Genomic DNA, 144,179 nt, shown 5'->3' with positions numbered 1-144,179 from the left:
ATGGACCTTACACAGTCATGACTTTGGCACGAGCTTCAGACTCATCCTGAACGTGGGCTTTGGGAGTGAGCCAATTGCCCGGTAAACTTTGCCTCCTTTTCCTTCTTTCACTGCATTGCAGTGGAGGGGCTCTCGAGAGGAAGGAGACTCAAGTTGAGATAAAAGCAATTGGAAGACTTACCATTATCCTGCTCTAATTTTGTCATGAAGCTTCCACTTTCTGATTGTTACAGGTTCTGCTTTCCTCTGTGCTACAGTCTAAGCTCCATGAGAGTCATGTCTCCCGGGCCCATTAAAGCACATGCTCAATAAATGTGTTGAATGAATTAATTAATGAGTGACATCCTAATGTAGTCATTTTAAACCCTGGCTACAATTCCACAACACCATAGGCTTAAAAAAACAAATCTAGCCCAGCCAGTATGGCTCAGTGGTTGAGCACCAACCTATGAACCAGGAGGTCATGGTTTGAATCCCAGTCAGGGCACATGCCCAGGTTGTTGCCTCAATCCCCAGTGTAGGATGTGCAGGAGATAGCCGATCAATGACTCTCTCTTATTGATGTTTCTCTCTCTCTCTTGGGTCCCCTTCCTTTACTCTCTGACATCAATTAAAATATATATTTTAAAAATCGAAGTTTTTAGATTCTCCATCCTGAAAATTCTGATGCAAATGGTCTAGCCCAGAAAGGGCAGGTCTTAAAATCGACCCTATCTCTGGAAGGACCCACAAGAAATGAGTGACATTGGTTGCTTCTGAGAGAATTGAGTGCTTGGAGGCCACAGAGGGAGATTTTAACCGGAATACCCCTTTGCATTTTTATTACCTACTCAGAAAGGAAAATAAAATTTAAATTAAAGATGAAAAACTGCCTATATGGTTCTGATGTGCAGCTGGGGTTGGAAACTGATTGAAGACAAACTGTCATTTTTAAAAAGGAGCTGGGACAGGGCTGCACTGTTGACACGTGGGCTGCCGGTGCTACTTGAGTAATGAGTGGGCTGTTCTGAGAGCAGACCAGTAGGAGGATTTACTCCCCCAGATGTATCAGGCCCTGAAATCAACTCGGGACAGTGCTGCCTGTCAGACCAGGTGCTCAGGGGCTTTGCAGGCCTGAGCAAAAGAGTAAAATGTGTTTGAGTAAAATAGAAGTTTCCTGTGCCCTGAGATAGCCACTCATTCAACAAGAAGCCAAAATGTCCACCCTTATTTGATAATCGAAGGCATACCCCCAAAATCAGATACATTTTCTTTTCTGGCTTCAGAATGGCAAAGCTTAAGAGAATAATGTCGAGCATTGGGGAGGGCATCAGGAAACAGGGGGTCTTAGGCACTGTCTGTAGGGAACACAGGGCTACACTCTCCTAGGGAGCAATTCTGCAATTCAGACCCAAATCCTTAAAGGCATTCCATGCTACCTTTGGACTCAGCATAATTCTGAATTTATCCTATGGAAGTATTTAACCAAGTGAGCAAGTTTATATACATAAAGATGTTTATCATAATACTCTCCAGGTCCCTCCATGCTATCTCAAGCGTAAGAGATCCTTCCTTTTTACAACTGCATAGTATTCCATTCTTACTTGTTATACATTTCTAATATTATCTCCATCAACTTCTGGTGAAAGAGTAGGGAATAATAATAGATATTGAAGATAAGGCAGTACTGGTAAACAAGACAGACATATTCTGGGCCTAAGACCTTAATCAAATATGTATTGTACATATACTCTCCCATTCTGTAGATTGCCTTTTCTTAATGGTGTGTCTTGAAGAGTTAAATATTTTACTGTTGATGAAGTCAAGTGCATCATTTTTTTCTTTTATAGTTCTGTTTTTGTGTTATATAAGAAATGTTCTATAAGAAATCTTTGTCTGTCAAAAGATTGCAGATTTTCTCCAAGGTTTTCTTTTAGGAGCTTTACAGCTACTGGAGAGTATTATGCTAAACCAAATTGATAGGGGGGACTCACAATCTAATAGAGCACCTGAGTTAATCTAAAAGATAATCGTATTAGTTTGAAATTCTGAAATACATATACATGTGGGAACAGAGGGTTAAGTTTTTTTCTTTTCAAAGTGTCGTTTCTCAGGCCAGTGCACCTGCGTACTCCCTTTGATCCTAAACAACATGACGAAGGAGGTGATTCAACTGCGGACAATGTATACTGTGCCCAACACACAGCAGAACTGTTAAGCAAGACCAGGCCGACCCCACCAGGACCCAAGGCGTCATCTCATTGCCTGACAACCAAGAACAATGGTTGCACCTGCTGACGTCCAGGACTGCATGCAATTGCATTCTGTTCCCAACCTTACCCCAGCCCATTTTCCCTATATAATCCTGTCCCCTGCACCTTATGGGCAAAACAAGTTTTGGATGCTTGTAAGCTCCCTGTCTCCTTGGTTGGCTGGCCTTCGCAATAAATGACTTACATGATTCAAAAAAAAAAGATGTTTATCATAGTATTTATTATAGTGATTGCATTCGTTAAAAACTATGAATAACAAAAAACGTCCACCAATATAAGATTATTTAAATTATGGCACCTATGCACAAAGAAATGCTTTGCTGACATCAAAAATGTGAAAAGAACATCATGATATAATATTAGACCGGGGTCCTCAAACTTTTTAAACAGGGGGCCAGTTCACTGTCCCTCAGACCGTTGGAGGGCCGGACTATAGTTTAAAAAAAAACTATGAACAAATTCCTATGCACACTGCACATATCTTATTTTGAAGTAAAAAACCAAAACGGGAATAAATACAATATTTATATTTGCATGTGGCCCGCGGGCTGTAGTTTGAGGACCCCTGTATTAGACACTCATATTCACAAATACAAGACAGGTTACAAACTAGGGCCAGAGTATGGTGCCACTTTTATGCAATAAATATATGTATATATGCTTGAAGGGAAAAGGATATAAAACTAAGACATAAGCTAGAATAGTAAAAATAACTTAATGGGGTATAATCATTTAAGATGGACTTCTATATGCATTTTAATTTTTGCTTATGTTTTAATAATGGCCATGCAATGAATGTTAATTTTCAAGTAACCACTGACATTTTAAAACAGCCGTGGGCAAACTACGGCCCGCGGGCCAGATCCGACCCGTTTGAAATGAATAAAACTATTGAAAAAAAAGACTGTACCCTTTTATGTAATAATGTTTACTTTGAATTTATATTAGTTCACACAAACACTCCATCCATGCTTTTGTTCTGGCCCTCCGTTCCAGTTTAAGAACCCATTGTGGCCCTCGAGTCAAAAAGTTTGCCCACCCCTGTTTTAAAACATAAAACCTGGACTCCTTTTCCTCATAACAGGTACAAGGGTTTTGGTTGCAAGCAACAGAATCCCTACTAACAGATACTCAACAACTAGGATATTTACTGCTCTACTTGGTCAGTCTGGCGGTGGGTGTTCCAAGGGTTAGTTCATGGGTAAGGGCTCTGGGTCGGATTCCTAAGGGCATCCGTCCTCATGGTCACCAGATGGCGGCCACTGCACCACGCACCACACCTGTAACTAACCATGTCCTAAGCAGGCCAGAAGGGGCTTCTCCTTAACCTTCTGTTTAAACCAGAGGAAGGGCGTTTCCAGAAACCCTCTAACACAGTGGTTCTCAACCTTCTGGCCCTTTAAATACAGTTCCTCATGTTGTGACCCAACCATAAAATTATTTTCGTGGCTACTTCATAACTGTAATGTTGCTACTGTTATGAATCATAATGTGAATATCTGATATGCAGGATGGTCTTAGGCGACCCCTGTGAAAGGGTCATTCGACCGCCAAAGGGGTCGTGACCCACAGGTTGAGAACCGCTGCTCTAACAGGTTTGTCCTCAGCTCCTCTTGACCAGTTTTGAGTTATGTGCCCATTCTCCAGCTACTCCAGAGGCTTCCACCTTTGCAGTTCAGGTAACTTCTGTCAGGCAGGAAGAATAGGAATGTGGTTAGGGCGCCTCAGTGTTGTCACTGATGACTAGGGTAACCCTACAAATTGTCATCTAAAAGGGGACAACTTTGAGAATGAAAGGAGGGCACTCAATAATCACCCTGAGGCAACAGGTATAAACCAGGACCATCCCAGATACCCCAGGACCCATGGTCTCCTAATTATAACCAGAAGCAGATCATTTCATCATCTGGAGCCCCGTTGAATCCTTTATAGGATATGACTAATAGTATCAGCATCTTAGGGTGTGGTGAGGATAAATAAATATAATCTGTAAAGCTCTTACACAGTACAGAGCAATTAATTTCTCCCCCGCCCTAATACTAGCATATTAGACTGAAGTAATTACAAAGGCTCATTTCCTCCCGTGTCCTCATTTTCTGGTCTGTATGGATATAAACAACCCTGAGGTAATTGCATTCAAACTTTTATAAGGTGCATAGTAAATTCATTGCTTTCTTGTGCTGTGGGCAGACCAAGGAGGTATTGCACAGACAGTTTTCTTATTAATTTAATTTTTATTTTCTGAATAACTTACCCAGGTTAGCCCTCAATGATAGTTTTAGAGGTTCTATTTTTTATGCCTTTGGAACAGTTGTTGTATAGGACTTCAAAACTTTGAAATTTTAAGCTATGGATCAAAGTCATTGGCAGAACCGCACATCAGCTCAAGTAGTATTCCCAAATCCATGTGATTACCCAGAAATGGGCAGATTGCGAAGTAGATTGACATATGTCACTTCTACCTTCCTCCATGCAAGTCTAGATTCAAATCTCAGTCTTACCTAGAGAGCTGTGTGACTTTAGATAAGCCATTAAACCTCTTTGATCCTCAGATTCTTAAACTGAGAAATAGGAATCACAATAGTGTTCATCTCACAGGATTATAATGAAGGTCAAATGAGATATGCATTTGTTCCCTCCTAAGATGGGTCCCAGGATAACAAATGTGTATCCAAATGCTTGAAGAATAATGTGAGACTTAAGTCTCTTGAAAGAGGAGGCAAGGAGAACAACGTTATAGCAGGCAACGCAGCCACTCTTCCTAAACCCTTTCAGAGTATTGCCTACCCCAAAGTCCCACCCATTTTGGTACTTCTTCCCGTTGCCCTCCCCCATACTGCCTGCCTGAACCCCCTTTCCACTTCCTGTATCTCCTCTTTCTTCTGTGCATAACGGAGACCTTTCTTTTGCTTATTCCTTGATCTTGTTCCCACAAAAAGATCTCAGGAGCTGAAGAGCACAAAAAAAGAATCCTCCTTAGGGCCCTGGCCGGGCTTCTCAGTTGGTTAGAGTTCTGGGTTTGATCTCCTATTAGGGCACATACAAGCAGCAACCAATGAATGCATAAATAATGGAGCAACACATGGGTGTTAATCTCTCCCCTTCCTCTCTCCCTAAAATCAATAAACCACAATTTAAAGAAAGAATCCTCCTTAGAAAGTGGGAAGACCAGAAATGCTACGGATATCCCCCTTACACACATTTTGTTGTTGCCCTTGGCGTTGTTCCTGATGTGTTCCGGCACAAGGCCATTGCCAGGAAATGCGAGTTCCCTTTTCTTTTTCCTTCCCGATTCTCATTCGCTCCCTGTCTCTCCTTCCGCTGTTCCCTGATGAGGCCCCGTGCCCTCAATTTTCCTCTCTGTCATCCCACCAGGCCTGTCCATCCTGATGGGGTCCCAGGGTCCAAAGTTCTCTTTCCAGGTGCCTTCGGGCCTTTATTTCCCATTACGTGTCAGGAGAAAGGAAAAAGGCTGATGAGATGTGAGTGTGAAGCTAATGCCTGACTGTGGACCCAGGAAAGAAACTGAGCTGGGGAATCAAAAATCCAGTTAACGCTGGTCAAACAACAAAATCAACTCTTGCTGTTTTCAGCAAGGAAACTTACTTAAAGGCATGAGCAGGCACAGAGAGCTCTGAAGCTAAGCCAGGGTCAGGGTGGTGGGAGCTGCCTCAGTGAAAGCCCGTGACCCTGGCCACCCTGGCGGGACACGCCCCGCTCGGGACTAGACCCCAGAAGGGCCCGTGGGACTAGACCCCAGACGTGCCTCTCCGCAGGCACGTCTGCCGCCCCGGCACCAGGCCTCCTCCTCAGAGCGCTCACGTCTGACCCAGGCCTTGTGTGCATCTACCTGGCGGGACCTAATCACCTGTGTGCAGTGAGCTGCAAAGGATTGTGGGAATGTGACATATTTTGGAACGGGCAGGGCTCATAATGTGAAATATTACCAAGGGGTAGATGAGAGGTTCAGAGATTGGAGAACCATAGAGACAAATGCCCATAAGAGTCTCTCTCCCCTGACATTCATCAGTCATGCCATCATCCGATAGATCTCTGAACTTTCCTGTCCCCGTGTGTAAAATGATCAAAACCTGGTGAGGGCAGAGATCACGGGATGAAGAATCCATTAACGCGCCCCCCCCCCCCCCATCAGGTTCTAACCATTAAAATGCAGTCCAAAGAGTGGGACAGGGATGCAGTGCCTGCTTAAGAAATGACAGCTGAGCAGTGATCAATAGCCACCAGGGCAAAGCTCTCCCAGGTGACTTCTAGGGTGGAGAACGTGGTGGGGTGCACACCTCGGAGCCCGCACACTCGTGTCCTGTATACCCGGTACGCCAGGTCGCAGGGCTGGGCACCCTCAGGACGCACCAGTCTCCGGTGGAACAGCCAGGCAGTGACTGGCCTTATTTAGGCAGGAATCAGGAAATTCGAACTCCCCCGTTCCTGGGCACCAGGTTTGAACAGCAGGTCATATGCCTCCAGGAATCCTTCAGCTGTCCACTGTGCCTGCTCAGCCACAGCGACACAGACAACAGAGCTAGAGGTCGTGCAGGTACAGAAACATGCCTTCCTGTGCTTGGCGCGGGCTGAGTGGTGAAGGAAACACAAGGTTTGAACCAGAGCCAGAAGCTACCAGAGGCTACTCTGTGTACAATTATTGCAGTCATCAAATGCATAAAATTGTACCTAGTGTATTCTGTTCTCATTAATGCCTCTTCAAAACTACGTACTCTCCATCCAGGAATAAGTCATAATGCAATGCATGCAGTTATGAAGGCACCTTACACTTTCCTTTTATTGATGGGAATTGAACAAAATGGAGCCTGTGAAATTGTCTGTGTGTGTAGGATCCAAATCTATAGCAGTACTTCTAGGAGTGAGTGTGTTTTTGTGTGAAGTCTCGTGTTCATGGACTTCCAAGTATCAGATTGCCCCTTAGCACATCTGACACAACCAGCTCTGATCACATCTAAAGGCTCCAAATGAAGTAGCCTCAAGAAGCAAGTGTATTTTGAAGGCATTGGGTGCAAGCTATCCTAGGACGCCAGCCATTACCAGCACAGGGGTCCCCTTTATGCCAGAGGCTAGACAACTCAACTTAATAAAATATAGTTTGATGAATCCAATTCCTCAAGTTGAAATGAAGCAGTGATATGAGTGACCACTAGTTCAAGTTGGGGAAGTGGGGCACTGGTAGAGTTCTTGCCTTCAAGGACTTGGGGTCAAAAATCCTTTGGAAACAAATGCAAATCACTGTCATTATTGTTCATTTGTTGAGCAGCAAGATGGTCAGTGATGAAATCTAAGGGGAACAGCTCTGAAGAAAGCCCTCTCTTCCCTCCAGGTTCAACCCCTATCATCTTGCATTCATCCTACCCGTGACTCATTACAGCCCGACTGTAAAGTAAGTTAATTATAGTCTCACAGGGACTGATTTGGGCATGGAAAAGAAGGCCAGGATTAAAACAGGCCAGGGCGCGCGCTTTCTCTCTCTCTCTCTCTCTCTGAAATTTTATATTTGTGTGTATATAATGCTAGTACTTATAGAACAACAATTAAATCATGCTTTCAATCCAATCACTATGGTAACAACAATGCATTTCTGATGGATGGCAGATGCTTTTTCAGGAAACAGGCTCAAGAATTCCAGAGATATTAAATGACCTCTTGAATGACAGAGGAAACCTGGTGTCAGTAAGATGAGAGCTGCCTCCCGCTTCCCCATCCTCTGCCTCTCTCAGTCTGGCCTGGTACCCAGGTCCTGCCCGCTGGCTGCTGCCCTACAATGGTGCCATCATATGTGTAGTGTACCTGGTGGACCCTTTCAAGCTTCTAATGATAGTGTTTCCCATCTTCCCTCTCTCTCTCTCTCAAAATATAATACTAATAGACACCTATAATTGCTCTCTAAATGATGAATTTCACAAGAAACTAAATAAAGGTAACTTTTAAAAAATATATTTTATTAATTTTTTTACAGAGAGGAAGGGAGAAGGCTAGAGAGTTAGAAACATCAATGAAAGAAACATTGATTCAGCTGCCTCCTGCACACTCCCTACTGGGGATGTACCTGCAACCAAGGTACATGCCCTTGGCTGGAATCGAACCTGGGACCCTTTAGTCTGCAGGCTGACGCTCTATCCACTGAGCCAAACCGGTTAGGGCTAAAGGTAACTTTTGTAGCTTACTGTTTGTAGCTTACTGGATTGTCAGTTTAAAAAATAATACCCAGTAACATTGAAGGTACAGAGGGCTGCTGATAGTTTCATAATTACTGCAATCTGTCTGCCCTCTGGAGAGCAATCCACTGCACTTTTTAAAAGAAGCTTTAACTTGTACATACCCGCTAAGTTAGCAGTCCATAAATTTAGCCAAAGGAAATCATTAAGAATATGACAACTATCTGGATTCTTGAATGTTTACTTCAGTGTTATTTGAATAGAAGAAATTTATTGGGAGAGAAAAAAAACACACCTTTATATTCAACCACAGACAATTGAATGAACTTCGAAAGGCTGAGTGTGGACTAGTTTGAGAGGGAGAGAATCCTGGGGGCCACAGTCTTGAGGGGGGTCACATCTTCATGGGCTTTATTTCCAATAACCTTACAAGATTTTCACAGTGAAAATCACGAACTTTCTCCTCCCCCTTGTGGCTCTAGCAGGGGGAGGAGAAAAATAGCCATTTGGAAATATGCCAGCGCATTCTGCATGCAAAGGCCTACCCAGAAAGGGAAGAGACTACCAGACCTTACTCCACCTGAGGGAGGGCCATTTGTGAGACTCCAGGCCCCTGTAGCTTCCTGTTTCACTCAAGGTGGGGGGATGGAGAGAATTAAGAAACACTTGTGAAGGTCACAGTCCAGGGACATGGGCACACTAAATAACTGAGATTTAATAAGATTATAGGGTACTTCCACGCCTCACCACATCTTACTGCCACTCAACAGGACTCCAGTATAATAACAGTGGAGAGCAGCTCCAAGAGTGGCCAGGTGCTGACTCTATTTAAGGAGGAGTCCTTGCAGAAACCTAAAGACAAATACAGGGACACTACAAGAGCTTGAAGGTTCTGGCACCTACAGCCACAGCAAATATTACACACAGGCGAGTTCCTAGACAGATTCATATAGAACCTCCCCGTAAAGGCCTACTTACTTCAGCTCCTATTAGTCCATACACCATGTCCAGCTTTCAACAAGAGAATTATAAGGCATGCCAAAAGCCAAGAAAACATAGTCTGAAGAGACAAAGTAAGCATCAGAACCCGACTCAGATACATTACAGATGTTGGCATTATCAGACCAGCAATTTTCAGTAACTATGATTAATATGGTGAAGGCTCCAATGGACAAGTAGACCACGTACAAAACCAGGGGGGCAATGTAAGCAGAGAGATGGAAATCCCAAGAAAGAATGCAATGCCGGGCAGTGAGGGCCTCAGTGGGGCTCAGTAAGCGGACCCTAGTGTTGGTGGTGGAGTGGGCTGGTGCTGGGCAGGGCAGTGAGGACAAGCAGAGGCCAATAAGGCACAGGGAGCACCACCTGGGGGCGGGGGTGGAAGAAAGGGGATGGGAGATTGAAGTTGAACTAACAAAGGAAAGTGAGTTTCTGAGCCAAATAACTTAAGGGAATTACCCAGGTCCTCACTGGGTAGACAAAGGGTCCTGCTCAGATCAGAATAAAGCATCTGCAGCTCAGTGCCCTCTGGCTACCATGCTGCCTCCGGCTTGGGAAGAGGTTCTGGGAGTCAGCCACAGGAGAGCAGTTGGGATTCCATGAGGTTGTCAGAGAACAAAACACTCTGCTTTCTCAGCAGGAGGGCCTCAACGCCCACAGCCTCCCAGGGGGCAGAACTCAAGCACACCACATGGGCACGCTGTATGCGCAGACACGGGCCTGGGTGATTGGTAGTTTCCTGGGAGGTTCATGCTTTTTGACTGAGTTGGTTGGCTGAAAAAAACAAAACAAACAAACAGAAAAAAGCCCAAATCTTCCTTTGCAGCGCTCAGATATGGCAGGACCAGAATGAGCGTGTTTTCTGTATTTTTCCTCTTTAGCCAATAGGGGCCGGCTTTCAGTGGGGTTTCTGAGCCATTATTTAAATTTGAATTTGAGACTTTCATGTAGATGTGCAGAAAATGACACTTTTTTTTTTTAAAGGAAACTCAAGCCCACAGAGCAGTCTTTTGTTTTAAGGCTGGTTCTGGAACATCACCAACAAGCCCAGGTGTGCCAACCCCAGGCTGCCTCTGAGTAGAGTTTCAATTCTCAAGCATGTGGTTTTGTTTGTGGCATCTCTTAAAATGTTGAATAATTAACAAGACTCTGGCTTTGGGAAACCTAAACGTGTTGACTACGGAGCATTGTTAGGAAAGGATGCCGGTGCACCGAAACAGGCACCGGCTGGGTTTTCCCATACAGTCCTCGCTCATCTGCCAGGCAGAAGAACACAGTTAAGAATTACACCACGTCAGGCATTTACTGAGCACCGACTCTAAGCCAACCACGCGAGACACATCATTGCTAATCCTTACGTGACAGGATGTTAAAAGGAGACTCGTTTGACCCGGTTTTCACAAAGGTAGCAGCACGTCGGTCATGAGGAGAGGGAATGAGCGAGACCTCACCACACGCAGGATTTGCAGTGAAACAGAGACACGCCCGTTCTGTCTACCGACTCCCTTACCTGGTTTGAAATGATGAAAGATGGGGGGAAGACTGGTGAAGAGAGTGGCGGTGGCACCTGCTAGCCTCAAGCCTCAAGGGACTCTCAGGCCTTAGGTCTCAGGCACCTCCAGACCCCAGAGCACAAACTAACCTGCCACGTGATAACTGTCCTCTTCTCCTACGCAGGCCCCACCTGCCCTCCCGTATCCTGGCGGCCGATCAGAAAGGAGGAGCCGCTTGGGAGCAGGAGACAGGGAACGTGAGGCGGCAGAGAGACAGCCTCTCCTTGCCCGCGGTTCCCGGAAGCAGGCCTGAGCTCGCGAGGGAAGCTAAGAGGTTGGGATTGCTAAAAAGGACTGGATTTTTGTAATTGCTGAATTGAGGCTGTATGTGTAGTCTTTACACCATCAATTGTCTATGTGTGAGCAGAGTACATACGGGCCTGCAGGACTTGGCACTCACAGGCGTGGGGAGACCGTCCCCTCCCCCTCCCATGCCCCAGTAAGAGTAACAACTAAAGCATGTTTTGAGCACAGTGCATCATCATGCTTGTTTAGCACACCAGTTACAGCAACAGCACCACCAACTGTGTGGGATTATGTCCCCCATTTTATAGATGGGAAAATGAAGGCCAGAGAGGTTAAATACTAGAGCAGGGACTCAGTTTTTGATTTCCCTGTCCTTCAACCTGCATTATGCTACACTACTTTTGGTTATTATGTCAAAGGGGGAGGGGAGTTATGATTTTTTTAAAGCCAGGGGTATTTTGTTTGTTTCATTCTCGTCTGCATGAAACCACATAGGAACGCGGTGTTCCTTCTGCATCCACAGCCTCCCGGGCACACACAGAGCACTGGGGCTCTCTCCATCTCGGGGGTCTGTTCATCCACATCGAAACCTGAATTAATAAGTCAGAGAATTGAAGAGCCCAGGTTTTTTTTTTAACACACTGCAATTATTTATTATACCATTAAAACTGATAGATTCTGTCTGAAAAATATAATTTAAGACCAGCTACAAAATCAAAGCGTATAATTGCAATCTTCATCACTCAGAACAAAACAGTATCCAGCATATAGAAAAATTTACCCATTCAAAACAAAAAAGACAATCCACAATAAATTGAACAGAAATTGGGAGAAAAAGAGCCGAGTTTTTGCTTTATAACATCAGTCACGGAGTTTTCTTTCTCTGTCTACAAATAACAAGGGACCAAGTCCATTTTCCATCCCATTTGATTTGCACACAACTTGAGGTAAGAGACTTCTCAGCAACCTTCCCCTTACAGAACCTCAATGTGTGCCTGCGATCTCTCTCACGCAGCTCCCCACTGATGTCACCCCTGGGTGGTGGATGGATAACAGGGATGAGGAGGGGCTCAGCCACGCTAACGATAATACCTATATAAGGTGGGGGAGGGGGGGCGGGGGGCTCTAATTTTTTCCTCCTGTGAGTCTTTCTTCACTGCTCGGTCAGAACACTTCACTTCTGACACTTTTGGTCACGAAATGTGTAGGCGATTACCACCCCCCCCCAACCCCCACCCCAAGCAGTTCTCCATGACACCAGCTGTCCTAGGATTTAACTCAGTTCAAACACTACGTATGGCAGATCCCACAGGGTAAGGGCTCCGTCCCACAAGGCTGCCCCCCCTTCAGATGCCAAAGAGTACAAGTAGTGGGCCCGAAGGGTACCCCCAGCTTCTGTCAGACTTGGCCACAAGCCTCAAATTCCCACAACGCCCTCCAGGATTGATGAATTTGCTACAGTGGCTCAGGGAACTCAGGGAAACATTAACATTTACCAGTTTATAAAGAATATGATAAAGGATAGAGAGGACCACCAGATGAAGAGATATAATAGGGGGAGGCCCGGGGGGGTCCCAGGTGCAGGAGGTCTGTCCCTGTGGAGTTGAGTGTGTCACCCGCCTGGTACATGGATGTGTTCGCCAACCTGGGCGCTCCCTGAACCCCATACTTCTGGAATTGTATGGAGGCTTCATCACAGAGGCATGATCAATCAGTAGCTTCATTTCCTGCCCTCCTCCCTCCTCAAGAGAAGGCGGGGAGGTGGGGGTGCGGGGAGGGGGGCTGAAAATTCCAAGCCTCTGATCATGATTCAGTCTTTCCAGTGACCAGTCCTCAACCAGGAGCCCAGCCAGAGTCACATTCGGACAAAAGACACTCCCACCACCCAGGAATTCCAAGGGTTGCAGGAGCTCCACGCCAGGAACCGTGGGCAGAGACCAACAGATTTTCTCTGATCTCGTGCTACCCTTCCTGCACGCTCACTTGTGCCAGGGGCTCTACACCCACGGTGAGCTGGAATCCTAGGGAAGCAGGATTGTTCCCATTTCACAGAGAACAAGAAGCAAAGAGGCGGTGACTTGCCAAGGCAAGGGATCCACCCTCATCCTGTCCACCTGATCGTACTGCCTCCCGTGAGTCCTGGCATTCAAGTCTCAGGCCTGCTGGCCCAGGTGCCAGTGTGTGACCAAAGCACACCCATCACCCATGTGCCCAGCCTGGAGCACAGCTCCGCCCCGCCCCCTTTCAGGACCTGTAAACTGGGTCAGCCTCTCTCCTCCCCTCCACACTCCCAATCAAAGTTGTTCATGCACTAGAAATAAATGCAAAGTGAGCTAAAATTAGTTTAGCTTCATTCTCCAAAGGCCATCTTTCCCTCTCCTTGCAGGGAATGGATTTACATAACTTTATTCTGAGCGGAGATAATCACTCAGCCTTTGAAAACAACAACGGCGGCCTCTTTAAATATGGATGTTCTGCCCTCCGGGTCACCTCCACAAACTGTCAGCAGCTCTGCTCTGGGCTCTTTGTTCTCATGTCCCAAATGGGGAGGCAGGCAAAACAGGAAACAGGAGGGAGCTGGGAGCTTAGCAGCACAGGAAAGCAATGGAGTCTTCTTCCACAGCCGCACCTTCCTAGTCTACTTGGCACCCATTAGAGCAGCGGTTCTCAACCTGTGGGTCGTGACCCCTTAGGCGGTCGAACAACCCTTTCACAGGGTCGCCAAAGACCATCCTGCATCTCAGATATTTACATGACGATCCATAACAGTAGCAACATCACAGTTATGAAGTAGCCACGAAAATAATTTTATGGTTGGGGGTCACCACATGAGGAACTGTATGTAAAGGGCCAGAAGGTTGAGAACCACTGCCTTAGACCAACTGAAATGAAAGGGGGCCCCAAATTATCTTCTAAAGAGATAAACCTGTGTAGGCAGGATTACGCAACATCAGACACGCTGGGTCCACGGCCAGATGGGTCGGTCTCTTTGCCCCTTTCTAACGGTGACCTTTCCCCTGTGGAAACGGAGACACTACTACAGAGCCTGGTGCAGTGGTCTCAGAGGTTACGGAGCTCTGGGTTTTGCTGTGTGCGTTTTGCAGAGGAGATTGTGAGTTCGGGGACTGGTTGAGAAAACAGAGGGTGGTTCCACGGACTGGCTCTCTCATCTTGAATTATAACCTGTTGTGGCGGCCGGCATGGCCACGGCATACTCAGCCCCAGGGCGCCTTATGTGCCAGCTCAGTCTGGTTCAGTGACCCTGGAGGGGGCGGTGAAGGACTGAGAAAAGACAGACAAGAGAATGAGCTGGGTCTCAGTGGGACGCTGCTCCTGGATGGAGAGACAGCGCCCGTGCCCACAAGCCGTGTCTTTATTTTATAGCAGGTGCCACGAGGGAACGTAAGGGCGTGATCAGATGTTTACAACATTCTCGTGGGTTTCAATCCTCCTCAACTACATGCACCTGAACCACATCTCTCAGGCACATGGGGCCACGTGTTCGGACCACAGGTTCAAGCTCACAGCTACAGCTGTTGGCTATAATTGTGCTGGGAGGGCTCTGCCCTCCAAGCTGGGACTTGCAGGTGGCCATGAGAGGACTGTGCCCTTTCCTCAGTGTAAGGCTCGGACCTGTCCAAACACTGTAACCGCGCCCCACAACCTATGGGCTTGTTGGTTGGTTGATGTTCTCAGGATGTTCCACATTCTCTGTTGCAGCTTAAACCTCATGGTGACTGAACTGGTTTTCTGTGTGAGCCAGATGCCAAGACTGGGTGTATGGGTTACGCAGTGGTTCTCAACTTTCTGGCCCTTTAAGTACAGTTCCTCATGTTGTGACCCCCAACCATAAAATTATTTTCGTTGCTACTTCATAACTGTAATGTTGCTACTGTTATGAATCGTCATGTAAATATCTGATATGCAGGAGGGTCTTAGGCGACCCCTGTGAAAGGGTCGTTCGACCGCCAAAGGGGTCGCGACCCACAGGTTGAGAACCGCTGGGTTATGGGGTTTCATTCCTAGATATGTACGTCCCCTTGCAGGAGTTGAATGTTCCCAGGTGAAGCTCCAGAAGGGCAGTGGGTGCTCTGGGTGACTCTCTGGGGACCCCCTTTTCTCGAGGAGCATACTCAGTCCTCAGGCTCAGCCCCTGTGCCTCCCATCCTTACTGGCTATGGATGGTTTTTCTAGAAGTGTCTACCTGACCCATGGTGGGCTAATAAAATACCTTCCCTGGAATTTGGAATTTTCAAGACAGGGGCAGAGAATGGGGTTCCTGTACATGTAGCCCCAACACTGAAGGCCAGCGACCTGCTGCAGAGTCCTTTCCATTGCCTGACACACACTGCTTCCATTCCTTAAGTATTTGATGAAATTTATCAGTGACACCATCTGGCCTTGTGTGAACATATTTTTAGATTATGGATTTAATTTCTTTAATAGATATGGCATATCTAGTCCAAAGAAGTTGTCTAGTTGCTGAGTTATTAGCATAAAGTTCTTTATAATATTGCCTTATCCTAATGTCTTATCCCCTCATTTTATTCGAAATATTAGCCATATTGTTTCCTCTGTCTTTTTATTTTTGGCTTTGTTAACTTTCCTGTTTGTTTTCTATAGTTGTTAACTATTTCATTGATTCCTGATCTTTTGTTATTTTTCTTCCTTATACATTGGGCTTATTTGCTTTTCCTCTGCTAACTTTTAAAGATGGAGATTGGACAATTCGTTTTAAAGCCTTTGATTTTTATTGAGATATAATTATGATCTAGCATTGTGTGAGTTTAAGGTGTACAACATGTCCATTGCTATATAATTACCACTTAACATTAGCTAACACATCTACTACATTACAAAATTCTTTTTTTGGTGAGAAGATTTGGTTTCTTAGCAACCTTGAAGTTTATAGAACAGGATATTGACCGTCCTCGCTATGCTGTGGGTAAGATCTCCAGGACTTATCTACCAGCTGCAAATCTGTCCTCTCCCCAACCCCCACCATAATATAACTGGATTTCTCTCCTTTTCTGTTAGTTTTGATCAGTGTTTGCTTCAAGAATTTTGAACCTTTGTAATTAGGCACATGCTCGTTTAGGATTGTCATGTCTTAATGAATGGATACTTTTATTATTTAGACGTGTCTATTTTTATCTCTAGCAATACTCTTTATCTTGCCATCAACTTCGATATGACTACAACACACCAGATCTCTTGTGCTTAAATTTTTCATGGCGTAAGCTTTTTCTATCCTTTTGCTTTAAATCTGTGCCTTTGTATTTAAAATGCATCTTTTACAGAGAGCATCTAGTTGGATCTTGCTTTTTCATCCAGCTGGACAATCCCTGCCTTTTCATTGAAGTGCACAGTCCATTTTTATTTAATGTGATTACTTATATGGCTGACATTTTGCTATTTGTTTTCTATGTCACATGTGTCTTTCATTCCTCTGTTGAGACTCCCCTAAGCTAAGGGCACATCACCTTGTCAGAGCGGGATTGACACCATCAGAAGGCTCAGTTCTTGGGAGAAGTGCCCTCTTCCCACTCAGTGTTACTCCGGGGTGGCAGCCCTCCCTATTGTCCACCTAAAAGCCTTGCACGTTTCTCCAAGCCCCTCCTCTTTGGAGGACTGTGAACCTCACTTTATTCCCCTCTAGGCCTATGGGAACCCCAAAAGCTCTCCTCAGACTCTTAGGCTCAGCTTTTGTTTTTGGAATCAAGAGTCTGGGTAGTAAAGGGCTCCATTTTCCGACCTCACTCTCCCCTGGCTTTGTCGGTTCTCTTTGGCTCAGTGGGGTCCTGACGCCTTAAATAGGCCTTCTTTATACTTTGTCTAGGTCTTCTCGTGGTCCTCAGGGGGAAGGTCCCACACAACCTTGGCAATAATTGCTGAAAGAAAACTCATTTTCATTATTATTTAAAGAAAAACCGATTCAGGGATGCCGTGGTCTCATCTGGAAATCTGCCCTGTGTTAACTGCTATACCACGTGGGAAAGTCAGTCCCCTGCCCCGAGACCTGGGTTCCACCACTGGCCAAACACTCAAAAATATCTCCTCCTTCATGTGTTTTGGGGACCTTACAGGGTTAACCCTGAAAAGGGTTTTCCTTTTTTCTGTTGTCAGATTTTTTTTTCCCTTCAATTTTATGGCATGAACCTGAGCCACCAGTCGTTATATAATTAAGTTTCCAAGGCAGTTACTGATTTTTATTACCAGGAAGGGTCATTTCATTTGGTTTAATCATAGTGTTATCAACAGCAAAACATAATTTTGTTCTGGGCCCATCTCTCTCTACAAATACAATTTTTATTTATTTTAGTTAGTCAAGGTTTATTGCCTAATCAGTGTGTTATATTTATGTTGTTGCTTTCTTGAGGTTGGAAGGAGTGACATGATTTATTTATTTACTTTTAGAGTTTGGTTACACTGGAAATATACAAGGGACTCTTAGTTTCAATCATCTGAATCAAGCTTTTTATCACTATATTATGGATTGCAATTTTGATTTTTTAACTTAAAAAAGAATGTAATATAAGAAAGCAGCCAAAGCAAATAGAACCCAGAAGGAAGGGAGGGAGGAGAGAAGTTGGCTTGGAGGATGGAGAATGAGGTTTAAAGAGACTTTGAGGAACAGTGTTTGTTATGGGAAGGGCAACGGGCTAGGGGTTAGGAGACTTAGGGAATCAGGGCGTCTCCTAACAAGCTGTGACGATTTGGGGAGGTCCCGGGAGCTCAGGGAGGTGACACTGGAAGGGAGGACATTTCTGAGCAAAGTCCATGTCCAAAGAGGCGGAGGGTCTCTTTCCGAGCTAAGTGAGGGGACTTCCAACGAGTAGACATCCCAAGCCTTCTTTGCACCTACTCTCAGATCAACCTACCAGTAACTTCCTGTCTCTGGCCTTCAGTTTTATATTTGTGAAATGAGGAAATTAAAACCCAATTTCTTTAAGGCCCCTTGTAAGGGCTAAAATCTCAAGATGTTTGAAGGGATTTTTAAGGTATACAGTTTTAGGAGCTCTGGGAACCCTTTGGAACTGATGTAAAATTTCACGTTTGTGTACAAATGTGCATTTTGGGGGGTGAAAGTTTTCTTAAAGCTGTTATTTGAGTCTAGGATGTTCCATTAGTGCAAAAGATTAAGAAAAAGTGAATAATTATTTAGTCATAATTCCTAGCAATAATCTAACAACATCTTAGTGATTATCTTTTGTGTGTTCATATGAGCACATACATCTGAGAAATGTTTAGTAAATCACCAACAAAATCTATCTTGTTTCTCCCGGGATGGGCTTCACTGGAGCAAGTGTCAGAAATTCTGGGTTTGAGCCCTCCCTCTGGTACCTGGCAGTGAATCTGACCCCCGTCTCCTCAACCAAGAAATCCAAGAAACAGCTTGAACAGAACACACCCAACTTTCTTCTCAGGACCGTTCCCTCCGCTGATGAACATCACACACGGCCTGGTGTCAGGGACATGGGCTACAGCTGTGAAGGACGAACAGCGGCTCCCTCCAACGGGCAGGCCAGCTGGGGAGCTGTGCATTCGGTTTCTCTGGGGTAAATGTGCCACTAGAGGGGTTGAGCAGTGGGAGATATGTACTGGGATGCACCTCAGATGGGAACCTGAACAAATGGCTTGATTTCCCCTCCTTTTCTTTCTTTCTTTTTAAAAAAATATTTTTATTGATTTCAGAGAGGAAGGGAGAAGAGAAACACCAATGATGAGAGAGAATCATGGGTGGGCTGCCTCCTGCACACCCCCGCTGGGATCGAGCCCCCACCATGGGCATGTGCGCTGAGCGGAATCCACCCTCGCCTCCGGGTTCATAGGTCGACGCTCAACCCCTGAGCCCCCGTGGGCGGGCTCCTTTGCTTCTTTGTGTATGAAACTGAACCCAGGGGGTAAGAAGTACCCAGACAAGCCACGCGCACACGGTGCTTCCCGAGTGCAGAGGGGGCAGAGGCGGGCACGGGGGGTTTCCCTAAAGGGGAGCGTGTGCATTTTGCAAACCGACCTCTGGCTTTGGGGACGTCTGGCACGGGCTTCCCGAGGCCGCCGGGCACTGGGGAGGGTGGGGAGCACCTGCTCACGCCAGGTGCCGGGCTGAGCACGGGAAACGTGCCCTCCTTTCAAAAGCACAGAGAAATAATGGAAATAAAAAAGTAAAAGTGTGCGGCCGCATACTAAGGTAAGACGGGGCCGTCTCTATGGACCAGAAACAGGGGCGCACCTCAGCAGGAGCCCTACACCCGCAGCAGTGCGAGCCTGGGCCTGGGGGAATGGGGGGAAGGGCACTAATCTCAGAGATGAAGGAACGAATAAAATCCGTGGGTTTTTAGTAAGAACCGCGATTATGAAGCCAAAACAGGCAGCGATTTGTTCTTTTAACAAGTGCAGCCTCTGGAGGCTGCTGAAGAGTTAGCGGTGACCCGCGTGGCTCCATATGAAGGGATAAAGAGGTAGAAAATAAAAGGATAAGAAACAGACGGGAGCGAGCAGCACCCCGTGCGTCTAACGGGAATGGAAAAGGACAAATTCCCCGCTGGAGAGGGATGTGGGAAGATTCCTCACCGCAGACATTTTCAGAACGGAAGGAAGACTTGAGCTCTCAAAATGGAGGGGGGTAGGGGGGGTGAATTGACCAACTGGAATAGAAAACACACACAAAATCCCAAAGAAAACCAAACCAAACCTGGGCGCAGTGAAGCAGTGCCTCAGAATAAGCAAATAAAGAGACAATCTCACAGCCACCAGAGGAGAGGCGGATCACGCCAGCGCCTCAGGGGCCACAGGAGATGACAGGGGACCAGGGCGGCCAGCCTCAGCGAGCTGAGGACACGCACCTTCGCACCTGACAGCTGGTAGCTAGCCGCGTGCGGGCGGGGCGGAGGGGCCAGCCTTTTTAACAAGCCTGCCAGGTGATTGATGCCCTGAAGTTTGAGAACCAGGTAAATGGCTCCCTGCTAACCCCTTTCTTCCTGCAAAAGCTTGGGATTTGACTTGCCTAATTTGGGCCATTTTTACCAATACCTGGAGTGGCTTTTAGGGACACTATCTTCATATGCTTTTATTGATTTTTGCTGAAAGAGGGAAGTAAAGGGAGGGAGGGAGGGAGAGAGAGATATCATTGTGATAACCCAACACTGACCAGCTGCCTCCTGCACACCCCCCACCCGGGAATGAGCCCACAAGCCAGTCATGTGCCTAATTAGGAATAGAACCCGAAAAGCTTTGGTGCCCAGGATGCCCAACCTGAGCCAGCGGGCCAGGGCACAAGGACAGTATCTTAACCTGGAAGAATAAAGTGACAGTGGGGTTGAGTTGTAACTCATAGGGCAGGTGGAGGGGAGCAGGAGGGGCTGAGCTGAGCCGTGGTATTTGGGGAGCAGGTGGCTTTCCCGCAGCCACCACGTTCCCCGGGTGCTGCCTGTTGGGAGGGCCTCCGGGTGGAGGGGCCCCGTCTGCGTGTGACTGTCTGCATGTTCAGGCATTTCTTGGCTCCAAGACAGAGCTTGGAGTGGAGTTTGCAATCAACTGACAATCAGGGAAGGACCAACACCCGCCCGCCTCTCAGCCTCTCCCGTGACCTCTCAGAGAGGAACTTGACTCCCTGCTGGCTGGAGTGTTTACTGCCTGACTTTTCTAGGTCTGAGTCCCGTTTCTTAACTGAAGGACTTTTGTCATTTTTAAAGCATTTTCCCCTTCGTCTAAAGAGAAAGAAAAAGTGAGTTTCTATCAGGCACCAGAGGAGAAGCGGTGGGAAGCTTTGCTGTTCAGTCCTAGCAGAGACCAGACTCCGGCCGTCACGGTCCCAGAGCCAGAATAGGAGGAGTGGGGGGAGGTGGTCGGGTGCCTGCAGCATCACTGTCCACCCTTATGCGCCGGGGGCAAGTTCCTCAGCCAGGGGCTTGGCCCCTCGGGTGCAGGAAATTGGAAGAACACATGAGTGACAGTCGGTAGGTGGGACCTGCTTTATTACGAACAAAGCAGCCAACAGCTGGCCCGTCAGTGGCACCTTATATACCTGCTCAAACAAGCGGCCTCGTGCCAATTAGTGATGCCTGTGCTGTGTTAACCTAAGCAGGTTACATAAGGGTGCGCTTGCGCAGTACGCAGAGTGCGACTGCTGTGTGCGTGCCTGCACACGTGGGGAGGGTGAATGGGCCTTTAGCTTCCCGTGTACTCTGTTCGGGGCCCCACAATACGTCTCAGCCTCAGTCCCAGGCTAGATTAGCTTTTCATCTCTGGGTCTCCAGCCCCCAGCACAGAGGTGATGGAGGTGGTCAGGAAATGCTTTTCAATAAATGGATGGATAGATGGGTGGATGGATGGATGGATGATGAATTTCTTCAGTTTCTAGTTGCATTGGTTTCTGTGTTTCCTGGCACCTCAGGCGAATAGGTCAATTCCTTGATATGCTATTGCAGGTCTTTGGACATTCCCTGCAGTGTGCAGAGCGCCCATCCTCACTGTTTTTGATCACGCACCCCTCCCCAGGCCTCCACTTTGAATGAAGAGTCTTAGGGACATTTAAGGCCATGCGTTCAGGAAGTAGCTGAATTGAGAGCCAAATCCATCTCTTAGGATTCTCTCCTCCGTTAAGCAGATAATAGAGCATATTATGTCTTCAGTTCAAAAGGTGGGAAATGCTACTTAACTGCGGACATAACATTAAATCACAATTTCAACTCAGAGAAGGTACGGGGGAGGACAATATAGTCTGTGTTTTGAGAAAGTCCCGATAAGAACTACGGTTGATTATGACTGAGAAGGGGAGGGTAGTGAATCAGATACTTCTTTCCACTTGCAGGACTACCCCTGGGTAATCTCAAGGTCATCAGGGTAAACTTGGAACACCTTTCTAATTTCCCTTACAGTCTGCGCCAGCCCTCGGAGGGGAGGCCAGGTGGAAGCAGAGCCCAGGCCGCCCCACACGTTTGTCTCTGTGTCCAACTCAAGCGGCCGGTGCCTGAATCCTCCAGAGAGACCTGCGTTGCCAACGTCCCTGCAGGGCTCGGGGACAAAGCGGCTCCCTGCCAGGGCGTTGAGCCGGAGAGGGGCATTGTCTGCTGTCAGCTGGGCCACAGCCCAGCTCTGGCACAGAGGCGCTCGCAGCCATTGTAGGAGGAATTGCAGCCCTGGGAGATGGCAGTGGTTCCAGCTGAAAACACAGGCTTTGTGAAAAATCAATTCGCTGAAAGCTAATTTACTGAAAGCCAACTCACCAAATGACCAAGGCGCTGAATTATTGAAGAGTTTTTAGGACGTTTTAGTTTCACCCTTACCCTGTCCCTGCCCCTGCTTCTATGTGAGCGACGCTGATGTTGGGGGAGGGGGCGAGAGAATGTTCTTAAACATGGGTAACCACAGTCTACTCTTTTGTGGACTTCTGTCCTGCCTCTGCTCCCAAATCTGGCCCGTCCCTGCCTCTTGCTCCACCTTCCCTCTACCATTTAAACTCAAATGGGTGTGTTTTTCCTTAAAAGTCATTTCAGATCCCCTGTAATTTTGGAGACATGCAGGCCACAGAAAACCTAATAGGTTAGGGTCCCCCCACACCCCTTTGTAAAAACTTTGGCTTCAGTCCTCCTGTGGAGAGACGGCTGCTGTAGCTCCAAGCATCACATCTACATCCCAGAAAGGAACCAAAGGGTAAGATCAAAGGCAGAAAGCTGGGCCACTCCTTGTGTCAGGGACCCCAGAGCATTTGAAAAGCCCCAGCCAGCAGACTTCTTCATACCTGTGACTGGCCAACACTTGTCGCACAGCCACACCCATCCCACCTATGCCCACATGTCCGTCCGTTCCCGCCCTTGAAGCTGGAGGTGAAACGATGGTGGGTGAACTGCCCTAGGCCTGGCTTAAGGTTTTATGTAAAAGCTTCTAGGGCTGTGTGAGGGAATAAGAGTTTTTAGGTGGGTGTGATCTTATCCAGTGGTTCTCAACCTGTGGGTCGCGACCCCTTTGGCGGTCTAATGACCCTTTCACAGGGGTCGCCTAAGACCATCCTGCATATCAGATATTTACATTATGATTCATAACAGTAGCAACATTACAGTTATGAAGTAGCAACGAAAATAATTTTATGGTTGGGGGTCATAACATGAGGAACTGTATTTAAAGGGCCAGAAGGTTGAGAACCACTGTAAGAGACCGAATTGGGCCAAGAGTCCCAATTTGGGGGTTATTACGATGACTGCAATCCCATTTCTACCCATCAGTCATGAGGATCTGAGGAAACTCAGTAGGCAAGGATGAATAAATAAGGCAGGATGACAAGCTCATATTGATTCTAGAGTCAGATAAAATATCTGGATCACAGAAGCACCAAGTGCACTGGGACCTGGCAGAGGAAAGGGAGCCCCCTCCTGGTGGGGAGGACCAACACGAGGAGAGCCTGGTAAACTTCAAATGCTTATTTTTAAATGGCCACCAGTGCATCGTAAACTGACACCAGTGCAAATTTACTTCTACTCAGTGGCCACCCGCTGGTGCCCCTGCATGTGGGGCCCTAACCGATAAGACTCCAGCTGTGCTCCCTGAACCCCACAGGAAGAAGAGGGCTGCCTGCCTATTTCCTAGGAGCCCCAAGTGAGCGCTTAGAGCCATAAGTGGTCCTGGAGAAGGAGCTCCGGAAGCCATAAAAATGATTCACTGCTCTCTGAATTTTGTTGTTTTATTAAAAACCAGTCAGCTTACAGTTAGCAAGCACTTTCATTAAATCATCATAAGCATCACAAAGACTGGTACAGACAGAACATTGGATAATTCTTTAGAGAGAAAATAGTCTCTCGCCGGCATACTATAATGTAATAGCTATAGTGTTGGGAATAAAGAGAAAAGATAGTTTTGAAACCAAACAGAACTTCCCTGTAATTAACTCTGGCACCTAATTATTTAATCTGTAACTGGGAACAGTCATGCCCGCGTATCGCAAGCGTTACTATTATTCCCCAACATCTGGTTCTCCTCTACTTCTGAGTACATGGGGGAGGGTATGGCAGTTTCCTGCTCTCTGGAAGTTGGGTGTGTCCACAGGACTCGTGTTGACCGAGGAAATGTGGGTGGAAGTGTCTTATGTTAATTCCAAGTGGCAGCATTCCACCGTCACTGCTGGAGACTCATTGCTCTATTTTTTCTGGCCCAGCAGTTGTGGAACTGGTGTTGATTTGAAGGGTTCATATGATCAGAGCGGCCTCCCCATTTTTCTGCCCCCCTATTCTTTGTGGGGGCTTCCATCGTCAAGGTTGCCTCATGATTCAAGATAACTGGTGGAGCCCCAGCCATCACATCCACGCCCCAGGTGGTATGAAAAACGAAGAGTCCGTCAGTTGAGTGAACCCTCCTGTGAGCCCTATCACTGAGCTCTGCTCACATAGCCTTGGCTGCCCCCAATCTCAGGAGATGAAGGTCGTTGTCTCTGAGCTCAGCACATTGCTGCCCCAGTAGAGCTGGCCCTCTGTGACCGAGAAAGAAGGTGAACAGGGAAATCTGGTATGCAGCCAGCAGGTTCTGGGTTGACCCTTCTACCCTGCCTCTTCTTCACAAAATTCATTTCCAAATCTAAGTTCTGTGTCCGACCTAGAAAGAGCCCAGTTAAGCCAGCCGTGTGCCTCAGTGGTTGAACATCTGTCTGTGAACCAGGAGGCTGCGGTTTGATTCCTGGTCAGGGCACATGCCCGGGTTGTGAGCTCGATTCCCAGTGTGGGGCGTGCAGGAGGCAGTCAATCAATGATTCTCTCTCATCACTGATGTTACTATCTCTCTCTCTCCGTCTCCCTTATTCTCTGAAATCAATAAAAATACTTTTTTAAAAAAAAGAGTTCAGTTAACTGTCTGCACTCCAGGGGTGGTTTCTGCATTGGGGTGGGGAGATTCTCATCACAAGAAGTGGCAAAATGAGAAAAAAAATGTCAAGAAGATCTGGGGTAGCACAAATGAGAGATTTCTGTTACATTATCTTAACATCAAACGTGATGATTCAAGTAAACCGAGACTTAAACAGACATCGCAGTGTTGTATAAACCACATTTGAAATATTCCAGGGGTTTGGCTGAACCCCTAAGGCACGGGTGAGCCTCCAAAACTTATTAAGGAATTTTCTGAGGGGAGGCAGCCCCACCCACCTTAAGTCAGTCATTAGCCTCTCGGAAAGGAGAGGGCAGGGGCAGGAGAGATGGCTCTGGACTTGGAGCTTAGATCTGTTACAAATGGGCTGGCAGGTTTGGGAAATACTGGAGCTGTGTCCTGTCTGCAAAATGAGACATTAGTGAGAAAATATGGGTATTACTGTGTTATCTACAGCAGCATTCAGCAAACAGCAGTTGTTTGTTCCTTAAATAGTAAGTAATCATTAATTTGGATGCTAGTCGATGTAAGACAGTAAACGAGGTACTTTATGAATGTTCCTCTACCTCTATTCGCAGTAAAGACCACAACCCACCACCACACATGCCCGCACACAGACACTCCTATAGGATGACTATTATCTTCATTTTATTTATCAGAAAGACATGGTTCAGAGTGGTTGAGTAACTTGGTCAAGGTCACACAGCTAGTGTCTCTGCCCAAGTTTCACTGCCATTACATCAGTTTTTCCACAGTACAGTGATTCAGAGAAAATTAGAGTGTTCTCTTCTCAAATCGCCCTTTACAAGTCATGGAGAGCAGAGACAATCAAGTGTTCCCTCTTGGTTTGGAAGGAACTACTTACTGCTGTGCTAAAGGAAAGCTGGATTTCAGTCTGACTTGGAAACTCCCTAGGCAGAGAGGTGGGAAGTAATGGCAGCGGCTTTTCCTCACCATCTCTGCATGTGCCTCATCCATCCACTGTGCTGGAGAGATTTTCATGAGTCAAGGAGGGATAGAATCCCTCTTTTTGTTTCCTGAGGCAACTGTCACCTAAGAGGCTGAACAATTAATAGAAACATCTTGTTTCAGAGAGAAAAGTGTCTGTGGGGCCTCCTTCTTTCATTCGCGGTAATCAATAGAAACATCTTGTTTCAGAGAGAAAAGTGTCTGTGGGGCCTCCTTCTTTCATTCGCGGTAATCATCCCCTCAACCTCCAAAGCTCCACTGAAATGACTTCCAAATTGGGCTGAATTGCGAGACCTGGGTGAGAATTCTCAGTGTGGTAGACAGAATAATGCCTCATCGCCCCACCTCCCCCAAAAATCCATGTCTTAATTTCTAGAATCTCTGAGTATGTTACTTTACAAAGCAAAGAGTCTTTGAGGATATGATTATGGACCTTGACATGGGGAGATTTTCCTAGGTGATCTGGGTGAATCCAATATAATCACCTGGGTCCTCAAAAGCAAGAACTTTTCTGACTATAATCAGAGAGAGAATTGACTGCAGAAGAAAAGCACAGAGAGATGTAACATGGTTGGCTTTGAAGATGGAGGACGGGGCCACAAGCCAAGGAATGCCGGCAGCCTCTGGGAGCTGGAAAAGGACAGGAAACAGATTCTCCCCAGGAGGGAAGACAGTGATTATATTGAGATGTTCTTTCTGCTCCCACTGTTTTGTCCTGGTTCGATCCTTCAGTCTGTAATTACATTTGTGTGATTATTTGATTAATGTCTTCTCTCTGTCAAACTCCATGCCCCATTAGAGCAGAGATTTACTTTATCTGATTGTGTACTTTTGTGTTCCCCGTGCTGAACCCCACACCTGGGATGAGGATGGCGTGCAATAACTATCTGCTGAATAAATAAACACCAACTGGCCCTGGCTGTGAAGTCAACCCTGTATTTGCCATTTATGTGTCTTTTAAGAGAAAGAGCAAGAAAGGCACCAAATGTTTCAACTACTGGAGACACAGAATTGGATGTCCCATCGTGTGGGTTGTTTGGTGGTGGTGTTGTTGCTGGAATTAATTTTGCTTTGCTTAGTTTGAGGGAAAGAATTCAAATGTAAAACACATAAACAAAACCACTAGGAAACAGATTTAAGCTGTAAAAAAAAACATTAACTTGCCAAATGAATAAATTTAAATTAATCTTATTTAAGAACACAAATAGGGACTATAACAACTCCTTGGGAAATTAGTTTTTAAATATGTTTATTTTAAAACTGCAGTATCTTCAGGGCCAGGGCTGCAAAATTAGGCCTAGAACATGATTGTATTTTTTTTCATTACTGTATTATTTTACACGCAGCACAGGTAATAACCTATGTATAGAACACAAGACATAGCTGATTCCAAAATTATCCTTGCTTACCGCTTCTTCTCACATATTTATGACGCCATCTGATCTGAAAGTGCTTCAGACACCTGTGCGCAAGGCTTTTCTGCATTTGGACATTAAAGCAAAGTTGACGAGCTCTATTTAACTTGAAAGAATTGTCCATTTTTGCTTGTTTTTACTGTGGATGTGAACAAGGTGCATTGCTTTATCTGGAGTTGACTTGTCATTTCACAGTCCAGAATCTAGCGGAAAGTATGGTACCTTACTTCCAAATCCATCCTAAAATAGTAGCGTTCTTTTCCTTTTCAACAACACAGGTGTACACTGTGCTTTTCTTTTCCACTTAACAAATATCTGTTAAATTCCTACGGTGTGCAGAATTCTATGATAGTCATTGGGGCAGAGTGGCAAGGAATTGAAATTTCTGTCCTCACGTAGCCACCATTCTAGTAAATCACAAATACTGGAATCCTGTTTGTACAGGTCACATTCTATATATTTTTTATAAACTGAAACCTGTATAATTTTATTAATCAATGTAACCCCAATAAATTCAATAATAAAATAAAATGTTCTAATTGTGCTTTTTCTTAAACCTCATGCATGAAACATGTGCCCTACCTGGTGCTCTTCTTGGACACCCCATAATTCGGAGATAAAACGATATTTTGAGAAACTACTAGAATGCAAGATTCAAGGCAATCTTTGTCTTATCTCTGTTACATCCCCACTGCCCAGCACATAGGAGACACCCAGTAAATATTTTTAAATGAACATATTTATTAAACTTTTTACATTAAAAATAGTACATTTCTATTTTAAAAGTTTTAGGAGAAACAACAGGAAGGAAAAAAAGATACAGCTACTTAAAAATAATCACTATTAACATTTCGGCATATTCCTCCAGACATTTTATTTATGCATGTATATACAGTGGGGCCTTGACTTACGAGTTTAATTCGTTCTGAGACCGAGCTCGTTAAGAAGCTCATTAAGGAGCTCGTTAACTCAAATTACTCTATCAACTCAATTCAAAAAATTGTCCGAGAGATAGCTGGTATCTCAAAAAACTTGTTAGTCGGGACACTCGTAAGTCAAGGCCCCACTGTATTTTCTTTTTACATCATGCTACACATACAGTTTCCTAACCCATCTTTTTAAATTTACAATGTACTCAGTGTATATATTACAGGCCCTCTAGTGTTTTTGACCACCTCATTATTGGAGACGTTACTCCACACCTTCTGCAATTAATCCCACTAGGAAACGTGGCCAATGTCTTCAGTGCTCTGTTTTCCAGGACTTTGGGAAAACAGGACATCATGGTTACCAGGGCGTGAGTATCCAGGGTCAGAATTCAGTGAATAACACTAAGTTTAAAATCACACTTCTCTGATGAACCAAGAACATTCTGGAATGACTTTCCATGTGGAAGTTAACATCCTTTATTTTAGAACAGTTAACTATGTGGCAGGCTTGCTAAAGAGATCAATAGCCATGTACTTCCGGGATCAAGAGGGGGATCCCAATCAAGCCTCCTCAATACCACCAAATAGCCCCCCTGATAGAAAGAAGAAGTGGTGCCATATTTACTTGTGTCTGAGGCTAAACACCCCAATTCCTTTGTTCCCTTATTCTGAGAACACCGGCCCCTCACTTTCACTCCCTCCTTCAGATGGGGCAGCAGATCCAGACCGGGTTACTTTGAAGAGCCAAGGCTCACTTTCAAGAAAAACCGGCCCCACCTGACCAGTGACAGGCTGTTGTTTCTGAGACTGCTTTTGGAATTCATCTCTGCCTGGGAGTCTGACAGACCCTACCACAGATGGTGGTAAGACTAAGTGTTGAATGGCGCCAACGGTGGTCATTCGGATCATGATCTATGGGTCGTGTCTGGTGGGCTATGTACCTGGCTGAAGAGAATTCTCATGATGCTTGGGGCTCTGCCCCTGCCTCTACACACATACTCAAAATTATTTTTCATACACAAAATTCCCACTTGGAAATTGCCATAGAACATAAATCCAAATGGATTTTTCTGGAACTCACTACCACCGCCAATCACAAGCTTTGCAAGTGTTGACTTTAATGGAAAACCAGCCTCATCTCACCTCTAGACGGGAATTTCAACCATGAAATATTTTAGGTGATTTGTATGATTTTTTCTCCAAGCTAGTTTTGCAGCCTGAATAAGTAAATGTGTTTTGTAAACTGTAAGGATTAAACAAGCTTAAGATATATGGGACAGGTTGAATACCTCGTAGTAGCTAAAATGTGTTCAGTTTATTTCCCATAAAATTTTTATTTGAAAGAAAGTACTTCCAATAAAATCTCAGACAGAGAATTAAACTTTTCAGAATAAAACCAGTTACATAAAGAAAACATTCACCTAAATCAGTTTGAGGTCACCGTTGATTATTTCATGCTTCCCATGGCTGAAAACATGACTTAAAGCTTATGTGTGAAAGGTGGTGGCAGGGGTCAGGGTGAGGAGGGACTGCTCCTTTCCCGTCTCCTCCAAGAAGAGCTGATCTGACCCTAACCAGTTTGGCTCAGTGGATAGAGTGCCGGCCTGTGGACTGAAAGGTCCCAGGTTCGATTCCAGTCAAGGGCATGTACCTTGGTTGTGGGCACATCCCCAGTAGGAGGTATGCAGGAGGCAGCTGATCAATATGTCTCTCTCATCTATGTTTCTAGCTCTCTATCCCTCTCCCTTCCTCTCTGTAAAAAATCAATAAAATATATATATTTTTAAAAAGAGCTGCTCTGTCCCTAGACATAGTGACTGGTTCTGAGGCCCCTTGGGTTCATCCCATTAGCACCCAGCACAGTGCCTGCACAGAGCACCCTTTCTTCTGTATTTACAGGTGAGGAAGAGGAGAGGATTCGTAGAAAGGGAGGGCCCGGGTCCTCCATGATCCTCTAGGAGCCCACAACAATCTTTCGGCTGATGGCACCTGGCAAGGTGTAGATGAAGAGGACCAGGAAGATGATGAGGATGATCAGAATGAAAGCGATGATGATGTACTTCTTGTAATTCTTCCAGATGAGGTGGTACAGGCACTTGAAGGGGCTCACAAACCAGGAGAAGGAGGTGTCTGGGCGGCTGAGAGAGAAGCGAGAGAAAATTAGGGAAGGGGGCCATGCTGTCCTCACGTAGGACTCTCTAGACCTCGGGGAGAATTTCAGACTCCACTTCTCCACAAGGAGAAGCCTGACAACAGGAGAAGAAGACTGTGTTGCCTTAAAGCAGAAGCAATCTAGCATTTGGGGTAGTAATGATTCCTCATCATTTATAGTTTGGCCTAGAGGAGGGCAGGAGTCTAGTTAGAACCCAGACAGAGGTCTGAGTGCCCTCCATCTGACCAACCCTGACCAGCTCAAGCCCCACCTCTTCCATGAAGCCCACCTTGATCACCCCAGCCCATAATGACCCCCCTCATTTCTAATTCCTATCTTACCTATCACTTCTCACTAGACTCAGCCCCCTTTGAACTTAGCATATTTGTCTTCTATGCTCTGATAACTATTTTACAAGTCTGGGTGTTCTCCCTACACAGATTGAAGGCTCCTAGAAGCCGGAGATTATGTCTTATATTTCTTCAGTGTTCTTCATAGTAGGTACACACTGTAGGAACTCAATAAATAATTTTGAATTAATCTATAAATAAGTTTCTAACACTATGATATATAAAAGGTAGGTTCAGAGAAGGGACCACTTATCTTGAGACACTTGCAGCCTGGGGAGGGATAGCACAAACACAATTTGAAAGAGTATTTTGTATACATATTTCATATCTGTATATATTTACTTTTTAATTGATATATAACCATGGATTACATTGAATAGAGTAACTCTTCTAGTAATTCTACTTCTGGGAATTTACTTTAAAGTGATCCTATCTAATAATAGACAAACATGGTAATTGACCATACCTTCGCTACGCCTCCCATTGGCTAATCAGCACGGTATGCAAATTAACCGCCAACAAAGATGGCGGCTAATTTGCATACTGCAGGCAGGGCGGGACAGCGTGAGTGCGAGCTGCCATCCAGGCCCCCGTGTGCAACCCTAGAAGCCGCCTGCCTGCCACCCATGATCGGATCTGATCCCAGGCCACAGGCGGGCCCCAGAAGCCCCAGATGTCGCCTGCCTGCTGCCCATGATGGATCCGATCCCGGGTCGCAGGCCGGCCCCAGAAGCCACCTGATATGGCAGTAACTCTATCAGTAAGCACTCTGAAAGTCAGTGGCATAAATGCACCAATTAAAAGACAGATTATGAGGGTGAACCAAAAACAAAACCCACTTTAAATATAAAGGCACATATAAGTAAATGAATTAAGCTGCAGCCTGTTTTTCTCAGTGGATAGAGCATTAGCCCATGGACTGAAGGGTCCCAGGTTCAATTCCAGTCAAGGGCATGTACCTCAGTTGCTGGCTTGATCCCCAGTCCCTATCAGAGCATGTGCAGGAGGCAACCAATCAATGTGTCTCTCCCTTTCCCTTCACTCTCTCTAAAATTCAATGGAAAAATATCCTTGGGTGAAGATTAACAAAAACAAAGTAAATGGATTAAGTAACATTGAAGAGATTACAAGAAAAATATATTCCAAATTTTGTTAGTTGTATAATGGTTATTTTTAAATTATTAACACCTAAGAAACTGGGTGAAGGGTACATATAATATGCTGTAGTATTTTGTAGTTTTTTTTACATGTATGAGATTATTTCAAATTAAAATATTAAAAAATTAAAAATTAATAAAATATTCATTGAAATGTATCTGCATTACATGAAAAATCTCCTAATTGCTTCTAGCATAATTGATTAAATTGTGCTAAAATTTACAAGGGTTCAATTAAAAAATATCTTAATTCTAAATGATATAATAGAAAATATATAATAGTGCAGTTATAAGCACTTATCTGAAAATAAAAATTTTAAAAAGTGAATTTAAAGAAGGGATTAGCCAAAGAAAATATATGCACAATCCATGGACACAGACAACAGTATGGTGATGGCCAGAGAGAAGTGGGGGGCAAGAGCTGGGTAGAGGGGGCAAAAGGGGCGAAATAGAGACATCCTATATAATAATAATAAAAGGCTAATATGCAAATTGACTGACCGGTTGCTATGATGTGCACTGGCCACCAGGGGGCAGACACTCAATGCAGGAGCTGCCCCCTTGGTGGTCAGTGCACTTCCATATGGGGAGTGCCACTCAGCGAGAAGCTGGCTCATGGCTGGCCAGCGCAGAGGTGGTGGCAGGAGCCTCTCCCACCTCCGTGGCAGCACTAAGAATGTCCAACTAACGGTTTAGACCCGATCGCTTGGGGGCCTAAGCCTTTAGCCAGACATCCCCCGAGGGCTCCCTGGCTGCCAGAAGGATGTCTGACTGCAAGCTTAGGCCTGATCCCCCGGGGAGTGGCCCTAAGTCGACAGGTGGACATCCCCCAAGGGGTCCTGGACTACAAATGGGCACAGGCCAGGCTGAGGGACACCCCCCCACCAGTGCACAAATTTTTGTGCACCGGGCCTCTAGTAATTCATAAAGGGGAAACATTTTCATATTATAATAATGAAAAAAGGTAGATATAAATGAAATATTCAATTATGGGGTGGTAACCAATTCAATTATGGCCATTAAGGAATATTCCATAAACATTAAAAATGCTAATTATGACAACTGTGGAAACAAAGCAGAACTTTTCAGCAAAGCGTGCATGAAACATTAAGACAATTTTGTATGCATGATCAGAGAACGAGTAGAAAAAAATTCATGTGACAATCACATAAAAAAAGAGTAAAGAATATTATGAAATTCTCCTAGAAAAGCTTTTGTGGTAGTATTACAGAAACAAGCCTTCTCCGTTTGCCTCTGTATTGACGTTAGAATATTTTTCAATAGAAACGAAAAGCTATGTGGATTGGAGGCACCTACTGGCTGCCTCCTGGCTTCTCAGTTCGCCCAGAGGGTCCTCTAGAAATGGCCCGCCCTCTGTGACGGGGACTGCAAAGGGCGCTCCCATTTCGGATGCTCCCGCCCACGGCCCCACTCACTTGGGCTTGGCCAGGGGCTCTGGCTCCTTCCGCGCTTTCCCGACAGGGTTTTTCTCAGCCTCCTCCGCAGTAACCAGGTGGAACTCGGCCTCCACCTTCCCCTGCACAAAGACAAAACTCGGTTTCTAGTCACAAAGACCTGCTGGGGCACCCCCAGCCTTCCAGAAAAGTGTTACTATGTGGGAGGTTGCCAGGAAGCATTTTGACTATCCTGCTGCTTTATTTTGAGAAATACTGTTACTTTTTTGGTCCTGGGAGAAGCCATTTTTATGATGGACAATAAAAGCCCTGAAATGATGTTACTGTTGAGTTTTGTGAAAAGAGTCCCACATGTACCAGTACACAGACACACTTATACTGTCACATGTGCTATTTAATTTGTAATCATTTAATTTCTGAAGAAATATTAATTATAGAAACTTATAATAATTAGAAGGGGGGTTGCTTACTTAAGTGCCGGAACCTTTTGAAATCTGCTGCTGTCTTTCTTCTCTGTCAATGGTTCTCAAGAGGAAATAGGTGGGTGTGTGTCCGTATCTGCTGAGTGGCTTTCCCATCATCCTTCACTGTTATTACTGTCCCTACCAATTGTTTCATAATTATCCTTTTATTCTACCACTTGTGATGTAAGTCTCGGATTATCAAAGAACGAGACAGGACCTCTGCAAAAGATAATAGTCTTTCTTTCTTGTTTATTCATTTACTTACGACTGGTAGAAAGACGGCCTGGTGCAGCCACTGTGGAAAACAGTGTGGAGTGTCCTCAAAAAATTAAAAATGGAACTGCCGTTTGACCCAGTGACCCCATCTCTGGGGATATATTCTAAGAATCTCGAAACACCAATCAGAAAGAATATATGCACCCCTCTGTTCATAGCAGCAATATCTACAATAGCTAAGATCTGGAAACAGCCCCAGTGTCCATCAGCTGCGGTACATTTACACGGTGGAATACTAAGCAGCTGTAAAAAAAAGAAGGATCTCTTACCCTTGGAGACAGCATGGAGGGACCTGGAGAGTATTATTCTAAGCAAAATAAGCCCGTCAGAGAAAGACAGTATCACATGATCTCTCTTGTATGTGGAATGTAATGAACAAAACAAACTGATGAACAAAATAGGTCCAGAAACATGGAAGCATAGAACAGACTGCAGAATCTCAGAGGGAAGGCAGGGGAGGGTGGGAAGAGATTAACCAAACTAAAAATTTATATGAACATATGCATAGCCCATGGACACAGACAACAGTGCGGCGAAGGGCTGGGGGTGGGACGGGAGCGGGGTTTAGGGGAAAATATCTGTAATACTCTCAACAACAACAAATTATAGTTGTTACCTGTGACACTATTTCATGGGAACACAAAATGTAATGAGAAGCATATCCTGCCCACACAGAAAACACCCACAGATGTTCTAAGGACCCATACTCCCCCAGGAAAATAAAAATGTAAAGAAAAGCGAGGCGGAGATTATAAAGTGAATTCTTCCCCAGGCAGAGCCACGAGCTAGCATCATGCAACTTGGTGCCACACAGGCAGCAGGGCAAGGTGCTTCCTGACCTGTTCTGGTCAATGCCGCTCCTCATCCCCTCTCTCCACACAGAGCATTCAGTCATCAGCACTCAACCAAGCAGCACGTGAAGGTCTTAAGCTAACCACAGCCCCCAAGTGTAATTTTCAATCAGAGCTGGGGGGAGGGGAGGACCTTTTGAGAGACTATTAACTTAATGACACCTCTGGCTGGAGGGAAAGGTCCTGAAAAGACTAGCTTGGTCGTTTCTGCACATGTTATTTATGGCTCCCAGCTTCACCAGGCCTGAGAGTGATGCCGGGGAGGCTGAGAAGAGCTGTGTTCAGGTCAGACGTACCTTCTTCAGCAATGGTGCTTGCTCATTCACACACAGCCCTCGCGGGCATGAGGGGAGGCATTGTCGCACCGTCATGGTGGGGACACAGGCTGGCAAAATCCTTCAGGAAGAGGATTACACACACACATACATAGATACATACCTGCACAGGTATATGCACACATATGTATGTGTGAGTGTGTGTGCATTATCTTCGATTGTCATACTCTAGACCAGTGGTCGGCAAACTGCGGCTCGCAAGCCACATGCGGCTCTTTGGCTCCTTGAGTGTGGCTCTTCCACAAAATACCACGTGCAGGCGTGCATGTACAGTGCGACTGAAACTTCCTGGCCCATGTACAGAAGTCGGTATTTTGTGGAAGAGCCAAAGAGCCACACGTGGCTCGCGAGCCGCAGTTTGCCGACCACTGCTCTAGACCTAGGATTCCCACTTCTGGATAGCTAAATTAAGGCAATAAATAAAAACTTAGCAAAAGCTATCTGCACAAGCACAGTCGTTATTCTTCTGGATGTTCGAACTGTCCTGTTTGTCACCAGATGTCCCAGACACGTCCTGTGTTTTATCTGCCCTAGATCTGGAGTCAGCCATTTCTCCAAAGATGCCTGGTTTCTTTCGGTACAAAGTGGCATTCAGAAACCGGGATCCAGGCGCTGGGTATTTTCACCTTCTCATCATGCTTTGTTCTGCCCTGCATGACCCCTCCACTCCCTCAGAGAGAATTGGGTCCCTCCCTCCTCTCTCTTCCTTTGGTGCGATGAACACTTGGAATATTTAGTGCACGACTGCACTGCTGCTATCTCTGTTCCTCTCTCTGGACTCTGCGCTGGTTGAGGGCAGAGGCCAGGCTAACTTCGTTTCTGAATTCATCCATTCATCAATCAATTCATTGATCGAGGACCTATTATGTGCTGAGCTGTGAAGCCAGAACTGAGTCCGGGTGGCCATGTAGCAAACCCTCAATAAGTACTTAGGAGGATGGAGAAGAATGAGCCTCATTCCCTTCATCCAATTCCACCAATCAGGGGGGTTACACTGAGCACGGAGGGAAGAGGAAAACTCCCAGAAAACACAAGAAAACCGGGCAGCTGACACTCACACAGTCAGGCTCAAAGGGCATCCTTGCCTCATATCCACTGGGCCCCTAGAGCAGAGGAAGGGGGAGGGAGAGGAGAAGGGGGAGAAGGAAGGGGTGGGGGAGGGGGGAAGAGAAGGGGGAGGGGAGGAGGAAATAGCTCTCTATCCAGACCTGCTACCAGAAGGGTCCTGATCTGACCTGGACGTGCTTCTGGCACTGGGCACAGGAGCAGAGGGGAGAACATGCCCCCCGCCAAGAGGAGGGCAGCAGCAGAGAAAAGAGGCCACGGATGCAGCCCAGACCCCTTCTCCACTTCACCAAGACGAAGCCTCCCTCCTCCCTGGCGGAGGCTGTAGGAAAGGGCGAAGAAACTTTCTTCCCAGTATCTGTGAAAGGTCTGAATGCCTATGCCTGAGCCACACAGGAGCACCAAGGGGCAGTGCAGGGACGGGGTCAATGGCCATCGCTGCGGCCACTCTCTCGAGGACGTTTCCAAAGGATGGATCACTTTTTAAACGGAGACTTGTGTTTGAGGGCGAGAGGATGAGGTATTTATGTAAAATTACATCACTCAGGACTTGATGCACAATTTCAAGAAATGTTGGGGTGGCGGGGAGAACTAACGCCAGGGGCATAAGTTCAAGCCAAAAGGACAGAAAACCAGCCTGACAGAGATAGCTATTAAATCAGAATGCCGGAATATGGAGGGCTAATGCATTTACAAAGTGTTCAAAATTCTTGCTTCTCAGCAGAACCTTTGCCCTGCAGGGCTCTGTCACCCACTGGGAGGCACGTCACTTGAAGTTTGCCAAATTGCTCATTTAAAAGGCTTAATGCTCCCTGCCTCCCCTGCCCCAGCCCTTCTCCTGCAGTTGTCACTTACTGTGAGTTCTTTGCTTTTAGCAAAAGGCCACCAGCCCCGGACGCGCTTTTGCTGGAATATGGAGATCTTGCTCTCCTCACTCGCGTTTTCAAACTTGCTAAGATCACAGGCTTTGGCAGACTTGGCTGCCCGGGGGAAACTGTTGAGGTTCATTTCCAGGGAGCCTGTGAGAGATGCCAAAGCTGTTATGGAAGGGCTTTTAAAATCAGTCACCACTCTTGTTCACCCATTCATTCACCCATTCATTCATCCATTCATTCATCCATCATGCCTCCATCTACCCAGTCATTCATTCATCATCCATCACCCATCATCCACCGACCCATCCATCCATCCCTCACTAGTCATTCAATCAGCACCATATTGGATCACTAGCAGGTATTGGGGATACAAATGTGGCCACGACATATTTGGTGCCCTGACAGCATTAATAATGTGGTAGCAGGTAGGAGACAAGGGCAGAGCTACCATATGAAACTTTCAGGTCTCAGTTTCAGGTGTCACTGCTGCTGGGCATCTCTGCTCCCTGACGGTAGTCTGAAGCAGGTGCCTGTCTCTGAGCCTTCCCCTGCCTTGGCATAGATCAGCCTGTGAGAACCCCCTTCTCCCACCACACCTCCCTCTTTGAGTCCACTAAACCCCTCCAGGTCAGGGACTAAGTCTTCCTGTCTTTGTAGTTACTCTCCAAGACCTTAGTGGACTCTCAACAAGATATTTTCAATGAATGAATATAAGGCAGACTAAGATCATGTGCACTAGAGCCACGACAGCACTTTATATCTCTCTAATAACCTTTCCCTAGTATAAAACTAATATTTGTTAATTGTGAATATTTAGAATATGTACATAAGCAAAACAAAAAAACAAAAAAAGAAAAAATTTCCATCATTCTCTATGGATTAGTCCTTATCCTTTTGTCATCTTTCTCCTTGACTATTTCTATCACTTTTTCATACACATATAAACATGTTTTATATACACATATATTTTACAGAAAGGGGACTTTTCCTACATTCTTTTTTCACTCAATGTATCCTGCACATCTATTCAACTTATTAAATATTTTGCTATGTTTAATGGCTGCAGGGTTATCACTTATTGAGTGCTTACTATGTATGAGGCACTATGCTTAGTTTTTAAACTATAGTAACACATATACAGCTCCCAACACCCTCTGAGATACGCAATATTACTACCCCGTTTTTACAACTGAGCCAAACTGAGACACAGCGTGAACCACAAATTAGCTCAAAATTTAACCGCTCCTTCATGGTAGAGCAAAGATCAACTGAAATCTGTTTGAATATGTATCTTCTACCATATGGAAGCTCCATAACTTATTCAGACAATCCCCTATGAAGGGCTATTTGGAGTGCTTCCAGTTTTTTACTATCATAAGTAGCACTGAAATTATTACCCTTGCAGTGAAATCAGAGCAAGCTCCCCCAAGCCCGGGACACAACCCTTAACATGCACACGAGCTGATGAAGCCACTGGCTCACCCAGAAAGTCATCCGAGGACAGCCTTTCAAAATCCCAGACCTGGAGCACCAGCACAGCTGGCGTCTTACACTCCATCTTCTCCAAGGAAAAGATGTTCTCCCTCTTGGTGATGACCATTTGCTTCTCAGCTGGGAGATACTGAAACGGAAACAGGAAGCGCCAGTTGAAGTTCCCCTCGCCAGTCAGGGAGTTGTAATGCACGTCTGTCTCCTGCTTGTCGTCTTCCAAACCCTTTATCCACCTGAATAAAGGCAGAACAAGAATTAAACACACATTCTTCAGGCACCAGTACAATTGAGAGTGACTTCACTAGTTTCAATGTGGTCAGAGATCACAGTTTTAAGATTATGATATCATTAGATTTAGATGGAAGTTTCATTGATTCTAAAAGAGGTTAAAGGGCCGGAAACAGAGACAGACCCTCATTCTAAGCCATGTTGGGGAAGCATTCAGTTGTTCATGGGCAGACCGGAAGTCCCATGCAATGAAGAAGGAAAATGCAGGAGATGTGAAAGTAGAACCAGTTTCCTTTTATCCTGGGAGCCCTCTTTGTCAGGGGTGCCTCCTCTGCACCTGGTGTTACAACAAGATTGCCTACTACATCAAGGCCTCTAAACCTGGCCTAATTTAGACCTGTGATTGCAGGGCTGTAACTGGCCGCCTTCTCTCTGGTTGTGGGTCTCAAAAACCCAGCAGGCCTGCATCAGTGTGGCCTGGAGGGTACCAGGGCTGCCTGCACCCATCTGGGCTCCAGTCCTGGCTCTAGCACTTACTAACTGTACAGCTGTAGACAAGTTATCTAACCTCTCTGTGCCTCGGTTTGCATCTGGAAAATGGAAGCAGTGACAGCACCTAGTTCATAGGGTTGTTCTGAGAATTATCCTATAATAGAGGCCCAGTGCACAAAATTCATGCACCGGTAGGGTCCCTAGTGGCTGCCGGCCACCGGCCGGGGCCTTCCTTCATTCTGCGCCGCCCTCTGGTGGTCAGTGCACATCATAGTGAGTGATCGAACTCCCAGTCAAACTCCTGAGGGGACACTCTGCATATTAGGCTTTTATATATATAGATAGTAAAGCCTAATATGCTAAGTGTCCAACCGTTCGACCAGTCACTATGACGTGCACTGACCACCAAGGGGCAGGCACTCAAACTGGTAGGTTAGCTTGCTGCTGGGGTCCAGGTGATCGGGACTGGGCGAGACAGGCCGGACACGCCCTGGAGGCCTCCATGGTTCCTCCCCTGGCCCCAGTCAAGCACCGGTGGAGTCCCTCAGCTTGGCCTGAACCCTCTCACAATCTGGGACCCCTTGGGGGATGTCGGAGAGCTGGTTTCAGCCAGATCCCCGCAGGCCAAGGGACCCCACGGGTGCACGAATCCGTGCACAAGGCCTGTAGTATGAGATAATATGGTAAGTGCTTTTGTACCCCATATTATCTATACAGAAAAACCTCAAAATAACGGACTGATTCAGGTGAGGGGTTGTCTGTTAAAGCTGAAGGTCCGTTATATTAATAAAATGGGTTTTTCGAATGTATATGTTAAAAAAATCGACAAATTGTTTACCTGTTTTCACTTATATAGACATGTTTGTGTAATTAAAATTAAGTCTATATGAATTAAAGTTTAATCTCACAGAAAAGTTCTCTATATATATTACTGTAATTTTAAATTTATACTGAATAGGTCTAGTCCTATATAATAAAAGCCTAATAGCATTCACCAGTCACAGTAAGTAAACAAAGGCACACGGCTGGGGTATGGGGTTGGGGGGTTGGGGTAGAAGGGACAAGATTTAAGGACATAGTAGAAATGGGGGCATCAATGAGACAGAAGGCTTCCTGGTTGGGGAAGACAAAGAGATACCCAGATGAGGCTGAGATGAGTTTTTTTTCAGGGGGATACATGTTTATGTCACTTTTGCTTTTGATTCTTTACTCCCTTATCTCTCTCCCTGGTTAGAGTCTAAAAGGAAGCCTACAAAGGCACTTGTGTCATAGCCCAAGTGTAAGAGAGGCATAAAATCCTCACTCCCTGAGTCCTAGGTTGGTATCTTTTTTATCAGTAGAACTAGCAAACAGGAAGTTTTAAGTTTTACCATTTGTATGTCTTACAATCTTATCACTTACTCTTCCATCAATAGTATCACATCTCTCTATTTCCTTCAGATATAAATGTATTTTAAATGTTAACCCTTTTTGGTCCAACGTGGAGGCTGACTCAACAGACCAGGTGCTAGGAGCAGGTCCAAAGTCGAGCTGAGGTCTAGTGAGACAGATAACTTCAACATTCAAGCCCGTCAATTAATTTGGACCAGACTGTTTGAATTCCAAAAATAAAATTGGACCACAAAGGGTTAATAGAAAAGCCTATATATACAATATTTAACTTAAAGAGATGCTTATATAAGATTTCCTCACCAAAATATTTTCATGAGATACTAATTCTTAGCAAAGTGACCAAATAAGACAAATACTTGACAAAGCAAGTGCCCTTATCTAACAAGGTGAGTAAGATGAACGCCTTTTGTGGGTGTGGGTGGATTAACTTCCTTGAGGCATAGATTTGCTTAGGGGAAGAATAAGAAGGACGGAGTTTGTTAATGACCTTACCCTTTAACATAAATATCACTTGATTTTTGTCCTGTGAAGATATTCTCATCCTCTAAAATGACATCTTCAGTGTTCCAGATGGTTACTCTCAATTCATATCTGGAATAAGGGAAGGCAGCATTAGGTTGAAAACTATGAAAATTAGTGGGTGTCTATGGGATTCTGTTACTGCTTTGAGTCTGTAAGTTTCCTCAACTTTATCAAGTTTAAAAATATCAACATTAAGGTCTTGGCTCTATCAAAACCAAGCGTCCCAGCTGGAATCACCAAGGACATGAATTTCTCTGAGAAGATCCTCCTTCCATTAACCAACAATTTTCAGAATGTTGAAGCTCAGTGATAGCCCCTACCATAGAACAGGGACCACCACTCCAATCTCTACACCCCCCTGCTGTTATTGGCCAGGTAGAAAGTGAAATATAATTATCAGGTGCCAACTGATCAATGTAACACATGAGACACCAGCTCAAATGTCATGATTATTCAGTCTATTACAATGGTCTCTCCCCGAAGGTGGGGCTGCAGTTGACTTACCCTTTGGGTTTCCTTGGTGAAATGTCAACAGGAGGTCCAGGCTGAGGCATATCTTTGGGAAACATGTCCACCCACATCTGCAGGCGGCCCTTATTAAGAAAAGACCTCCTTTAGCTTTGGGGGCGGGGGTACCACATGAGCAACTGATCATTCACAGTTTTAATAGATCTCTTTACAAGAAGTGGATATTAAATACAGCTTAGTCACTGTATACATGTTTAGAATATTTGTTGACAAAGATAGAACTGACATTATTAAAAAATATTTTTTTATTAATTTCAGAGAGGAAGGGAGAGAGAGAGAAAGATAGAAACATCAATGATAAGAAAGAATCATTGATTGGCTGCCTCCTGCACACTCCCCATTGGGGATCGAGCCTACAACCCAGGCCCGTGCCTTGACTGGGCATTGAATCCTGATCTTCTAGTTCATCGGTCAATGCTCAAACACTGAGCACCAGTTGGGCTCATATAACAGTGACCTCTTCCACTCTCAAAATGGCCACAGTTTGGATAAACAACTCTATGATCATCTCAATTATGTGAGATCATTTATGTAAGGGACCTAGTACATAGAAGGCTCTTAATAACATTTATCTTCTCTTCCCTTCTAAGCCCTAACCTGGATTTCTAGTTATTTTTTTCCCATCCAGTTTCTTCTTACTAGTTCTTCAAGGTAAGCCACCATCTATTGCTTCTCTGGGAAAACTAGTGGGCTGTGCGCCTACTGATAGAACTTTCGGCAAGAGGCCTGAACATATCCAATGGGTTTTGAAGTTTCTCAAATGTCAGAATTCTTCCAAAAGAGTTTGGCAGCTCATTCATAAAAAGGAAAAAGCACCGAGTCCAACACTGACTCCAGGGCAGAGTTTCTCGACCTTGACATTACCGACATTTTGGGCTGAATGACTGGTTCTTTGTTGTGAGAAGTTGTCCTGTGCAGTGTAGGATGTTTCATAGGATCCTGTCCTCTGCCCCCTAGATGTCAGTAGCATCTCCACTCCCTTGAGGGAACCAAAAATATTTCCAGACATTGCTAAATGTCCTAGGGCAGGGCAGTGTGTGTGTCACAATGGTCCCTCTTTGAGCACCATTTTTCTAGGACACACAAGATTAACTTTTAGGGGAAAGTCACATTCCTTGGGGATGAACACTTGTATCAGGGCCAGATCTGTCTTGGCCACTACCTGCTCCATCCCTGGCTTATCCTTGTGGTACAGCGGACGGGTTTCTATGTGCTCAGGAACCAGCCTGCACCCAACCTCTGGGATATCATTCCAAGAGTGTAAAACTTTGAGGGCCAAGTGCTCGTAAGACTCCACCGTCTCATCTGTGTGGAAGAAAGAAAAACAAAGGGATTTGTCAGCTGTGTGTTCCTATATGGGGACAGTGATGGGCTGTCAGATGCATTTTAAACACACTTAAAGTTTTTTTTTAAAAAAAATATATTGAGACACAAGAAAAGCCAGCAAAAGAGAAAAAGAACAAAGAGAGAATGGAAAGAGGTGGGGGTAGTGAGGTAGGAAGGGGAAGGATATTGGAAGTTTAGAGAATGAGACATGAGATGGTTTGGTAAGAAGACCCAGAGAACAGTCAGGGGTCTTGGAATATAGGTCTCCTTGAATCACATTTCTGCAGAGTCTATAAATCACTAGCTGGGCTTCAAGGTTCTGGAGAGGATATGTTTCTTGGAGATACAAAGCTGTTTGCTAACACCACAGTGTGAGAGGGCCTGGGGCTCAGCGTGACCCAAATAAGGTGGGGAAATGGACACAATCTATGTTCATGGATGTTCTCTGTGTTTTCTCGTTATTGCTTGGGATTTCCCTCCTACCATCTCCAGCTGGAGAAAAGGTTCTTTGATCTATCATTTACCAAAGAAGGTAACTCATGATAACAACTACTGGCAGAAACATTATTTGCAAACATTATATGGCAACAACTGTTGAAAGGATCAAAACTTCTTGACAAAGACTGGAATGGCTACAGTTGACATAGGAAATTGAGCTTTTTTTTTTTTTTTTTTTCCCATAAAAGGGGGGGGGCACAAAATAAATCTCCCAATAGTAGTAATTATAATTAGTAAAAGTTGATAGGGACAAACAAGCAATCAATGGACTAAATCTTTGTCATGAAGTTTAATCCATCAAGAACTGATCTTGAACATAATTTTAGATTTTTGGAGGGCAAAAAATTGTTTAATCATGAAATACAGGATACTGACCAAGAAACTAAATAAAGCACAATGTGAAAGAGAATATTCGTCAACATAAATTAATCAATATGTCATAAACACACTATCTAAATGTTAATTAATTCTGCATTTAAGAACCTTCAAGAAGTTTCCGGGGTCAAAACAACATGGTAAAAAGAAATCTTGACATCAGTTTGTGGGATCAACACAGCAGTGTCAAAACCTCCTGTGGCATGTCCTTAATTGGGTTCTTGGCATTAGCAGACACACCAAACAGACAAGGGTGACAGTACAAGAATTGTTCTGTATCGTTAAAGTAAAGGTGACTTTTCTTCTCATCCTAAGTTTATGAAAACCTCCCTGGGACCTTCCTGGTAGGTGCCATGATATTCCTATGGAAAATCTCCCTTTTAGTATTGAAATCAGAGAGTTGTTGGCATAACATTTACGGGGGTAATTTTGATTGTGTCCAAGGATTTACTGTATATAACATTCTTTTTAAGGTCACTGTCTACCTTCTGCCACATCAATTCTACTTATGTGATCTCTAGAAACATCAGAAATGGCAAAAGTAGGTATGAGGAAGTGCATGGTAGCATTGTCACTGCAGAAAGTGGACACAATGTAAATAAACGGCAAAACCATAACAATGAATATTATCAGTGATCATTTCAGAGTGCAAGGGAGAATTGTCATGGTCTATTTGAAACAGAAAAGACAGGATACAAAACTACATGACATTTATAATTCTATAAAAATGTGATATATAGCACGCACACACACATGCACACGAACTGTAAGGAAATAGACCAGCAGGCAACGTGCTTATCTCTGATGTGGGGATTATAAGTGATCTGCATTATCCTCTTTACTTTTCCACATTTTCTCCCACGAGCCTGCATCACTTTTACAATAGATGACCACTGTCCCCGGCCACCACCATCACCAGATGCAGGCTTTTCAAAAACAGCAAAGTCAAGGGCTGCACTGGGGGAAGTTACCAGAGTCCTCTTCAGTGAAGACTGTTTTTCCAGAAAAGACCTGGCTTCCGATCTGTATTTTCCCGGGATGGAAGTAGGGCCCATCCAGCTTGTTGTCCTTGCAGAGCTTGGCGAGGATTTCCGTGGGCTTGGACGTGTCTCTCCAGGCGTTGTAGCCTTCTCTGCAAAGTGGAGGAGGACAGAGAGGGGAGGCCCAGCTTCCCCCGGAAGGACACACCTGATGTCCCTATTTAAAGGGCCCCCTAAGATCCGTGTGGTTTCCTTCAGATTCGACTTGCCATTCTATACACTTGGGCTAGCGGTTTTTGTTATGTTTTCTCTCTTTTCTGGTCCAAACCTCTGAATATGATGCTTGTATGAAAAGCAGGACTGCTGAATAGCTTGACATAAAAATATTTTGTAAGTTGTTTATTATTTTTAAAGAAATGTACCTTAAAAAATTTGAAGCGAGATTCACATAACATAAAATTAACCATTATAAGGTTGACCAAATTCAGTGGCATTTAGAACATTCACCATGTTGTGCAACCACTATCTCTATCCGGTTCCAAAAAATTTCCATCACCCCAAAAGAACCCTGTGCCCATTAAGCAGTTCCTCCTCGTTCCTCCCTGCTCCCGCCTTTGGCAATCACCAACCTGCTGTCTCCACGGATTTCTTGGCAGGCTGTTTTTGTTCTGCTTCTAACAGAATAGCCATTTGGCTGCTATTTATTCTTAGAGAAAGGCCTAGCTCATTCTTTCAGTTTCTCTGCTTCTTTCCTCCCCTCTGCTCCTCCCTCCCCCAAATCATACTGTGGACTCATGACATAGACAGAAAGTCTATGCGTGCTGTTTCTCTAATCAGTGATTTTCCTGGTGCTGAGTTCCTAAATCTGTCCAACTCTTTCATCCCTTAAAAAGAGCTGTTTGTTTAAAAGTTATTAACTGGCAATGAACTGCTCTCTAAGGGCCATGACTAAGATGAGCTTGGATTTCTCTGCACACTGGGACCCAGGATTCATCAGAACTTAACTTGTCTAAGCATTTAAATCAATCGAAACATGGCTACAAAGCTGTTGTCCTACATGGTGCCAGAGATATGAGGGCCCTGGAGTGGCCATCCAAACCAAGGCCAGAGCCACACACAGGCCTCCCCAGACACAGGTGCTCCTGTCTTATTCTAAAACCTTTTCAGTGAACAAAGGCTATAAGCTCGCTGACTAGACTATTTTGCTCGTAGGTAGTTCCTCTGTCTGGAAATTCTTCTGAAGGAAGGATGCACCACGCTGGCCAGTGGCTTCCTGCCCCGACTTTGGAGTAAGAACAGCTAATCATGTTCTGAATGGTACCCTCTCCTGTACTTGAGGGTGATGAGAATACCTCGGAGGCTTATACAGTCACTGGGGTGCCAACACGCAACTGGCTCCCTGGGCTCAGAGCAGAGGAGGCCAGCCGTAGACACGTGCCCAAAATCATGCCATGAAGGGAACAAGCACACAGACTCTGTTCATGTGCATCTAAATGGGGACAGCCCTCCTACAGAGCCATTTGGACGTCTGTACTAATTTCAATAAAATAATTGATATCTACAGATGAATACTGAGCGAATTGTCAGAGGGGTGTGCAATGGCTTTTGTATGCTTACAGCAGCAATATTTCTAATGGAATAAAGAAGAAAAATGTAAACGTCCTAAAGTTCACAAAGGCAAACTGGTCATATCATGTTATAATAAATTCATATGATGGAACACCACAGAGTTAGTAAAATAATTATGTTGAAGGATGTTAAATGATATTATAGAATGCTTATAAGGCTTAGTGAGACAAGTGATTTACAAAACTGTACAGAGAGTATAAATCTAACTTTGGGGGGAAATAGCATAGAAAAAAACACTAAAAGGAAATACATAAAATTTCTTTACGTAAGTTATCTCTGGATGGAATAATTTGAGCATTATTTTGTACTTTCTGTATTTCCTAAATTTCTACAATGAACATATTATTTTATATTCACAAAAACATTTGTAAAAGTATACCATAAAAATCTAATGAACGTCTTTCTTCCTAGCTGAAATTTGTAATTGTAAGATTCTAATTTTTTTCTTTAAGATATCAGCTACATTTTTTTTTTTTTAAATGAAGCTGGTAATCTATACTTTCAAATTAAGCAGAATTCAAAATCTTTGTAAAGAGTGAGAGCTGGGCCCACACTTGCTCCATTTTTAAGTTGGGGATAACGACTCACTGGGTTTTGAGAGAATTGACTGAAATACTCTATGGAAAGTGCTTGGTATGCCATAGGTGTTAGTTATAATTAACTGGGGTGTTGGCATTTGTGTTATAATAATCAGTCTTCTGGCATCACTCCCCTTCATGGAACTCTGCCCACCAGGCCCAGCGGATTGACTGAACACATGCAATTCAGCTCCTGGCTCTTGAAGGACCTTCCCTGGGCCCTACATCAGTGCTGCCTCCCCACCCAACCCCCTTCCAGGGCAGCGAGCATTTTCCTCAATCCCATCCTGCTGACGGGAGCCCATCTGAGACGCTGAAGCTGAGCCTTGGCTGGCCTTCCCGGAGCAGGCGCTCTGAGCCCACAGCCTCGGGACCTCGGGAGGCCAGCAGTGTCTCTGCAGGGAAAGCACTTACATCTCGTACTGGCTCTGCAGGCCGCAGATGGCTCGGTGTTTGCTGTAAAAGCGGTTCTCCAGGTCAATCCTGGTCTCGCCAATGAGGTCATCTGTCCCGATCATGTCATGGTCGTAGATCAGGACGGAGAGCAGGGACTCCTTTGGGAACGTGGCCTGGATCTCAAATGACCTGTGGTCCAAGCAGAGGCTTTGGGAGTCAACATTTGGCGACAGGGGACATTTCCCAGCTTCGCATTTAGCGAGCCTGCAGTCCGCATGAACGCACTAAACACCCAGAGATATTTATGTGGTTTAATTTTTCACTAAGACACAACAATTTCCAATTCTGTCGTCACTTTTCAGTAGCCATTAATCTCCTCATTCATGGGCCATCCGTTTCCGTCTTTAACTAGGGGGACGGCTAGATGGAGAGGGAAATCCTTGGGTTTGGTCTCAAACTGATTTCCAGCCTTGGTTTTGAATCAGTACCTTCCTGACTGTAAAACATGGGAAAGTTTCTTCATCTTGCTTAGGCTCCTTATGTGTAAATGGAGATAAACATCTTCTTTATAAGACAGCGAGGTGGTTAAATGCTGTTTTTACAAAGCGCACATTTTACTTCTAGGCATTGAACTGGCGCCCAATAGACTGCCATTCCCGTTCCCGCCCACTTTTGCTTCATCGGGGAGTACAGCTGAGCTTATTTGAAATGAGAGCCCTATACAAGATGGACAAACCCTAAGGCAGTGGTTCTCTACCTTGGCTGCACATTAGAATCACCTGGGAATCTTTTTAAAATCCCGATTTCTGGGCCTCATCCTCCGGAAATTCTGTTTCTTTGTTACTAATGTTGTGGCCCCACCCCATAACAAAGAAACAGAATTTCTGGAGGATGAGGCCCAGAAATCGGGATTTTAAAAAGATTCCCAGGTGATTCTAATGTGCAGCCAAGGTAGAGAACCACTGAACTAAAGACTAGGATGGCAGGGCTGGAATGCGGTCTCTATATATAGAGTCTGAGCCCTGAGAACAGAGACCCGCCGTCCTCATCTCCGCGCTGTTGCAGCCTGCATGCCCCTGCAGGAGTAGGCAGCAGTGTTTCCCTGGGCTGCCAGGGACCTCAGGGGTCACCATATCCAATCCCTTCACTTTATAGATGAGGACGTTACAATCCAGAGAACACGAGTGACTTGGCCAGGGGCATAAGTCAGGCCCAACTCACAGAAGTGCCAGTTTTCTGACTCCTCGTTCTGGCTCTTTCCTGGATGCCACGTCAGTGCAAGGTGTTAGAGTCCATCCTGCTGTTGGGCTTCCTGGGACAATGCATTATCCATGCGACTGAGCATTAGAGAAGCTAAGAATTAAACCCTGCATTTTAGGGAAATGTCTTCCTGAAAGCCAAATCAAGACACACCAATGTTTCTCTACTGTTCTCGGGGCAAGTGGGGTGGCCTGGGAGCAAGGGACAGGGAGGAGGCGGGAGGAAGGGAGAATGAGGACCCATTATTTCCCACGTGCCCGTGGGCCTGTCTGGGCTGCTGCCGGCGTGCTCAGATCCACGTGGCCCTGACTCTCACTCTCCCGTGTGGCAGGAACTGCAATCACAGCACAGCCTGAGCCAATTAACCCTCCCCCAGATAAAAAGGCAGCCAGCTCCAAGCTTCCGGGACTGTAACTGACTAAGGCAGCGGGGGCAGGCTGTGTGGGGAAGAAATTAGCATCTTCCACCTAAAGACATACTACTGCCTCCCTGGAATCCAAACAGTAATTGATTCTGGAGGCATCTCACAAGGAAGCCTCCAGCTGCCCATGTCTGAGCTTAGCTGCCACCAGGAAAGGACTTAAGTGCTAACTGCCCCTGGCAACCTTGCCGACTCAGTGCCTCTGTTCCAGCTCCCTGAGCCGTGTGCTCACAGATTAACCGCTCCTGGCTCTTCACTGGGGCTGTCTCACCATCTCTAGGTCCAATGGTGGTTTGAGAAATGCACCGTGAACTGGGTAAAAACTGAGCCTTTGAAACATTCAGTACCTCTGAGCTTCAGAGCAACGATGTTCCACTGTTTCTTTGTTCAGTTATTTATTCTCTTGCTAATTCCTCTGTTCACTGGACAGTAATTACACACCCACTATGTGCCAGGCACTGTGGTGACTAAGAAAACAAGGAACCACCGAAATCTGCAGACAGATGCCACTCAGGCTGATGCACGGTGACAGGCCCTATTAAATCCCACTGGAAACTGGAGGTTTGTCCACCCATCTGTTCATTCATTCGTTCATCATTCATTCACTCACTTATTCCTTCTACAAGTACTCAGTGGGCATGTGCTCTGTGCCATGCCCTGTCCTGGGTGCTGGGGATGTGGCATTGAACAGGCGAGACCGAGTCCCTGCTCAGTGGAGCTTACATTCCAGTGGGGAGATAAGAGACAACCAATAAACACACAAACATGTCAATTCATGTCAGAGGCCGTAAGGAAAAGCAGGCGAGGTGCCAGCGATCACGGGTGGAGCCTGTGGCATCCTCATTCAGGGGTGAGGTCCCAAAGACGGAGTCCCCAGACCCCACCCAGGTCAGGCCCAGGAGCCCGCCGCTCTCCCTGCTGGAACACTGCAGGAATGAGCCAGCAACTTTTGTCGCTGAGTCACCATTAAATACCATTCCAACAAAGCATCCGCACGTGGAGGCTTCTGGAAGAGCCTGCAATGCCCAGGCGGGAGAGAATATTGCATCACCCCCTCCTCCTGTCACCACAGCCGTCAGCGGGCATACTGCAGCCAGTCTAATTCCGGGCGCTGTGCTGAGAGTGGCAAACAAACAGTAACTGCAAAGCACTTGGCAAAATGAAGTGCCGGTTACATAAATGGCAGATAATGATAAAGGTCACCTCTGGATCAGGGAAGCGAGGGTGCGTTTCCCTGGCATTGTTGTAATCATCTCATAAACCCGAGCAGGCACAATCATTTATTTCATTTCCTCGGGAGCAGGACAGTATAAGGAGTTGGCGCTCATCAAATGTCAGAGGGTCCGAAGAGATCGCAAATGTGGAAGTGAATTTAAATAAGGCTGATGGAGATTTCACGCCACACTCCTGTTACTCAGGAAACCAGGAAATTAAATACATTTAACATATATCTGGTGATAAAATGATTATTAAGAGAGAGAGAGAGGAAAGGTATGTGTTTTGAGTACCTCTTACGGGCTAGCAGAGACTACAGTGAGATTCTATACATTTAATCTCCTAAAGCAGCGGTTCTCAACCTGTGGGTCGCGACCCCTTTGGCGGTCGAATGACCCTTTCACAGGGGTCGCCTAAGACCATCCTGCACATCAGATAGTTACATGACGATTCATAACAGTAGCAACATTACAGTTATGAAGTAGCAACGAAAATAATTTTATGGTTGGGTCACAACATGAGGAACGGTATTTAAAGGGCCAGAAGGTTGAGAACCACTGTCCTAAAGACGCCTGAGAGTCAAGTCACTGTTGTTGCTTTACAGATGAGGAAAACCAGGATCAGAGAGGTTCAGCCACCTGCATAAAGTTACACAGCCTGTATGTGGCAGAATGAAACCCGCATCTGCTTGACTCCAAAGTTAACAGCAATCAGGTGCACCAGCTCAAGCAGGGAACACGAATGTGCGGCACACCCGTTAGCAGACAAATGGGGGCGGTGGGGTTTCTGTGAACGGGGGAAAGCCTGGCTCACCCAACATGCACACATGCAACACACTTTGCAGGAAAACAAAGCACGGTGGGGGACACAGTTCAACCTTCTTACTTTGGGGGTCACCTCAAATGAGCTGCAAATTGATACGATGGGAAAATCCCTTTGGCAGGAGCCAAGACCAAAGGTGTGGCCCCGTCTCCTCCACTCGAGCTGTGTGAACCTGAATGAGTTTCTAAACCTCTCTGGGCCTTGGTGCCATGTTTGCAAAAAGGATACCTCCCTGTCCAAAAGCAGGAGGCTGAATCTAGGAGAGATGAAGATCTAGGAAAATCATTACTGGAGAACCGTCGGCATGAGGATCACCATGTACCACCTTATACCTGAAGGGACCAAAGAAGCTGGCCTTTCTCCACAAAGCAGAAGTTAACATCTAACCTCCTGCCACCACGTACTCAGACACACCCCTGTACACAGCAGCCCCCCCACAGACACACAGCAGGAGCGACTCCACCCAGATGGCCACTGACCTTCCAAACACTGGGTTCAGCTGCTTGGGGATGTATTTGTCTCGGTCCTTGATTTCCGTTTTGCCAAGCCTGACCACAATGTAGGGATCCGATTTGCCGTCTGGATCGGCTGGGCTAAGATTAAATGCCTGGGGGCGAGAAAGGACATCCCCTTGGTCCAGAGGTTCCCACCACTGGTTGCTCACTGGGATCCCCGGGCAGTTTAAAATGCACAGACACCCCACTCCCATCCCCAGGTGTTCTGATTTACTTGGCCCTGGGCTTTGGGCTTTTTAGAAGCTCCTCAGAGGACTCTAGTGTGCCGCCAAGGCTAAGAACCACTGCATTTAGCCTCCCCATGTTGCTGTCAAGAGCTATCAGCTTTGCCGAAGCTCAGCATTCTCCGGAGTTGTCTGCCCGGGGAAAGCAGCGCTTGGCACAGAGGCATGAGGAATTTGCTGGGCCAGGAGGCAGAGGCATGCATTTGAGTTCTGGTTCTGGTTGCGCAGTCTGAGATCTGTCAAATCAGAGCCCAGAAGGATTGGGCTCTTACATGACCCCATCAGTCTTGCATTTAGCACTGGCTGATGAATGATCTGTTTCTCAGAGTGAGTTTGGCTCCAGAGAAGCTGGGCAATAAACCATCACAAGCAACACTTTTTTTTTTTTTTTTAATCCTCACCTAAGGATATGTTTTTACTGGTTTGAGAGAGAGAGAGAGAGAGAGAGAAAACACACATCAATGTGAGAAAAGAAACATCAATCAATCGGTTGCCTCCCATATGTGCCCTGACTAGAGATCGAACCAGTAATCTAGGTGTGTGCCCTTGTTAGGAATTGAACCCGAAACCTTTTGGTGTACAGGATGATGCTCCAACCAACTAAGCCACCCAGCTAGGGCAGCAAACATTTTCTAAGAGAAAGTGGGGGTAGGGGGCCAGTGAGGAATGATGCTGAAAAGAGGGAGAAACTCTGTAGAGATGAGAGCTGAGTGAGAAACAATCCGCAGTCAGGACGCTGTCCTACAGATGGGATGGCATGAGCACACAGAGCTCTATTTTCAAGGAGTTCATGAGAGCATGCTGAATAGCCACATTTGTAGACAATCTGTATGTCAATTACTTAAAGGGAAACTTAACCCAAAATGGTCCCTTCATCACATCGCCCAATTTTAATCATTCACGCCGTAGTTATCTTTCATTTCAGTTACCTGACCCTTTGTTTCTATTTAATACATTCTTAATGCCCCACCATCACCAGCTGGTATGTACTTGCCAAGAGAGCAAGGCTACTGGCAGTCTTGTTCATTATATTATTTCCAGGATTTCGAATACGGTCTTCTTAATATTTGTTGCATGGATGAATAAATGCATGCTAACATTAATTCAGAAAAATGCTAGGTGGCTACTAAGAAGAATGAGAAAGGCCTGTATATACTGATCTGGGAAAATGTCCAAGTTGTATTACTAGCTAAGAAAAGAAAATAGGAGATCAATATGTAGTGTATCAAGCAGGATTCTGTTAAATAACTATCAGGGAGGAGCTGTAGACAAGTGGAAATAGATATAGATTTATTTGTATCTGCAGGTGAAAGCAAGTTATTTCTGAGGGTGGAATTGCAGAGGGGGGGAGATTTTTCTTTCTTTCTTTCTGCAACTTTTAAGTAGTATTATTTTTACTTTGCTGGTGTTTTATTAAATGAAAATATTTTTTTAAATATATTTTTATTAATTTTTTACAGAGAGGAAGGGAGAGAGACAGAGAGTCAGAAACATCGATGAGAGAGAAACATCGATCAGCTGCCTCCTGCACATCCCCCACTGGGGATGTGCCCGCAACCCAGGTACATGCCCTTGACCGGAATCGAACCTGGGACCTTTCAGTCCACAGGCCGACGCTCTATCCACTGAGCCAAACCGGTTTCGGCAATGAAAATATTTTTTAAAAATATTTTTTTATTGACATCAGAGAGGGAGAAAAAGGGAGGGATAGAAACATCAATGATGAGAGAGAACAATTGATCGGCTGCCTCCTGCATGCCCCCCACTGGGGGTCCTGTGGGCATGTGCCCTGATCAGAAATAGAACTGTGACCTCCTGGCTCATAGGTTGACGCTTAACTACTGAGCCACGCTGGTCGGGCAAATGAAAAGATTTCCAATTAACTTATGTAGTTAATGGGTAAAATCTTAGTGTGAGAGAGTAAACCACACAATCACTATTACTAGAAATGTCAATGAAAAGCAAATACTGCCCATAATTACAGTGAATTTATCTTACATCCTGCAACCCAGGGCCGCCACCCCTGCTCTTCACTTGGCCAAGTCCTGCTTGTCCTCAAGTTCCAGCCCAAGCCCTCCTGCCTCCACTGTTTCCTGAGGAGGAAGCTGATATGCATTCCTGGCCTTCGTCTAACTCTAAAGGGTACTGGACATACAAAAGTGGGCTGTGGATGTTTGCTGAATGAATCAATACATAATGGTCCTTCTCCCATCTCTGTGGTCCAAAATCTTTCTCCTTAATTGTACCACTTGAACCCTCTATTTCTGGGTTGCCCCAAATTTGTCCCAGAGAACCGTAGTTCTGCAGGGTTTTCTGTAGAGAGAAAAAGAAGTGTGGGGCAATAAGTTTAGATGATGCTGTTAAAGACTCGACAGTTAAATAGATTTCTTTGATTCTGGAATTCTCAGAGCCTTCACTGTGCTAATGAGCCTTGTGGACCTCAGGGGCTGGTGAAGGAAAAAAATATTATATGCACCACTTCTCAAATTTATTTGTACATATAGGAGCTATAGATGAGTGGAAATAGATCTAGATTTATTTGTATCTGCAGGTTGAAGTAAATTATTTCTGGGGGTGGAATTGCAGAGGTGAGGTGATTTTCCAAGAAATCATCTCTCCCAAGACATGAGTGACCTCCTGAACAAGATTTAGAAAAGGTTAGTCTAACCAGTGGTCGGCAAACTGCGGCTGGCAAGCCACATGCGGCTCTTTGGCCCCTGAGTGTGGCTCTTCCTAAGCCTTAGGAGTACCCTAATTAAGTTAATAACAATGTACCTACCTATATAGTTTAAGTTTTAAAAATTTGGCTCTCAAAAGAAATTTCAGTCATTGTACTGTTGATATTTGGCTCTGTTGACTCATGAGTTTGCCGACCACTGGTCTAAACCAGCGGTTCTCAACCTTGGCTGCACATTAGAATCACCTGGGAATCTTTTGAAAATCTTGATTTCTGGGCCTCATCCTCCGGAAATTCTGTTTCTTTGTTACTAATGTTGTGGCCCTACCCCATAACAAAGAAACAGAATTTCCAGAGGATGAGGCCCAGAAATCAGGATTTTAAAAAGATTCCCAGGTGATTCTAATGTGCAGCCGAGGTTGAGAACCACTGGTCTAAACTATCCTGTGGTGGGTGCTGAGCATAAACTACCCGGCCCTGCCAGTGATTCCTTACCAGTGCTTCTCATCCCCAAACCCCTAGTGGTCAGAACACGCCTGGCACCTGGTGGTCGTGGCGATGACGATGCACATGCCAGTGGCACGATGGAAAGGGGAAACTTAGTTCTCCCTTAGCACAAAGAAGAATTCATTTTTATTTTATGCTTCCTTTATGTTTTTAAAAAAGGATGCAGGCAGTGTCAGCAGAGAGCTAATATAAAATGAGACTACCGCAATCAAAGAAGATCATGGAAATCAACTCCAAGTTCAGGAGACGAAAACAGATGCATGAACCACAGAGGTTCAGCAGACACTGCTTGGATTGAGCATCAGACGTGGCCCTGAGCTTCCTGGCAGTCAGGCCCCAACGTCTCACAACTAAAGTTCAGGGCTGGCATATTCAAAAAGTAGGGCAGGGAATGTTTTTCTCGGAAATACGTTCAACATGGAATTTCTCAGCGTCACAGCGCAGAGGCCGGTAAGAGGGGTGCGGGAGAGCTTCACAGTGGCAGCTGCCCCGTTTGTTTTTCTAACAGTCTTGCCTGGAGCTTCCTGTTTCCAACCCATTTGATTTTCTTCCCAGTTAGCAGCAAACCCAGAGAGCAAACACAGCTACACATCACGCCTGGAAAGCCAGCAGGTAGATGTCCACATTACCAACCAAGCTTCACACCCCTGTTGTGGAAGAACTGTGTCCTCTCAAAATTCACACGTGGAAGCCCTAACCCCCAGTGTGACTGTACTTGGAGATGGAGCATTTAGGCCCTAAATTTTAGGGAGGTAATTAAGGCTAAAGGAGCCTGAAGGGTGGTGCCCTAATCCATCAAGACTAATGGCCTTATAAGAAGAGGGAGTGACACCAGCTCTCTCTCTCTCTCTCTCTCTCTCTCTCTCTCTCTCTCTCTCTCTCTCTCTGAATGTGCACACAGGCAAAAGGCCATGTGAGGGCAGAGCCAGAAGGTGGCCATCTACAAGCCAGGGAGAGAGGCTTCCCCAGAAACCAATCCTGATGGCACCTTGATCACGGACTCCCAGCCTCCAGAACTGTGAGAAAATAAATGCCTGTTATTTAAGTGACCCAGTCGGTAGTGTTTTGAATGGCAGCCCGAGCAGACTAAGCCCCTCAGAGTAAACAGGATGCTCACCGCCACAATGTACACCCGGATCATGACTTTGACGGGGTGGTTGGGTGGAATCCCTTGCTGGATTCTCAGCTGCCCGTTGTCCTCAGTGCTGGAATCCTCCGGGCTTTTGTAAATGCAGAAAGAGCCCTGGAAACACAAAACACCACCCGTTGAAACGAGATGGTCGTATGTCCCACCAAAAGCCAGAGAGGGCATAACTGGGAAAACGAGCACCGCTGGGGTCAAACAGGAGCACTGCCCTTGCCCTCTGAGTGTCCTCAGAAGTTCACGTAGCCTGCCTGCACCTGGGCTTCTCCAGGGCACATCAGGGAATCGGTGTTGGCAGAGGAACACCTCCCCACAGGGCTGGTAGCATTATAACCAGGATCAAAATCCACACGGCAGACTGCAATACCCATGTATTTCCAACACATGACACTGCAGGTAAAGGGCCCAGCATGCGGTAGGTTCCTAGTGTGAACTACTGCTCTGTGATGCTGACACCGTACCTCTGCCAGATGAAGGGTTTGTGTTGTTTGATTAATCATCCAACTAGTGGGTTCGTGTAACTTACACATTTGGTAGGTCAGGGGTGGGAAGAACAAAGTTAAATACAGTGATTATTTTTTAAAATATATTTTTATTGATTTCAAAGAGGAAGGAAGAGGGAAAAAGAGATAGAAACATCAATGATGAGAGAAAATCATTGATGGACTGCCTCCTGCACACCCCATACTGGGCCAGCAACATGGGCATGTGTCCTGGCCGGGAATCAAACCATGACCTCCTGGTTCATAGGTCGATGCTCCACCACTGAGCCATGCCGACCAGGCAAAATTTAGTGATTCTTTAGGGTAACAACTCTCTCTTCTTATATTCCACTAGTATGACTTCCCACCCCCTTCACTGCCCATGAAGCAAGTGTCTCAAAAGACTGGGGTTGGGTCTTGTGAGGCTCTAGAGAGGATCTTGTATAAGATGTAGGAATTTCCTTATACACATCCCATATCACAATCCCATCAATAGAATGAGTCATATCTGACATTTATGGACAGAAGAACCAAATAAAAGAGTTAACTCTGGAACTTGCCTTAAACTTTCCTATGACTCGGTCTCCATCAAGGCCATGGTCATCTTCCGAAGACTTGCCTCTGAAGAGCTCAAAGGTTTTCACCCAGTCTTCAAAATTGTTGAACTCACTCTCGAGGTCGCCATCATATATCTTTAGGGAGAAGGGAAGAGAGTGTGCTCAGACAAAGGGAAGAGGCCCAAGATTGATTTAATGAAAAAAGCCAATATTCTCCAAAGCCAGACTTGATAGGACCCCTTGGTAAAATCTAGAGGCTGCTGTTAATTATCTTTAGCAAAATAAGGAATATGACAAAATCAGCATTCTTGGATCTAACGACCCCTCCAAAATTTATAAAACCTTTTGATAAACTTTGAAATTCCAAGAAATGTATAGCTAAACCAAAATTTTTAAAACATAATTTAAAATTATAAACATGACAAACTTTTTAATAGCTAATTGATGTCTTTGGCTTTTTCGATATAGACTATCATATTTTGAGGTCATTCCAGTCAATATATGCTTCTTAAGCATCTAATTCCTAGCATTTATAAAGTGAGGAAATACATATATTTTAAAAAATATTTTTATTGATTTCAGAGAGAAAGGGAGAGGGACAGAGAGATAGAAACATCAATGATGAGAGAGAATTATTGATTGGCTGCCTCCTGCACACCCCCTAATGGGGATCAAGACCGAAACCCAGGCATGTGCCCTTGACCAGAATCAAACCCGGGACCCTTCAGTTTGCAGGCCAACTGAGCCAAACGGGCTAGAGCTGAAATGTTTTGTTTTTATTATAATGCATATAGACATGAGTTTTCCAAGTGGGAAATTATACGTATATACACTTTAGAAATGCAAAACTGAATTTAAGTTTGGTAATATAATTAAATCACTTATTCAAATTTTCTATCAAAATTATTTATCTAAATTTGTTGTCGAGATACATAATTTTCACAGTCCCAGTTTTCATATCCACCAATATGCCTCTAGCTAATAGCCTCTGGCTAATGTTAAAATTGGTCTGATGGAACTGACTTCAGCTCGAGTTAAAACTCCTGCGAATTTGAGTATGTACACATCTGCATGATGATGACAAGCTCCAAGAGGTGAGCCAAGGGGAACACACGCACTGTCAGTGACCTTGCTGGATCCAGGCTAACCAATGTAGGTTATGCCCCTTTCTAGCATGAGGATGTAGGAAACAGAAAACTAACAAGCTCCATTGTCTTGGCTTACATGCTTGTTAAACCTTATTTCTCTGCATCGATGACTATAATGAAGAAAAGTAAGTTAGTTCAGACAAAGACATTACTAGGATTGACTGAAGCACCAACAGGACCCCCTTCTGAGCTTCCCACCCCTTCCATGGCGGCGATGGCTGTGTCCCCACACCTTCAAGACAGCCAGGTTGGGGATTTCATCTTCTTTGGGCTTCTTCTTGAGCATTTTATCTTTCTTCTTCTTCGGGCCATCTTCTATGTTCACCACGACCTCATCTGGTTTTGCATCTGTGGGTATTTAGTGGAAACTGTTAGACTTCTCACGGCTGCAGAGATGAGAAGAAACAAAGTCGCGCCCCCTCTTTCCCTTGTTCTGGCATGTGTCATGACACTTCTTTTCAACAAGAAATGGTAACATTTTGCTGTAGGACTGCTATAGTCTGTGCATTACAGAACTGGAGGAGATGCCACTCACATAGTAACGCAATGTCAGCAGATCCCCTGGGGCCAGTGTGCTGGCCTATCCTGGTACATGCAAGAACTCCTTAAACAAGGCACGGGGTGGGGGGGGGGGGGACGCCTAACTGGTTTGGCTCAGTGGATAGAGCGTCGGCCTGCGGACTGAAGGGTCCCAGGTTCGATTCCAGTCAAGGGCATATACCTTGGTTGCAGGCACATCCCCAGTAGGGGGTGTGCAGGAGGCAGCTGAATTGATGTTTCTCTCTCATCGATGTTTCTAACTCTCTATCCCTCTCCCTTTCTCTCTGTAAAAAAAAAAATCAATAAAATACATTTAAAAAAACAAAAAACAAGGCACAGTGGGGAGGGGGGCAGGGGGAGAGGTAATTTGCTCAGTCATCCAACTAACAAAGAACAGACTCAGGATGGACTGACTCCAAAGCTCTAGTTACAGTCCCTCTCAGATCTGTTTATGAACTTGAGATTCATCTAGTTTAATAACCGGAGGCTCAAATATGTTAAGGGTCTTGCACAAAGTCACGAATGTAGTTAGAGAGATTACTCAGTAATTTTTTAGGGGCAGGCTCTAGAAATAAACTGCCTGAGACAGACTTCTAGCTCTGCTAGATTCTAGCTGTGTGAACTTGGGCAAGTTACACCACCTCTTTGTAGCTCTGTTTTACCATCTGCAAAATGAAGCCGGCACTGCTTATGTCATGAGGTGGTCTTAGAATGACACATGCTAATGAGCAGCGGTCTGAGGAACGGAGCCTGACTCTAATTCTCCTGCTTCCATCGCGTCACCTGAAACTGAGCACTGGCCACTTGGTGTTAGGGTTGTTTGTAGGCCAAGATCTTCTGTTGGCTTGAATCGAGTTTGAGGTCATTTCTAATCCCACGCCTCTTTCATTTAGATTTCTGCCAAACCACATCCGCCCAATCCTTGTAAACTGAGTTTGGGAAGCTAAATCCAGGTCACCTCTATTAAAGTTTATCGTGTTGGTTTTGGCCTGTCATCCCAGCTCACATCTATTTTCACTCCGCTGTTTCTACATTCAGATTGTCAGTGTAGGGACATGAGCCAAAGGGTTGATTTCAGCACTGAACTAGAGTTAGGAGACCTGGGAGCTGGTCCCAGTCCAGTTCAAATCAGCTACATGACCTTCTTAAAGTACTGTCATCTGACTGAGAATGTTTCCTCACCTGGGAAATTAGGGTATACAACTCTAACGTACCTCCCATTGCTTCCATTTAATAATTCTCTTCCAGATGGCCTTATTCTATGTTTAAATGCTCCCCAGAACAACTACTTACCGGTATTGTCTTTTTTCTCTTTGAGATTTCTCTCCTTTTCCTTTGAGAAAAGACAGAGACCAGATTACTGACACTATCATGCCTCATTTATTAATCCTGACTTGCTAAAAGTGTTCTAATTCAATTATCTCAGCCCTCTGCATTCTCAGAGATGCCATTTTAAAAGAGTATGCAAATGGTCCCCAAGTTAACTCCCAAGGGAAGCCTCACTGTAAAGACCTGAGACCTAAGGGCAGTGAGATGCCCTGCCCTAGAGAAAAGGTGCCCACACTTCCTAGAACAGTGCCACCAAGCGGTAGACTCCCTTGTCCTCATGTGCAATCCTCTCTCAGCCACTGGGAAACAGTCCCTGTCCCCACTGTTTTCCCACTTCCCTGAAGCATCTTCCATCTGATCATCCCAGTCTGCCGCTGAGTTTACCTGCTGGCATGTTATGTTGTTGGGTTGGTCCCAGGAACTGGGCAGGTTGTCAGAGGAAGGGGAAAGGGCTGAGCACTCACCAGAAATGGTGTGTCCATTGCAACAAAAGGAGGGAGGTTGGAGGCAGGGACTAACACTTGTTTATTTAACTACATATCAATCTTCATGGGTAGCCCTAGATGAAGAAACTACGCTCTTTCTGAACTCAAGAATCAGAAGACTGTCTATTCAATTGCATATGGTGATACCTGACTAATTTTCCTCTCCTTTCTTTCTTGGGGATGAGATGTCTTACCAAATTCCGCCACTGAGCTTTGGTTGATTCTCCAGACCCACTCCCCGCTGGTTCTCCAGCTTTATAACTCGATCCCTTTCATGTTCCATGTGCACGAGGCCCTGCTCTGGCCACACACTGATCATTCCCATTTGCTAAAGCCTAGACGTCTGACTTTACTTTGATACTTTCCCACATGAACTTAGAATCCTGCTGGACACCTGGAGCCCTTTGAGCTGGGGATCTCCAGGTGTACCTGAAGCCCCCATCGCTGATGCCCACCTGTCCAGAGACCCCATTTCTCCTCGCTGGACCTCCCTGAGTCTGACTGCTGGACAGACTCTCTGGATGCCAGGCTGGACTAAACATCCTGCCAGCATTTTACAACAGAGCTGGTGTCCTAGGGTCAGCTCCAGCCAGAGGGTGGCTGTTAGCAATTCTGGGTCCCTGGTCCTTCCAGGCTTTGAACCCTTCTGCAATTCACAGAATCACGCCTGAGCAGGGCCTACCTATAGTGGATTTAAAAGAGGGGACAATGTGGAATTGGGAAGGTGGTGGGAGAGACAACTTTTCTATCGAGTTCCTTGCCTGTCCCCGCCAGGGGAGTCTCTACCTTCTGTGCTTTCTTCACGGAGGCATAGTATTTGGACCACCAGTCAATGACGTTTTCAGCCGACTCATCTGCTATGGTCCTCTTCCTCCTTTTGGTAGACCTCCGGGAAGGTTTCCTGGCATCCTGGCAAATGATGAGGATGGATTGTTAGTTAGGCCCCATGGAACCGCGTGGAGCTGCTGGTGGCTGACTGGTTTCCTGAAAAGAAAGATGCACTCTGGGAGGCGGATGGAGGAGTGGGCAGGTTTTGTGGTTGCAGCTCTCTGTACCACTTCAATAAATGAAAGTTTAATAAATCTGTTCATTCATTCGTTTATGGAACAGGCAAGCATTTGTTGAACAGATGTGAGATACTGTGCTTGATTTGGGGGAATTGGACGCAATCCCCACCTTTGGGAAGCTTACAGTTCAGGAGGGGAGACTGACTCATGATACAATATGGTATAGTGGATAGGCATTAGCTTCAGACAGACCTGGGTTATAAGCCATTAAGCAATTAATTCAAATTTGTGACAATAATACCTGCCTACTTCACTGTTGTAAGGGTTAAGTGACATAATACAGACAATTCTCCTTTTGCATCATTTCTGATTTGAATGGGTACAAATAAATGACACCTACAACAAAGTGATGGGGTAGGAGAGGCAGTGATACATGTTTGGCAGCAAGGCCATATTTATTGGAGAAGACAGTTGTCCCACTGGAGGAGGCTATCTTTGCAAACACATCATGTACCCAAGATCCATTCACAGACATCTCCTGAGTCCCTACCTATGATGTCCCAGGCACACTATCAATGCAGCGAATGCAGAGATGTTTAAAAAACTACCTTTGACCTAGTGGGGCCCACAGTTTTATGGTGACAACAAACACTTAAACTGAGATTTCTAACTTAAAGTGGCAGGGTCCATGCTGGTGGGAGAAAGAGGACCTCTCGGGGTGTCAGAGGGTCACGCTGAGCCTGGATGAGACGGGAACAGCCTGAGCAAACATCCACTAATCTATGTGATTCTGCTTTCGATTTCAGCCTTTACCATTTGCTGGGCAAGCAATCTCTTAGGACTTTCTTAAACTGCCTCCTTCAAGTCAACTGATGCCCAAGATATTATACTTAAGTTTACGGCACAGAAAGATAAATCGCATCCTTGGCTTACGGTTCTTTGTATATGTGTCCATCTCCCCTTCCGGAATCTTAGCTAACTGGGGATGAGAAGTCTCACTTCTCTCCAGGGTCCAGAAGACACATATTTTTGTTCCACATGTGCTTGTACAAAGTAGGTTCTAAATATCTGGGGATTAGTCCTAGATGTGAAACCATTGTCTTTCCAAGCGAATAAATTGACAAAAGTTTCTGTTCAATTAAATATTACTGTTCCAGCCTCTAGGCCCAACCTAACCAAGTCTTGTTGGCTCTGTCTAGATGTCAGGCCACCGTATTATGAGGGTGTCGCGATTAAAGGAAATTATACAGCAACAACAATAAATAAATAAATAAATAAATAAATGAATAAATATTACTGTTCTGTTTGACTGGCACTTTAATTTCATATACGTTGACGTGTCTGATTCTACAACAGTGCTGCAAAGTGGGTATCAATATCCCCATTTTACAGATGAGGAAACTGATGCTCAGAAACGTGAAGTCGCTCGCTCCTGGTCACACAGCTAGTAGGTGGGAGGATTCGTATCTAGAGCCTCCCATACAAACTCAAGTGAGCCTTGTAAATATGAAGAGGGATTAGATTCTGACCTTAGCTTTTCCATCCTGTGGTGGCTCCCGGGCTGCAGGTGGGTGTTCAGCCGCCAGCATAGGGGATGAGTCAGGGATGTCAACCTGACTTGCCTGCTGAACCTGGGCAGAGTCAGGTATCACTGTGGGAGGTGGCTCAACATCCACATAGATGTGATCTGTTGGGGGGTCCTGGGAGGAGCTGAGGGGCCCAGAGGGCTCAGTGGCTATTAGCGAATCTGAAATAAGCAAAATGAAAGCACATCAGGTTGGGCAACCTGGGCTATGGCACAGGGAGGTCATTTCAGGGGCCCAATGCTGGGCACCAGGCAGCTCTGGATGCAAACATGGCAAGTGCCTACCATCTCTGAACCTCAGTTTCCTTGTTGACAAAATGACAGTGAAAATGCCCATGTCACTGGGGTCATAAATGAGATCAGGATGTAAGGCATTTGGTGCCTAATAGCTAATCAATAAATGGTCACACTTATTGATCCTCAGAGTAATTTTAATGAACAGAGGTCATTTATCACAGCACTGTTTGTGGAAGTGGGGAGCTGAAGGCAGCCTGGAGTCTAATATAAGGGAAAAGGAAAAGCAAAGTGAGGTAGATGCAGTGGGCAGTGGTAACAAGCTAACGTACACACAGCAGTATGCACAGATCTTAAAACACAGCTTTGAGTGAAAAGAGTAGGAAACCAAATGAAGGTTCTGGCACCATTTCATAAGCGTAAATTAAATGGATTTACATTTTACAAGAATTGGTGGTGTGGGGCCTACAGTGGGGAGTTGGGGGAGGGGGTGGGGACGGGAATAGGCATGGGGGACGGTGGATATAATGTGCAGCTTTGAACAGACGGATGATAATTGTACAGCATGAACTGAGAAGCGCAATTAATTCAACTCTGTGCACCTGAGATCCGAAACAGACCAAATTAAAGTAACATCAAGAAGAGAAAACTGTCAGGGAGTGGAGGCGGGTGGGAGCTTGAGCAATATTTAAGGAAGGCCTCTCAGAGGAGTTGACCCTGATGCCATTCTTAAAGCAAGAATCTGGCAACTAATGAAGCAGAGGTGGCACTTAAAGAGCAAATTCTTCAGAAAGACCCAGCTGACCAGGGGGCGGGAGGGGGGGGGCATCTTTGTGCGGGTCCCGTAGCAGTCCACAGCCCCAGAACCGAGGGGGGCTTCCTACCTTGCCCAGCCGGGGTTCCGTCCACCTGTGAGGAGGGGGCGAGGGGCTCCCTGGATTTACACAAGAACTGCTTCAAGCAGTTGATGGTGTAGGTGCCCACCAGGGTGCTCCTCCCGAAAGCCCTCCAGTCCACCACGCAGATGCTCAGGGGCGGGTGCAGCAGCTCATTCTCAGGCAGCTCCTGCGGGGAGAGGCCAGTGCGAGGTCAGGGCACTGCCGGGCTGAGCCTGGCTGCTGGCGCCCTGCTGACCTGTCGGGAGCAGGACCAAAGTAAGCCAGACGCCCTTCCTCCCTCTGTCCCTGCCTGGTCATCCTCTTCTTCCAGGCCGCCCCTGCAGCTTGCCAGAAGTCTGGAGCAGTGCCTTCCCAAGCCAGGGAGTAATGACCCACAATGGGAAGAGCAGCACCAACAGTTCATCCAGGGTTTAAACTGCAAAAATCCCACACCTCCAATGGCAGTAGCTGTCAATCGTCTCATTTTGTCATTATTCACCAGAGCTCGCACCTCAAAGAGCTGTTTGCCCAGGCCCAAGATACAAAAGGGAGCCATTCAAAATGGAGCTGCACGTGAGGGGCCCTCTCGTTTCCCTGGTGCCCCTCCATCCTCCTCTCCCAAAGCTCAACAAAGCTCAGTGTGAAATGTTTGCACTCAGGTGCACATGCTTTCATTCTAATCTTTGATGATTTAGCCTATGTGTCCATTGGCATTGACTGGGTTGGACAACACAAAATCTTCACAATTAGCTCCAAATGAGAGCACAAAAATGTATGTTGAAATACTGAAACAAAAGGACAGATGCTAAAAAAAAAAAAAAAAGTCGCTGCAGATAAAGCTTAAGTTCACTTGCAAACTACGGCCCTTTTATGCATAAATAATTTTTAAAAAATCTAACTATTAAAATGAGTTTTGTGAGGGTATGTTCTCAGCCAGTGGTTCTCAAACTTTAATATGTATCAAAGGGCTTGTTAAGCCAGAACTACCTGGGCCCCAGCCCCCAACAGTTTCTGATTCCATAGGTCTGGGGTAGGGCCTGAGAATTTGTGCTTCTAAAAGGTCCAGGTGATGCTGATGCTGAAGTTGATGAAGGGGGTGGGGCTGCACTTTGGGGACCACTGTTAACCTGATTTGATCGACTCTATGATCTAACCTGGAGCCTTTCCAACCCAAACCAAACCAAACAACAACAGGAGTCTATTTTATCTCATTCTGAACTTCTGGCTTTTCACTAAGTTAGGCTGTTCTTCCAGGTTGATTGCCGTGGGGAGATTTTTTTTTGAGGGGGGGGGCAGCCCAAACTCCAAAACATCTCCCCACGGCAATCAGCCTGCGAGAATGAAGGACAGGAGCAGGTGGGGACGAGGTGCACGCACCACTTCGAAAGCGTCGGCCTGGATGCTGAAGTTCGGGTTGTTCTTGTAGCTCTGGATCACGCAGGACTTGACTCCTCGTCCCCCGCACTCGATGAGCACCTGAGGACGATCCACCGAGAGCAGCTGCACCTTCTTCATCTCTCGGACTCCCCAGAAGAGAACCTGAGGAGAGGCCCAGCAGAGCTGTCACTCCAAGGCCCAGGGAGGAGCCAGCAGGGTCCACAGGCTGCCTGGGAACTACAGTACGTTCTCCCAGGAAAGGACTGAGCAGCAACTCGAGGGCCCATCTGATCAACTACGTCCGTCTCCTTCCCGCCCCACAATTCCCCTCATGCAAAGCAGTACTGTATTGCAACGCGCCACTGCCCTTTAGTCCCAAAGATCAGCTCAGTCCTTCCCTGCGCCTACCTCCACTCGGTATTTACTCAGCACTGGCCGAATGCTGGCAGGAACCGGGTAGATCTGGGTGACGTCTGGTGGGTCAATGGGAGGGAGCCCCTGTAGCCCGGATGAAGGGACCTACCACAAAGAACAAGTCCCGGTTAGAAGGTCAAGGACCGGCAAGGACCTCATCCATCAGACAGTCGTTTTCCACCCAGCCCCCAACCCTCCTCCCATCTGGCAACTGTCAAGTTGTTCTCTGTATCTATGAGTCTGTTTCTGTTTTGTTTGTTCTTTCACTTTATTTTCTAGATTCCACTTATAACTGCAATCATATGGTGCTTGTCTTTCTCCGAAGGATTTGAGAAGTACAAAGTGGCACTGATAAAAACAGTCACGGGATGTAAAGTGCGGCCTAGGGGACATAGTCAGTAACACTGTGACAGCCATGCATAGTGTCAGTTTGGTACCAGACTTACTAGGGTGATCACATCATAAGTTATATAAATGTCTCATCACTATGCTGTCTGCCTGGAGCTAATATAATAGTGTATGTTGACTGTAAATTGAAAAATAAAAAAATGGCCCATGAATAGAAGGTATGCATAGGCAGACAGGTCTCATTTCAGTAGAAAGACATTCTCATCATTAAAATCCCTTAATTCCTCACCCTACTTCACTTTCAGGCAGGCTGGATAACAATCCAGGCAGGAGATGATGAATGCTAGGACCTGGACATGTCAGTGGGATGGCGAAGAAGGGCATGCATGTTTTATGTGTAGCTGGACTTGGTCATTGATGGAAAATGGAGAACGAGGGAAAGAGAGGCTATTTCTGGGGCTGTCTCACCCAGTGAGATACACGTGGCTCACTGATGAATCTGAGTTGCTTCCTTTTATTTTTTCCCTCATTCACCTGTTATCACCACCAGCCAAATTATGTCATTGCTTAAAACCCTTTCCTCCATAAAAACCTTTAGCGAAGACAATGTTTCCAGCTTAACATGCAACCAAGATGATGCGTTTTACCACACTTATTTATTCACTGCCAAGTGCATTCATTCGCAAGGGTGACCCTCATTTAGTGAGCACTTAACAATGTGCCACAAAGTTAATAGGTTAATGAGCTCGCAGTAAGATGGGGGGTGGAGGAAGAAAAGTAGCTAGCTGCTAGCTCCTCGAGACCTGATAAAACAACGTCGGAACTCCAGCAGTGGACTGGGGAAGGGGATCGGATAGAAGCTGACCCTTCGAGACTTAACTATCCCTCATGTTGCACTGCTAGGAGAGATTCCTAGTTAGTCAAATAGAATCCACGCACAATCAGTGAAACAGAAAATAAAGTCTTTTGGAAGCAGGCCTCCAAGGATGAAAAGATGTTATTTCCTGTGCATTTGGAGTTAACAAAACTGCAGGAGGACAATCATGCTTTATTAAAATCTCACACAAAGGACTCAGAAAGGGCTTCCTCCCTTGTGCAGGCCACCGCGCACTGCCTTCAAGACCTGGCTCAACACGTGTATCTTTCAAGAAGCTGTCCCTGATTTGATCCCGGCCACTAGGGCCGTTCTCCTACCCTTCAGTCCTTGGAACGTAGCGTGTTCTCTCTAGAAGCTTAGTAAAGAAATTCATGACTGAGCCTGGACACCAGGCTCTACGGTGTGACCCTGCATGAGTCTCTTTCCCTCTCTGGGCCTCCAATATTGGGCCAGATCTTTGAGTGCCTTGGAAGTCAGATGTTCTATGAAGCATTGTTTTGGGGAAGGAGGTTCTCCTGGGGGGAAGGGGGAAGGGTGTTTGGCCCAGAGCAGGTGTTTGTTTACTTCATTTCATTCTGCCAGTCCCACAATTGGCATTCCACATCCAGTGGCTCTTGATAAATGTTTATTGGCTGCCTGACACGCTAGCTCCATATGCCCGACAAAGCCTAATTGCTCACCACAACCTGCAGAGCACAAATACATCCCCCTTTCTTTTTCACAGACGTATGCTAGTTGGCAAGGGCAGATGTGGTCAATTCAATTATAAGCTCAGAAAAAAGCAGACAGCAGACACCGCGAATGCCAAACAGGCTCAAGACAATGAAGGTGCAGAATGAGTCAGACCAGATAGCGAAGCTGGGAAATAATGAGGCTGCATGGCCCGTGCTGCCTGGCGGTGAAGAGGTGAGCGATTTGCCTGCAGAACACCACCTCACTGAGAAAGCTCACTGTCCCTCGAGCTCCAGGGGAAAAGGCACAGAACAGCTGGGATGGGGCAGAGGACGGTGCTCTGGGTGGTTTTTACAAAGCTCCACATGTCTGTTTGCACATCCTGGGGCTGCTGAAATGTCGGCCTGGCGAAGCTTTGTTCCACGAGTGCTTGAAAGATGCCCTAGTGTTCACACAGGCTGTGAAGCTCAGCTAAGCGGAAATGCTTTCACAGTGAAATGGGCAGCTGCTGGCTTAGAAAAGTATATGGTGTGTAGTGTCTCAGTGCACGGGGCCAGGGAAATATAAAGAACTGTCAAGAAGGCAAAATGGTAAGAATCAGGGGTGGGCAGGATAAGCTGGCCCAAAAGCCAGATTGTTGTAACATCCCAATAGAGACAAAACATCAGGACCTCAAAGGAGGTCCCCCTGCCGGGCTGGGGTGGGACCTAGGGTGCAAAAGTCAGGGAGCCACCACTCTCAGGGTCATGCATGTAAACCAATGGCCTTCTCATAGCCCGAATTCAACAGGAAAGAGGCAGCGTGCTGTAGGGGGGAAGAAAGCATTTAACTTGACTGGGGCGGGGGTGGGGAAAGCTTCCCGGAGGAGGCATCTCTGGCTCTGAATTTGATGATGACCTTTTCCCTAAATAGGTAGGTGGAGTGTGGAGGTTGGGGTGGGCAGAGTGGGGATATATTTCCAAATGGGGTAACTGCATGACTCGGAGTAGCCTGGCATAAAGAGGCCATAGTGTGTGTAGAGTAATATGAGATGTGAGGCGGAAAAACAGCCTGAAGCCAAATCTGGGGAGAACTTAAATGCCAACCTATAATTTCCCACGGGCCAGATACTTTTTTTTTCGTGAACAACTATAAAGAGTTATTATGCAAAAAGAAAAAAAGTTTTATAGTCAAAAACCTTTGGAAAATCCTAGATCTTCTCAGAGTCCTCTTCACGGTAATGGGCATTTCCAATCCCCACAAGGGATATAATCTGAGGCAATTCCCAAATACTCATTTCCCTTACTTGGAGAGACTGCATTTGATGTTAAAAGAAAAAGCAGAGGTGGGGAAATGTCTCTGGAGGTAATAGGCAGCAGGGAGCCACTGACGGTTTCTGAAGAGGAGAGAGGTGTGGCCCACTCCTGTTCTGGAAGGACCGTGGAGGATAAAGTGAACAAGAAAAGGGCAGGAAAGAGGCTGAAATACCAGGAAAAGAGGCCAGCGCAGCAGGCCTGAGGGGAACAGGGTCTGTGAGAACAGGGGAGAGGGAAGCTGCCCAAGGAACGGCGTGGCCTGGCTCTGGGTCCAGGGTGCAGAATTAAAGCTGAGTCTGAACTTCCAAGGCAGAGTCTGGGAGAAGACGAGGGCCATGAGCCAGGACTGGGATGACAGGGGTGGGGAGGAGGCAGCGAGCTTGGGCGGGGATGGGAAGTCGAGATCATGAATTCCGTGTGGGGCATGGAAACACCACGGTACTAATCCTTCCCCTGAGAGGGGAGAGTTTCAGAAAAGGAGATGGAGAGGCTGAATGCACCATCGCAGATGAAACTGAGCAGTGGGAGACAGATGAAGGCACTGCCGGCTCCCGGCCCCCAGCATGTGCGAGAGGCACAGGCAGACGGCTGCGCTGATGATCCAATTACTTTCTGAACAAGTAATCAAACGAGAAGTCCTAATGGAACCCTAATGAATTGTATCTCCCGGGCTGCTCGCCTCTGACAGGGCTTCCTCTATTAACTCGGCTGCCAGCAGCCAGCAGGGTCTCACCTCTACGCTCAGCGGGGAGGAGTGAGGGAGGGGGAGAGGCGGGCGTGGAATGGAGCCCTCGGAGGACCTGAAGGGGTCGGTAGGTCCAGCCCCTCGGCCACAGACTAGGGGACTCACTCAGAGCACTTCCGGAAGCTTCGTGTAATGAAAAGAGTGGTTGACTGAATTCAATTAACCTTGAGCCTCATCTTTTCAGCTTCCTCTTTTTTTTTAATTACCTGCTGGTGTGCTCAGTGGGTGAGCATCAACCTATGAACCAGGAAGTCACGGTTCAATTCCCAATCAGAGCACAGGCCCAGGCTGTGGGCTCGATGCCCAGTAGGGGCTGTGCAGAAGGCAGCTGATCAATGATTCTCTCTCCATCATTTATGTCTCTCTCTCCCTCTCCCTTCCTCTCTGAAATCAATAAAAGTATATTTTTTAAAAAATTAAATGTATTGGGGTGACATTGGTTAATAACAGTATATAATTTTCAGGTGTACAGTTAATTTGCCATGTGTGTACTATCTATGAAATGGGAATCATAATACCTATCTCAACAGGACGGAGGGAGGTCTGGTGTGATGAAAGGCATGTGAGGCAGCAAACACAACCGGGCACATGGTAAGCCCCACAAATGTTTGCTCCTTCCTCTTTGCCATCCTCTCATGGTCCATAGGCTGCTCAAGGACTTGTACAGAGGGCTGTTCAAGCATTGCTGGCTAAACCCATAAGAACAGTCCCTCCTGGGATGCTACCTTCTAGCACAGGGGCACTGGAAATAGCCTGTGTTCTTAGGTGGCACCTCCAAGATCCCCAGCAGGAGACACCTCCAGACCCAGGACAGCAGTGGGGGACCAGACACTGTTTCAAGGAAGTGCCCTTCCAGGGAGGCCGCTTCCCTGGCCAGATGGACCAGATAGACGATGACCGGTGCGGGTGTCACCTCCACCTCACTTACCTGTAACAACTCGAACACAGCAAGGAGGTCCCCTCCAGAGAGGTTCCCACAGAAGATGGGGTGATAGCACAGCCGGGGCGCCTCATAGTCCTGGTCAGCCAGCTTCACAACAGGAGCAGCCACCGTGGCTCCCAAATATTCCGGCTTTCCCTAAGGCAGAAAAGGAATGCCTTTTGGCCCTGATTGCCACCTACCTGGTCCTGACCTGCATCAGCACAATTTTGTAAATAATCTTCACAAAACCATCAGCCTCAGTATCTCCTTCTTGCTACTGCCCTCATACACCTTTCCAAGGATTGGGCTCCCAGGGAAAACTCTAAGAGATTCACCTTAAGGATTCCCTGGCCCAAGACAATCTCAAGGGTTCTCTCTCCTCAGCATAGAGAGCTCAGTGGAATAAAGTTAAAATAATCATCTGGGGAACCCAGCTGGTGTGGCTCAGTGGTTAAACTTTGACTATGAACCAGGAGGTCACAGTTCAATTCCCAGTCAGGGTGCACGCCCAGGGTTGCAGGCTCAATCCCCAAAAGAGGGTGTGCACAAGGCAGCCGATCAGTGGTTCTCTCTCATCACTGATGATTCTATCTCTCTCCCTTTCCCTTCCTTTCTGAAATAAAAAATACATATATTTAAAAAATAAAATAATCACCTAGGGTAGACTTGGAGGAGAAAAGGAGAAATAAGGTGGCACCAAACATTCCACAAGCTCTCCAGGGCAGGAGATTATTGTGGTCAGGAATGTGAGTTTTGGAGTCTGGCAATCCTATGGCCTTGGGCCATTTCACTCAACCTTTTTTTAGCCTTATGCCTATAATGTAGTTCAAACTACTATCTGTTAATAAGGCCATGAAGGATGATATAACGATGTATGTGCTTTGCACAGTGACTGGTATACAATGAGTGCTCAACTCATGGTAAGATGATGATGATGATGATAAAGGTCAATATGCTTAAGTAACAGAGCAGTTCTACCCTATTTTTCCTGGAAGTAAAAGAGGGTGTTAATGTATCTATATATATAAAAGCCAAAGCGACCCTTATGACTGGTCAACTGGAACGACTGGTTGGCCAGTCGCTATGACTTGCACTGACCACCAGGGGGTAGACACTCAACACAGGAGCTGCCCCCTGGTGGTCAGTGCACTCCCACGGCCAACCTCCCACAGCCCCTCCCCACAGCCAGCGGCCCCCATTGGCTAAACCAGGAGTCCTCAAACTTTTTAAACAGGGGGCCAGTTCACTGTTCCTCAGACCATTGGAGGGCCGGACTATAGTTTAAAAAAAACTATGAAAAAATTCCTATGCACACTGCACATATCTTATTTTGAAGTAAAAAAACAAAACGGAAACAAATACAATATTTGTATTTGCATGTGGCCTGTGGGCCGTAGTTTGAGGACCCTGGGCTAAACCATTCATAGAGACCTGCTTTGGGTCAGGGTTTCCTACGTAGCAGAGCAGCTCCCTCATTGGATCTATTGAAAGTCAGCCCTCAACACAACGGTTTATCTCTCTCCCATTCTCTTCCTTCCCCTGGGGGCCACCCACAGTGGCGAGGGAAGGAGGAGGCGGGAAACTGCGTGGCTTTGGCATCTGTTCCTTCTGAGCCTGGGCCCGGCGACTGTGCCTCCTCTCCCAACCCTGCCGGGGCCCCGCTGAGACAGGGAACCTGGGGTGGGTGGTGGCGGAAGGGGCCCCTTTCCGAGGAGGGTTGGGGGTCAGTTCCCTCCTCAAGGGCCAGCGGTCAACCTCCCACCACGGTCCCTGCCCTGGCCAGCATGCACCGGGCCTCTGGTTTTTATATGTCTGTATGGAGCGGTCCATACGTTTAAGAACTATTAGATGGCACCATCTCCTGCCTTTTCCCACACCTGCTCCCAGAGCATGGGCCCACGCTCCCGCGAGCAGCATGGGGCCAGAGCCTGGGGCTGCTTTGCTTGCTGTTTATCTCAGGACCTCCTGGAATGTAAGCTCCATGCAGGCAGGGCAGGCACTCGGTACATATTTATCGAGTGAAAGCTGTTGGGTTAATGACGTCTGACGTCCAAGGACAGCACCCACATGCCCGTCTAGGGCTGGGGCTGGGGCTGGGTTTGAGCAGTTGTAGGGCTTCCTTGCCTTGGGACTCATGAACCAGCACATGCCTTGCTGGCTGTAGAAGGAAGCCTGGGGGAGGTGGAAATGGGGTTTAGTTCAGCCACACTCAGAAATAGAGTCGCCTGCTGGTATCCACTGGAAGGGTCAGACCTGTTTCTAATCTGGGTACAGGTAGGGCAGCTGAGGTGATGTGCCGTATACTTATTTTGCCCATGATCTAGCTTGGAATAATTAAAATTGGTCCTGGAAACAAAAAGAGTAGACATAAGCCCAAGCAACAAATTTGCAAAATATGAACTCATTTCCTACACAGCCAGCAGGCCCCAATGAGAGCAAAAGGCCCTGTAAGGAGAGAAAGCTCTAGACTGAAATTGCACGTGTGGCAGCGTCAGCATCTCATAACCAGGCTGTCCCTGCGGGACCGGGCCCCGGGCAGCTGCAGCTGCAGTGCCAACCGAGACCTGCATGTCCACGCGCATCGCTCCAGGAGGGAAGTGCAGACTCCCAGGAGGTTTCTCTCCTGTCCTTCTGATGGGAGAGCGGAAGCTTGTTTTACCATAAGGGGTTTGGCTTGGGGTGGGGCCTGAGAGCACCGAATAGAGATCTAGAAGGAGTCTGAACAGCAAAGGCAGCCAAGGGAAACCCGTGGAGCGGGCTGGTTTAGGGGGAGCTTTCAAGGATGCCTGATTGTTGTTACTGGTCTTCAAATAAAAATACTTAGGATTGGAAACATGTTGTTAGGAACAAAATTGAAAAGATGAGTATTTTGTGGCTGCCTCTACAGAAAATCTATACAATACTCCCAAGAGTAGAACTCACATCCCGTAAGTGTATATACATTTAACTCCAACTTACAGCTGGGGGAGGAGAGAGAAGGGAAGAGAAGGGAAGGGGAGGGGAGGGGAGGAAAAGGGAGGAGAGGGGGGACAGAGAGATAAAGGAGAACGAGGAGGAGGAAGAGGAGGAATGGAGAAGTACAGTATGTGTCTCTAAAGGCATACAGCCATACCAGCCATGCCCACATGTGCAGAAAGAGTAGGCACAGAAGACTAGGTTCAAGTTCTGACTCTGCCTCAGCTAGCTGTGACCTTGAACAGGCATTTGACCTTTCTGGCTCTCCTTTTCCTTCTCTAGGAAGCAAGAGGGCAATCTGTGCTCTCCAAGGTGCCTGCTCACCTTCTACAATTTTCCCGTCCTAATTTCCTCCTGACCTTGGATCAAGGTCAGAGCTGCCAGCATGCTCTGAGGTGAAGAAGCTTTAGGAAGGAAGGCTTTTCGGAACAGCTGTTGTATATAATGTATTTGTGCTTCTGCAACTTCCCGAGGAGGTAGCGACAGCAAATAAATAAACACTGCCTTTCATTTTAGACTTCTTAATTTAAAAAGAAGCTTTGATTTGTTGTTTTTTAAAAATCTCCAGTAAGCTTGTGAATCTCTCCAATGTTGCAGAACACAGATATCTTTGGAGAGGAAGAGGTCTGGTCTCCATCATAACAGAAATGTGATAGAGATGAATGCATTGTTGCAGATTTGGGAAGCAACAACCGAGAAAAAAATAAAGGCCCAGCTACAGAGGCTGCATTGGTGACAATACCCATCCATTCCCTTCCAGCCAGGCAAACTCAGTAAACACCTCCTGTTTTCAAAAGGCCTGGACACTGTCATTACGCAGACAGGGGACATGGAACCAGCTGGGGCTGGGCACACGGGGGGTTGCGCTATAAAGTATCCTATTCCTGAACCCGTGTGCCAACCGAAGCTCTGTGACCCAGATCCTATTTTAACTGCAATGTAAAGGGAACTCTAAGTGAAAAACCCTTCAGTGAAGCAAACGGTCACCAATTTTCCTGGTTCTGTAATTCACTGCTTTCCCGGGTCGGGACTGCTGCCAGGCATGCACGTCTGGATCCTGAGCAGTAACAGGCTGGTTAAATAACTAAGTAAAACAAAGCGCCGTCAGCACTGTCCTGGCCGCTCACCACCGCGTCACTGTCATACAGCTCCACCACCACCAAGGGCGGGGACTCCGCCAGCTCCTGGTGGTCTCCGTGCAGCACCAGGTCATTGAACAGCAGCATCTGGTTCCAGGTCGGGGAGAGGGTCTGGGAAATGACCTGGAAGGTGGGGCGGAAAGAAAAGTGAACGATCACTCAGCTAGGGTGTGAGGGTTCCGAGGTGCATTCAAAGGATTCCTATGCATGGCAAAGAGAACACATCCTCGTCATCACTGCTCACGCACTCCACACTCAAGGGACAATGTAAACCGATGTACTTCTAAGGGCTAGACGGTTGTGGATGAAAGGATCCCCTGCCCTGCAGACACTAAAACAAGTTTCAGGGGTAGAGCCCCTGCGGTGTTTAATACCCTCAGCGATGCATCATTTCAACTCCATCCCCACAGGAGTCTGTGACGGTAAGACTAGCTGCCCTTCACTGAGCACTGCCTCGGTGCCAGCGGCTGCCCTTCACACGCACGGCCTCTGGGAGGTGCATCCAGTTATTGCTCAGATTACAGACCAGGAAACTGAGGCTCACTTGTCAAAAGCCAACAAGTGGCAGAACTGAGATTCGACCTGGATCTCTGGTACCAAAGCCCAGGCTGCCAAACTCCTTCAACCGTAGTAAGCAGATGCTCATATTGTCTCCACTTTATGGAAGGGCAAAGTGAGGATGGGGGATATCTGGAGATTCTTCACTTGTGAGCAAATACAATTTTGTCATCAAATCTTCTCTCTCAAGACAGGAAGCAGCGAGCATTCTGCACTCTTCTTGTTTTCACGCTCATTCTTTAGAATGGAGTCACTTCCTTCTGAGGTCTCTCTCGACTTCCCTCCCAGACAGAGCTCTTCAGCGCCTCTTGGAGGCCCAGCCATTCAGGGTTTATCACAGGGTAGCTGACTCGTCTGTCCAGAGCACTGCCTGTCTCCACGCCCAGATCACACAATGCAGGGCAGGGGCTGGCCCCACCCTCCCCGGCTCCCCTGAGCACAGCATGGGGCCTGGCACAGAGCAGACACCCCACAGGCGCTGGTGAAGAGGACACACCGCTGGTTCACATGATGATCTCGGTCTGCGTGTCATAAATCAAAATGCAATCTCAGTTGTCACCCAGATCACCGCCTCACTTTGGGAAGAAATGTCAGCCTTCGTAACATCAACCAACGTAATGGCCACCATTCATCAATCACCTACTCTCTTAACGGCTTCTTCACAATAGCCCTATTTTAAGATGGCAGACCAAGGGTTAGGGAGTCAATGCAGCTAGAAAACAGACGAGCTGGAATGAAACCTCGGGTCTCTTTGTGTCCTGTCTTCACCCCCAGAGACGGGCGAATCCTTTACGGAGCGTCCCTCTCTCCGAACAGCACATCCTCAGAGAACAGAGGAAATGCTGGCACATGCGATCCGATGAGCAAGCCTAGTGGACTTGGCCGATTAAGAACGCTTTTCACATTTCCGCACTCAGTGTGCAGAGAAGGGAGAGAGCAAAGAGGCAAGGGGTATGGATCTACCTCCCTCAGTCTTCACAGCATCTGTCAGGAAGTTGTATTTTGGAGAAGAAAGACACGCTGAATTACAGGGACGCTGAAAGTACACACAGCCCCCCGGCTGGTAAGTGCAAGGCGACAGGCCAGCCCAGGCTTCCTGTCCGCAAAGCTGGAAAACCTCCCCCACCAAGACCCCTCAGTGACACGGGACCATATGCCTCGTGTGGGTTGTCTGTGGGCTGACTTCCCGTTCACTCATTCCCCACCGAACTTGGCCTTGTGCCTGGCATGTCAGCAGGAGCCCTAGGTGCCAGGTTCGGCTTTTCCTGCCGCCCTCCCTCTGCCTCGGGACTTGCTCTCTTGCCTGCAGGACAGTGGTCACACTGGAACAACAGACCCCGTGTCCGTCCTTCCTTGCACACGTGCTTTTGAGTCTGAAACACCCACATGCCCAGAGACACGGGAATTTGCCATGTGCCCCTGCCTTTTCTTTCCCGGGGTCTGCAGCGGATCGGCCCTGGGCCCAGGAGGAAGGCAGGCGGCTGCTCTGGTTACCTTTGTGGTCTGGCAGTGGGAAAGGAACGTGACTTTGGCAAAAGGGTCTGAAAGTCCGTTGCTGTCGGCCGCGATGAGGCCCCGGGCTTGGTACATGTGCGCCCTCAGCTGGAAGATATGCCGGTCTGTGGACAGACAGCGGAAAGGGCGGCATCAGTGGGCTTCTAGGCGCGTGGGTGTCTGTGTGCCACATGCGGCTGCTGCTGCACCCAGAGAAGGACAGTGGAGCCACGGCACCACCAGCCCGGGACTGAAATGGATGCAGGAAAGAGGTGGTGTCGACGGCACTCAGGAGCCAGGCATTCTCCTTCGTGTTTTCATAACAACCCTGTGAAGTAAATATAATCATCTCCATCCCACAGATGAGGGCAATGGCTCACCAAAAGGCTAAGAAACTGTTCCAAGTTTACAGAGCTAAAACAATGCCCAGAGCCTGGGTTTCATTTCTGTCAGGTTCAAAATCACCTTCTCTTTCTAAAATACCACATTTTAATTCCTAGTAATTCTTCTGTTTCCACTGGTGTGTGTGACTGTGTGTGTGTGTGTGTGTGTGTGTGTGTGTGTGTGAGAGAGAGAGAGAGAGAGAGAGAGAGAGAGAGAGAGAGAAGCTGGTTTCTCCACAAATGGTTTTTGCTTCAATAAACTCAATAAAGTCTTAACTCATCCATTCATCTACTCATCCATTCAGCCAGCCAAGGTCATTTTGAGCACCTACTGTGTGCCAGGTACAGTTCTGGTCTCTTAAGGGTTCTTAAGTAGTTAAGACAGCCCTGCCCTTGGAGAGCTCCAGGGAGAGAGGGTAACAGATCACAAAACACTGCAATCACAGTGACAGGAGACAGAACCAAGTGTCCTGAGAGAGATACAGACAGAGGACATGGGAGGTTAAAGGCAGGCGCGAGCACACCTGTTTGGCGGGATGGGAGGCAGAGAGAGGACTGCAGGTGGAGGCAGACCCGGGTTCGATGGGGGAAGGCCAAGTAGGAGCTGAGAAGTTCCCAGCAGGGAAATTCTACTAGAACGCCACTCCATGAAACATGCTGCAGAGAGTCAGGAAGCTCTGGGGAAAGTCTCTCCTCTCCTCTGAATTGTTTGTAGCTGGACAGACCGGGTACCTTGGGTCGCTAGAGGAAGTGTCCATAAGAATAAGAAGATAACTGATTTGGGTATTTTTCACCCAAAGATAAAACTCTAAGGATGGGATGGAAAGCAGTGGGAACAAAGCAAGTTCTGGAGATTGTTTGCTCCATCAGTTACTAGCTGTGTGATCTTCAGCATTTCTAAGCATCTCTGATACATCCTTTGTGACGCTACAAAATGAAGAAGGCACCCAGGGTTGATGTGAAAAATAAATTAAATCTTCTGTGTAAAGTGTAGGGCACAATGCTTGGCAGGTGGTAGGTGTTCTCTCCAGAAGCTTGTCTTCTCTGACTATTGAGCTTTTAGTAGTCAAGGTCAACCAACATCAGAGGAGCCTTGCAGGACAAAGGAAATCTGGCTCAATTCAAAACTCAGCTTCCGGCGAAGTGGAGGTAAAACTGTGCTGCTCTATCTGAATTCGGCAGCTAGAGATCCTGCAAATTGAAGCAATTTGGAGACAAGCAAAATACAACTGTAAGGCATTAATATTTATAAATTTAAGTATTATGAAAATGTAAACAGGATAGCAGTCATGAAAAATATCTGCAAAGGAGAAAGGCTTATATAAAGCAATCTGAGTTTCTAGAAGCAGCCAAGTCAAGAAGCAAGCTGGAGAAACATGCTGACCTCACGGACACCGGCTTCCACTGCGTCCTTCCTGGGAAATGTACATGCCTGCTGTTGACAGATCAAAACCCCAATGCCATGCAAAAGGGAAAATCTGCTTTAATTCCACAGGTCATAGCAACAGAGAACTCACTGATATGTATTGAAAATACATCGTTCACTTAAAATCCAAACTCAACCTACATAGTCTGCCCACAAACAACCAAATGGCTTTCTCTCCATTAACACAAAAATACAAATTTTCATTTGAGATGTGTCTAATGACTTCCCTTTATTCTTTTAGATCAGACATCAGACGGTAAGAAAACTTAGAAACTCTATTAAAAGAAGGCAAGTAAGTTGACCTTAAAATAATGCACAAGCAACAGCCATGTCTCCCTCCTCACTGTTTCCTCAGAAGCCCACCAGCGACACCTCAGGACCCTCTGCCCAGTGGGCAGCATACCTTGGTAGATCAGGTTGGCTGGAGGGTGAGTGGGGACAGCCACTTTGGAGGACATTTCTGCTTCATAGCCGGCTGGCAAGTTGTCCAAAATGGCACTGGAGTGTTTGGCCGAGCCCAGCCACAGGTACACGTCGACTTTCGCCTGCACCGACCAGCCAGCTGGCCGTTTGCCAGGAAGCTGCGGAGAGGGGACAAGGAAGCCCACCTCATTAGAGAGAGCTGATTATGGGCCCTGCTCTTTGAGAAACGAGGTCCTTCCTGGGCACGCAGGGACACATCCAGGGGGTGTCAGAGAGCAGTTCTCAGGAGCTCATCTTGTAGCAAAAGGAGACCAACGACCCCAGTTGCCACGGTGCACAGCCCCGGAGGTGGATTCAGTCTTCGTGGGGCCTGAGGCTCAAACAGGCACTGTGTCACACACTTCTGAGCCTTGCACATTTAACCCTCACGGGTAGGTATGGTTATTGCCCCCATTTTATAGATGAAAAAACTCAGGCTCAGAGAGGTTAGGTGAGTTTTCAAGAAACACTCAGCTTTTAAGGGTCAGAGACAGGACCCGAACCCAAGAGAGATGACTTCAGGTCTAGACTCCAGTCTCTGACCCCCATCACCTGCCTCTTCCCACATTGAGTTGAACTCTCCCTTCCCAGACCTTCCAAGTGCCTGGAGCCCCGGCGACAGCCTCTACCTCTTGGCTTCATTCAGAAGAACTCAAATGCTTCTTCCATAGGTCAAGCCTCCACGTGCTTGAAGGAACCTACCTGCTCTACCATGTTCTTTCTTCCCGGCCAAATGCTTCGCATTCCTTCCCTCCTTCCTCATGCAGTGTGGTTCCTAATTCCCTCACCCACCACCAGGATTAGGAGACTCCCTGCCCCCATCTAAGGAGACCCAGGCCCCAGACTTGGCTGCATTCAGGATCGCTGGCAAGGCCCTCGCTCTGAGAATGGCAACCTGCCCATATTTTGTTGGCCCTTCTAAGTGCCTTTTCTTTACTTTATTGTGTGTGTTTTAACAATAAAGAAATGGAGGTTCAGAGCAATTAAGACAATTGTCCAGTGTCACAGAGTGAGGCAGGGGTAGAGCTAAGACTCAAGCCTGCTCTACCTGGTTCAGACGCCATACTTTTAGCCAGTGGTCCTCCCACACTGATGGGTATACCAGTGCATAAGAGTTACCTGGGCATCTGTTTCAAATGTAAATTCTGATTCCGTGACCGGGTTAGAGTGTGAGATTCTGCATTTATTTCTCCCCGTTGGTGCTGATCCTGTTGGTCTACCAGCCGCAGTTTTAAGTATTTAAATACCAAGACTCCTAACTTACTACGTTGCATTGCTCCAGGCTGGTCTGATATACTTTGCTTCTTAAAGTAAAACAAACAAACAAACAAACAAACGAACAAAATGCATTCACTTCTACTGCTATGAAATGTGCGTGTGTGCATTCATGGCCAGAACCAAAAGCTCAGTGAACATCTTATGAAAACGTTACACAAGAACCAATGTTGCACTCCTAAATTTGCAGGTCTATGCATCCTTTTTAACATCCACAAATTGACAGAAGATCTGACTATGTTGGCTGGTGGGCACACAATGCAATATACAGATCATGTGTCATAGAACTATACGCTCAAAACCGATATAATCTTATTAACCAACGTCGCCCCAATAAATTTAATTAAGAATAAAAGTAAATTTAAAAAACAAAGTAAAATACACAAATTGAAATTGCTTGCAAAACAGTGCAGAGTCTCACTTAAGTTGGAGCGCACACAGCAATACCGAGCACCACGCTAGGTGCTTGCAGCAGCCTGGTCCCATCTTCAGCTTCACAGGCATTTCCAGCCTGGGTGTGTCTTCCCCTGCCTCCTCCTCTTCCTCCCTCTCCTGCCTCTCATGAGCCCCTGTAGCCTGACCAACCATAGCAAAGTCTTTCTTTTTGAGAAGAGCATGGCAAGGCAGGGGGAATAAACAGAGAACAATAAGGAATGCAAAAGCACATTGAAAAACTGTGACCACCAATGTATAAACCAATGTATAAACCAGCCGTGGGCAAACTACGGCCTGCGGGCCGGATCCGGCCCGTTTGAAATGAATAAAACTATTGAAAAAAAAGACTGTGCCCTTTTATGTAATGATGTTTACTTTGAATTTATATTAGTTCACACAAACACTCCATCCATGCTTTTGTTCCGGCCCTCCGGTCCAGTTTAAGAACACATTGTGGCCCTCGAGTCAAAAAGTTTGCCCACCCCTGGTATAAACACTTCATGAGACAGAAGGCTAAAGTCTTTGCCTCCCCCATGCCCCACCCACCTCCCTGGGGGTCCTGGTGAATGCCTGCAGGCTTAAAAGAAAGAGAAATCTTGGCAAGTCAGCAAAGGGAGAGAAAGATGCTAATTCACACGAGCTGTGTTGAAGTTGGTTCAATCAGTGTTAATAAGAGAAAGGTTTGTTTGCCTTTGGAGGTTGCACTCTGGCAGGACCCAGACACCACTTTCTGCTGCTCACAGGGAAAGCAGGATGGAAAGCTAGAGGTCTGAGAAGAAGAGACTGGCCCAGGGGTAGAGATGGGACAAGAATGAGAAGGGGTCTCCAGAATTAATGCCCAGTGAACTGGCACAGAGAGATAGATGACTCAATAGGAAAAAAGGGAGGTTGAGCGTCAACTTCTGGCTGGGCTCTAAGTGCATACCAAGAGTTTCCTTTTGGTAATGAATGAATGTCCTTTTCTGTCCTTCGGCCACTAGGGGCACTGTGGGTATGAGACTGGAGGGGGAGAACTCAGCTTTTTGTGGATGGTGGATTGGGGGGAGCTCAATGAATTCTGTTCCAGCATTGTTAGTAGCATTATGAATATGTTTAAATTAGAGAAAAAGAAAGATCATGGAACCAGGGACCACGAAAGCCTGGTTGCCATTATGGGTTTACCATTCCTCAGCCATGTGTGTTCAGATGAGGCACTTTCGCTTCCTTAGATTAATATTCCCCAAACTGGGCCCTAAGGACGGTAGTTTCCTAAACTTTATAAATAGCTATTCTACACAAATACGATTGGCAATCTTGGGTTGTAAAAGTCGAAGATGTTTCCTGACTGCAGGACTTCTCAGAGCCTTTGTGGGAACTGGGAAAGTCAAAGAGAGAGATTCAACTGCAACCTCCCAAATGTGTTTGAACAAGAATGTTTATGGAGCCACTTGCAGGATAGCAGTTCTGTAAAATAAACTTTGAGCAAACTCTGGCCGGGAGGTTTTAGTTTTACATGCTATCCTTTGTCTTATTGCACTTCCTAATGCTCAGCTGAGAGTCGGGAGCGAGTGGCAGGCGTGTGGAGCCTTTGTCTCCCTGGAGCAGCTCTAGCGTTTTTTCAGATTTACCAGTTCAGTGAAGAGAAAGAGCAGAAAGGGAAGTGAAGGGAGGGGGTTAAAAGCAGGGGCGACAATCACAAGAGGACTAAAAATAGTTCTGCTGAGTCATCTTATCAAGATGTGTCATCATGTCCGTAGGATTGAATTCAACAAAATTTACAAAGCTCTCACTCCGAGCAACCCCAATGGCAGAAGGAAAATACAGATAAAGAGTAAACCAAGGTTCTCAACCTGAGCTACGTCTACCCGCAGGCTTTATTTGACAGTCGTTCCTCGTTCCCATTTTAAATAATGCCAGGATACACCAAAATATTTAGGAGGAGCAACAGCCCACTGATTTTCTGGTATTTTTAGCACAGGGCCTTTGGAAACAATTTGCTATTTTTAAGATAAATGTTTTCTTGTGGATGGAGAAAGCTGAAGAAAAATCCTGATATTTGTGGTGAACAATTTGCATGAAAATTTCCTTTTACAGTTATCATTTTATGTTATTTTCCGTCATGTGTGTCAAATGATTTTTAAACTTGCCCCTGTAAAGGCAGCGCACAATTCCAGAAACATCCTCTGGATGCTGGAGGCCCATCTGTTTGAATGCCAGTGTTTACTGGGTGATTACTCTGGGCGATGCACAGTCTATGTTCTGTATATGTGTTTATCTACTTAATCCTCAACTCCACCTCCACCTGAATGAAGAACAGGAGACACAGAAGTGGTAAGTAACTCACCCAAGGTCACACAGCTAAGAAATATTAGCCCTGGAATTCTGTTATGGATTAAGTTGTATTCCCTCAATATTCACCTGTTGAAGTCCTATCCTAACCACACTGCCTTAGGATACGGCCTTATTTGGAAATAGGGTCATTACAGGTATAGTTAAGATAAGGTTGAACTGGAGGCTTCTTATAAAAAGAACACCATGCAAGGAGAGGTGCACACAGGGAGAAGGTTGTGGAGATTGGAGTTATGTTGCCACAAGCCCAGGATCTACCAGAAGCGAGAGGAGAGGCCGGGAACAGGTCCTTCCCTGTCGCCCTCAGAGGGAGCAGGGCCCTGCTGACATCTTAACCTCAGATTTTCAGCCTTCAGAACTGTGAAATAATGCATTCAAGTTGTTTAAGCCACTCTGTGGTATTTTGTCACACCATCCCTAGCAAATGAATACAAATTCCAACCCAGAGTCACCTGATTTCAAAGCCCGTGCATTACACCATTACCCCACACTGCCTCTTCTGCCTGCCGCAGTCAGCCATCACATCTACAGGAGAATTTAGCAACTGGATGGCACAGAGGCTGTCTATCCTGGCTACTGACTGCGTATTTATATCAAGCACTTGTCCAGCCTTTGCTGATACCTAGAGGGATGAGGAATAACATTATGAACCTCCATTTAGAGAAATATTTCCCTATAATGGTTATCATGGATCCCAGTTCTATCCTCTGGTTCTATCATGAGTCCTCATTCCAGACACACACACACACACACACACACACACACTCAATCCATCATTCGTGTGGTGGGTAACCCTCCAAACACTCAAAGTCTCTGTCATGCTGTTACATCGTCTCACTTAAGCATGGCTCTCTCTCCATCCATCATTCGCAGGGCATGGTTTTGAACCATCTCACCCTCCTTCTGGGGAAGTAGAAATCCGAACTGGAATTGCCAGGATAGTCTAGTAAGAGTTAGGAAAGGGTCACCAGTCATTGCTGAGTGTTAAGCCTTTGGACCACCTTTCTCCATATTTGCCCAAGTCTACTTCTGCGACAGAAATAACTTTGTAATAGAGGTAAAATACCCAGGGTCTCCAAGAAAGGCTCAAATCTTAAGTTAGAGACAGTAGAATCCATCCAGAGATTATTCCTATGGGTGTCCAATCCTGAGGCATTGGGGGACCCTGTCTTTATGAAGGGTGCAGGGACCCAAGTTGAAAAGTCTAGCATATTTTTATAATTTCAAGCCACTGGCAATCCTGAAATAGCAGTTCTGTGGAACATAAACCTCTTTTCTTGTCATTTTCTTTGAAATCAATTTTTAAAATACAGAAGAACTTCCATGAAAAATAAATGCCACGGACAAGTTACATAAGAGAAGAGGTGGAGAGGTAACTAATAGAAAAATATTCATTCTTCCTAGTAATCAAAGCAGTAAAAATTAAAATAGCCTTGAGGTGCACTCAATAGATTAAAAGAGAAAACTTGTATGTGTCTGGTGACATAGTAATTGGAAAATATTCAGCCTCAAGACAGTCTGTGGAATCACAATTTAAATCAAGAGGGGCAAGGGATTCCAGTTGTCCTCAGACCTCTGATGCTTGGGGAAGCATCAGAGATATGGACACACAGTAAGAATGCTAAGTGACCCAGGAAAAACAGAGATTTCTCATCTTTGAGTCAAAAGTAATGCAGACTTACTTTGAGGAAATGAGTCTTGATGGTTCCACAGTATTTGCCCATCTGCTCCCTGACGGGGGAGTAGAGCAGGTCTTTGGAGGCGATGCGGGCGTAGGCCACCCTCTTGTTGTTGCTGAGCATCCAGAGGAAGACATCAGGGATGGTGTGCTGTGGCTGCAAGGATGGAGGGGAATGGATCTGATAGGTTGGTGTTTAACAACTCCACGCCCGGAGTTCTCCTATCCTGTCCTCCTTCCGCAGAGCAAACTCTGTGACTTAACCCACCCAGGTACTTAAAGCGTCTCTCTGCAATCAAGCAAGTGTAAGTGTAGCTTCTTTGAAAAGAGGAAGCTTTAGGTCACGAATTAGCAATAAGGTAAGCCCATCTGCCAAACTGCTCACTGTGCTGGAAGGAAATACAAATTGCACCGAAGATTTGGCATCTTTAGTGGCCTGCTTTTCCCCATCTGCTGAACAAACATTTTCTACACCTTCCCATAGACTTTCTTTTTCAGTCTTGTAATAGTGATTTAGCTTCAAGCACTGGGTCTCCTAAGAACCAGGTAACATTTCCAGAATATTCAAATAAAAAAACAAAACGCCATGAATGTCTTTCCATTTACTCTCAGAAGGGAAAACAGTTCCACAGGGACTTTGGGCCTAAGCTATGATTGCAAGCGTTTTAGCTCCATGTGAAGTGGTTATTCAGGAGAAACTTGACTGAACTGCACAGAAAATTAGACGTCAGAATTGAGCTATTCAATGGAAGAACTGCAGAATTCCTCGCCAAGAGGCCCATTGTGTTATGAGTGTCTGAAATGTACATTTCTGAACCCACGCAGCTACGGAAACAAAAGGGAAGTATATTGTCATAAACAAGGCTTCAACATTCCTGGGCTGGAAGCAGATGCTCTGTATTTTGAAATCCCCAGTGCTCTGATGCACCTGGCACCCTCATCGGGTATCTCTTCTTCCTCGATATGGAAACAAACATCCCTGTGGACACTTTCCTGGACACAGGGTTGGTCAATCAAAGAGCTGAGGCCCTGGTGCCTGGTTTGAACTTTCTGGATGTTTATTAAAATCCCTGCATCTACTAAAAGGACTGTCTCACTGTTTATTACACCTTCAGAGAATAATTGATTTGCAACAAGAAATGTAACTTTTGAGAACCAAAGAAGCAGTAAATCTGTGCTTCTTCCTGCAACCTTCCCCCAAAAAAACCTCGTGTCTGACAGAAGCAAACATGAGGGCCTTTTTATTTTACTTATTTACTAGTGGCCCAGTGCACGGATTCGTGCACATTGAAAGGAAAATAATTAGAAGAAATATTTTAAATATCACTATTTGCCCTTTCTCTATAATAGCAGTGTCAACCAAATTCACGATCAACAGTGACAAGATCAAAACACATGCATGCGATTGGCACCAGCGAGAGCTTTATATGTATAGCACATGCATGAGTCAACTTAACCTTTTATTTATATGTGTGTGTGTGTGTGTGTGTGTATATATATATATATATATATATATATATATATATATATATTAAACTTGCTTAATTAGACCTGCTTTCTGATGTAGCTAAGCTTTTTCCAGCCCAGTGAAACACCCCAGCTTCTCTTTCAGGTAATTGTCAGCAACACAGCAGTAAATATCAACGTGAAGCAGATTATTATTGTAGATCACGCAGGGAGAACAAAGGGTAAAATATTTAACTACAGCAGTGTTTGAGTATATTCTGTGCAGTGAGAAAACCTGAAGTCATTTTCAAGGCCCACCAGTTCTTCTTTTCAGTCAGCTCGAGTTTCTAAGCTTTCTAGATCTCCATTTTCCGGCTAATGAAAAGAAAATAGGATTCCACCGAGTCTCCTATCTATCTACTCCAGGACTTCTGTGAGGATCAAATGATATGAGGCACGGGAAAACACTTCACAGACATTTGGTTAAAGTGTGAAATTTTTCCACCTGGCTATAGAGCCTGGGCTGAAGAAACTGCAAGGAGGCTAGCTGTTGCTAGGGAGAGGAAGCCAGTCACTGCTAAGTGACATCATTACCCGGACAGACAGTTAGCATATTAGCCTTTTATATATATAGATTTTGTTTGTTTCTTTGGGGGCATATTTTTAATTATATAATCAATATATGAATACATTCTTATAAATAACTCAAATAATAAAAGTGATCAAATCAATGTATAAGGGCCTTTTTAGATCATTCTAGAAGTCATCAGAAGATAATGGTTATGACTAACTTAACAATGAGAAGCTGACTTGACCTTTACTGAACATGAGTTTTGATCCTCTGTTGAAAACTTATCAAAGATCATGTGCTAATTTTGACTTTTTTTGAGTCCATTAAGGAACATGCTTTTTACTTCTGAATATTCAAGCTTCATTTTTCAAAAAATCAATAAAGCTATAGATGTTTGGCTTAATTTTAAAATCTCCTTTTTCACCTCTAAACTAATAATGCCTGCTCAGCTCAGCAAAGATCAGGAACAATATTTCTCTTTCGTTGTCATCCAACATTGAGACCTCACTGGGAGAACACCCAGTCGAATCTTCCTAATGAAGCTCGCTATTAGAGTTGATTACCTCGTCCACAAGGAAGCGGATTTTTTCCACAAAATTTTGGGCTTCGTGGATCATTTCATCAAGTGATAACTTTTTCTTCTGCTGCTGAATGATCCCTTTGGCCTTCTTGGCCATCGCATCCTAAAACAAGACAAGAATCAATGCAGATCTTTCTAGAAATCTGGACAAGCACTGCCCTGTTGCAGGAAAATCCTGAAGGTGTTCATAAGCTCCACATGGAGCCACTCATGGAGCTATTTCAGGGCCTGCCACTAAGTGTGCTGCCCATTTAGTAAAAATATCATAGGAGTATGGAGGCAGTGAACAGCATCTCACTTCCCTTTGACAGATGAGAAACTGAGGCCCAGAAAAGTCGGAGTCTGTCAAGGTCCCATAGCTCTGGCAGATAAGACCTGAATCTAGGTTTTCTGATACTAACAACAACTATAATAATAGCAGCTAAAATGTATTGAGCTCTTACTCTGTGCTGGGCAATATTCTAACTTCTGTGTTAATCCTCATAACAACCATAGCAACCTTAGTGACTGGGGTAGGGACTATTTTTAAAAAAATATATTTTATTGAATTTTTACAGAGAGGAAGGGAGATAGAGAGTTAGAAACATCGATGAGAGAGAAACATCAATCAGCTGCCTCCTGCATACTACCCACTGGGGATGTGCCCGCAACCAAGGTACATGCCCTTGACTTGAATTGAACCTGGAACTTTTCAGTCCGCAGGCCGATGCTCTATCCAATGAGCCAAACAAGTTAGGGCTGGGGTAGGGACTATTATTCCCATTTGACAGCTGGGAAAATAGAGTAATGCAGCTCTGAGAGGCAGAGCTGGAGTTGACCTCCAGCTGAGTCCAAGTCCTTGATTATTGTCCTCACCACCTCTCCCTAGAGGCCTGGTGGATGCTTCCAAACCTAGGTGGCATCATTTGAGAAATGCCACCAAGGAACTCAGCATGAGTGATTGAAACGCCCAAAAGTGTTAACTTGGATTCACTCGCTCAGCCCACATTTATGTGCTTAGGGAAAAACCCCAAATACTTACCAGTGATTTCAAAGGCCCTGAGTGAGTTAGCCCTGCCTACTCCCCACTTCCTCCCATAGTAGTTCGAATGAACCAGTCAATAACTTGATAAGAAAAAAGGGACGGTTAAGACAGAGGGAACAACTACATATGACATCACCTAACCACTGAGGGTTCAAAATTGCTGGAGCATAGACATATGGGAAGGGAGTAATGGGAGAGAAGTCTGGGGTGCTAGTTGGAGCCAGACAGTAGACAGCCCTGCACATCATATAAAAGAAAACTGGACTTTGTCCTATGAATGATTAAGATCTCCAGTGACTATTTTAAGCAACGGTGATCTAGTCAGCTTTGTGCTTTAGAAAGCCCGTTCTGGTTGTGGTAGGGAGATGGATTAAAGGAAGACTACGGCAATAGTCTAGACCAGACACATGAAGGCCCTCAGCTTAGGCAGTGAGTTTGGGGATGAAGAAGTGGAGTAAGTTCCAGAGTCTTTGAGGGGCAGAATCAACAAGGCCTGGAATAGAACTGGCTGTTTAGGATGAGAGGTAAGGATTCAAATTTGATTCTTAGTTTTCTGGCTGGGGAAATGAGTATAGTTGGAAGGATGGGGAGCAAGTTTAGGTGGGAAGTTGATGGGCTGAGCAGGATATGTGTATTGAGTCTGCAGTGCTGTGAGATAAGTAAGTGGCATGTCCACTAGGAGGTTGGAAATACAGGTCTGGAGATGAGGAGGTAGGGCTGGGCCACTGCCGAGACATTGAAATCATGGACTTGTTCGGGCCAAGGATGGGCAGACACTGAGAAGACAGCAGGGCTGTGTGGGCAGTGGGCAGTGGGTGACATTGAGGAGACAGGGAAGGGTGGTCCAAGGAGCTGAAGAAGAACTGGGCCGGGAAGAAGACCCTATAAACGGTGAGGACCTGGCCTCCCCGGGAGTACAGAAAATGAGTACACAAACCTTCACTTATTTTTCTGGAAAGAAGGATGAACCAGGAGTTTTGAGACTTGAGTTTTAGTATCTAGACAATGATGGACTAGCTGTGACCTTTAAAAAATCGTTAAATCTTTCTGGCCAGGCAAATACTGAGTCATTGTTCTTTGCAGGATTATCATGGCCTCATATAAAATATCCCTTGGTGCCACTGCTGGAACCGAAGTTTAGAGGTGAGAGAAGCCAGGGTCTGACTTGGCCTGGCATTTCTCAGTTGTCCCTCATTCTTCAGGGTCTGAGCATCTATAAGGCAGAATGCAGGGCCTCCAGGACACAGAGGCGTACCAGCTTCAGCCTGTTCTCAAGAAGTGCTTACATCTTCTAAAAATATATATTTTTTTATTTTTTAAATTACAGTTGACATACAATTTTATACTAATTTCAAGTGTACAACCCCATAATTAGACATTTATATAACTTACGAAGTGATCACCCCAATAAATCTAGTACCCACCATACATAGTTATTACAATATTATTAACTACTAGAGGCCTGGTGCACAAAAATTTGTGCACTCGGGGGAAGGGGGGGTTCCTCAGACCGGCCTGTGCCCTCTCGCAGTCTGGGACTCCTCGGGAGATAACGACCTGCTGGCTTAGGCCTGCTCCTGGGTGGCAGAGGGCAGGCCCAATCCCTAGGTGCAGCCCCTGGTCGGGCTCAGAGCAGGGCCGATTGGGGAGTTGGGGCGCCTTCCCTTGTCATGCACAGAGCAGGGCAGATTGGGAGGTTGCGATGCCACCCTCAGTCACGCTCAGGGTAGGGCCGATTGGGGGGTTGGGGCACTGCCCCCTGTCACACTCAAGGCAGGGTTGATGGGGAGGTTGCGGCGCCACCCCCTGTCACGCACAGAGCAGGGCCCATCAGGGGGGTTGGGGCTCCATACCCTGTCATGCACAGAGCAGGGTCAATCAGGGGGTTGGGGAGCTCCCCCCTGTCACGCACAGAGCAGGGCCGATCAGGGGGTTGAGGAGCTCCCCCCTGTCACTCACAGAGTAGGGCCGATAGGGGAGTTGGGGCACCGCCCCCTGTCACACTCAGGGCAGGGCGGATCAGGGGGTTGGGGCGCCGCCCTCTATCACCCACAGAGCAGGGCCGATCAGGGGGTTGGGGTGCCGTCACTGTCACACTCAGGGCAGGGCAGATGGGGAGGTTATGACTCTACCCCATCACACACAGAACAGGGCCCGTGGGGGGTGGGGGGGGTTGGGACGCCGCACCCTGTCACACACAGAGCAGGGCCGATCAGGGGGTTGGGGCGCTGCCACTGTCACACTCAGGGCAGGGCAGATGGGGAGGTTATGACTCTACCCCATCACACACAGAGCAGGGCCCATGGGGGGTGGGGGGGGCGTTGGGGCACCGCCACTCTCATACTCAGGGCAGGGCCAATGGGGAGGTTATGGCTCTACCACGTCACACACAGAGCAGGGCCCGTGGGGGGCGGGGGGGTTGGGGCCCCGCCCCCTGTCACACACAGAGCTGCAGGGTGACCAGGGGGTTTGGGCGCTGCCCCCTATCATGCTGATCCCGGTGCCGGGAGGCATATTACCCTTTTACTATATAGAATAGAGGCCTGGTGCATGGGTGGGGCTGGCTGGTTTGCCCTGAAGGGTGTCCTGGATCACGGTGGGGGTCCCCACTGGGGTGCCTGGCCAGCCTGGATGAGGGGATGATGGCTGTTTGCAGCTGGTCACACACCCTTCAGGGTGGGGGTCCCCACTGGGGTGCCTGGCCAGTCTGGCTGAGGGTCTGAGGGCTGTTTTCAGGCTGGAACTGAAGCTCCCAACTGCTCCTTTTTTTCTTTCTTTTTTTTTTTATTCTGGGCCAGCTTTAGCTCTGAGGCCTCGGCTGCTGAAAACAGGTTTCTGGCCTTTGTTTACCGTCTGTATCTGATACAATGTTGCGGTCCGGCTGGCTGAAGCCCCACTGAGTAAAGCAGGTTTCTGGTTCTTTTTTAGCTTCTATATTCGCAAGATAGTTGCATAGAGTTGCAGCTGAGAGGCCGGCAAGTCAGGTGGGGAATGTTGGAGTCCTCCGTCACTGAAGCAAGCAAGCCTCCCTGTTCGCATCAGCTGCCTGGCTGCCGGCCGCCATCTTGGCTGCCAGTTAATTTGCATATCTCGACCCTACTCTGTGAGTGACAGGGGGATTAGCCAATGGGAAGGGTAGCGGTCGTACGCCAATTACCATGTTTCTCTTTTATTAGTGTAGATAGTCCCTACGCTGTACTTGACATCTCTGTGACTATTCAGCAACTACAAATTTGTACTTCTAAACCCCTTCACCTTTTTCAGCCACCCTGCTAACCCCTCTGGCAGCCATCAAAATGTTCTCTGTGTCTATGGGTCTGTTTCCATTCTGCTTGTTCATTTATTTTGTTTTTTAGATTCCACACATAAGTGAGATCATCTGGCATTTGTCTTTCTCTAACTTATTTCACCAGCATCATACCCTCTGGGTCCATCCACATTGCTGCAGATGACAAGATTTCCTTCTTTCCTATGGCCACCTCCTATTTCACTGTGTACATATGCACCCCTTAGGAAGTGCTGACAACTTTTAACACAGTTCTTAACGGGAGGAAACCAGGAAGAGGAAGACTAGTTATTTGTTCTGTTGTTGTTGTTCTTGTTTTTGCTCTCCCAGCTTGTGAGACAGAAGGTCAAGTGAAAGAATCTACAGTCTTTTATAAAATACAAATATCAAGAAAATGAACAAGAGGAAATCCATCAGAATAGGATGTAGGACTAACTGGTGGTCTCCTAGCTCATTCTTGTAAACATTCAATAAATGCTAGTCCCTTTCTAACTCACCCATATATTCCCTGTTCACCTGTGCCTTTATATCATGCAAATGTATAACCTTGAGAACCTTATCCTCATGTACTCTATGACCTATGCCTCATCCATGAGGTTTATTTTTAAAACACGTTTCAATTCTCTTCAAAGTATAAATAGATTTTTACATACCAGCTCCTGCCAACAAAGCGTAAGTCGTTTCTTATCTAAAGTGGTCTGGTTCAACATCTTGGGCTTCTTTTCTGCCTCAGAGATAAAGGCACTGAAAGAGAAGAAGAATAATTTTGAAACCTATAGTGACAATCCATTTATATAATTCTAGAGATTTGCAAATATACTTCCTATAATACAATGATAAAGTTAATGAAGCCACAAAACCAAGATTTTTCATTTAGGATTAAGCAATGATGCACTAGCTTTTCTAAGCGACAAGATGAGAATTTTTTCTTATCTGGGAAAAATGATACTCAGACTTCACATGGGGAACAGATGCTGGTTTTTGAAGTTTTTCCAGTACATATCTATTGTGACTGCTGTCCTAGTTCATAACAACAAACACAAAATAAAGCAGTTTTCCATCATCATCTTGCAAATTTAACACACACAAAAAGGGTCCTGAAAATTGTCTGCAAAGAAAATATCTTAGACTCAATACTGGGATGTACCTTCACATTTTAAAAATTGTACAAAGGACTGAGAGGAACATTTTGAGGGATAAAGTTAAAAATGTGTTCAATCGGAAAATGGTAAAGGTTATGAAGCAATGAAAGAAGAAATATACATGGCTTGGAAGTATACATGACTTGGGAAAATGAGATATTGTCCTAATTAGTGATAACTTAAATGAAATACCATTTTCATCTATTAAAAAATGTGATAGTAACCAGGGGGGTGAGGGCATGAGTGGGGGGGGGGGGAGTGGGGAGGGCAATAGGGGGATAAGGACACATATGTAATACCTTAATCAATAAAGAAATCAGACAAGGTTGGTGAAGCTGTGGGGATGTAGTCACTCCCCTCCATGATTTTAGGAGCAGGTAAATTGTTATAATGTTCAAGAGGTGATTTAACAGCACCAATAAACATTTAAATATCTATATAATTTGATCCAAAAATTACACTAGACTTCTATCCTTCAACAATAACTGAAACTTTTTGTAAGAATACATTTATGCAGTAATCCTTGCTGTGGCATTGTTTATAGGAGCAAATCAAAGGTGACAACTTCAATATCAGGGACCGCCTCTGATATGCATCATGGATTGAGTATTGAGGATGACTGTTATGTCCTGCTACAGAAAGATGCCAGTGAGGCATTGTTGAGCGAGAAGGCAGCCTGCTGAACAAAGCGTGTGCTATCATCTGTGAAGAAGGACAGTGTTTTTATGGATGTGTGTGTTTGCAAATGCACGGGAGAAAATCCAGGAGGACAAATCTAACTCCTTTCTGGAGAGTGGGATTAGAGAAAGAATTGAGAAAACTTTTACTTTATGCATCCCTGCATTTTCTTTTTCTGTAAGATGAGCATGTAGTGCTTCTATGATAGAAAGAAAGAAAGAGAGAGGGAGAGGGAGAGGGAGAGGGAGAGGGAGAGGGAGAGGGAGAGGGAGAGGGAGAGGGAGAGGGAGAGGGAGAGGGAGAGGGAGAGGGAGAGGGAGAGGGAGAGGGAGAGAGAGAGAGAGAGAGAGAGAGAGAGAGAGAGAGAGAGAAAGGGAGGAAAAGAAACAAAAGGGGAAGCCTAAGATGCCACATCTCCCCATGCTCTGCCTGCTGCAATTGGAGGCCTCATGTGAAATTCTCTTTGGGTGTATAGTCAAGTTACATTTTTCTCTTAATTTTTAAAAAGAATTAAAAGCATTATATTTTGTAGAGGGAGTCTTGTTTTTACACAGCTATCTTTCCTAGAGGCACTAGGAATTTCATTCCCTTACCCTCCCAGGATGGACCAGCCAAGGGAGATATGGGGGGCACTTCTGACTTCTCATCTCTCTCCCTTCTTCATAGGGGGAAAATTACTATTTCCTCATCAAAATGGGGGTGAATGACCACAGCACATGTTTCTGTTCATCCTTCGTTTGTCAGACCCAGTCTGCTGCTGGCTGTGGGCAGCCTTCTCACCCCACATGGCAAATGGTCTGTCCCTCCTCAGGGAAGCCTCAAGGACCAGCTGCTCAACCATGAATGGGTTTGGGGGACCAAGAAGCCCACCATGACCTCAGGTCCAAGTTGCTTTCTCAAATCCAGGTTTACCAAATATAAAACTAACATTTTCATCTCCGTCCAACCATCATGAATGTTTTTTCTATTGATTATGAAATTGAAAGAGGAATGATTATCACCCCAACTAACCCCCAATACTGAAAAGTTATTGAACTACTAATTTGCCACAGTTTCTGAAAATGTGAGATCATAAAGCTTTTTAAAGATGCTTAAAAGAAGCCCTGGCCAGTGTTATTTAGTTGGCTGAGCATCGTCTCATGCACCAAAAGGTTGCTGATTTGATTCCTGGTCAGGGCACATACCAGGGTTGTGGGCCCCATCCCCAGTAAGGGGGCATACAGGAGGCAGTCGATCATGTTTTTCTCTCACATCAATGTTTCTCTCCCTCTCTCGCTCTCTCATCCCTCCCTTCCTCTCTCTCTAAAATCAATAAAACATTTTTTTAAAATACAGTTGTTTATTTAAAAAATAATGCTTAAAAGGAATTGCAGGTGGCACTTAGCTCACAGCAAGAGTAGCACTGATATATATTGCTTCTACTATGAAAAACATGACAGAAATTAAAATAGAAAGAAAAATACTACATATTTTTTCTTTTCTTTTCTTTTTTAAGTAAAAATGCTTGTATAGTTGAGAGATTAGGAAATCCAGAACTTATCAAACAGAATACCAGAATGTCGCTATCCCCTATCTACTCATTTTTTCCTTCCAGCAACTGAATAGCCACCCCTTTTCTATTAATTCCATTATGACAGATTCATCTTTGCTCCAGTCCTGACTTAATTTCAAGAGTTAGTCCAAGTGCATCCTTGTGTGGTAGATAGATCTAACATGACCCCTGAAGATCTCCATCTCTATTCTTGTCATTGTGTAATCCCCTCCCTTAGAATGTACACTGGACCCAGTGACTTGTTCATAATAGAATATAGCAAGAATGTGATGGGAGGCATTTCCAAGATTGGGTCTGAGAAGACCGTGACTCCCATCTGGCTGGCACGCGCTCTCTGACTCTTCGCTGGCTCACTCTGATGAAGTCAGCTGTCACGTAGTGAGAACTGGTGGAGAGGCCCAAGTAGTGAGGAACTGAGGTTGATTTATAGCCCTCCACTACAAAGGAACTGAAGTCCTCAATCCAACAGTCTGAGAACTGAATTCTACAAATAACCATGTGAGCAATCTTGGAAGCAAATCCTTCCCAGCTGAGCCTTGAAATAACCCAGTCAGTGCCTTGACTTCAGTCTGTGAGAGGCTCTGAGCAAAGGACCCAGCTATGCCACACCTGACTCATGGCCAATAGAATTGAGTCTATTAACAGAGATAAGAAATACTGTGTTAAGTCACTAAATTTGAGGGTTATTGGTTATTCGGTAATAAGTAACTGATACCCTATTTTTGAATCTTTGTATTCATCTCTTGGAAAAAGAGCCAGACCGCTGTACCGATTTTTAGGTAATTTCCACACAAAGGTGGAATATTGGCACTAGATGAAAGGTAGATCTATTTTCTACAATGTCTCCAAGTTCCATCTTATTCTAACCACTTGTTTGCATGTAACTAACATTTTTATATATCATGTTGGGTTTTTCTCTTTAATGCTAAGGAGCCCAGGTATAGGAGACAGTTAGGTTTAGGGCCTCAGGTCTGGTAGACTTAATTTGTTCCTATTAATGTATTATATGATGAATTCTATTAAATAGTATTTGATAGAACTTATTCATCTCATTGTCAATATAATTGTTGAGTATCAAGGATATATTTATTGATGAGAGAGAGAGAGAGAGAGAGAGAGAGAGAGAGAGAGAGAGAGAAACATTCAGTTGCCTCCTGTGTGCGCCTTGACCAGGGATCAGACCCATGACTTTTTTGGTGTACAGGACAACGGGACAACACTCCAACTGACTGAGCCACCCTGCCAGGACACTGCTGGCATTTTTCTTGTTTCATAAAGAGTTTCAGCAGTAAGTCTTTTTTATCTTCTCTTTTTCTTTCCCCCCTTGCTTTAGATTTTAGTTCTTAATGTTTTAGGAAGCAAAAGTAATCCCACTTGTGCCACCTAAATTACTGAACAAAATAAAGATAGATGGAACACTGAAATGCCCATCTGAATGCATGCAAATGGACTACTTTCTAAGATAATTAAAAGCTGATTCCATATACGCTCAGCACCCCACATGCCGGCTAGTACCTGCTTTGACTGATGAAGTCATTGAGCACCGTCTTCATTTTCTCCTCTGGTGCTTCCTCTGAAATCTTGATCAATTCTTTCACTTCTTCTATACTTTCTTCCTGAAAACAAACCACAGAGGTGGAGAAATGAGAGGTGAGAATGAGACACTGTAGTGGAGATATTGATTGTAACACCCCAGAAATAATATATAGCAATTTTTTTGTTTGTTTTAGAAATGAAGGAAGATTTCCCGTTTTCTTGTATCTGAACTGGAAAATACTACTGCATGCTGACTCTTAATTTTCCTTTTCTTAACTGGATTCAGGCTGAACTTGTAGGAAACTGTCCGCCATGTTAGGGATTTAGGCTTTTACATTAGTTGAAACCAGGATCTATCAATTTTGTGGGAGAACTGTCAATCCCCTGCTCTTTGGAGATTAGGAAAACAGCCTACCATAGGCCCTACACCAATAAGAAGCAGAGCAGGGATCTGAATTCAGATAGTTGATGTAAAGTCCAGGGATTTTGCAAAATATATTCTCATTCCTCTGGGTCCATGTGATAAGAGGGGCCATGAGTCCTCCAAATGCAACAACTTCAATTTATTTGTATTTAGACTAAGGTCAAGACCTTCTACTGGGTGGATAAAAAATCCTTTGGCCTCCAGCTTCCCAATGATCAATTCCATGGCCTGTCAGTCACCTACCAGCAGGTCCGCCATTTTCTCCAGCATGTTGGACCAATACAGCCTAAACGTCTGGTCTCCCCAGGAACTGATGAAGTAGACACAGGGCTTCTTGGCCTCAAATGGCAAGTAGTTGTAATTTCTGTGAAAACATATTAGAACGTAAGTTGGCAATCAAGTGTTTTCAGGCAATTCCAGCCACAGATTCATGTTCTGTATTTTCTATGTGGGGTGGGCGAGGGGTGGTGACAAAACTATCAAAGTATCATTAATTCCATCCTTAGCCTATACTTGGGGACTCATGAGCAATAAACAATGAACAGTGATGTGGCTGAGGAGAAGAGAGGTACTGACAGCTACTGCTATCAGACTCAGGGAAAAACTGGAAATGATCAACAGAGGGCAGAATTTATCAAGCAAGCCTTCTTCAAGGAGGAAGGTTTTAAATTGAGAGAGGAAAGAAGGGGGAAAAACTGACATCATTCCTTTAATGTCTATATGCTAGGCACTGTGTAAGGATCACTTGAGATAACAGATATAAATGTATTTTGTAAACTGAAACTGCTAGAGAAATGTAAGAGGGTAATACTATTAATGAGGATAAAAGCATATGCCTCAAACTAAACTTCAGGATCCCATGGCTTCCCTGCCATCCATCCATCCAATATTTATTGTTACCAGGCATTACTGCTAATGATGTAGGTGACTCACTAGGCTAAGAAGGGACAAGAGGGATGCCAAAGTACCTAGAAGGGGAAATGCAGCACCAAAGAGAATTTTGAGGGGGACAGTGGAATATGCTTAAATGTGATGAGGAAAAGACAGTTAACAGGATGAGACTGCAGACAGGAGAGGTTTTCATCCCAATAAGCTAAAGAGAACTTTAGCCTGAAGGAATGTATGATTGTTCTTTTTAGCTCTCCAACCCCAATTTCTTTTGGAAATCATGCCCCATGGTCTGTTCTGCAGACAATAAACCAGCAGGTGCCCATTCATAAGAGAAGCCAAATAAATTCTTGGCAGAAACTCAGGTTGTTATTACAGCAAGAAAACAAAAAAAATTAAAGGGGTTAGAACCAAACTGCTTGCATGTCTTTTTAAAATTATCACATTGAGAATCCTGCAGCTGAATAAATGCCCTCTCAATGTGGTGCTTTGTTCCAAGGTTTCTTTGTGCTAATGATGTTCAAGGCCTTTGTCTCTTTGGTTCCCAGGGTCCTCCTGGTCTCACTGGGTCTAGGTTTCTCAGGTAAATTACAGTGCAGATGGAAGACAGCAGATGGGAGGGCACCACGTTGCCAGTGGAAAGAGAAGGCTGCCAGTTTGAATGGCTGCCCTGACACACGACCAGCCTTGTGACTTTGGTCAAGGGTAGGCCTGGAATCCGAGAATCAAATGATGACCCATCATTAGGTGTCTGTGCTCCAAACTCATTGCTGAGCTCCAGCCCAATACATAAATTCATGTGAATGCATGTGCTTCGCAAAAGTGGAAAGCCCAGAACAAACACACAGTGGTATTTTAAGTGCTATGCTAAACCACCCCTTATAAGATGGTATTTTAATGAAGGCAACAGACAAATTGTGTGTATATGTGTGCACATGCATGTAGAGGCCTATTATAGACACAGGATCTTCCAATTTAGTTGCTGCCACCCTAGCGTGCCACTATGCGGACAGACCCTCAATATAGTGACTGAGAAATATACAGAAAGCCCCAAAACACCAGCATGACTTACTTTGGTTTCCTCGAGCCAGCTGCTCAGACTAATATAAGGTCCATCCAAGGTTGCCTTAAGACCTCTCATTTCCTCCCCAACCTTCCCACACTATATCCCCTGACATTGTCACCAATGGTCAACAACAGGCTAGTCCAACAAGGTGAGGGATGTTCTTGCTACCTGGTCCCAGTGAAAGAATGCAGAATATTTCTGATTAGTTTCAGAGAAGACCTTCAGATCCCGTTATAGGATCCACTCATTGAGGTCCTCAGTTATAAAAATGGACAGAGAAGCTATTAAGGGACTGGGAAATTTGGGGTTCTTTATGGTGTGTGTATGGGAGATGGACAGCCAAGTATGGCTGCCAGAGATCCCAAAAAAGGCCCCAACGAAGATGGTCTATGGGAAGGGGTAAGGTGATCCATGGGAGGGGGGAGATGGCCCCCTGAGAGGGACAGGATTTAGAAAACATGGGGCATGCTAAAAAGGGAGAGGACAACAATTAGGATTCTTTTCACTAACTCCTTTCTACTTTTTTCCAAACACTCTCTCTCCATTTCTTAAGCCCCTCCTCATTCTTTAGGATGTCACCTTTTCTGTGACCTTTCCAACTCTTCACTTCCTCCATAGGCAGAGTAATCAGTCACCCCCCCCCCCTCTCTCTGCTTCCATAATACTCTATGCCCAACCCAGTTATAGCAACTCCTTAAGTCATTTGGAAACAGTTATGAGCATCTGTACGTGCCAGGCACAGAGGGGAGCAGAGACACGGGGGAACAGCATAGGCCCTGCCTCAGCGAGCTCGCAGTCTAACGGGACACAGACAAGTGAACATGTCTTCATGCGGTGTCATCAGTGCTTGGAGGAGGTGAATGTCAGGTCCAAATCAGACTTGGGATTCAGGAAAGGGAACTTGGTCTTTGTCTTGAAGGTTAATGGGAGCCAGCAGTTCTGAGGAGGGGATTTGTTGCCTGGCAAAGGGAAGAGCATGTTTAGAAAGACGAGAAGCAGCAGTTTGGGGAACTGCCAGGGAACGTGGAGTTTGGGAAGTGACTGAAGATGCTGACAGAGAAGTAGATAGGCATTGAATAACCAAGTTATGGCCTCTGAAATTAATCCTGAAAGCCACTGGCCGCCCATGGATGATGCCAATTGGGGAGTCACTGGTTCAGATAGATAGTTTGGTAAGTTTCTTGAAGAACATTCAAGCAAGGTAATGGTTTTTGAATAATCCAGATAAAGATGCCAACTCGCTGAATTAAAAAATGGCAAGAGATATAGGAAATATTTAAGAAATAGAATCGATCATACTTTATTGCTGATTGGATGTGGGTAGGAAGGAAAAAGAGAATGACAATTTTGTGGTTAAAAGGACTCAGAGGATGGGAGGACCAGTCTATGAGATTGGAAAGATGGGAAGAGAAGCAACGTTGTCTGCGTAGACCATGAGCCTGGTGAAGAATTTATGGGATGCCTAGGGGATCGGTTTGCATCTGTGCCAGGAAAGAAGGCTGTCCGGGGAAATAGATCGAATCCTGGTTTTCCTAATAGTGGTCAGTGAGCCATGGGTCCGTGCCCAGAGAGAGTCCAGATGGGGAAGAGCAGAGGGTGAAGAGCTCTGGTGACGTGGGTCCAGTCTCCTTGCATGTAAACGAGACGAGCAATGTGCTCTTGTGAGAGTCCCTGCCGATCATGAAGTCTTTGTTCACGGCGCAGGGCTCAGAACACAGAGTTCTCTCACTGTGTGGCTTCCCCTTATCCTCATAAATCCCTTGGTTGGTGCTTGAACCACTTTCTTAAAACCGAATTCTATGATTTTACTTCTCTTTGCATGTTGAGATTTTACATGGGTTCGAGCTCAGTGAGGGTACATGTAAGGGCTGGCTGTTTTCTGACAGTCTTTTCTGGTGGCTAACAATCGTTTTTTGAGTTCTTCAGTTGGACTGTGTCAAAGTAAAATAAGAAGTGATGTATTCAATAATGCCACTAAATTGAGTTTGCATAAGAGCATAGAACTCAGATGAATATAATAACTGTTAATAGGGTTTGTACTGAATTTTTAAATTCTGGCCTTCCTTCCTGTTATGCATCAAAGTTCTAAAATAAAGGGAACTTCAGATCTGATCATAATAACCATCATCATTGCTCTGCCCTTAAGTGGATTACCTGGATGTGTCATTTGGAGAGTTGTTGACATGAAACTAAGGATTCAGGAGAGTGGCACTTACCATGATGGCCAGACGTATGCTTGCTCCCATAACTGAGATTAACAATAATAATAATGTTTCTGGTTTTAGGGAAGAACTGAAACTAACAGTCCCAGAAATTGGTCAGACTCCCACTGTCAGAAACTGTTGCTTCTGCCATCTCCTACCTGTTTCCTTCTGTCGCGAGTGGCTTCTCTGGGTGAGTGGTGGAGACCATAGGGATGGCAACCTCCTGCGCTGTGTCCCTTTCTCCCTCTTGCAGCAGCGGAAGGGTGTCTTCTTCAGCTGACTCAGCTGACTTCTTCTTACTCCCGTGATGGGAGCCTCCATCAATCAAGTTTCCAAAATTACCTGCAGAGGCAGTAGCAAGGGGAGAGGGGCCAGGTGTCAGTCAAGAAGCAGAATCAGGCAGCTTGACATAAGGGACCCAAGTTCATGTCCTCCCCAAGCAGGGAAATAAGATCTCAGTATGAAGGTGGGAAGAGCATGGTTAGACCAAAGAAATCAGACTGACGATGACAATGAGCTATCATCTATAACCATGCTATGTCCTCATTTGTAAAAACTACTTAAGTTACAAATTAACTGGATTCCATCTCCATTTCTTTCTTTGAAACAGATTTCCAGATGTGAATCAAGACCTTCTCTGATGGAATATCCCATCTTGGCATCGTTTTTCCAGAATGTGCATCAGCCCAGAAAGATGTCTGGGAGTTATAATAACAGCACCCACTATGTGCATGGCACTCTGCCTGCACTGACGCATGAAAGCCTTGCAGCAGTCCTATGAGAAGTTACCATTGTTCCTGTTTGATAGGTGAAGAGACTGAAGCCCAGAGAAATTAAGTGAGCCTAGCATAATGGGACCAGGCTCACGAACCCAAACCTGTCAGAATCCAAACTACATTCTCAATATGTTTTTTAAAGTATGAAAATAAATCTATCCCTTATGTAGAAACACAAGAGCAAACAAGGAATTATTACCTGTTTTATCAAGAAATGGTTGTATGGCCCATGTCATGTGCCAGGCACTGTGCTTGGCCGCACTTACCAATAGAAACTTCAAAGCTAATGGGCTTATCTCCAATCTTCCGGTCAATCATGGTGGCTTCGAAAAATGCTCCGAAGAGTAAAAATTCCTCATATTTTTCTGGTACAATCTATAGAAAGAAAAAGTATATATGAGATAGGCCTGGTTCCTTATATTTTATCATTAGGAAGCTGATGCTAACCTGGTCCGGGGAATTCATAGGCATTTGAGTCTCAGTGTCAGCCTGGAATGGCACACACTTTCCCCACTAATCAGACAGGCAGGAACCGGGACTTGCAAATTCCATATCTAAATTCAATCATTTATCTAGAATGTAGTCTCAGAGCTTCTACCTTACAATAAAAATGTCCTCTTTAGGATATTTATCTATTTATTTTTATAATTTTTCAATTACAGTTGACATTTAATATTATTTTATACTAGAGGCCCAGTGCACGCAATTCATGCACTGGTAGGATCCCTAGAGGCTGCTGGCTGCTGGCTGCCGGCCGGCTGGGGCCTCCCGCCCTTCCACCAGCTGGCCCCGCCCCCCTGGTCGAACTCCCAGACAACCTCCATACTATGATATAGGATTAGTTTAAGGCAGTGGTTGGCAAACTGTTGCTTGCGAGCCACATGCAGCTCTTTGGCCCCTTGAGTGTGGCTCTTCCACAAAATACCGACTTCTGCACATGGGCCACAAAGTTTCAATCGCACTGTACATGTGCGCCTGCATGTGGTATTTTGTGGAAGAGCCACCCTCAAGGGGCCAAAGAGCCGCATGTGGCTCGTGAGCTGCAGTTTGCCGACCACTGGTTTAAGGTGTACAGCATAGTGGTTAGATATTTATATAATTTACAAAGTGACCCCCCCATCAGTCTAGTGCCCACCTGGCACCATCCATAGTTATTATAATATTATTAACTATAGTTTACATCCCTGTGGCATTTTGCAACTGCTAATTTGTACTTCTTAATTCCTTCACCTTTTTCACCCAGTTCCCCAACTCCCCTCCCTTCTGGCAACCACCAGTCTGCTCTCTATATCTATGAGTCTGTTTTAATTTTGTTTGTTTATTTTGTTCATTAGATTCCACATGTAAGTGAAGTCATATGGTATTTGTCTTTCTCTGACTTATTCCACTTTGCATAATACCATTTAGGTCCATTCATGTTGTCACAAGTCATAAGATTTTATTCCTTTTTATAACCAAGTAACATTCCATGATATATATATATATATATATATATATATATATATATATATATATATAATGGAATATATATATGTATATGTATATATATATATATATATATATATATATATATCCTCTTCTTATATAACATCTTCTTTATCCAATTGTCTATTGATGAGCATCCTTTTATTTTAAAACATAAGCTTGGGCATATTATCTTTCTAAGATGCTGTTGTGAAATAGAAATATGGAATCACCTTCAGGTGGGTAGGCATTTAGAAAACAGAAAACCAAAGATGAGATACTCAGGCATAGGATTAAACCCCTACATTTGAGCATAGTTTTATGGATTATACAGGGTGGTCACATGCATTATATGTGTTCCTCTTAACAACCCTGAGAGATCAACATTTGGATCATTCCTATTGTACAGATAAGGAAATTGAGGATACAGAGCTTGAGGTTGAGTTAGTAACTTTCCCAAGTATTCTGATCACAGATCCAGTGCTCTTTGAATTCTAAACGTGTGCTTAACTCAAAGTCAGACTTTACTCCCAGATAAAAGGGGTAGAGGGTTAGGCACTCACATGAGCATCAGCCAGTCAAGTGCACACCGGGTGGGCTATATGCACTGTGGTTGCTCTGTGAGGGGTGCAGGGTCCAGAAGCACAACAATATAAATTGCTTTTACACTGAAAACAGCCTTAGAGTTCATCTGCTCCAACCTCCACCTTTTACCCGAATAAACTAAAGCTCAGAGAGACAGTAAGGGGCTGGCTTGCTAAGATCACACAGCAAGTTAAGGACAGCCAAGATCTGAGACCTGGTCTCCACTGAGGCTGCCTCCTCCAGCAGCCTGCATTCTGAAACACTAGACTGTGACAGGTGTTAATCTAAAAATAGAAATGCAAAGTGAGAGGCAACAGCGCTTATTTGAGATCCAGAAGAATGGCAATGTGGGGAAGCACTGACTCAGACAGAAACCCAAACAGTGTTCCAATTACAGGGAAAAGGCAGCGGTTTTTAAGAGAAAGAGAAGGGAAATAATCACATGAATAGAAGAAAGGAATTTCTATTGGTGCGAATAACTTACGTTACTCTTTAGCCGTACATGACTGGTTACTGATTCTTAAGGATGCCTACAATTTCCAGCCTTGTGGTAAGGGGTCTGCTTGCCTGCTAGCTCCACAAACAGTTGTTTGGAAGGCAATGCAGCTCTGGCCCAGTCCCAAGGTTATTCTGCCCAGTTCACACTTTGCAAAGTTTCAAGGAATAAGACGTATGAGGCAGTTCCTCTGGAATGGCTGCCCTGACTCCATTCTAAAATGGCTCCACTTATGCCAGTGTCTCACACAGGTCACCAGACAGGAGCCATCCCAAGATAGCACACAGCTATTTACAAATGACTCCTATTGCCATGGAACAGGCTGATGCCTCAGGAGCAGATGTTGCTAGGACGGATGACACAGCATCACATTTCTGAGCAAAGAGGCTGAATGAGCCGAATCATGTAATCTGTGCTTCCTGGTTTTGTGATTGGATTTATTAAACTCAATGGAAAAAACGTAAGATTCCTCTAAGGATCAATGCAGTTGTGGTCTCAGAGTTTAAAGAGCCTCATTTAATCAAGAACCTCAAGCCCCGACTCTCAAAGAGCCAAAGGGTTTCCACACCATTAGGTGGAGGTCACCCCTTCCTTCACACAGGAGCCTCCTGTGCTCTCAGCATCAGCAGGAACTGTCTCTGTTGACCAGAAGATGCCGGACAGGGTGGGGGTCCAGTGCTGGACCTTAGTCACAAAACACACACCCCTCCCACCTGCTGCCACTGTGTCCACTGGCTGTAAACCAGCCACTTATCTCACCTTCCTGGGGCCAGGTTTACTCTCTGGGAGGAGGGCAAAAATTACTCAGAGACCTGGAGGGAATGTAGGCCATGTGGCCTGGAAGAGGGACAGCAGGCGCCAGAGCCAGACAAACCCTCTTCAAATCCCAACTCTGCTACTTCCCAGCTGGTGGACTTTGGGCCAATCATGTCCACTCTCCAGGTGTCACTTTCCTTGCCTGTGAGCTAACCATCACAATGGGGCCTACAGGGGAAACGAGATCATCCATGTGGAGCACCTAGTAGTATAAAACTTACATGTGTACGTGCTACAAATGGTAGTCATGACACGTATTTCAACAGCTTAGAATTCATGTCTTAAGCCTACCCATCCTTCAAGGCTCAGCTCAAATGGCTCTTCCTTCTGGAAGCATATCTTGACTCCCTGAGCTGGAAAAATAATGATGGCAATGTTTACCAAGCTGCTATTATGTGTCATATGCGGTATTAAGAACTTTACCTACATTATCGCATGTAATTCTCATAACTACCCTGGGAGGGAGATATTTTATTATACCCGTTTAAAGATGAGGACACTGCAGTCCCGTGAAAGATTAAAATATCTGTTCCATGTGACTAATATTTACTGATCACTTACTATGGGTCAGTCTCTGTTCTAAGTACTTTGCATGTATTAATTCATCAAATCCTCTGTATGAGCCTATAAAGTAGAGGTTATTATTGGAATAAAGCATCAGAAGCTTAAGTCACTTGCCCAAAGATTCAAACAGAGGCAATGTTTTTCCACGCGGCAATCCCTGTTTAGAAAAGAGCGACCAGTCTGAACAGCAGGAAATACTGACACAGGGTCAGACTTAGGGGCTATCAGCTTAGGTGGCTACTAAACTACCCACAATTTCTGGCAAAGTCCAAAAAAGTCAAGTTTCTAAAGTTGGCATATAGTCTCAAGAAAAGCACAAACACAATCACCTCAAGGCAATGTCATTTTTAACAAACCAACAGTACACATTTCCAGAGAGTATTTCCCAAGTATAATTTCAGAGGGAGGGCTGGGGAAGCTGACAAAATACTCAAAATTAAGTCACCAACAATGGGGTAGAGAGCTCTAAATAGCTGCCCACTGGTGGTGGGAGCAAACCATAGCATCATTGGTAACAACAGCAGCATTGCTAAGAGCTCTGCTCAGCATTTTGCAGGCATTCCCTCACTCACCCCCACTTATCTGATAGGGGATGCCTATCAGAGAGGGACTATTACTATCCCATTTTGTTGATGACCAAACTGAAACACGAAGAGGTGTTATTAGTATCAGAGCCATGAATAGAACCAACCCCCAATATTTCCAAGCATGTGCTCCAACCTCTCCCCCACAGTTTCTTAAGATTCATTAGATCCTGGGAAGTGGACCTTCCCAGGCTAAGGTCACCCACATGCTACAATCCTTCAGTCTGTCTAGACTTTCCTAGGAAAGCACATCTCTGGGGGACCCACCATCACCTCCCCTCCCCACCTGAAATGACTGTCTGGTTGATCTGAGAAACACACTCCCAGAGGCAGAACCATCCAGACTGAGAGCTGTGATCCACCCACCTCTGCTACTAACAAAACAGAAAGTTCTCTCATTTGTTTAAACTATGAAGTACTGCTGCTAAACTAAACAGTTGAGAGGTTATTCACAGTTTGTGTGCATCCTGAAGCCCAAGATTTCTTTTCCATAACAGAACCAGGCTGGAAAATGCTAATGTGCTTCATATCAATAAGCAAAGATAAGTATTTTCCTGAGTTGTGATTTCCCCACAGGCTTGGGCAAGGGAAGAGGTTTCTCAATGTCTTGTGTCCCAGTTTGTCACCCACGCTTCCTCCTCTCATCCCTTCTCCTACATTACCTCCCATCCACAGCATGGCTGAGCTAAAAACAAAGCTAAACAAAACAGGCCACATATATAGTTCAGTTGATCACCCACCACCCACTCCCACCAGTTCCTCCAGAGAACTTCTATTTCTCTTTTACTTTGGTTTCTATGGGAATTGTGCTTGGGGGGACACCCAAGGAATTTACCAGCAGCAGATGGGTGTGATGTGTGCAGGAAGAGGCAGAGGATCTGCCCCCGGAAAATGAGACTGAGCCAACACACATGTGCAGGGGGAGAGAGAGCTCCGCAGGCCTTTGGGGACCTGTGGCAGGTGCTGCTCCTCTTTGGCTTTACCTCACAGGTGAGTTCAGACTTACTTCTGGGGGTACATCGAAAGGCTCCACCTCGACCTCGGTTGAGTTGGTTTTGTCTGAAGCCTGCTGGGGTTTTCCACTGTCCGTTTTGTCACCCTTGTCTTTACTTGAGCCTTTGGAAGATTTGGAGTCTTTGTCCTTTGAAGACAACTTGAGGTCCTTGAGTGCCTTGGAAAATTTAGACTCCTGTGCCCCTCCCGAGAGGATTTCCACAGCAATTTCCACCAAAATTCTGCCCCTGAATGACACGCCTTCTCCAAAGCCTTCATTCATTTCCTGGTAGTCGTCCATCAGACTGTGGTTCCTGGGTGAGCCATACAGGTTAATCCAGGCAGGTCCAAAGGTAGGTAGAAAGCCTAAAAAGATCCCAAACTTTAGCTGTGTGGTTATGTTTACAAGTTGATTATTTTTTGTTTTATGAAAGTTGTGCACAATCATTTAGAAATACACGATATACAGAAAAGACAAGAGAAAATATTTACAGTCTATGTTTTCACCAATAAATAGTCATAATTATCATTTTGCTATATTTCTTTCCAGTCTTTCTTCCATGCAAATGTCTACACTTGTTCACAGTTGAAATAATCTTATGATAACCAAGATTATTCTACCCAGCAAAGCTATCAATTAGCATTGAAGGTCAGATAAAGAGTTTCACAGACAAGGAAAAAATAAATTAATTCATCACCACCAAACCAGTGTTACATGAAATGTTGAAGGGTATTCTTTAAGAAGAGAAAGAAGATGAGAAAGAAAAAAGATAAAAAATATGAACAATAAAATGGCAATAAATAAGTATCTATCAACAGTTGAATCTAAAAATTGAAATAAATGAACTAGGAATCTAATGAACAAAATAACCTGATGAATAAAATAAAGCGTGTCCCAAAATTCACACAAGAAGTAATTTTGATAGAAAACACAGGTATATAATTAAAAATTGTAAACTTTTTATTGATTCATAAAGTATAAAGTATAGGGTTATGTATGGAATAGCATATCAGGTAAATGGCCTCCAAGGCTTTGCTGGCACATACACCAGCAAATTTGTTGAAATTTTCCATGACTGTTTTGCATAAATGTGGCTGAATTTCAATGAGGCTTATTTTCACCTTGATGGCTTGGTTAATTGACAAAATTGTCACATTTGGGGTTCAGAAAATCCACGAGTTATTGTTGAGAAACAAATGCATCCACAACGTGTCACTGTTTGATGCAGATTTTGGGCTAGAGCAGGGGTGGGCAAACTTTTTGACTCGAGGGCCACAATGGGTTCTTAAACTGGACCGGAGGGCCGGAACAAAAGCATGGATGGAGTGTTTGTGTGAACTAATATAAATTCAAAGTAAACATCATTACATAAAAGGGTAGTCTTTTATTTCAATAGTTTTATTCATTTCAAATGGGCCGGATCCTGCCCGCAGGCCGTAGTTTGCCCACGGCTGGGCTAGAGGCATCATAGGACCATTCTTCTTCGAAAGTGCAGCTGCTCAGGCAGTAACAAAAAAGTGCGTATGTGGCAGCAAAGCCGTGGAGGCCATTTACATTTACTCTATATGCTATTCCATACATAACCCTATACTGTATCCTTTATGAATCAATAAAAAATTTATAATTTTTAATGATAAACCTGTGTTTTCTATCAAAATTACTTCTTGCGTGAATTTTGGGACACCCTTTAGAACCAGAGGCATGAAAACATGGAACAGACTGACAAATCTCAGAAGAAAAGGGTAGGGGGGAAAGTGGGAAGAGATTAACCGAAGATCTTATATGCATATATGCAGTACCTATGGACACAGACAATAGGGTGGTGAAGGCCTGGGGCAGGGCAGGAGCTGGGTAGAGGCAGGTAATGGGAGGGAAAAAGAGGGACATCTGTAATACCCCCAACAATAAATACTTTTTTTAAAAAAAGGGAAAAAAGAAAAAGAAATCATCTATGTATGTTGATGTGCATCCTTGTCTCTTTCATTCGTTGATCAAATTCACCAGGCACCATGCTAGCAGCTAGACTCTAAACATAGAGCCGAGTGGAGAATAAGGAAAATACATACATTAAACAAATGTTTACATTGTAGATGTTATGAAAAAGATATACCTTGTGCTGCAAGAACAAACAACAGGCTGATACAGCATGGAGAGGAGTTAGGCAGAGAGAGAGACAGGAGAGAAAAGAGAGATTTTTAGGCAGAGGGAAAGCGTATGTCCTCCGGAAAGGAGACAGAAGAAGCTGCAAGAGAAAGCCAGAGTGGCTTAGTCCAGAGAGCAAGCTGTGTGAGATGAGTTTGGACAGGTGAGCAGGTTTGGGGGCCCTGACAAGCTCTTTACTCTAGAAATTATGGGAATATTTTAGAGGGATTTAAGCAAAGATATAACATAATTGGATGTGTGTTTTAAGATCAGTCTGATGCCCAGCCAGAGTGGCTCAGTGGTTCAGTGTCAACCTATCCATTCCCTGTCAGGGCACATGCCCGGGTTGTGGGCTCAATCCCCAGTTTGGGGCATGCAGGAGGCAGCCAATCAATGATTCTCTCTCATCACTGATGGTTCTCTCTCTCTCTCTCCCTTTTCCTTCCTCTCTGAAATCAATAAAATTTTTAAAAATTCAGTGTGGGTGCTATGTGAATTGAGTGTAAAAATGGATGTTGGCAAACTGGTTTGGGGACCACACATCATCATCAAAATGGAAGACATCGGTGGCTTCTAGGATGATGGTACTGGAGACTGAGAGAAGTAAATATTCTGAGATATGTTCTAAACATAGAACTGAAAAGACCTCAGGATTGTAATTTGCTATTAGCCTAAGTATTTTCCTTTCTTCATACATAACGTCCGAGAAAAGACACAGTATCTATGTGAACATCTCCTTGGCAACAGAATGTTCCTTTTATCCAGGCGGTACGACATGGCCACCCTGAATCTTGACAGCCTGGGTTCAAGTCTCAAACCTCCACTCTGTCTTTTTCGAGCTGTGTGACCTCAGACAGGTTTGATAACTTCCCTATGCCTCAGTTTCCTCATCTGTGAAATGAAGATGCTAATAATCCCTATCTCATCTCTTAGGACTAAGAGAGATCATGTCTATTACGTGCTTCACGTAAGAGCTCAAGAATAGTAGCCATTACTCTTAACAAATATATGCATCACCACGTGCTTAGCAATTACCTTCATTTTACTGTTATCCATAGTTTTATGCCTAAATGTTTCCTCTCTCTGCCCTGCAGCCCCATCAACTAGAGTCTGTCTTTCCATTGAGTAAATTTTAAGAAGCAGAGGGATTGTGTTAAAAAGAATAGAAGCATTTTATGGCCCCTAATGTCTACTTTCTAAACACTGTTCTACATCTCCCTGAACACCATCAAGATGTCCCGGCAAAGCTGTGGGTAAAACCCGTTTGCACCTAGCTGAGAAATCTGTGGACAGGCAGAGTGTGCTTTCTGCACGAAGCATCCTGTGGGGAACTGTTCAGCAATATGAGGAGTTAAGTAACAGATATTTATTGAGACCTTCCAACAGGGTCATTCTGTGAGGGGCACAAAAATGCGATCTTGACCTCTGCTTATGCCAAGCCTTCAGTATGTACACTGAGCGGCCAGGTTATTATGACCACCCCATCAGTACAATGAAGTGAATTAGTTATGCAAATAATAATAAAACCTTGAGAGTATTTGCTTAGGAAGTTTTCAATATTCAGTATTTTGGGAAGTGTCAATGAAGTACTAAAGGGGTGATCATAATAACCTGGCCACTCAGTATATGTGTATGAGCGCGCGCGCGCACACACACACGCACACACACACACACATACACACAAACATATACATCAATTAGCACAGATTAGTAGTGCAGAGAAAGATTGCCTTAGGACTGAAAGGAGGGAAATTGTTGGGGTATTTAGAGAATCATCACCTACTGATTTAGGTTTTGTGCATAAAGAGCTTTATTCTGGTGGAAGCTCTTTCAACCAACTCAGTGGATGAGCTGGGACTCTGTCCCTCCCTGGCCCTTGAGTGCACTGTTGGCAGCGCCTCCCTGCCCTACTCCTGCTCCCCTGCTCTCATCAGTGAGTTGGAGGCACAATTTGGGGGAATCACTTAAACATGGAAAAGCCATTTCTAGCTTATGAGCCATGCAAAAATATGTGTCAGGCCAGATGTGGCCCATGGACCATAGTTTTCCCACCTCTGATCTACTCTAAACACTTCATTTTTCAATTAAGAAACCTAAGGCCCAGGGAGAGGGAGTGACTGCCTTGAGGACACATAGTGAAGCTCATGAAAGACCTGGGATGGCGAACAGGCCTCCAGGCTCCCTAGTCTGGCTCCATCTTCTGCCCTGAACCAATCCAAACCAGAGACCACACAGAACATGAAGGGCCTAGTGCCTCTCACTTAACAGAGGAGGGCTCCAATTCAATCATGTCCAGGCGCTGTGTCCAAATCAGGCACGTGAGGCTTTACCTTTATCTCCCTCCTGTTCATTGGAGATTTTCTTCAGGTCAATGAAATGGGTTGCCAGCGCGACATCGTTCACGCTGCCTTCATCCCACACCTGGATTTTCACCCTCCGACACAAGGGAGGGAACATTTCCTTGAAGATCACCTGTTCATGCCACACGGGATCGGCACAATTCTTCTGCACCGTGGTTCGCCCCTAAAAACAAAGCCAGGAGAATGGGAGCCATGGGAACAAAACATGACTTAGCCAGGAAAACTCATCAAACCTGCTGGAAATATGAAGTGAGTTCTTAAAAACTGTGAACCTTCCTCCACCCAACACCCGTGAAAATCAGTTACACCCAGCGAACATTACTGATGTCCTACTCTGCGCCTGACACTGTGCCAGGCACTGGGGCAAAGGTGAGTAAGGCTCGGGGCCTGCCCTCAGGAAGTTCTCATCCTCATACCGGGACGGGGGTGAAACTAACACTATGCTCTGGACAGCAGTGCTCCCCACACCTCAGGGAATGCAGCAGATTTAAACCCAGAGTTCATGTTTTATAAAAGGAGGAATCTGTGTAAATCACGTTCCCAGTCTGGACCTCATCATAAAATGGAGTTGATGTCCTATTGACCGCCAAGGCAGTCCACGTCAAAAATACTACGGTGTTCACCCTGCCGAGTGGAGGGGTCGGGTAGACATATAGTTAAGGGCAGAGGCAATATGTGTCAACTGAAGCTTCAAAGCCCAGCCAACCAAGATTGAGCTCCAACCATGTGCCCAGGCCCTGGTACTTCCAATGGCTCTTAAGCAGGGAACAGGGATGTTCAGATTTACACAGGATAATGACCACCTGGGCAGACTGTGGAGCAGATTGGGAGAAGGCTGGTAATTCTGCAGAGACTGGGTCACAGCTCAGAGAAGTAGCCAGAGGTAAGAAAGGCGGCCTGTCTGCCCAGGTTCTAACCATGATGCCCCGTGGCTCCTCTCCATTATCTCCAATGGACAGTGAATGAGCAATCCTCCCCTTCTTTCTTGCCACATGACTCAGTGCCTCTTTGCGGCAAGTTTTTTCTCTCAAGGCACTTCCTAATTTTGATTTTAACTTCATATCATTTGACTAGAAATGTCCTAGGTAAAGACCAGGCCTGTCATTGTTGGTGACAATAGTTCCTCACCATCTGCCCAGCGAAGGAGACCTCCACGAAGGGATCCACGAGGTCCTTACTGTCACCCACAAATGCTTTGGTCACGTTCGCCATGATGCTGGAGTTCATCTTGGGCAACCCTTCTGCTTTGTAGAGTCTCACATAGAATCTGGCCCAGGGTCTCTCTGATGGAAACCCTTGAGGGATCAAAAGGTTCCTTAGAGGAGGACAAAAACAAAAAATAAAAAAGCGCTCTCTCATAAAAGAATAGGGAGAAAAGCGAGATCCTGATATGTGACAGAAATCTGAAAAGATTAGGATCTATTGCTAAAATGAGTTTTCTTCTTAGTTTAATGACAGTGAAGGGTATGATTAGAGTGAATGCAAACTCACTTAGGTCCTACAATTATAGAATAAACACTGTCTCCCACGCTGTACCTTACAATAGGTACATTAAGTCTCCCCATTTTATAAATCAGTGGTTGAAATTATAATTCTTTCAAAGGAAAATCAGCTAAATTCAAATAAATCAGATAAGCTCAGGAATAGCTTGTCTGTTATGGGTTATTATAGGAAGACAGGCTCTACTTGTCCTAGAAACTGACTTCCCAATGCATAGTTACACCTTCCGTCAGACACATCTCAGTGCCTCAGATAGAGCAGAATCCCATGTGGATAAGTTATAAACTTGGCCATTCTCGTGTACCCATAAGGAAAGGGAGGGAAGGAAAGAGACATGGAAATGGGAACATATCATTTCCATTGTCCAGCCCTGGATGAATCTGTCTCACTTTTCTATTTGTTCCTCAGCATCGGAGATTTTCGGGTTGGTCTTTAAGATGTCGCCTTTCCCAATCACGCTGATGTCACACTTCAGATACCCCTTCGTGCCAATCCTGATATCACCAGGGTCTGTGAGCAGGGCCCACTTGTCACAGAACTGATGACCTGTAAAAGTGTCCTGACAGCTCAGATATCCTGCACAGATGGACCCAGCCCCACCCAATTCTCTCCCACACCCAAGGTCTCCCGCACTCTACTGAGGGATTACCTCATCTGGGCTATTTCTAAGTCTCATGCCACCTCCCTCTCCTCCTTTTCCACCTGTCCTTTACTTCCCATCCTCTTCACCATCTTTTTCTCCAACCGGTCACAAGTATTTGGGAAGCCTTTCAACCTGACAGAAATTCCCTAGCCAGAATTCTAGATTTGATGAAGTAGGAGGACATTAAGGAGTATAGAAGTCACATATTATTTCACAGGCCATAAATGTGGCTCATGGATTTTTTTGTTTGGCCTACACTGGAAGTCCAAACTTCAAAATCTCATACAAAAACCTGTACTTCTGGCTTATCCCAAAACAAACTGTTAGACCAGGCAATACCGAGGGCACATTCCACATGACAACAGAAGGTAAAGGAGCTGAGTAGATGCTAATCCTAATGGAATCAGTAGAGCTAATTCAAATTCACATGACCTGGACCCCTGGACATGTGAGTTTGAATCACAGTTGAAGAAAAGAGGCCTTTCATGAGAAAATCTAAGTTTATTGTTGGCTTTATTATTTATTAGCTCTTGACCTTGGACAAATTACCTAGTTTCTCTGAGTTTCACTTTCTTTTAAATCAGGGATAATAATGATTATTACAACAAATCCTTATATGGCATACCACAGTCATTATTCTGTGCTGGGTCTACACTAAGCACTCTATGTATATTTATTAACTTAATCCTCCAACCACCCTATGAAGAAAGTACTGAGATATGAAGAAGCCAAGTCATTTGCCCAAGGATGCACAACTAGGAAAGAGCAGAGTAGAATCTGAACCCAGTCAATCTGGCTCCAGAGCCCTTATTCTTAACTTCAACACTTTCCTGTCTTTGTTGATGCTGTCTCACAGCACTAAATGAGACAGAATTTGTAAGAATGGAAAAAGCTGCTCAGAACTATGGACATATAAGATAATTTTGTCATTAGATCTTAAACTGAGGAAAAGAGCCAGATCTTACTCAACAGTCTATAATTGGTGCTCAGTGTTACTGTACGGATGGTTAAATGGATGAGCGAATAAATGAGTTGGCCTCCAGGTGGGGTAAACTGGAGAAGAATAAGAGAGCTACGAGGAGGCAAGGCTTTCTTACCAGGCTGGTTGTACACGGTGCCCAGGTCCACTTTGAAGGCGCCAATCAGGATGCTTCCTATCAGCTTGTGATGAAAGACCTGAGGAGTGACGGAGCAGTGAGCCCGGAAGAACCACATTTCTTTTTTAGGATAAACCTGTGAAATGGGTTCCTGACACCTCAAAGAGCATTCTAGGCCTTGACCCTTGTCTGACCTCCACTCGTCTCTGAAGCACAATGACATTTGGTCACCAAAAACTCAGGGCTGTAAAGGGCATCCAGAAGTACCTCTTTCTCCCAGCAGGTTTTCTGCAAATCCTTTATTAAAAAACACTTAACAAATCTCACTGTCTGAGCATTGTTCTTTTTTTTTTAAGCAAAATGAACTTTTGTGCAGCCAACCCTTCAACATCCATCTTTGCCTGTTGAAACTTTATCATCCTTCAATACCTAGAGCAAATGTTGCTTCCTCCAAGCAGCCCTCCCTGATTCCCCACAACTGAAAGTATTCCCTTTTTTCCACTAACTCACACAACACTTTGCTCACAACTTTCTCAGACAACTCATCACATGAAGCTTTGGACATGTACAATAGTTAGAACAAGGGAGATGGCCATCTTCAATATTTCATCTAACCAGTAGACAGCAGAGGGCCTGGCTGGCTGCAGCAGCACATCTGAATGCCAATGCTATAAAGATGAATTTAAGTTCTAAAGGAAGGTGTCAGAGCTGGCCCTCGGTTCAGAAACAACATTGTCTGAGACACTGCTGAAGATTCAGGAGGAGTTTAACCCTTAACCCAGAAAAGGGAAAAGAGGAAGGGCAGCGGTAACTTCATGTCTTCAGATCTTGGAAATACTTCCATGTAGAAGGGTAGGTTCCCAGTGTAGCTCCCAAATTACGGGAAGAGAGATGTCAATTCACCATAAGGATAGTTTTTATAATAGAACGTCTTAGCAATGGAATGGGCTTTCCCAGAAGTAGTGATCTCCCCATCACTGGGTATAATTAAGCAGAATCCAAGAACCTCATGTAATGGAGGTGACAGAGAAGGATTCCTGCACTGACTGGAAGTTGGATTAAATGACCTCTAAATTTTCTTCTAATTATAAAATGCTATGAGTCCCTTGAATCAAGGACAGTTTCCTACTCTCTTCTACCCACCATGTCGCCTTGTTCATAATGGGTGTTCAATAAACACTGAGTGAATTAATGAATAAGACAGATTGAATGATGGATGAATAGGAGACTTTTGTAGCTTCTAAACAGCTCCTCTGGGAGAGGCAATAAGAAACAAACTCACTGACTTCAAGAAATGGAGCCATGACAGCCTTTCCCATCTCCTTTTTCACTCTTCCTTCCCTGACCAAACTTTGCAAGGATGTGAGAGAATTGAGGGGAAGCAAGGACACCTTGGCTTGATAAAGGAGTTATTTAAGGCCACATACGCCAAGCTCATTCCAACCCTTCCATGCTTGCAGTTGCTAATGTGGCTTCCCAAAGGCCTGCGCAAGAACACAAATCTGACTCAAGCTATTCTCAGGTCAAAGGTGTCTGGGTCCCAGTGAGGCGATGGGATGCAAGAGCCCCAAACAGATCTTTAAATAACACAGGAGACCTCCTCAAATCATCCACCTAGTGTGAGTGCCAGGCAACTGGTGTGGTCAGGCATTAGACTGCCAGAGCTCTGGAGCGTCTCACACACAGAGTGCTGGGGACCCTGTCAGGGGAAGATGGTCTTTGGCGCCACCAGGGTCTGCTGCAGCTGTCTAACCCAATAGCATCTGCATATAGCACTCCCTCCTTTTTCTCCCATGTTGAGTGTATTCTGGGCATGCTGACTTATAGTTCATACACTAGCAGAAAACTTGTATTAAATACTCCCCCCTCGAGGGAAGTTTTCCCTTTATAATCTTTGGTCTCTGTCCCAAAGGGTTATTTAGGCAGACCAAAGCAGTCTCTTCTTGTAAGTTAGGACCAGAAATAGCCAATACCAGCTTTGATCCTCTGTCTAAAAATCCACTTGGCCCACAGAGAGTCATGACTCTTGTCTATGATACAGCATAAAAATCTAGCTATTAACCATTTATCTGCAATCTAGACAGACTCTTAGGAGCCTGAATCTCCCAAACAGGTCATTGCCTGAGCTATGTAATATAACAAAGTCCTGGGCAATGTCCCAGGTCCCAAAATATCTTCTGCACCACTTGTCATCGTGCCTGGAATTTAAACATGAAGAATGTTTGGCTCTTGATAATTTTTCATTCTTCAAGAGTCACATTCTTCAAGTGCCCCTGGGAAAGATAATATTATAATTTCACTATTGCCTAAGCCTCATGCAGGACTGATATATAACATGTTGTGTGTGTGTGTGTGTGTGTGTGTGTGTGTGTGACATAATATTAAAATAAACATGAGCAAATGATAAAGACAGGCAAGGAAGTCTTCAAGACAAGTTTGCCATCTTCACCATTCTTATTAGAGTTGGTGTCACTGTTAGGTAAACATTTCTTCATTCTCTACACATTTTATGTTGGCGTGTAAAATAGGAATTCTGTCCTTTCAGAACAATTTGGAAGAGAGTATGTTCCCTGCAACCCCTGACCCTACCACTTTCAAGCATGAACATCCTACTACCCTCTGCATGGGAGAAGCAACAATTTCTCAAAATGGTGAGAGAGATGCAGTGTGTTGTCCAGTGGTCTCTGTCCTTTTACAGTGGTATGAAGTTGGTAATGATCCTGTGTGTATTCTCTCATGTGGACTAGTACAGCTTCAACTCAGCACTCTCCCTTCCCATTCCTGTCCTCCAGGTGGTGGGCCAACCTGGCTGGACCAGAACGCTCTCTCTGTCTCTACTCTTCAGGCTCGATCTGTGGAGGCAGGAATTCACCTGCCAGGGCTGAGGAAGGGTCTATGCAGCAGACCCAATCCCCCATAGGTAGATCTGGAGGTCTACACTCAACAGCAACTAACTACTAAGAAGCCAAGTGGTAACCACTTGCTCCAAATCACATCCTCTAATCCAGCATTACTGATACATTTGGTTCCTTCCTGATTCTTTCTGTTTCTCAGTTTACTACTAACTAGGAGGGGAAGGGATGTGATTAACTATCATTAGTGTGGAGATCACTCCAAGAGAGAAGCACTAACATTTGCTTCAGAAAAAGAAAGAAACCAATTGAAAAATGGCAATCCACTGTCATTTGAGGCATATTTTTCACATTCCCACATTAGTACACTACACAATTCAATTCATGATGGCTTGATAGTAGATCACAACTTGCTTCCAACAAGCACAGATTTTCTTGAAAAGGTTTTCCTTCTGGAACTCCTCTATTCTGCTTATTGTAAGTTCTATCCTGTTGGTTTCAAACTCACCAGCTCATGCTCGCCCTCCTGAGTCTATCCTCTTCTAAGCAGGCTGTGCTGCCCTAGAGAACTCCCAATGCCTAGAGTCTCTCCCACTCCCCCCACTCCCACCACCAGTCATATACTCACCGAGATTTTGATGATCTTGTCAAAAAGATGCACTTGAGGCCCAATGAAGTCGAAGACAAAGTACTATAAAACATAAAGTTCATTCTGACTTTAAATTCCAGCCTTGCATGTAAGAACCCTGTCCCTAGAGTAGATTTACATCTGTATTGTTCTAACCAGTTGCTGGAATGGGCCTTGATGGCATGAATGTATATATCATCAATGGATTGGCCATACCCTTTGGAAGGTCATTTAACTTGTTTTCAAATTTTTTTCAACCAAAAAAATAAAGAATGCCACCAACCACATCTTTGCACAGGATATATGTGAGTTTTCCTCTAAAATGGGCATGAGAAGTGGAATTGTTGGGTCATGGTTTATTTTATATGCATGTAAATATTTAGTAAATAGCATGAAGTTTCTTTCTGAGGGAGCTAAACCATTTGACATTCCCACTGGCAGCATATAAAAATAGCCATTTCTCCACACCTATGCCAAGCCTTTATATTGTCAAATCTTTTATTTATTTCTTTTTACCTATCTAGAATGATGGGTGAAAAGAGTATCTCAGTGTGGAATATAGTCAATAGTACTGTAATAACTAAGTATGGTGTCAGGTGAGTACTAGACTTATTGTGGGGGATCACTTTGTAAATTATACAAATGTCTAACCACTATGCTGTGCACCTGAAACTAATATAAAATAATTTTGAATGTCAACTGTAATTAAAAAATAAGTAATAAAAATATTTTTAAAAAGAGAGAGACATGCCTAGAGTCATATAGCTAGTTACTGGTGGGCCTGGGACCAAACCTGTGTTCTCCTGGAATTATCACACAAGGGGCTCCAGGACTAGACATTTCATCATCTAAACTTCAGTGAGTACTTCCCAAATGTGTGGTTGTATGATTCTAAGGTGCAGAAAACTGGAGTGGTGGTGTGTTGGGTTTTTTGTTTTGTTTTGTGGATTATAGAGGTAGAACTAGGAAGTCATTTTGTGAATTATTTCTTTCTTTTCTTTTTTATTTTTTTTGAGCTGCAGGATGGAGAAATGACCCAAGGATGTTAGAGATGAACATGACAGCAGTAGAAAGAGAGAAGTAACCTCTAACAGCCTGTTTTTTGTTTGCTTGTTTGTTTTTAAATATGTTTATTGATATTTTACAGAGAAGAAGGGAGAGGGATAGAGAGTTAGAAACATCGATGAGAGAGAAACATCGATCAGCTGCCTCCTGCACACTCCCTACTGGGGATGTACCCGCAACCAAGGTACATGCCCTTGACCAGAATCGAACCTGGGACCCTTCAATCCGCAGGCCGACGCTCTGTCCACTGAGCCAAACTGGTTAGGGCTAACAGTCTGTTTTTAAAGGGCAAAACAGAAAAACCAAAATGTGGAAATGAAAAGATGTCATCATGTATTATAATGAGACCTTAAAAATGGCAGTCCTTAGGTATCAATGAAAGGTTACAGCATTTCTAGTGCCTTAAGTTTAAGAAAATAGAAAAACGTGTAACATTTCAGGAAGTTATATATATATATTTTTTTCAAATTTTTTAAGAGTTTCATGTTCAGAATTTATTTTATGTGCAAAATTCACTTACCTGCCAGTCTTCATTCTCTGATATATGAGATGCTGTGGGTTCCTTTGGACCAATAAATTAGTTCCAATGTTTATTGCCTTCTGCTGAATCTCACATTTCAGACCCAACTGCCTCACACAGGTTCCCCAGACTGCCGAGCCCACACACATTTCTAGCTGGGAAATATTCCCCAGCCCCTACTAACCAGCTCCTTCAACATCTGATGAACTTTGGGCTTGACAACTAGGGTCAAACGCTGTAATAAATGTTTTCAGTTCAGCTGGAAGACAGATTTTTACTTCAACTTCTATGTATTTGCGTGATTACACTTGGGCCTAAGTTAATGTCATTTAGATCCAGGACTTGTATGCATAAAGCAGATACGAATTATAATCATTAACAAATTTGTAGAGCTTTGCATCAAAGCATTTTCACGCACATTGTTTCACATCACACCCATGCCAATGTTATGGAGGCAGGGAGAGGACCAGAAAGGAGACAGCTGCCACTGCTACTCCCGATAAAAGGCTCAGAGGCAGGAGTGATAACGAGGAAAGGAGTTAACAGCTCTAATGGGATTTGGGTATTTTCTATGCATTTCATTATCCATGCTCTCCTGCCTTCCTTCTCAATTACCACCGCCATTGGGAAAGTAATTAAGAGTTTACTGAATTTTTTGATAATTCATGGTGTCTAAGGGAAAACAAGCACCCTCGAACACTATTGGAGTATGAATGGTTACCTCTTGGGAGGGGAATCTGGAGATATCAACATTTTAAATGCTATTCATGTTGACCAATGTCACCCCAATAAATTTATTTTAAAATTTCTTAGTTGCATATATTCTTTGTCCCAGTCACGCCATGTAAATATTATTATAAGTAGTGGCCAAAGACTGAAAGAAATTGTAATATCCATCAATGAGAAATTGACTGGCTTAGTACATGACAGTGTATCGATGCAATGGGAAACTCTACAGCAATGGGCAGAAAATGAGCCTGAGCGGTACATCCTGATTTGGGCTCATCTCCAAGACACATTGGTTGAAAGAGCAAGGTCCAGGACAGCGTGTATAGAATGCTACCATTTGGTGACAATATTTATTTGTATTCTTAGTGCTTGCCCAAAATGTCTCTAAAACGGTATACAAATGCCTGGTGAGAATGGCTGCCTCCAGGGAGGAGACTAAGGGGTTAAGGATCAGAGATCAGCGGGACACATATTTTCACCAAATCGCACTTTATACTCTTTGTATCTTTCACCATTTTTTTTACTGTCTAATCTTTTTCCTTTCAAAAGAGAATGTAGTGTGTTTAATATTTATAAGCTTCATGTCTCTCTTTGATGTATTCCTTTACAATTTTTACATTGCTTAGGAAAATATGACTATTTTACTTTCCAAGGCAGCATGCCTGTTTAAAAAGTAATAATTAGATTTACAATGCCTCTGCTATGCAAAAGAATGTGTATCTTCTCACTAACCAACATCCAACACATTTTTAATATAAACCTAGAGCTTATAATGGATGAGGATAAGCTTATAAGGAATAAGAAAATGGGTCTTACTAAAATATAGTAATGTATTTTAAATGAGTGGGAATTTCTTACCTATCCTTTCCATTATCTTTTTGTTTAACTTTATGGACTGTTTGTTAAGGAGGCTATGAGAGTTTGCCATGGGCTTAGATGAGTGATGGGAAGCAGTCATGAGGGCACAGGCTTTCTATCTGGCTCAAGAACACCAGAGAGTGGCAGTTGAGAGAGTGTTGATGGAGAGGGTATTGGGGACTCCCATGACTTACTTCATTGTAAAATGGGCTGTTGGTTCCTTCCTTCACTGTGCTTTGCTTCTTCTCATCCCCGACCTCAATGATCACAACTGGGTCAATGTTTTCACCCACCAGTTGGCGGGCCTCAGTGATGGTTATGGCAATCTACAACACAAAGCAGCGTGTACGCACTCTGGACCAGGCTCTTCACTCACACAAGAAGAACTGGGGAAGCTGGTAGGAAGAGTCAATCACTTACTTGATAACTTTGGGATCTGACTTCCCCATCATGGATCTTAGTCAACAGTTTTGATCTATTAAAAGAAAGTTGAACATATACATTTCATCAAGTAAGAACACACTTGAGATCCATAATCCATGTAATATTTCCCTATGTATTTCTAAGTGCTTTTATTTATGTCATATCACATATTCTCTTTACATCTCTGGGGGAGATAAGTATAAATGGACAAGTGACAAATCTCTCTATGACTCAGTTTCCCCATCCTAAAAGTGGAGCGAATAACAGCACTTACCACATGAGGTGATGGCTACAATTTAATGATATAATGCATGTAAACGTTTAATCCAGGACTTGGTGAAAATAAATGTCAACTCTTATTGTTAGTATGATTATCAGTATTATTTATTTTTTATTTCACAGAATGAAAAACTGAGATTCCTCAGCAAATCAGTGGCAGAGCTGGGTCTCAATAAGGATGTCCCCTGTCTCCTGTCAGATCCTTTCCACAGGACCACTTTGCCATTCCCACTAGATATAACCATTCTGAGTTTCGTGATTATATCTGTTAGATATAACCATTCTGAATTTTGAGATTGAAAGAACTGGTAAAAGAGAAATTGGAAAGAACAGCCAAGGTTTTATCTCAGTGAAATTTCACATTCCAGACAATTCCCTTTATTTGGACTGTCATCAGTAATTGAAAATAGGTGTGCCACACCTGGGATTTAGAGATTGGATAATAGTAGAAAGAGATGAAGAATTCTTATAGTCACAGAAGCAGCAACAGGCAGGAAATGAACTGTGCCTGAGTTCCTTTTAAATGTATTCTCTTGCCTTTTAACAATACCATCATGCATCTCGACTTCATTCCATTTCTTCAGATAATTGAGTCTGGTAGAGAACAGAGTAAACTAGCAAAAAAATCTCAAGGCTTTGGAGTCAAACTGATCTGAATTAGAATACTTGTTCTCCCCAATTTTGTGATGTTAGCCTTAATTTCCTCATTGGAAAGTGGAAATGATCATTTCTACCACATAGGGGTAGAGGAGATAATGCATGTAAATATCAAAATTGTTAAAATGGCAAACTTATATCAATCGTTTATTATGTGGAAGCTATGTGATTTCCTCACAGTTAGAGGAAAAACCATGATGAATTAGCCATCCATCATCTTGACCCTTGCAAAGCTAGCTATCTATTCAAGAGAGAGGACCAAAGCATTTAAAGAGAACTAGAAGGTGTAAAATGTGTCGTATTAAAAAATGCCATCAGAGTTCAAAAAAGAGAGAAATTCCTGAGAGCTGGATAATCAACAGAGGCTGGATCTGAACTGAGCATTAGTTGGTGGGTAGAATTTCAACTGATGGAGAATGCTCTGACCAAAGAGAAAAGTCTCTACTCCTTACTTTTTTCCCTGCCTTCCTCCATTCAGTGCTATTATCCTGGTGAAATAAATGGCAAGTGATCCTTTAAAAGATACTTAAAAATAATTGACATTTCCCCTATTCAGGGCTTTGGGGTGGTTGTCATGGTGCAGTGTATGGGGGAGGAGATATTGCAGTATGTTCATACAAATTTCATGTCTTCTGTTAAAGGTCAACCTCTGAGATAGCACCTTCTCCCTTTTCCATTGGTCACCCACCTCTGCCCGTTACATACATACACTGCCTTCCTGCCACAGCCTTGTAATAACAACTCAGGATCTGCCACACAGGGAAGCACTAATTTTCATTTGAGAAAAAAACATGGGATGGCATGAAGAATTACCATGAGTAAGAAATTGACATAAACAAACATGGTACACTGAAAGCATTGATAGTTCCAACTACTGGCTTCCTTACATCCACGCTCTTTGCCCTAAAACAGTGTCCTCTGACGTGGGCTGGTATTGTGATTTGCATTGGCCAATAGAATGCAGCAGAAATGACTTGCCAATTCTATACGTAGGCCTCGAGAGACCTGTGTACTTCCACTTTCTCTCGGAATTCTGCCATCACCCCCATTGCAACAAGCTCAGATTAGCCTGTTGGGGGATCTGACACCACATGGAGAGCCTGGTAGTCCTAGCTGAGGCAAATCTGGACCAGCCTACCACCAGCCATCCCTCAGACTAACATCAGCAGAGCTGACATATGGCCATAGAAACATAAGTGATGTATCTGAGACTATCTGGCACCAATAAATCTACTTAATTAATTGGTAGACTCATGAACAATCATTAATGTTGATTATATGAAACCCCTGAATTTAGGGGTTATTTGGAAACATCACTAGCTGACTGATACCACAAATCTCATGCAGAAGGCCAATTTGTTCTGACTTTTTAGCAGGGTTGCCTAAGAACCACCTTTTCATTTGGGACAGACACGAAGCTAAGACATCTAGGGTATTGATGAATTCAAGAGCAGGTGGAGGGCAGCTCCTGAATCTGTCTCCTGTTGCTGCTGCCGTTCCTGAACTGTAAGGGACATGAGGACCTTAACTCAGGGGATTTAAGACTGGAACCTGGTACAGCCAGGACCCTGGCCTGCTGAAGGTAGGCCGGGATCAAGAGGCCACAGAGAAAGCTGGACATGAGGATATGGCACCCGGTCTTCCTTAGGCCTTTGGCTCCTTGCAGGCAGTGACTAGGTGCTATTCTCTGTCTCCTCGAGCCTGCGGGGGTACTTGGCACAGGGGAGGGGCTCCCAAACGTGTGCTCACTGCCCGCATCAACACTGTACCTTCTTTTTGGAGGAGCTGAGGGGACAGGAGTGATGGATGCATCATCATAAATCAAATCTCCTCTCAGTCCTTCCTGGGGAGAAGGGCCCTCCTGTGGTGCTTCTGCTTCACCTTGACCATCTAGGGAAGCAAAAAGGAAGAAAACCCTGTTAAATATACATGTAGTAGTGACCTGAGCCTCCATTCTGTGTCCAGTGCCATGCCACAGAGATACAAGGGAACCATTAGATACAGCCTTAGTGTGTGGTATTTGTTACAGCAGTCATAGGAAACGAATACATGTGTTAAGACTATTTTCATGAATAGATACCCAACAGATTCTTTATAACACCTCCTCCCTCACCAGAAGGATTCTGATTTAATTTATCTGGGATGTCAATTTGTTTTTAATTCCCCAGGTCATTCTATTGTGTAGCAAATCTTGAGAACCACTTTTCAACCAGGTTTTCGGCAAAAAGTAAAGAGTGGGTGGAACAATCTCTTACACAAAGAGGCTCTGACATGGTGTGGTTCAAAGACCTAACTCCAAAAGGTTTGGGTTCAAATCTCAGCTCTGTCACTTTCTGGCTCCAAGATTTGGGGGAAGTTACTTAACTTCTTTCAGCCCAGTTTTCCTCTTCTATAAAGCAAGGCAATGCTAGCGTTAGCTACTCCATAGGGCTGTTAGGAAACCTGAATTAAGTATAGATAGCTCTTAGCACAGTATCTGCCAGGTGCGTGGTGAGTGTTCACTGTATGGATTGTAAGTTGAGTAAGTCACTCAGAAGTTCATGGCATTTTCCCCTCCTTGCCTATAAAACGAAAGGATAGATAAGAAAAGTGTTTTTAAAGCTTTTAAAAGCAACATAATTCTCTCATAAATGTAATTTTATATAAAACTTCAAATATATAACACGAGTCCATTTCACCCAAGCTGTTCTATGTGCCATTGGGCGAAACTCCGGGCAGGGAACCTCCCGCAGGACCTCACCGCCCCCTCTTCAGGCGCCTCTGAAGCTGTTTCTCAGGACCTTGGACTCCACGGGACCCAACTGGTAAACTTGTCAGCTTAATCGTCTCTGAACACCTTCCAGTTTTAATGTATTTTGGTTCTCTGATTTTAATCAGCAACGAAGGAAAACGGTGCCAAATCAATTAATTGATGGGCTAATGGGCCCCCTATGTCAGAGGAGCTCATGGACATAAGCCTTTGTGGTGGTCAGTAGTTACAGAAAGGATGCCGGGATGAATGCAGTCACCTTTGACTCTCCTCTCACTGTGGAAACAAGAGACAAGCCAGCCTGCGGGGACAGAAAATACGGCAGCGCCCGCCTGCTCCTGTGGCAGCAGAAGCAATAAGCCTTTCTCCCTACTTGGCCACAAAGGCCTCAAGGATGGGGACCAAATGTTATCCATGCAAGTTTCCAGCGACCATGCTTAGGTACCTACATACGCCAGACACTGTGCTAGGTTAGATGCCAAGGTTGGAAGGTAACAAATGTGGACCCCCTCCCGCTACATTACATGCTGGAGGGTGGCACAGACCCAGAGGTAGAAAGGCAGTCAGCCTCTTCTAGAGCTTGTGTGCATGCATTCATCCATTTATTGAGTTACTACTCTGTTCTCTCCAATCTACTCACCATGGACCACCCAGGGTGACCAACTCAAAAAATCCACCTCGTGTTGCTTCTCTTCTTAAAACCCCTCAGTGGTTTTCCATTGCCCTTAGAATAAAGCTGACCATTACACACCCAGACCTAGCACAGCTCAACGCTCAGCAGGCATTCCATTACTATCTGCTGAGTAGATGAATGAATGGACGATCCTAATAACTTTTAGTTGGGTAACTAATTGATGGAGGAGTTAAGGTAACTGGAATTTTAGAAAATAAAGGCATGGCCTAGTATGCCTCCAAATATGCAGATATAAGAGCCACAGACTTTGACAAACTCGAAACATTTCACCCAGAAAAGTCCTAACTTCCCAGGCCAGGCCAACAAGGAAAGACCAATGTGTACTCAGTTCTCTGGACTTTGTTTTGCCATCTCCTATAGGGTGGCCCCTGGCCAGCAGGATGGGTGCTATGTACTTTCTAGGAGGGGCCTGATTCTCTCTGCCCTGTTTGCTTTGTGGGCTGAAGACTCTAATTAGAATGAGCCAGCTCCTTCGAAACGCCTGTGGTGGACTGCCCCAAATCTCTGCCAGCTTGTTCCTTCCTCCCCTGAGCAGAGAAGGTGCCTAACTGGAGGGCAACTCAGCGGGTAAGAGAGCCCAGGCTCTGGTGCGAGACTGACCTGGGCTCAGGAGCCAACTTCTTCAAACTTATTAGCTGTGTGACTTTGGGCAAGCCACTCAGCCTCTCTGAACCTCTGTTGTAAAACAGGAGCAAAGGAATCTACATTTTAGAGTAATGAATGATGCATGTCAAAAGTAGAAAGCATCAAGGTCTAATTAATGTGTCATAAATAATATTATTTTTCAGCCCTAGCCTGTTTGGCTCAGCAGGTAGAGCGTCAGACTGCGGACTGAAGGGTCCCAGGTTCAATTCCAGTCCAGAGCACATACCTGGCTGGGGTGAAGGGCACATACCTGGGTTATGGGCTCGATCCCCAGTAGGGGGTGTGCAGGAGGCAGCCGATCAATGATTCTCTCATCATTGGTGCTTCTATCTCTCTCCCTCTCCCTTCCTTTCTAAAATGAATAAAAATATATTTTTAAATAAATTATCATTTTTCATAAGGCCCTTGTGCCTTACTTAAGATGCATCTCCAGAACCTACCACAGTGTCATAATTTCAAGGACACCAGGAAAGACCCCCAGCCTTTTCTACCCACTCCCTGGTACCTATAATTTAACTGAATAGACAAGTACTTCTATGAAGCTTTAAGCCTTGTCCCCCACTTCAAATGTAATGCCTCTCCTATCTCGTCCCAGATGACTTGGACTCATTATTACCAACACCTTTAGTGTGAATAATTTTCATGTTATTTTTTTGTAAGATTGGGTTCTACCTGAGGCAAGGAGCGGAGTTAGGTGGGGCAGGGCTACAGGACACCTGCTGTGGATGGCAGTTCAGGGTGAAGGAGGCGCCCAAGGAGATGGCAGGGGTTTAGAAACGGCCCACAAAGCTGGCCTTGAACTGGTTGCTGTCAGAAGTCTCCGGGGACCACCCCAGACCTGTCATGGAAGCCGCTGTTCCTAATTGAGTCAATAAACAGGAATGTCAAGTGGACGCCGGCCTGGCCTCTGCTGCCACAGCTCACGCTGTAACTCAGGCCTTGCTCTTTAGGAGAAGGAAGTAGCCCGTTGCAAGGACAGAAAGCCAGAGAGCCTGAATTTACCTCCCAACGTGACTGCTTCCTGGCTCTGTGCCTGCCATGGCGGGCCCGGGTCACGGGTCTGTGCTCAAAAGGACTTCCTCCAAGTTGGCTCAATGCTCTGCTGCTACCATCTTGAAATTCTTAATCATTTATTAAGACTGGCTTTGCATTTTGTTTTTCACTGGGCCCTGCAAATTCCTGCAGCTGGCCTTCCCCACACTTCACTCTTTCCACATCTCTGTAAACTCTTTTGTAAAACTAGGACAAAAACACCTACTGGTAAGATGATGGAGGGGTTAAATGGGACAATACAGACAGAGCCTCCCACATAGCAGCTGCTATGCTCGCTCTCATTTTCAATCTCACTTGATTCTCCATATGGCCATGTGAGGTCAACCCCGCAACCCACGCCATGTCCGACTGACAAAGGAAGAAACCGGGACTCAGAGCTGCTGAGGGGCTTATCCTGGGCCACAGAGCAAATGGGAACAGAAGCAGGAGCCTGAGTCCAGCTGCTGCTTCTTCGTGGCTCCCCTTCCCCAGCCCAGCGGTGTCCACCTGCCCGTTTGGTCCAATGACCAGGTGACCAGCCATCCTGGGGTGGACGGCCTTGGGCCCGCACCTGTGATCGGCAGGGTCCAAAGACCCAGCAGGCAGCATGTCCTGCCTCACTCCTATGGAGCGTGAACCCCATTCTCAGCCATGGAGGGGTCCACTCTGTGAGGCCCCCAGGCCCCAGGGTAGCAGTCAGCTCCCCCCAACCCCACCCCCACCAGAGCCTCACCTTGGGCAGCCTTGTTGGCTAGGATTAACCCCTTCTCTGCTTTATTCTTCTTCTTCTTCAGCTTCAACCCAAACATCCCCTTTCTGAAAAGAAGAAGAAAAACTTCAACACAGTCATTGTCACGCTGAGTCATTCAGATGTTAGGAGAAAATAAACACATGCGCGTACACTGACTTCTCCCGGAAGCCGGCCAGCCTCCTCATCCACCCAGGATGAGGATCCAAAGACAAGTGTCAGGATGACCCAACAAGGGATCCAGACAGCTCTCCTCATGCAGAAACCACAAAAACCCCATCTGAACCGAAATCATAAAATAAAAACGAAAGAATGAAATCGTGAAGTGCACCTACAATCCCACTTAAATGAGGCCCAATTCTAATACTAATAGCACTAGCTGGCATTTTTCCAATTCTCACTCACCTGTGTCACCCACGCAGAACAAATGACATCATTTAATCATGATGTCGATCCAGCCGCCCTCTCCTACCCATCTTACAGAGGAGGACCCAAGGCCCAGAGAGGGTAGGTGATGTTTCTAAGGTCGCACAGCTCCTAAGCATCAGAACCACCACCGGAATCCAGGTTTGCCTGATTTCCCCGAGCCCAGGCTCTAACCTGTGTTTGGCCTTGAGCCGGCTGCTTCCTCTGAGCAGTATGAACACCCTTTCAGAGCCAGGCTCTCAGACCATTTCCAAGGTCAAGAGGCCCTGGAACTCACTGAGGTCACCCCGCAAGTACACAGCTAAGCTGACACATAGTATGTGACCTAAATGTCAGCTACAGTTACTATTGTTATTACTAGCCCTGAGTGGGAAGCCATTTGGGGGCCTCATCCCTGGGAAAGGCCCTAGTCCACTTCTCTATCAGACAATAGGAGCATCCTGACCTTCTGATGGCCTCCTGAGAGAATCCCTTTCTGGGGCTGGGAGAGTGGCGAGCAGCCAGCTCTGTGTGGGAGAACAGGAAGTCACAGTTGAGAGGAGAGTCCGGCAGGCTGGTGGGGCAGCCGTGGAGGAAGGGGGCAGAGGAAGAAGGAAGGCTGGAGGAAGGGGGTGAAGAGAGCAGCGAAGGCTCCAGCCCTCTGTGAGCTTTCTGCATTCCTGGAGCAGTGTGAGAAGAGTACTGGGACCATCCGTTTCCCGTTTTGCTTACATATTTAGGACTCAGGAGGGGCAGGGTGCAGAGGCTGGGATCAGGAACTCCGCAGTCAGATTGCCTGGATTCCAACCCCAGCACTATCTTTGCCACCTTGATCAGGTACTGAACATCTCCAAGCTTCAGGGTCCTCGTGTACAATGAGATAATGAATGTAAAGCTTTTATTATAGTAACTGGAACATACTGTTGGTCAATAAACATTAGTTATTCTTGTTATTATTCTAAGGGATAGGATTAGGACCAATGAGCAGAAGCTTCTAGGAGACACACGGGAAGCTTCTACTTATTCATGTATTTAGTTATCTGTTTGTTTATTCTGTTGATATTCTCTCTGGATCCAGATGAGCTATTAAGGATCTCCACAATGGTGCTGTCTGAATAGTGAAATGGGCTGCACTGGGTGGGGGGTGAGCTCCCTGTTCCTGGAGGTGTGCAAGCGGAGGCCTGAGGACTACTGGTAAACGATATTGTGGAGAGGCCAAACATCAGAAAGGTGGTACCTGAGGGGCCCTTTGAGACCTACAGATATAGTAGGATGGGAAAAAATGAATCCCTGAACCACCCAGACATGGATAGATACCTCTCTGAACCTCAGTTTCCCCATTGGTACAATGAAGTAATAGTAAAGTTCCTACTTAACAGGATTATTGTGAAAATGAGATGAAGTAAGCAAAGCACCTAGGACAGTGCTTGGTATATGAAAAGTGCTAAAAAACAAACAAACAAACAAACACAGGCCGGCTGGCATGGCTCAGATGTTGAACACCGACCTATGAACCAGGAGGTCATGGTTCAATTCCTGGTCAGGGTACATGCTGCAGTTTCGGGCTCGATCCCCAGTGGGGGGCATGCAGGAGGCAGCCAATCAATGATTCTCTCTCATCATTGATGTTTTTATCTCTCCTTCTCCCTTCCTCTCTGAAATCAATAAATAGAAAAACATTAAAAAAAAAGAAAAAACAAAACAAAAACAAGCAAGCAAACAAAAAAAAAGTCCCCTTCTTGGAGGTAGCATTTTCCCCCTTTCATTTGCCATTATCCTGTGATAAGAATAGTAATCCAAGTCTCCTGAGAAACAAAAGGGGGATCCCTTTTGTCTGCAATTTCTTAAAGGAAATTTCCAATAATAGTTCTTGTTATCCTGTTTTCAAAGAAAAGTTACCAGGCAGAGGCCCCAGGCCAGCACATTCCAAACCCTGACCTGCCACTGTGGTCCCCCAGGGCTCACTACCATCATCACTTCACAGAGGCAGAATCTGATGTTCTGGGAACTTGGCCAATGGTCTCCCCAGACTGCTTGAAAGGGCGAGTTACTTCCATCCTCAAACAGGAAGTTGCTTCTAATAAATGCCAGGATCCACCAGAGGGACACGTAAGGTTGCTTTTGGAACATCTTCATCATCGATGGCATCAGTATTCTGCATCTCCCATTGGCAGCCGGGGCCTGGGCACTGGGCATGCCCGAAGTTGCTGCCGTGAAAGGAGAGGAGGAGGGGTCCCGGCCTCTTAGAGATAGGCACTCCTGACCCTCAGGAAACAAGAGCTCTTGGCCCTGTTGTGCACTAGAGGCAGCGAAGGAAGCTTCAGAGATGCTGATGTCGGAAATCACTTTCAGAGATTGCATTGCTTTGGGGAAGCCCAGCTCTGAGAAGGCCTGGTTTAGGCACAGCTCAGACCCCCTGCAGAGGAAACCAGAGACATAGGTCCCTCCAATTGCCCAAAGGATTCACAACCAGCTCAGCTGTCTTGGGTGGGTTGATGTTTGTCTCACAAACATGCAAGGTTGTTTGCCCGAACCCGTGAGTCAGTCATCAAGGGCATTCCCAGCCTGACTCGAAGCAGGAAAAGTCTTGATAAAATGTATTTCTCCTCCTCGGCCCCATGACAGCCACAGTAGAGCTCACCAGCCCAGAACGATCGTGCCACTGGAATAGGGGGCAGCACACAAGACTCAGCTCAGGGCCAGCCTTAATCCACTCTCAGTGCTAGAATTTGGGGCTGGTTGCTTAACCCAAATGAGTACTAGTATGTTTCATTCACATGTGACAGAGGACATCTCTTACCCAAGTCACAGGGTTAAAATAGGAAACAATGCTTGTAAAATGTAAAGCATGCTACAAATGATTGTATTGTTGATGACAAAGAAATGGGCTAGAATATTTCCCGGAATGCGTGTAAGTTTTTTTTTAAATGTATTGAAATTCACTATGTGCCAGGAACACCATTTTGCACACATTACCTCATAGACTTCCCATTATTTATCACTGGGCAAATATTATCATTATCCATTTTTACAACCGAGAGGATGTTGGGGATTTCCAGTCCATATATTGGGATCCACCGGTAAATCAGGAAGGCTCACCAGGGCAGGTGCCATCACACTCCCCTCTCCAGTCTGCCCAGGATTCCAGCATGGGAACCCTCCCACTTCAAAAAAATGATTGAGCCTCTCTGGTTTAGGATCTATTGAATCTCCTCCCAGGGCCACCCCAAGATAAGTCAAGAGACACACAGAAACCCCTGTACCAACCTGGTCTCCTCGGGGTGAAAGCTACCATGACTCCGATATCTGTATCCAACAATAAAAATATGAAACAGTGCACGTGTTAGACTTGCTGCAGCACATCTGCTCAGGGTGGCGACGCTCACTGTGGAAGCCCAGGGCCCTCGCTGCTGGGGGGAGAGGGGCATCCAGCCTGGCACATGGAAAGAGCAGCTGGACACCTGGAGTTTGGGTCTCATCTACACACTTTCTAACTAGGTCAGGGGCGCACTCCTCTGAGCTCCAGGCTCCTCTGCTGCAGAAAGTGCCAATAAAGTTAACTCTGCTTTTCTCCCTGGGTGTTAGATACATGACTTCGCCAGCCCTCATGCTGACCTGGCAAGGGTCCTACAAATAGTTAATCTAATGTCACGTCCATAGCTCCAGTGGAGCTGGGATTAGGAAATGGCTTGCAAGCAGGGTCTCTATGTGGTTGTCCACTGTGTCACCAGACGCCCCTACTGGGCTCACCTTTCCTACCTTCAGTGGGGAATAGAAGCAGCTCAGGCCACGGGACAAAGCACTAAGTTAATTGTGTCAATGGGTGGGAACAGTTCTGGCCCCACTGCTCTCCTCCTCACCTAAGAGGACACAGGACACAAGTCGAAAGCCACCCTCACCTCACCCTCGAAAGCCACTCATAACCCCCAGTACTTAAAAATAAGGATTGGCTGATTTGTGAATTTATTCATGTGAAAACTCATAAACTTAAAAAATAATGTTTAATTATATAGTTAATAAAAATTTCTTTACCCAAAGAATGAATTTGCACATAACAGGTCAATTTTAAGAACAAAACAAAACCAAGCTTTACCGCCATCCTGGGGTTATCTGGAGAGCCTTGGATCCTCTCCCTGGTGCCCTCTGGGAGATCCCTTCCTGGAAATATCCCATCTGTGTATTTAACTGATTTCACAGGCTGGGATGTACTCATTAAAGGCAAACCACCAAACAGAGTAAGAGCTGCTACAGTGTGATTTTGACAGAAGATTGTTAAAATATAAATCCATGTGACATCCTGCCTTTGTCAAGGCTGAAACTTTTCTTTCTCTCTCCCTATGATCTTCCTATCACAACTTGCCTGTTCGATATCCTATTTCTTTCTTTTTTAAAAAATACATTTCATTGATTTTTTTTACAGAGAGGAAGGGAGAGGGATAGAAATTTAGAAACATCGATCAGCTGCCTCCTGCACACCCCCTACTAGGAATGTGCCCACAACCAAGGTACATGCCCTTGACCAGAATCAAACCTGGGACCCTTCAGTCCGCAGACTGATGTTTTAGCCACTGAGCCAAACCGGTTAGGGCCGATATCCTATTTCTTTAGAGCAGTGATGCTCAACTTTGGCTGCACATCGGACTCATACAGGGGAGCTTTCTAAAACTGTCCCCCATGCCCTAGCCGGTTTGGATCAGTGGATAGAACGTGGGCCTGTGGACAGCAGGGTCCCAGGATTGATTCCAGTCAAGGGCACATGCCCGGGTTGTGTGCTTGATCCCCAGTAGGGGGCGTGCAGGAGGCAGCCGATCAATGATTCTCTCTTATCATTTATGTTTCTATCTCTCTCTCCCTCTCCCTTCCTCTCTGAAATCAACACAAATGTTTTAAAAATAAAAATAAATAAATAAAACTGTCCCCCACACCATGTCCAGGCCCTGCCCAGAGAGTCTGATTTCATTGGTCAGCCATGCGGCTAAGGCTCAGCAGTTCTGAAATTTCCCTGGGCTGATTCTAACATGCAGTGGAGTTGCAGGCCCCTGTGGTTAAGTAATCAGCAACCAATGTGCTGTCTTCTCAAAGGGAAGGTTTATATTTTTTAAAGAAAGCTCAAAAGATAATTTTATAACCAGAAGAAACAATGAAATTTAGGAAATTCAGAATACTTGGTGGTTGTATTTGAGTAGGCTGAGTGACCTTTATTGTCTAACCCCAACTTCTCTTCCATTCAATCCCCATTCTGGCAAAAAAAAAAGAAAAGAAAAAGAAAAAGGCTATAGAATTGGTTGACTTTTCTCCTTATGCATAGGATCAGCCCAATCTAGGAGGAATTGAGTCCAAAGGGTCCCAGGCAATGGCCTGAATAGATGGGGCACTGACTCCCAATCTCATGGGAACCCTTTCGTGCTTGCCCACTGCAATTTGGAAACTGCTACCTCACTGAGGGAGGTGGATATTTCACTGAGGGAGTTCTTCATTTTGTACATCCCTGCCCCATTGGCCATCATAATTCAAATGTCACCAACTCAACAGACTATCATTGGGAATCTTGATATTCACCTGAGTCAGCTGAGCCTCGGAAATGCACCTCCAGGGATGCTAAGGAATCCCTCCTCCTGTGGTTTCTCTGAATCAAGGATGACTCAGAAATAATTCAGAGCCACACTGTGTAAACCCAGACCAAGTTAGGCAGTCCTTCGAGAACTTTGCCAAATGTTCAAGGGCAAGGTAGGAGGATGGTTCTGCCCCAGGAAAATGGAGACTTTTCCTCACAGCATCTCACGCATCCTGCAGCACACTTGTATGCCATGATTCAACAGAATGTTTAATTTTTTTAAAGCACAGATTTTGGGACCCATAGTCCTGGCTTTCAGTATGAGCTCATCCACCTGCTAATTATGTAACCTTGAGAAAATCCTTGTCCTTTCTTCACCTCACTTTCTTCATCTGTAAAATGGAGGATAACTAAGTTCTCTCAGAGGGTTGTGAGAAGATCAAATGAGATTAAAAATGTGATACTCTGTTTGTAAACACTAATGTGCTATATCCTATACATGTTAATTAAATGAAAAAATAGGATCAACATTCTGTGAATGTCCCTTAGGGCTCCCCACAATACAGCCTCAGCCCTCCTGTCCAGCACTTGACTACCCAAACACTGTACTCCACCCAATGGATAGCTCCTCCTAAATTCATCACACTTTTGCCCATGAATCCTTTCTCCTTCCAGGCCCTCCACTGAAGATGACTCCTCCCATCTTGATCAGTAAACACTATAATCTATATTCTAGGCCCAACTCAACTACCTTCTTTTATGTAATGTGTCCTCCAGTTTCTCAAAGAGGAACAAGTCACTTTTCTTCTGGATTCCACTAGCACTTTGTCCTTATCTCTGTTATAGCATTTAGCATATATATCATAACCGTCTAAAACAACCACTCTCCTTTATTACATGCTGAGTTTTTGAAGGTAGTAACCATGCCTGTTTATATCCGTACTTTCAGTATGTAGCATAATGCCTGGCAAATAGCAAGGCTCAATGACTACTGGATACATGGATAGATAGATGGACAGACAGACACGTGGATAGAGCATTCATATAGAAAGCTGCACAAGAATTCACTGGAAGTTCTTTGCCTCTCTTAAAAAATGTATTGTAGCAGACAGAAAAGCATTAAGGCCATTCCAAGACTGGGAGCATAGTGAGAGGAGAAAATAATCTAAAACTTCAGTTGCCAAGCCTTGTCCTAACAGTTACCTTGGAGCTGCGAAGGAAGAGGAAATTATTCTCCCTGGGGCCTGATGAGCCATTTATTCTCTGTTAAATGGTGCATCAGCTCTGGCTGTTGTCCAGCCCTGGTCTCCATCCATTTCTTAAAATCACTCCCTTTTCTAACACATCCTCCTTTTTCTTTCTCTAAATACCTTTTACCGGTTGGTTATTTCTCTACCACCAGTCCTTAGATGATAATTCAACAAAAGTATATGGAGTCTATTTGTGCCCCAGCACATACAGGCCCGGTGGGCAGAGATAAATCTCACAGGGTCCTTGGCCTTAGAGGTGCTCACAGTGTGGTATAAGCACAGAAGAGCAATGCTACCATGGGTAGGTACCAAGAGCTTTTGGAGAATGTCGGGAAGAATGACTGGCCTGGGCCAAGAGGAGCTGAGGAAGGCATCCAGAGCAGGTGGTACTCTAGTTTGATCTTAAAGGAAGAATAAGGGCCTGGGAAGCAGAAAAGAGTTGGGTAGAAAGGATACATGTGTATTCAACATCCACTATGTGTCAGAGTCCTTTACATATGGTAATTCATTGAATGATCACGACGACCTTGAGCAAAGACAATATCAGTCTCAGATTATGCTATGAACTGAGTGCCTGTGTCCCCCAAATCCATATGTTGAAGCCTTAACCTCCAATGTGATAGTGTTCTTACATATTGAGGAGTTTGAGTAATAAATGAACTTTTTAAGTTTGAAAATCACTAATCAAGATCATCCTAGTCATTCAACAGATGGGGAAACTGAGACCCAGGAGAAAAGTAGGAACCAGATCAAGGATCAAGGTGTGTTTATTGAAATCACTGTGACCTCTGGATGTCCATTTATCCTGTTTACCCTTCAGGAATGCTAAGACCTCAGCAAGCATGGACTCCTACAACACGTCCTCTCTACACCCAGGCCAGGCTCACTGATAACAGATACACTTGAATCCCATTCATCCAAAAATTAGCTTTCTCCTTCAACAGCACTTTCCTTTACAACTCTTGATCATTACATAAAATGCACCAAAGGTTTAAATATGATGGCCTAATTACTTTTCTCTGTATAGTTAAAAAGGAAAAAAGGAAAGGAAATTCATATTTGTTAAAAGCAAAAGCAGTTCAGTACTGTACAGAAAAAACTCCACTATTTCAAATATGATCTGCAAAGGATGTTTTTTAATCCTCACCCAAGGACATGCTTAGAGAGAGGGAAGGACGGAGAGAGAGAGAGAAACATCAATGTGAGGGAGAAACATCAATGAGAGAGAGAAACATTGATAGGCTGCCTTCTGTATGTGCCCCTACTGGGGATAGAATCTGCCACAACCCAGGTATGTGCTCTGACTGGAAACTGAACCACCAACCTTTTGGTGCACAGGATAATGCTCCACCAACTGAGCCACTCCGACAGGGCTGCAAAGGATTTTATCTCCTTTGCATGTTTGAGTTCCTTCATGTCTCCTGCAACCGAAATCTACTTCCCTCAAACTGATTACTTCCAAGAGTAAAAAATTTAATTAGTGCAGACAAACGAAGCTCTCTAATCAGTCAAAACTTGAAATATGAGGCAATTCAATGCAATTACGAATAGCTTCCAGTCATCCATATCCTAGACATGAACTCAATTTTTTTAATCCCCACCTGAAATTCATCGCTTCAGTTTTCACTGATGTCCTGCATAGAAGGAAATAAATCCGAAGGCTCATGTATCAACCCATGCAATCAAACCTAACTCTTAAGGCATTATGGAGAAGCCTGATAAAACAGTTTGTCTTGAGGGAGCTTTTGTGTGAGACTTACAGGGTCTCAGAAATAACAGAATCCCATCAAACTCTCTCCCTCACTCGACCAAGATGTTCTTGAGGGCTCTGCTCAGTTTCCTCTGAAATTACTTTTGCAAAAGCTAGAGTTTGAGGCTGTCACATGGGAGGAGGAAGCTCTCTCGGTCCTGTTCAATTCTCCAGGGGTAACTGTCCATGGATTTTCAGCCTCAGCTCAGAGTTCAAATGTGTGTGGAGGCCCAGACATGCAGAGGCGTCCAAGATCTGTCCCTTCCTCAAGTTGGAATCACCAAAGAGAAGGGGTCTAAAGTCATGCCTAGTCCCGGGCCTCAGCCTCAGGAGACTCGCAGTAAAGTTTATTCCTCACAAACAATGAGGAAGGCCTCACTGGTCCCCAGTCTGCTATAGCAAAATCAAAACTGGAGAAGTCTGTATAGTGAACTTACGTATAAACACGATGTATCCATACCTATATCTGTTTAAAGTCCCAGTTTAATGTGAATGTCACTCACATTAAACAGAAACAGGGATGCAGCCAAGACTTGGGGAGGTAAACAGTGACTGCATGCTCTATCTGTAAGGTATTTTACCCTCCCCAAGCAGGAGCCACACATCAGTCCCTAGCAGAGGCCCTGTGTGGGAAAGGAGATTGGTATTTTCAAAGTATACTGGGTAAGACACAGGCTCAGGTCTAACTTGGGCCTCATAATACTACTTATAATCTGTTACCTGGAGTAAACCATATAACTTCTCTATGCCTCCATTTTGTTATCTGTAAAATGGGCATCAAGTAGTTCCTACCTCCTAGAGCAGGGGAGGGGAACTTGGCCCTCAGGCCATATAAGGCCTGTGAAATCATTTGGTCTGGCCTTGCCAAGGCATTAGGGGTGAGCTAATTAAATGATTGACCAAGTACAGCAGGCTAATTTTTAAGTTGATAATTTTGTATGGCCCTCGAATGTTGTTAGAAATATCCAAATGGCCCTGGGGAGAAAAAAGGTTCCCTACCTCTGTCACAGAGTGTCAAGGATTAAGTGAATTTATGTATGTAAAGCACTTCGAACAGCTCCTGGCAAATGAAAGAAAATAGCTACCGTTACAGTGGGGCCTTGACTTACGAGTGTCCCGACTAACGAGTTCTTCGAGATACGAGCCGTCTCTCGGCCGATTTTTTGCTTTGAGTTGGGAGCTAAAATTCGGGTTATGAGCCAGCTTCAGATACCCCACCGCTAGTTGGCGCAGCGAACGTCACAGTGAACGCCACAACATCAGCCCAGCATCACGTGTCTCACTCATTCACTTTTTGATTTGACATACGAGTAATTTGAGTTACGAGCTCGGTCACAGAACGAATTAAACTCGTAAGTCAAGGCCCCACTGTATTCTTATTTTAAGACGAGAGAATCGAGGCTCAGAAAAGTTAGGCAACTTACTCAAAGTCACCCAGCTACAAACTGGACACACTGGGGACAGAGCCAGGTCTCCACAGGGCTTGCTGAATGCTTTTCCATCTAGACCACACTGGGATTGAGCCAGTAAACAGTTCTCTGTTGTACGATGTATTCAATATTTTAATCCTTTTTATTATTTAATTATCAATCTTCAACGTGCTCTGAGACAATCATAATTGCTGCTGCTCAATAAGCGTATAGGCTGAGACAGGCACTGAGCTAAAGGTTCTATATACATTTTTCTATTTTCATCATCCCTACAGCTGCTAAAGTTTTGATCTCTTTCACTGATGTGGGAATTGAAGTCTAAAAGGTTAAGGAACCTGCCTAAGACCCCACAGCCCTAAGCTGCAATCAGATTCTGGCCTGTCAGAGCCTTCACTCTGTGCTGCCTCGCAAATATCAATTAGACCTTTTTCAACTTTTCAAGGTTCTGTGCAACCCTCACCTTCCCAGATGCTGCACACCGCCATTCAGAGAGGCCAGGGAACTTGCCTAGAGCCACACAGCAGCTGTTGCTGAAGCCCAGTGCCCGGGCTCTGTGCTCTGTGCCTCACCCATGGTGAGCCAGGTCTCTCAGAACAAGAGGAGGAGCGGCAGCCATAAGGGCGTCCGGCAGCCCGGACCACAGCAGAGTGCGGACAGAGCTCAGTGGTAAGAAACAGAGCAATGGGCCTCACCTGACCGTGCCCTGAGCACTCCCACTCACGAACTTCTTGGCCCCGAGGCAGGTCAGCAGGGCAGGAGGCCCAGCGTCCAGCACCGGTCTCGGGAGGAGAAAGGCTCCTGTCTAGAATGCAGTGCCCCCTGGGGTGGGTTATCAGGCTGCCCCATCCCGAGGGGCGGCGCCTCCCGGGAAATGCCCTTCCTGCGCGTTCGCCCAGCAGCTCCCTAATCTCTGTTTGAAATTCTGCGCCCTCTGCTTGGCTTGGCCGCCAGAGTCCAAGCCTCCGATCAGCAAACACGGCGGCTCAGAGCAGGTCCTGAGAGGAGGGGCCACCAATGTGTTTAATTCCCAGTCAGGTGGCCACAGGTAGGTCAAGACACAAAGGAGCCGTAGCTCCAGACAGTGCCAAAGCCCGGGGCGCTTTCTAGCCACCATCCAGCCACCCCACCTGGCTCTTTCATCATTGTCACATCCCCTACCCATCTGCAATGCATTCTTATTGCTCACGCTAATAATAGTAAGAACAGTTAACAGTTGTTAAGCACTTTGCTTGGGGTCAGTTCTAGATGCTGTTACAAGTATTATCCTATTTAAGACCCACAACGACCTCAGAGGTAGGTATTGGTATTGTGCCCAACATACAGATGGGAAAACAGAGCCACGGAGGGGTTGGTTAAGTGCTGGGATTTGAACCGAGGCCGTGTGACCTCAGACCGCGCCTGCGCTCTCAGGCTCTCCAGCCTGCTGCCTCTGCTCTGTGACATTTCAGTAGGACTTGTGTCTGATGCTATTTCAAAGATACCAAGTGTATAAAGAAAAAAAGGAATAAATTAAAAAGAAGGTATTTTGGAAGGTCAAATGCCTCAGAACTCACTGTCTGTAGGGGGTTGAATGGTGCCCACCTCCATCCCCCAATATATTTCCAGGTTCTGGAAACTGTGACTGTGCCCTTATTTGAAAAAAAACAAAACAGTCTTTGCAGATGGAATTAAGTTAAAGATCTCAGCATGAGAACATTCTGGATTACCGAGTGGGCCCTAAAGCCAATTACAAGTGTTCTTACAAGAAAGAGAAAAGGAGATGGCACGGAGAGGGGTGATGTGAAGATAGAGGCAGAGACTGGAGTGATGTGGCCACAGCTCAGGGGCGCCTGGAGCCACCCGAAGCTTGGACGCGGAAGCAGGGATTCCCCCCTGAGCCTCCGGGGGAGCAGGTCCCGTCTGCACCTGGATTTCAGACTGTGAGAGGATACAGTGCTATTGGTACAAGCTGCCAAGTCTGTGGTCATTTGTATGGCAGCCCTGGGAAATGGTGCATTGCCCTTTGCCACTTCCTCTTTCCCTTCTTGATGACATTGTAGGAAAGGAAAGAGTGTTGGCTTCACCCTGTGGGCACCTCACAGGGAAGGCGGGGAGGTTAACACCCATGGGCCGGCCGGGCAGTGGTGTAAGAGCCTGGGACGTGCAGACACTGAGGGAGGAAGGCAGTCCCCCGGTGCAGGGCAGGGGCTGAGGAAAAGGCTTTGCAGGTGAGGTCTGAGCATGTTAAACAGCAGCTCACCAGGCAGCCTTCTCAAGATCCCCAACTTCCAAAGGCTGACCAGTTCTAGCCTTCATTCATCTCTACTACCTCCTCCATATTTCAACTTACTATCATCCTACCTTTTTATTTTATGGACTTTATTGGGTGACACTGGTTAATAAAATAGGTTTCAGGTGTACAACTCTATAACACGTCATCTGTATATTGTATTGTGTTCACCAGCCCAAGTCAAGTCTCTTTCCATCACCCTTTACCCACTCACATTTCCCCCACTTCCCTTGCCCTCTGGTAATCACCATACTGTTGTCTATGAGGTTTGTGGGGGTTTTTGCTTAATCCATTCACCTTTTTTCACCCAGCCCTGCTCCCTGCTCCTCTGACAGCTGTCAGTCTGTTCTCTGTATCTCTGAATATGTTTCTATTTCGTTTGTTTTGTTCACTAGATTCCACATATAAGTGAAATCATATGGTATTTGTCTTTCTCTGGCTGGCTTATTTCACTTAGCATAATACTCTCCAGGTCCACCCATGCTGTCACAAATGGTAAGATTTCCCTGTTTTTATGACTAAGTAGTATTCCATTGTGTACATGTACCACGGCTTCTTTATCCACTCATCTACTGATGGACACTTGGGCTGCTTCCAAATCGTGGCTGTTGTAAATAACAATGAGTATAGGAGCGCATATATTCTTTCAAATTAGGGTTTCATGTTTCTTCAGATATATTTTTGTGGACTTGCTGAAGGATTTGCTCTGGAGTGAGAAAGTGAGAAATGATAACCGTCTCTTACATTTGATGCATTCACTTACTTTTATTCTCTTATTCAATCCTTCTCTTATTCATATCCCCAAAATAAAGCCTCTTGGGGTCTAGGCAGGGAGTCGGGACAACTGGTTCCTAGTTTTGGGTTTTGTTTGTTGTTTTTAATGTATTTTTATTGATGTCAGAGAGGATGGGAGAGGGAGAGAGAGATAGAAACATCAATGATGAGAGAGAATATCAAGAGGCTGCCACCTGCATATCCCCTACTGGGGATCGAGCCCGCAACCCGGGCATGTGTTCTTGACCAGAATCGAACTGGGGACCCTTCAGTCCGCAGGCCGACACTCTACCCACTGAGCCAAACCAGCTAGGGCGTTTTTGGTTTTTAGTTGCTGTTTTATTTGCCTGGTCAAACTCCTTCTTACTCTTTAATTTTTGTAAGAAAATAAAAATAGCTTCCAGCTCTTACCTAAGAAGATTGGGGAAGGATGATAAATTGATAATATTCTCTGTAACAAAATTCTAATAGAGCACAAGATGCTCTTCTAGCTGAGTGGCATGACCTGAGCATTTGAATGGGATGGGATGTAGCATATTTCCTTGCCCTTTACAATGATGATGACTAACTGGCTCCTATGTGAGTGAGTTATATTTTAACCAAAGGAGGAAACAAAATAATTCTTGGCTTGGGGCAGATAATATCATTTAATGGAGTCATGGCTATGTAAACCACAAGTGAATGTGCAGAGGACTGGCTCTAAGGAGAATTTTTTACATCAAAAGAATGCTCCTGTCTCTTTGCTTTTTTGGTTCCTTTGTTAAGCAAGGGTCTTCTGTTGTCTTCAGATTTGACTCATGCTACAGACAAGAAGCTCAAAGGTGCACATGAGGATATCAGCTGTCATTGTCTACAAGTGAGCAGAC

At 45.3% G+C, this 144,179-nt stretch overlaps 1 protein-coding gene across 1 annotated transcript; it reads right to left on the bottom strand.

Annotated features, from left to right (window-relative positions):
• Positions 1-29,823: 29,823 nt before the first annotated feature.
• On the bottom strand, positions 29,824-129,995 carry FER1L6 (fer-1 like family member 6). Its single transcript, XM_081111412.1, has 40 exons — positions 129,867-129,995; positions 125,783-125,903; positions 123,075-123,129; positions 122,849-122,980; positions 119,483-119,545; positions 116,003-116,081; positions 114,652-114,808; positions 113,891-114,077; positions 112,733-112,925; positions 108,273-108,625; positions 103,024-103,132; positions 102,140-102,323; positions 98,067-98,187; positions 97,379-97,479; positions 93,145-93,235; positions 88,165-88,284; positions 85,589-85,741; positions 79,810-79,987; positions 77,598-77,722; positions 75,534-75,668; positions 71,458-71,607; positions 66,587-66,697; positions 66,179-66,340; positions 64,808-64,988; positions 63,634-63,851; positions 61,884-62,006; positions 60,577-60,616; positions 58,976-59,091; positions 57,599-57,730; positions 56,530-56,655; positions 51,969-52,096; positions 47,790-47,960; positions 45,160-45,320; positions 43,152-43,294; positions 41,966-42,054; positions 41,432-41,530; positions 38,819-39,060; positions 37,317-37,480; positions 33,492-33,592; positions 29,824-30,534 (listed from the first exon to the last, which is right to left on the bottom strand). The coding sequence occupies exons 1-40, from the start codon at positions 129,940-129,942 to the stop codon at positions 30,351-30,353; spliced, it is 5,574 nt and encodes a 1,857-aa protein (XP_080967538.1). The 5' UTR covers positions 129,943-129,995; the 3' UTR covers positions 29,824-30,350.
• Positions 129,996-144,179: the final 14,184 nt, after the last annotated feature.

Source organism: Myotis nattereri (genome assembly GCF_964212035.1).
Source record: "Myotis nattereri genome assembly, chromosome: 17".
Classification (NCBI taxonomy): domain Eukaryota; kingdom Metazoa; phylum Chordata; class Mammalia; order Chiroptera; family Vespertilionidae; genus Myotis; species Myotis nattereri.
The sequence above is the reverse complement of the archived record's forward strand: the minus strand, read 5'-3'. Positions and strand labels throughout refer to the sequence as shown.

Excerpts from the sequence above, each read along its gene's own strand:
- FER1L6 (XM_081111412.1), bottom strand. The coding sequence starts at position 129,942 with ATGTTTGGGTTGAAGCTGAAGAAGAAGAAGAATAAAGCAGAGAAGGGG. Across the intron at positions 108,626-112,732 it reads TGAACAGGAGGGAGATAAAG|GCTTTCTACCTACCTTTGGA; the intron begins GTAAAGCCTCAC and ends GGATCTTTTTAG. Across the intron at positions 63,852-64,807 it reads CGGAACCCCGGCTGGGCAAG|ATTCGCTAATAGCCACTGAG; the intron begins GTAGGAAGCCCC and ends TGCTTATTTCAG.